This window comes from Panthera onca, chromosome A1 (genome assembly GCF_046562875.1).
Source record: "Panthera onca isolate mPanOnc1 chromosome A1, mPanOnc1 haplotype 2, whole genome shotgun sequence".
In the NCBI taxonomy this organism is placed as follows: domain Eukaryota; kingdom Metazoa; phylum Chordata; class Mammalia; order Carnivora; family Felidae; genus Panthera; species Panthera onca.
In genome coordinates, this window is record NC_138339.1 from 163,949,040 (window position 1) to 164,076,638 (window position 127,599).

The 127,599-nt window shown below is 43.8% G+C and overlaps 1 protein-coding gene and 1 long non-coding RNA gene across 5 annotated transcripts; one reads left to right on the plus strand and one right to left on the minus strand.

Annotated features, from left to right (window-relative positions):
• Positions 1 to 910: 910 nt before the first annotated feature.
• On the minus strand, positions 911 to 94,835 carry LOC132681849 (uncharacterized). 2 transcript variants are annotated; one of them, XR_013557945.1, is made up of 5 exons: positions 94,734 to 94,835; positions 62,306 to 62,400; positions 3,377 to 3,528; positions 2,994 to 3,209; positions 911 to 1,867 (listed from the first exon to the last, which is right to left on the minus strand). It is a non-coding gene; the product is annotated as an uncharacterized LOC132681849 (long non-coding RNA). The 2 variants fall into 2 exon arrangements; XR_013557944.1 differs by having other exon boundaries at positions 911 to 3,209.
• An 82-nt stretch (positions 94,836 to 94,917) lies between these two features.
• Positions 94,918 to 120,896, plus strand: ARGLU1 (arginine and glutamate rich 1). Of its 3 annotated transcripts, XM_060636718.2 has the most exons (4): positions 94,923 to 95,497; positions 103,511 to 103,736; positions 106,031 to 106,114; positions 120,078 to 120,896. In XM_060636718.2, exons 1-4 carry the CDS (start codon positions 95,151 to 95,153, stop codon positions 120,240 to 120,242), a joined length of 822 nt encoding a protein of 273 aa, XP_060492701.1. In that variant the 5' UTR covers positions 94,923 to 95,150; the 3' UTR covers positions 120,243 to 120,896. The 3 variants fall into 3 exon arrangements, 2 of the variants coding, with proteins under 2 accessions (XP_060492702.1, XP_060492701.1); XM_060636719.2 differs by lacking the exon at positions 120,078 to 120,896 and having other exon boundaries at positions 94,918 to 95,497; positions 105,546 to 106,091; XR_009611282.3 differs by lacking the exon at positions 120,078 to 120,896 and having other exon boundaries at positions 94,920 to 95,497; positions 103,511 to 105,603; positions 106,031 to 106,091.
• Positions 120,897 to 127,599: the final 6,703 nt, after the last annotated feature.

Here is a 127,599-nt window from a genome sequence, read left to right on the forward strand (position 1 = left end):
ATACACTGGTGACATTGCGCACACCGACTTAAAGGTGTTTCCTCTCCCGAGGTAATGGCTGGTATTGCTTTGGGCTATCAACCCAAGAAATGTCAACTGACCGAGCCCACCTCCATCAGAACTCAAGATTCCTCTTTGAGCCTCCACCATGAAACTGCTAGAACCATGGCATGCCAGCGCATTTCTGTGCTTCCTGACGGACAAGAAGGAGACTGCGAGGTTGATGGCAGGGTTGGGAGCAGTGGACAGAGTTTGCTCAAAAAATATATACCCTCTACCAACTGCAGCTCTCTTACCCCCATAAACACCTCTCATCTTTCAGTCCTGAGAGAGTTCTCTCTGTGCTATGTGAGTGCGCTCTTCCTCCAGGCCATCCTGGATGGAGGTGATGTTCCCTCGTCTCAGTGCAGGGCTGTTTGCAGATCTGGGTACCAGACTGCAGAACAAGAGGCTGATGAAGAGGCTCCCCAATGTCTCCAACCTGGACTGGGGTGCACTGTGCCTACCTCGGCTTGACCCCTGACCCCATACGTCGTGCAGAACCCTGAGGTCAAGCCCCTTCACCTTACACACATGTCCTCACCCGCATCCCCTTCTGACACACCGCTAAAGGACCTTTCCTCAGACAGATGTCTCCCACCTAGGATCTGCAGACATGTCACTTGACTTAGCACTTTGGAACTCCCTTCGTACTTGACATATAGGGACAGATCTGGAGCTTTCTAAGGGAGTCCCAGAAGATTGAACCCACCTCAATGCACTCACTCAATGGCAGCAAAGACTTCACTTATATAAATCATATAAAATGAGATTTGCTCAGGATTTACTTTGGGGGAAAAACAAGTATAGTGGGGAAGCTGAAGAAAAGAGGCAAGGCAGTATATTTTAGTACATTCAAGTTGAAGTCAAATTCAATTAGTAACATTTTTAATCGTTTAATTGTTAATATTTCAAACCTGTAGGCAGGTGCCAAAAAATGTAACACACACCTACTGACTTCCCATAGACATTAAACAAATACTATTATTTTGCAATATTTGCTTCAAATATTTCTAGTTTGAAGAGATTAAGTTAAACATTTTAAATTAAACAATGTCCTTCGTCCTCTCTCTTACTCATCCTTCTCCACAAAGGTGGCTTCTAATCTAATAGTTGTGTGTGTTATTCCCATTCTTGTTTTTGTGACTTATCTGTGTAAGGATGAATATACAAAATATATCTGCCTTTGCTTCTGTGTCTTAAATTTTTTATAAAGGTTTTTGTGCTGTTCAGTAGTTTTGTAGCTTGCTTTTAATTTTTTTTTAAATGTATTCATTTTTGAGAGAGACAGAGACAGCATGAGCAGAGGAGGGGCAGAGAGAGGGGGAAAGAGAGAATCTCAAGCAAACTCCACACTGTCAGTGCAGGGCCCGACGCAGGGCTTGAACCCATGAAACCACGAGATCACGACCTGAGTTGAAATCGAGTCTGACGCTTAACAACTGAGCCACGCAGGCACCCCTGTAGCTTGCTTTTAGACTCAATAATATTTTCCCACTTTATCCGTATAGTTATACGTGGATCTAGGTCTACACACATTGTGTACTATCTCATCCTATGATTAAACCTCCGTTTCTTTATTCATCACACCAAGAAAGGATGTGAAAGTTGTTTCTACTCTTTACTGCTCTGCGCAGGGCTGCAATGATAATCATTTCACACGCCGTCTTGCACATTTTAGAACAAGACACGTAGAAGTGAAGTTGCTGACGCCTTCAACTTTCCTCCAGTTTGTCAGTTTCCCGTCCAAGAGGTGATGGTAATTCGCAATGCCCAGGGATGAGTGCACATTCCTGTTTTCTCACATGCTGTGAATATCTTCTCCAGTCTGGTTTCCAATTAATATTAAGAAAAGCCAGTGGTTATGATAGGTAACTTATAAAAATATCTAGAAATAGCTTTTCTTTGGATAAAGAATTTCCTTCTTTTCAGGGCTGAGCATAAGGTTACCTACGATTATCTAAAATGTTATGGTGTATATACTCCTGAATGTTATCAAAAGACGTAACAGTCTTTAATGTTCATATCTTGGCCTCCTTTTGTTTTTATGAATGTTGCTAAAATTGATTTCTACAATAGAAAGCAGATTCTATGTCTGCTAAGTCTGAGTGTGAAATGTAGAATGCCAGTAGAACATTCTCCAGCAACTACTTATCTTAGAAATCATTTTATAAAACAAATCCTGTTCTTGGTGACATAATTTGTTCTCTGCCCAGAGTACCAGGGAGAGCTTCATGAGAAGTAAATGTAGATCTGTGTACATATGTGTATATTTGTATATGTCAAGGGAGTATCTTTATTTTAATCTTACACTCCACTTGATAAATTAAACTTTGAGGAAACTATGTTTTTATGGCACCAATGTAACATATGCATCATGGAAAAGTAATTTAGTTATGTCTTAATTCTTCACTCATTTCCACTAAAATAAATACAGAACAGATTCAGAAAACTGATGCTGAGGACAGACTTAGTGAATCTGTAAGCCTGTGGCTGGAAGCCTAAAATATTATTTTGAATTAGGCTATTAACTTATTTGAGATAATTCTATCCAGATTTTGGTCTGTATTTATTCAACTGATTTATTGTCTGTTTTTCTCCCTCCCAAATGGGGCTCATTATGTCTCTTTAAAGCAATGTTTTCCATGTTTTCTACCATTTTTTATTTTTCAGGGTACTTTATATCCTAATTATTGAGTTATGTGTCATGTACTCCTAATTATGAAACTTAGATTTGCCGTGTTTCCACTTTAGTGGGCGAGTTTGGAGGTATGTACATACACACACATACATGGCCTCAAAATGGTCTCTTTAAAAGATAGTGGTTACACTTTTAGAAGCTTTGCTCCCCTTTAACTACTTGTACGAATTTAGGGAGGCTTCTGACACGAAAAGGGACTCCCCCCACGTGACTGGAAATACTACAGCCAAACGCAGCCCGCTCGGCAATCTACCTGCTGACTTTGTGGATTTTCCCCAGAAGAACTAGGTGAACGAGGTGGCCTTCTCTTTACAAATAGCAACATGGGGACGGAGCCTGGCAGTGTGGGGTTGGGACCTTGTCTCCGTAACTTGCTGTGATCTTGTTAGAGTCACTCAGTGTTTGTTGATCCGTCTGTTAGAGTGAGAACACCCATCTTCTGAGGTTGCTGTGAGACTGACTGTCCCGGCTGAAAGCAAGACAGAGCAAACACGCAGTAAACACGAGCTCCTTCTTGGCCCCAACGGCGTCTCCCTGACTTCTAAGAACATCCTCGTTAACAGGGTCCTCCCTTAGTTTTCCCACGAACTGGAAAGCATCCCAAAGTAAGAAAGCGTTATGTTGATCAGCTCTTACCAACGGCACTGAAAGTCAGGTACTCGTGAGCCCTCCGAGATGCAACTGAAGGAAAAGAAGATTCTCTGCCGTGAGTCGGGCCTTCGTCACATTCCCGGGGAAACTTTGATATCGTCACAGCCTCACAGGTACCAGCAATTCCGGAGATCTACCTAAGTACCACGGGAAAGATAATCCTAATAAACTGTAACACAGCCCAGGGAATCAGACCTTCCCATCGGGAACAGCAGGTTACCTTTTTATAGAGGCCGACAGCTTACAAAGGGTTTTCATAGGCTTTATCGGCTTCCCGTTCTCTGTGTGAAGGTCAGGCAGATGGTTTCTCCCTCTCTTTTCAATACAAAGGACACTGAGGCTCAGAGAGGTCAAGAACACAAAGTGATGGGTGGAGATGGGAGTTTAGAGTCTCCTGACCAGCTGGATCCTATTACGCTGGGTGGAACCTTATGAATTTGTCATTTTTGTAGTAGAATTGAAAAGTGCATGTGGTTTTCTCTACACAGTGTCATCTTATTCAGAAACAGTGTAGCCACACAAGGTCACAAACTAGCCTAAGCACAACTAGGAAATCTAATTACAGGAGGGACTGAGAATCCCACAGCGTGGCTGGCGTTAAGTGGAGACCCATCAGAGGCTCAAACATGGAAGCCCATCTCTCTCTCTCTCGCTCTCCTTATCTGGGCAATCCTTGTATTGGCTTCGCTGCTGGCAAGCCCTCCTCACGTGGGCTGAAGGCCCCAAGTTTCCCTGGTCCTCACAGTCTGAGATGTCAGCAAATAGAGGGCTCCTCTCTCTTGTTATGTCCCGTGATGTCCTGGTCTGAGTCTGCGGCCTAGCTCAGGTCACCATGTCTTTGATGGAAGTTTGGGGGATGTGTGATGGACTGCCCTATCAGTAACAAGAGGGAGGCAAGATGTTAAAGAGGAGCTCAGTTGCCAGAAGAAAGGGGGCAAAAGGGCCGCCCAAGCCAAAACAGCACATGTGCATTGCACGTAAATACACATTGACGGAGTGTCTAATATTCGGTCCAATACGGCACTTCGACTCACCCAATACGAAGAATCAAAAGAGAGAAAAGCAGAATCAAAAGAGAGAAAAGAGGGACAGTGACTAGAAAAGGCAGAGAAAACTTAACTGGTCAAAGACCAAGTTAAAAACAACACCAAAATATGGCCATTGGATAACTACAGAATAGAATTCATTCACTTGTAAAGAGGAAATGTATTTCCTTGACATTGGTAACATTTTTATCTAAAAATAGGAAAAACAGTCAAGTTTTATGGAGAGATTTTAAATACCAAAAGTCGGCTTTTGCTCACACAAAGTCAGGCTTACTATTTCATGTATCAAGTCCTGGGGTGTCGTTTAAAAAGTAAATAATGCTCACTTACTGGACAGCCTATCTCCATGGTCCCAAATTCCTGTCGAGCAGGAAACAGAATTGATTTCAGGTCAGAAACAAGCAGGCTATTCGCATCTGCCCTACAGATTCTGCTGGAAGAGTAAATGGGAAAGAGCCCACCCTGCCTTCGCAACACATTTGGGGCTCAACGTAAGAAGCACCGTGTTAGCAAGGGAAGCAATCAGTTCAACCTGTGTGTTTAATATTTAATATGCTCGATTTCTTTCATTTTTTGTAAGTAAAAACTAGATATTCCAACAGTTTCCTCCCACACCCCAATCAGCTACTGGGCATCACACGGATGCATATGATGCCCATGTAGACGCTGACATGGCTGCATGGCCCCAGGCAGGGCTGGCCCAAAGCTGTGGAACACATTATGCTCTTACTGTTTATCTTATTTTTTAATGTTCGTTTATTTTTGAGACAGAGAGAGAGAGACAGAACATGAGCAGGGGAGGGGCAGAGAGAGAAGGAGACACAGAATCCGAAGCAGGCTCCAGGCTCTGAGCTGTCAGCACAGAGCCTGACTCGGGCTCGAACTCACAAACCGCGAGATCGTGACCTAAGCCAACGTCAGACGCTTACTGACTGAGCCACCCAGGCACCCCTGCTCTTACTGTTTAAAGCAGCCCACTAGTGACATAGAGACGCTTGGGAGAAAATTCACTTCAGGAATATTTCCTGACTTTTTTCAAACTCATAGAACTGAATTACTCAAACGACACACTGAGAAGTCATAGTATTCAAGAATGACGGTCCTATGCTTTAATGAAGACCTTAAAAAATAATTTCAGAAGTATTTTAGCAGAACATTTTAACTGAATTCACTACTTTCACCCCCAAACCTAAGTTGTTTCTTTGATCAATGAGTAATTACATACAGCAAATCTTTCATTTAAATGCCATGACACCTGATCTTGCCACAAATACACCAGAAAAATGAAGTCTCGAACGTGTCTTGTTTTTCATAAACCTTTCAAAGGCTTCATATAGCAGCCAATGCTCATTTTTTCTGCACCATATTATTACTAAGATGAGCTCTTCATTTTAACTGTAGACTGATAAAAAATTTTGACATCTACACATTTCACAGGGAACAAGTTGAGAATTTCTGCCAGTAAGTAAAGAGAAAATTCCATTAGAAAACACAGATATCTCTACATTTTCAAACATAAATGGAGTGAAGTGTTCATTATTAGACTTGAAATTATCAAATCAATTCCTATTTCTGTTCAATAGCAAACGCATTTTAAGGAGACTGGAAGATCTAACTGCTCTGACTCTTTTTACACTGACTCCTAAAATCTTCAAAACATCTCCAATCACTTGCCTCACCTTTCTAAAGATGGGTATAACTCATTGTTTTGTAAACAGTAGAAAAAAATTTTTTTAACTTCCAAATAATGCCCTTGAGAAATGGGATAGTCACCCATTAATACCACGACTAGCATTTCAGGACACTGCAGAATAACTGTAAAGAGAATTCAAGGTGAGAAGAGAATCATGCATGACTCAGTTTGATTTCCAGTTGACTCAGCACCTCGATAGTATTCAGTATTGAGGTTTACTGATTATTTCGTTAGCATTAGGTAAGGGGAAAAAAAGACATTAGTTGGCCATGTTTTGTTTTTCCTACTAAAAGATACTGTTTTAAGATAGTAGAGTGAGGGGCACCTGGCTGGCCCAGTTGGTTAAGCGGCTGACTTCGACTCCGGCCATGATCTCGAGGCTCGTTGAGTTCGAGCCCCGAGTCGGCTCTCTGATGTCAGTGCGGAGTCTGCTTTGGGTCCTCTGTCCCCTCTCTCTCTGCCCCTCCCCATCCTCAACAATGAAGAAACATTGAAAAAAATAAAATAAAATAGTGTAGTGAGCACCAAAGATTTTAAAATACATTTGCAAAAGCTATTTTCTTCTTTCAACTACTATGTTTAATTTCAAGAAGAATTTATAACTCGGCAACTGCAATAATAGTGTTTGCTGTGTAAAAAAGAGCAAATGGAGAGTACATCTGACAAGATTAAGTTCTATTTCAGGGCTTAGTTACAAGTAAAGGAAGAGGGGAAGGAGAGAGCGGTGAAATTACAGAAGGATCATGTGTTCCAAGAGAAATCCATCATCCAACTCTTGCTGCAGATCTCAGTTGATAGCATCAAAAGATAAAAGTCTCATTTGCCAATCACATCTCCTAAATAGGAAAACATTTTAAGTGCCAGGCAGAACCCGGGTTATAAATGTTCAGATGTGCTCCAGATTATGTCCTCAGGAAGTCTAAGTTACGTGTTCTTCTAAGAGAAATCTTAAAAGGCATAATTATTGAAATGATATTACCCTGAGCTTTTCCAGACTGTTCCTGTAGACACAAGATTTTCCTGTGGTTTAGGTTCTCGCCCTCGACTGGCCACTCAGTGCCGGCCCTACAGTTTCCTGTTCCTGACATCCAAGTCACCTTAATTATACAATGGTTTTCATTTGCTTTTCATGTCAAATTCAAATTTGAATAGTCTTCTAGTATTTGCCTACCTCTAAACAAATAAGAGAGACCTGTGTGGTGAGAGGTCTGTTAATCATATTAGGTGAGGCACATGCAACTAGAAACAAAAAGAGGGAAGCGGAACATTATTTTGATCTTCAAATATCCAAAGGATTGCCAAGTGAAAGTGACATGATACTGATCTTGTTAACTTCAGATGGCTTAACTAGGACCAAGCAGGTTTCAGCCCAGGAAGGAGCAGACTTCCACAGTCATGGTTGTCCAAAACTAGAATGAGCTGTCTGGTAGAGAATTAAGTAAAGGTGGTTATTTACCTGGTAGAAGAATAATGCAGGGATATCCTAAGAGGGAAATTTATTAATCTGATCACAGCCAGGAAATCTTGCCACTCCAAGAGAATCTGACTTCCTCCAGACTTTTTTTCAGTCCCTCGCACCATATATCTGCCACCTAAGTCCACCCTCCAGTCTATCCTATCTGATAACCTGGCTTAGATTGGACTTTTTGCTCCTGTTCGTTAATCACTGAACTCTCTCTGTTTCAGCCCACAGTAACTTCCACGCTACATGATCATAACCAAATTATTTAACTGCTCAGGTCTTCAATTTCCTTTCTACCTCAAGGGGTGGGTGGCGAGGAATAATTATATCATTTATGTGAGGCATTTAGCACAACCCGTGGCACACAGTAATTACTAAATAATGCTTGCTATTATTAGCTATTATTATTGTGCCCCCACTCCCAGCTCACTGTCTCCAGGAGGCATGCACGCACTAATCAGACCCAGGTTTGGCTGACTCACTGGGGCAAATTTTCTCACTCTTCGGCATGCGGTTATTTCCAGCTGTTTCGGATTTGCTTAGAGACATTTGGAAAGAGCAGTAGAATTGCCAGGGACCCCCACATGAGAATCCTACCTGTAAAAAGCAAAAGTCTACGGATCTTGGTGTCACTCAGTCCAGAAGTCTTTAGAAATACAAAATGCCCCCTCGAAGCAGAAGGAACATCAGGCTTTCAGTGGCTTGTAATTGGACATGCTTATAACTGGAAGTCAAATCAGAAAGTAGCATAAACAGCGGGAGGGACTTCCCTTAAAAAAAGGAACCACAAACCCAAATTCAACAAAATAACCCGCCGGTACTCCTTCAAAGTGCCAGGGACAAGGAAACTGAGACATGGCAACAGGTTAAGAAGACCAATGAGTGGAGGACACTAAATGCAACACGGAACCCTGGATTGACCCTGGAGCAGAAAACAGGCATTGCTTGAAAAATTGGTGCAATTCTAACATGGCCTGTAATTTCACTAATGGTATTGTATCCTCATTTGTTTCCTGAGTCCGGTCATTGTCCTGTGGTTGTGTAAAGTGTTGACATAGAGGATGCTAGAGAAGCCAGGTAAAGAGCATTAGGAAACTCTTTGAACTGTTTCTAGAAATTTGCTATAAGTCCAAAATTATTTTAAAATAAAAAGTATAAAACATGTAAATTGTAAACATTTTTTAAGGAAGCACATTTTATTTTATTTTTTAAATGTTTGTTTATGTTGACAGCAGAGAGAGAGGGAGAGGGAATCCCGAGCAGGCTTCACACTGTCAGCACAGAGCCTGGTGCGGGGCTCGATCTCACGCACCATGATGTCATGACCTGAGCTGAAATCAAGAGTTAGACACTTAACTGACTGAGCCACCCAGGGGTCCCTAAAGGAGGGACATTTTAAAGGGAGATATTATAAGTACTAATACTCTTATCCCCCCGTTAAGTACATCCCTGAAATAAAGAGGTATAAAACTTGTAAAATCAATTGCTATGGACAGAATTGTGTTCCTCCAAAACTCTCCTGTTGAAGTCCTAATCCCCAATGTGGCTGTACTTGAAGGTGGGGCCTTTAGAAGGTAATTAAGGCTAATGAGGTCATAAGGGTGGAGTCCTGGTCTGATAGGATCCTATCCTGCTGAGAAGACCACCAGAGAACTCTCTCTCTCTCTCTCTCTCTCTCTCTCTCTCTCTCTGCCATGTGCAGACACAGTGCGAACGCTGCAAGCCAGGAAGCAGGATCTCACCAGACCCTACCCGCCCAGACCTTGACCCTGGACTCCTGGTCTCCAGAACTATGAGAACATACATTTCTGCTATTTAAGCTGTCTGATCTGTAGGGCGGCCTGAGCTGGCTAATACATCAATGTATTTTCTATTCCTGCCATTACAAACTGCCACAAACTTGAGGGCTTGACATAGTGCAAATGTATAATCTTACATTCCCAGAGGTCAGAAGTGTGATTCGAGTCTCACTGGGCCAAACTCAATGGTCAGCAGGGCTGTATTTCTCTTGGGTGCTCCTTCCCAGTTTCTAAAGACACCCTGCTTCCTTGGTTCCTGCCTCCTTCCTCCATGTTCAAAGGCAGAAACAATGCATCTCTGTGACCTTGCTTCGAATTGTCACATCTCTCTCAGACCACCACCAGAAAGGTCCTGCCCTTTTAAGGATTTGTGTGACTCGATGGGCCCACCCTGAGTGTCCAGGATAATCTCCCTATTTCGAGTTCCATACGTTTAATCACATCTGCAAAGTCCCCTTTGCCTTTTGGCAACACACCCCCAGGTTCCAGGGGTCAGAGAACAGGCCATCTTTGGGTACCATTACCTGCCTACCACAATCAATCTCTGTCATTATAAGAAAACTGAGAAGGATTCAAATTCACAACACAGTTAGGAAAATATAAAAACATTTGGACCAAATCAAGATGGTTACCGGGCCCCGGTACACAACTTCCCTGACTCGCGAGCACAGGACAGCACGGCCAGAAATGCCACATATACACATTCTGGCCTGGCAAATGAGGAGGGAGAAAGGAAGAACAGGAAACACAAAACTCGTTCATTGATGTTCACGTGATGTTCTCTCACGTGCCTTGTGGAGAAGCTTTCTCTGCAGCCCTAGGTCAGAGATGACAACGAGGGGAGAAATATGCACTTACCAATCAGTTTACAAGTCAGTTTAAACCCACCTTTCTCATCAAACTGATGGACTCAGGCCAAAATGAAAGGCAGACCAGATATGTGGGACAACACAAATGTATAAAAATCCATCATTTCCCAGGAATAAGCCAATTAGAAAATATCATGGAAGAAAAATGGCATTCACCAAAGTTACTCAAATCATGAAATAACTAATAAAGTATAAAGAAAGGTACAGAGGGGCACCTGGGTGGCTCAGTCAGTTAAGCATCTGACTTCGGTTCAGGTCGTGATCTTGTGGTTTGTGAGTTTGAGGCCCGCATCTGGCTCTTGTTGTCAGTGTGGAGCCTGCTTTGGATCCTCAGTCCCCTCTCTTTCTCTGCCCCTCCTCCACTCACTCTCTTTCTCTCAAAAATAAATAAACATTGAAAAAAAGGAAAATTACAGAAATTTTAAAGTTATACCAAGGGACAGGGAAGCCTCCCTCCTTACATGGGGGATATATGTCATGCTTGAATAGAAACGTTCTGGTTCGGGGCGCCCAGGTGGCTCAGTCGGTTGAGCATCTGACGTGAGCTCAGGTCATGACCGCACGGTTTGTGGGTTCGAGCCCCGTGTCGGGCTCTGGGCTGACAGCTCGGAGCCTGGAGCCTGTTTCAGATTCTGTCTCCCACTCTCTCTCTCTCTGCCCCTCCCTCACTAGTACTCTGTCTCTCTCAAAAATGAATAGACGTTAAAAAAAACAAAAACAAAGAAATGTTCTGGTTTCCAGCCTTGAGGAAGAAGGTCAGAACCACAACAAGCTATACAAAGGAAGAAATGCAGTTTCATACCTTGGGCTGGTCAGTGGCAAGTTTTCGATCGTATTAGTGTCTATTTATGCTATATCAAGTACTTTGCCCAGAGCCTGCTTGATTGTTTCCTTGAACACAACCAGGGATAAAGCAGCCTGTTCCATTACTTTTGTATGTGAAGCTTTCATGTGTGAATCTCAGCTCTCCCCACATGAATTGAAACCTCAAAAAATAAGAATAATTTTTACGTAGCCTCATGATGCCCACTCCAATTCTTCTCACTTTGATTTACTGATATTGAAATTCTAAAATTCTAAATTATTTGCTAAGGAACAGCTGGTAGTGGATGGGAATTATTTTCCATTTTATAAGAACGTCTACCCTACTGTTCCATTTTTTAAGCAGCCTAAGTACTGTAGGATACATTAAAGGGTGAATAGGCTGAATTGATTTGTCTTGATTTTTTTCATTTTTTAAAATGCCCTTCATATGGACTTTATTATCATGAAATCTGCTTCGCATTATTAAAACCAGCAGGGTAAGACATTGACAGTCATAGAGGGGGTTTGTAGTTTATTTTACATTATGGCTTAAAATGCCATCTTGGCCCTTTATCCCTAACATCCTTAAAAAGATGAGAGATTTTCTAGAATATTGAAATTCTAAGTATTGTTACTATATATTTTAGCTTTCTCTTTCTCAGATAAATATGTCTAAAGTGATCATTCATAGGGGAGCCTGAGTGGCTCAGTTGGTTAAGCATCGACTCTTGGTTTCGGCCCAGGTCACGATCTCACGGCTCGTGAGTTCAAGCCCCGTATAGGGCTCTGAGCTGACAGTGGATAGTCTGCTTGGGGTTCTCTCTCTCTCTCTCTCTCTCTCTCTCTCTCTCTCAAAATAAATAAATAAACTTTAAAAATAAATAAATGAAGTGATCACGTATAGGTTGGAATAGCGAATCTGTCACGTTTGGAGATTTGCGACTTCATGTGGAGGAATTTCGCATGCTTAGAGATTATAATGAAAATCGTGAACTCTAGGTATTACAGAATTAAAGGTGTTCAAACATTATAGACAAAATATGCAAGAAGTAACTTTTATTACTTCTTGGTAACTGGGAACTCTCCCAAATCTGCTTCATCATCTACCTGTTCTGGAAAAACAAAATTATTATAAAGAGATTAAAGGCGCTCCAAAGGCTTTTACCTGGCATGACCTCCTTAGCCCTTTCCTCATGCCTCCAGCTGGGCAGCTATAATCCTGTGGTCAAATGGTGGCATACTTGCCTCAAATATTTTTGTCATTTTGATGATTTACAAAACCTGCCCCGCTCTTCATCCGGTGGGGAGCAAGACACCACGGGGTGCACATGACCGAGGCAGGGAAATCCCGCGAGCATTTCTAACACTGAAACCGGAAGGAGAGGTGCAATCCTAGAGAACATGAGTAGCTGGGAGAGTCCAGGATAGCATGGGACAAGAAGGTGAGAGGCTTACATAAAGAGATGTGCTCTTGAAAGCAGGAATCACCCTTGGGTGAGGATAGGTGAGCTGGTCACTGTGGGACCCATTTCCCTGAGTGAACAGGAAATATTGAAACCCTTTGCACCTCTCACTTGGTGTGTAAAATATAAGAGGAATAAAACCGACGTTTCTTGCAGTCTTTCACCCTCAAGGTCGTCGAGCTGACCCTGTGGCCTCTTCTTTCATTGTAGCTCCTGTCAGCGAAGCCTTGTTCTTTTCTGTCTACAAGTGTTTTAAAGCTGTTTGGGGGAGATAATCGTATCTCTATGGACTGTTTTAAACTTCAGGAAAATGGTAGTGAGGTCTGACCAGTGCTGGGCAGCCTGAGATCTGGGACAGAGGGAGATCAGAGTCTGTATAACCCCGCATTTCTGGAGAGCAATATGTGGACGGTAAGAATGGTCCTTGCGGACGGCTGGGGCGTTCTGTCTCACAAGACCCCTGTTTCTTGTCCCTCGCTCATGCCCAGCCTGAGTTGTCCGAGCAGATCCAGCTCTCGTGAGCGTGGGACAGTGGGAGAAACCACCTTCACTAGACCTTTCTTCTGCTTCCTTCTCTGGGGACCTTCAGTGTGGAAGGAGGATGGAAATCAAGTTTCAGAGTGAATTCAATGGAAGTGTCTGTTGTGAGAGTCTGTTCCAACAGTGTTTTTGGGGGGGGGGGGGATCTGAATCAAGCAACGTGGGCTTAAGGCAGAAGGATTTGACCCTTCTCACAGAGCACAAGTACACTCGATGCCCAAGGAGGTGAGTGCATCAGCTTCAAGCAGCTGGGTTGACCCAGCCACGGTCAAAAAGGTAGAAATGGCCAAGGCGCCCACGCCATAATCCAATTCTGAAAGAAAATCAATCACTACCATTTGAGGTAGAGGGTGAGAAAATGTGGTCTTAGAACCCGGAGTTCCACTCACAGATACCAGTGCAAAGAGTGTATAAGAAACCAAGAACTCTGCTGGAGGCCAACGCTTGCTTAGAGAGTAAGGAGAGCCAATGCCATTAAGTAGTTTCCAGTCCTACGTGGATCAAAACAACCACAGCAACAAGTGTATTGGCTACAATACAGAATTCTGCATTTCTTTTTTTTTTTTAATGTTTTATTTTATTTTGAGAGAGAGAGAGAGAGAGATGGCAAGCACAGGAGTGGCAGAGAATGAGGGAGAGAGAGAATCCCAAGCAGGCTCCGCAGCTGTCAGCACAGAGCCTGACATGGGGCTCGAACTCACAAACCGTGAGATCATGACCTGAGCCGAAACCAAGAGTCAGACGCTTAACCGACTAGGCCACCCAGGTTCCCCCAGAATTCCGCATTTCTAAAGTATGATCAGAGCTACCTGAGCTATATAAGCAGAAAGAGCCAAGATCATAGAAGACAAAAAATATAAGCCTGAATAAATATATTATAGACACAGGGTACCTAAATGTTATATCTCAATCCTGCGTGCTCTAACCTGTTGCCTCTACTTTGGTTTTCAGTGAGTGGGGAGGAAGAGCAAAGTGCAACATGACTGAAGTGTGCGATTTCACCCAAGGGATTCAGTCTTCCTTGTGTTTTTCTCCCCTCATCCAGGCCCTTTCCAGTGGGCTCCTGCCCCCTGCCCCTGCTTTCCAGGCCCCACCAGAGAAGTAACTGGTTAGCACATGCATCATCAAATGATGTTTCCGTGCAAAATAAAGAGTCACACAAGGAACCTGAGAGGTCTTTTCCCCAGATATATAATCTAAATAATTCTCTTTTTCCCCCCTTAATATAGATGGCGTTGTTTTTAGTCTGTTGTTTGTTTTTGGAATTACGGAACAAAAAAAACTTTCCCTTACCTGAGGCTCAAGTCCTCAAATCAACTACCCTGCAAAGATTTAGGAAGTTAATTATAGAAATAACATTTCTTTGTCTTGAACTATTGTGCAGCTATTGGTGTAAAACCAGATAGCAACTGCTTGCTTTACCCTGAGGCATTAAACTGCAATGGTTGGGAGGGAGGAAGGAGGGAGGAGGGAGGGAAGGAGAGAGGGTGGAAGGAGGGAGGGGAGGAAGGGAGGGAGGGTGGAAGGAGGGAGTGAGGAGGGGGGAGGGAGGATGGATGGAGGGAGGGAAGGAAGGAGAGAGGGAAGGAGGGAAGGAAGGAAGGAAGGGAAGGAGAGAGGGTGGAAGGAGGGAGGGGAAAGGGAGGGCGGGAGGGAGAACAGATGGAGGGAGGGAAGGAGAGAGGAAGGAAGGAGGGAGGGAGAGAGGGAAGAAGGAGGGAGGGAGGGAAGAAGGTAAGGAGAGAGGGTGGAAGGAGAGAGGAAGGATGGATGGAGAGAGGGAGGGAGAGAGGGAAAAAGGATGGAGGGAGGGAGAGGGGAAGAGGGGAGGGCACCCAGGGAGGAACGGAGTAGGAGAGGCATCCAGGAAGGGGGAGAGGGGGAGCCAGCCAGGAGTGTGAAAGGAGAAACCTATGTCTCCTCAGATCTTTGTCACCTTGTCGACACTGCTTCCTGAACTCGTTCCTTAAGAAAGTACTCAGTTTCCAGAAGAGCTCCTTGTTCCCTAAACCCAGACGGTAAGTCTGCAGACGGTAGCCTGAGAATCAGCCCAGGCCTCCTCAAGATCCCACCTGCCCCACTGCGCTCTTCCGGTCCTCGCATCAAACTCCCAGACGCTTCAGCCAACAGTAAAACACAATTACAAGGAGGAAACCTTGATCTCCCCCAAATATGATTCACGGCAAACACTTCCGCCCTTAATGCTTACAGCCAGGACAGCATACTTTTTAAAACCCTCTTAATGATACTCTTTTACTTATTATTCTCAGGATAGAAAAAAAAAAAAAATCCACCACGATCGAGCCTCCGCTCACCTTGCTTCTTTATTTTTCCTTTTGGTTCAACCAGAATCTCGTGGCTTTTTCTCACGTTGGCCCGTTACACCCGGGCACCATGGGCTACCCTGTCCGAGGTCGACCTACTGGCAGCCTACTCTGGGGAAGAAAGAGCTTCTTCCACCCACAAAAATGAAATCTGTCCAGATTTAATCACTCGGTTAAGAATAATGCAGTGGACGACAATACTTTTTTTTAAATTCTCACTAGGGACCAAAGGACGTTTAATTAGGCCTTTAAAAGCGACTGTTAACTTATATAGACCTCATCACAAATGGTTTTTCAACCAGCTCAGTGATCTGAAACACCAATTAGTTTCAATTCACACTTATTATCTGTCCCTCGATAAAGCATTTACTTCAGAATGTAAATTTCTTCATATTCAAGAAGGTGTTGATGTTTTACGAGGCTAAGAAGAATATATATTTTTCGTCCTTCTTAAAAGGCGTCCTGCAAGATATCTTCCTCTGCATTTTCTTTTTTAATTATACACACATGTGGAACTGCTTCCTTGAAAACGCCCTTTGTGGAGACTGATGTTCTGGCTCTGAATCCTATTTATTCCCTTGAAGCCTTTGTGGAGGGCCTGTGATTTCTCTCCCAGGACCCTCAGCAGCTGCATTGGTCACGGACCTACGGGACTCCGAGGCCAGGCCCCCTTGACCACTACATAATGTATGGCCTGTCTGAATACCCTTGTCTCAAATGGATTGGACAGCTCACTGCTCACTCACCAGTCCAGCTTTTGGGGACACCTGGGTGGCTCAGTAGGCTGAGCGTTCGACTTCAGCTCAGGTTATGATCTCTCGGTTTGTGAGTTTGAGCCCCACGTCAGGCTCTGTGCTGACATCTCAGAGCCTGGAGCCTGCTTCGGATTCTGTGTCTTTCTCTCTTCTCTCTCTCTCTCTCTCTCTCTCTCTCTCTCTTTCTCAAAAATAAATATTAGAAAAAGAAAGAAAGAAAAAATTTAACAACAACAAAAAATCCAACTTTCAGGCAACAGGATGCACATAAGGAAGTTTATTAGTCAGATTTTTCCAGAGATAGATAGATGATAGATAGATTTTTGGGGAACTGGCCCACATTAGGACCTGGCCAGTCCAAAATCCATACATGGGGTCATCAGGCCAGAATTGCAGGGGAGAGTTAATGTTGCAGCCTTGAATCCAGATTCTGTAGGGCAGCAGTCTGGACATTGAGGTAGTCATCTATGTTAGTCTTGAGAAGAAGTCTTTTCTTCTTTCAGAAACCTCTGTCTTTGCTCTTTTATTTTATTTTATTTATTTTTAGTTTATTTATTTTGAGAGAGAGAGAGAGAGAGAGAGAGAGAGAATCTCAAGCAGGCTCTGAACTGTCAGCACAAAGCCCAACACAAGGCTCGAACTCATAAACCCATGAGATCATGACCTGAGCCAAAATCAGGAATCGGACACTTAACCGACTAAGCCGTGCCCCTCAGTCTTTGCTCTTAAGGTCTTCAGCTAGAACTAATGAGGCCCACCCACACCACAGCAGGTAATCTGCTTTCTCCAAAGTCTCATTTACAAATCTATCACATCTAAAAAATACCTTCATGGCAACATCGAGGCTGGTGTTTGACCAAACAACGGGTCACTGTAGCCTAGCCAAGGTGATACATAAAATTGACCATCATGGGAGGAGACCACACACTAGACTTGAATGACAGCTGTGTCACTTAAATGATTTCAAGACCTTCCTCGGGCTTCAGTTTCCTCATCTGTAACACCCTTCAATGGCAGTAAATAAACAAAGGAGAATAATTATGCCATACGCCTGTCTCAAGGATGAGAAGCATTTGGTTTCTCTTACTGTTTTCTACTTACTGATTCTCTCTTACTGATTTGCTATCAATCGTGTACTACAGGGACATAAGTCAGTCTTCAAGCCATCCAAATTTAAATTCAGACAATCATCAAACTGATCACATTTGTTGTATTCAAACAAACACTGTCTGGAGGTAGGGTTCAGGTAGATTCCAGTTGATGGTGATTTGGGGGAGCCTCGGTCTTGAGGGTCTGTATGGGTATATGCTCAACACACAGAGTTAACTTAAACCCTTCAAAAATCTGACCAGATCGCCTTGTGCCAGGAAGATAATTTATTGATGTTCAATGGAAGTATGACTATATAGTGTGAAGAATACTATAGTAGAAGTTACGTGCCCTAATTGTGTGACACTGAATCAGTCACTTGACCTGTCTTCACCTCAATTTCCTGTCTAGAAGATAGGAGATTTGGACGAAATGACTTCAACATGCCTTCCCATTTCCAACTGGAATATATTAGGACTCATGTTTTCTTCCTGAATGGTTTATATTCATTAAGGAGTATTTGATGTTGGTTAATTGAAATGTGTTATGCTTTTAAATGGATTAGGCATAAAGGTAATCTGAAACTGCAAATCTAAAAGATTCTGTTTTCCTGGGTTTGAGGTCACTCAGCGTAATAACTGTTTATATTAACTGCGGCAATGAATGAACTCAGTTAACGCTTCCATTTTTATATTGTCTCCTCAAACTTTTTATTCTCAAGAGATCTTATGACTAAATCTTCCTTTAGCCAAGTTGGTTTCAGCAGTTTTTCTTTGACAGTATCTAAGCTGATATTTATTAGACCTGGCCTTTCTCTAATTTAATACTCCACAGTGGAATACTCTACTTTTAGGGATTAATGGTCCCTATTATTACACCTTTTTGATCAGTTTAGATTCTTCTCCCTATCTTTAACTGTTCGGTCTTTGCTTCTAAACTGCAAGGTGCATTAGAGGATAGCGTTGGAAACAGGACTCGTTTCAGAAACAGCATCCAATGGTAAAGCCATATTTTTTTTTTTTCAACGTTTTTTATTTATTTTTGGGACAGAGAGAGACAGAGCATGAATGGGGGAGGGGCAGAGAGAGAGGGAGACACAGAATCGGAAACAGGCTCCAGGCTCCGAGCCATCAGCCCAGAGCCTGACGCGGGGCTCGAACTCACGGGCCGCGAGATCGTGACCTGGCTGAAGTCGGACGCTTAACCGACTGCGCCACCCAGGCGCCCCAAGCCATATTTTGTAAAAAGAACAAATGATTGTTAAGTGAATAAAGAAGTCAGTGAACGAAGACTAACGAGGGACTCGTCCAATGACTACTAATCTTCTCAGTCTTTGTCGTGTGTCCCCTAGTGTCTACCACGGGGCATATACAATATGCCAAAAAGAGGCTTGAAAGATGAGAGAAAACATATCCATGAAAAGAAGGAAAAAATATCTGAGTGTTGGCTACAAAGCCATATACCCAGCGCTGTCTTCACATTTCTCTCACCCCGTCTACCATTCATTCGACAAATATTACTTGAGCACCCACTGTGTGTCCAGCACTCTGTTACCACTGAGAACATGAGCAAAATAGGAAGGATCCTGGCGCTCCCAGAACTTATACTGCCTCACCTCGCTACTAAAAACCGGCAAATAAAGATGATGCCTTTATTACAAACTAAGATCTCAGGAAGGTGTTGGTTTTGGTTTTGGTTTATTTGTTTAAGTAGAGTTGTGTTTTTTTGGTGTTGGGTGTTCGGTTATATTGGTGTGGACACCCACTTCAGTCATCAGATCGCCTTTTTCTCCTTTGAAATAAAGAATGTGAGCCACGGGACTCATGTAAGATACTTGGGCTCTCACCTACACATGGCCGAGACTGTCAGTGGGAAGGAGTCTTTCTGGGCTTTGTTATTAGTAATGACCTCAGAAGACTCACCGTGGACCCATGAGGAACTCAAGGAAACAGGTGTCCTTTTAGGCCCCCGGCAATGCCAGTTGGGGATCAACCCGGGTATGTGGAAGCTTCAATCCGCATACAAGTTTGTATGGTACCCCTGCGGGTTTGTAGCCTTGGAGGGTTGGGACGTTGTATCCTTTGAATTTGGCATGTAGACATATTCACTCACAGACTGCTTTTGGGCCTCTGTCAAGTATATTGGCACCAAAAATAATTTCAAGAACAAAATAATTGATTCAAAGCCTTCATAAATACGGAGTCAAAAAGAGATAAAATGCCAACTAGTCAATTGAAACAGGTATCGAGCGCATGAATAAAAGATTTTGTAGGAAATGTGGTTGGAATTACTGGCTAGCATCAGGCTTGGGGTTTTCAATGGTTTAAAATTATTTACGCTGCTTAGCAATCATGGATGGAGCCCTTGCTACTTGCCAACATGGTACAAGACCCTGGGGACGCAAAGATGGATACAGATACAGCCCCTACCTCACGGCAGGGCCTCAAACACCAGTCAAATTTGGTTTAGTGCACAGAAATTAACCATGTAAGCATTTGATTCAGCTGTATGCCAGAAAAACATCAGTTTTACAATTATGACTACGTCCCTTTTCAACGTTTCTCCTTCTGAAGATGTAACTATGTTTATGATGAACGGTCATTAAAATGCTCGGCACACGATATTCATACTCTATTACGAATGCTGTTTCCCTATGTGAAAATTGGCAAACTCATCATTGTTGTTAATCAGAACATTAAACTAACCACATCTTCCCAAGCAGTGTTAATAACAAAAAGATACTAAACTTGGAGGAGAGACTTATCGTAAAGGTCATATTCCATTAGAAGCTTTTCAGCCGAGAGGATTTCCAAGCATAGAGTTTGCAGGCTTTTCTGCTATCCTCTCCTCAGTCCGGAAATGAGGACTGTTGTCCAAATGATTATTTTATGCACAGGAATTCTGCACCATCACCCAGCCTAGCATATAAATGCAGATCATTTCCTTCTGTCACGCCTGAAACCCTCTTCTCCTGATTACATCAGTCAGACGAGATGCCTGCCGATCGTCATCTCAAAGATGGTTCCAGAAAAATGATTTTGAAGACTCTTGATAAACCTCCTCAAAATTCCACTTACAGTCCAGATAGAAGGTACCTCCATTTTGCAGGTTGGAAATTCACTGAAACTCTTCACCCCCATCCTAGTCCCTCTTTCCCATTTCTATTCACAATCTGGCTGAGCCGTAAGTAAGATTTAAAGCTGCACGGGTCTTACCTACCAGAGGGAAATCCTGTGTTAAGCTGAGCTTAAATTTCATTTGCTATCATTCAAATATATTTTTTCTTAGTCTATTTTCTTATTCAATTTTCCTGCCAACTCTTCTCCCTCCACAAATAGCAATGGAAATAGCTTTCCTGATATTCAGGCACATTCCAAGTTACATAAAGATTAATACTAACGCATCTGCACAATTAATTCAAATGTCCCCAGCTCCTTTCTTGTCACTAGCAAGATAGAATAAAACAAGTGAAAAAACAGATTGCTAATCACTGAAAGGATAATAACTCAACAGGTAGCAAATTACGATACTGTAGACAGTATCATTTATGCATTTATTTAGTAGAACATTTGTTTAATTTGTTTCAAAAAAAGGTTTCAGGTGGCTTCAGCAATTTCTAAAGTATATTCAATTTTTTGAGAGGAATTTGTAACTGATAACCTATATAAGCGTTGGGTAGAAAAACTGGACAGATTACACCCAAAGCCCATACACGGAGCAAATGCACGTCTCACACGGTAGAAACGATACCCTGGCTGGACAGGAGTCAATGGACTCTGCAAACGGTTTCAGTTCCTTCAGACTTCCGTACTTACTTGCAATTGTGTAGTTTTCTTGACAGCTGAGATTTCTTAAGGCTCCGAAACAGTTAGCGTCACATAACAGGGAGCCAGTGCGTTGCTGACCAAGAAATGTAGCTGCCCAGGTGATGCTCACCTCCCCCTACGCCAGAAGCTCTAGAATCACAGAAAAAGATTTCCTTCTCCCTTGGGGCCTATTTGGAAACAAGCATTCGATGACCTCAAAACTAGGTGCTCACTTTGGTCAAACGTCTTAGATTCTTTGTGACAGAGGCCAACGCTGTCCCTCTCATTTTATTCATTAAAAAAGAAACAAACTAAAAACCCTAAAAAACAAACAAACAAACAAACAAACAAACAAACAAAAGTGAGATGCCTTGTTTACATCAAGTCAATTTATCTGGGGTGAGTGAGAAAAAGAAATAGTAAACCACTGACTTCCACCTTCCATTGTCCTTACCAATCCATACATCTAGAACTCCATCAAATACATTCACGAGGAACAGACAAGGAGGCACAATTCTTGTGAAATGCTTAGGAAACTGACACATTTCTTTCCCAGGGCAATTTCGTCTCTCTTCCTTACACATTTTACAGGCAAACAGCACAAATATTTATTTCCTCCCCATTTCCAAATCTATATGCTAAAAATTATAAAAAAGCAACCTTTGCCTTAGAAGCTCCAAGTGTCGTCTTTTGACACCTGTTTTTTTCTCTTTCTTGACATCCTGTCCCTCTTCAGGTTTTGAAAACTGTACCCCTCATTCAACCTCACGTCGGGATTATATATATCACTTTCATGCAATATAAATTGATATCATTGTGCTATCTCCGCCAACTATGTTTACTTCAGGAAAAAGGCTTTATTAGCAGTTCAAGCAACTGTGTTTCCTTAGAAGCACAGCACGGTATTGCCCTAGACAGGCCTGCTGATTTCTAGAGCAGAATATGCTGAGAGTCCCTTCTACTGTTGATAAAAAATATCCACCATGTGGAGAGTGATGGTGAGCCCTGAAGAGTCTGGACAAGGACGAAAAGGAGAAAAGTGGAAATTATCAACCGTCTCCAAGCATATGGTCTGGGAGGGAGTAAGCAAAACAAATATGCAAATAGTTGGAGTAGGAGGCACACTAATCCAGGCATTAGTAGAAATACGAAATGATTCAAGAGAAGGAAGTTCGTATTTATCATGCGCCTTCTAAATACTCAGCATTTTGTATCCACTTTCACGGATAATCTCACTGTACCATTTCAACAAGAGTTATCACCCTCATTTGAGAAATGGGCAAACCAAGGCTAACTCAGTCCAATTTGTTTCCCCAGATTATGTAGCAAAATAAGTAGCAAAGCCAGAGGCTCAGCCATGATTTTCTGGTTTCAAAGACTATGTCCCTTCTGCTCTACAGCGCTACCTGGAAATGAAGGAGGGGCCGTATCTGGATAAGAGAAAGAACTTCCTATAGTGAGCGGCATTTGAGGTGGGCTTGGGTGAACAGAGAGGATTTCAGTAGGAGGTGCTTGAGAATCAAGACGAAATTCCAGGCAGAGATGCGGGCGTGAATAATAGCATAGAGATGATGAGGGAACAACCATTCTGTTTCAGGTTTAGGTAATGCAGAACAGTATAGACAGACATGGTCCTAGAGCCACACTGCCTGGGTCCTAAAGCCCACCAGATCACTGTGCCATAAGGCCTGAAATTGGGGTTCAGTATTAAGTGCCGCCTTGACATTTGATACAATCCGGAGGGCTTCAAACGGCCTAACCACACACTCTCTTCCCCAAGTTGCTCTTGCAGATAAGGTTCCCCAGCCAAACATCACTTCTTATCACAGGAACAGACAGAACGCCTGCTTGTCCCAGGGCGGTGGGGTTCAGTTCCCTGCCAGCTCACGGAACAACTCAAACAAGCCAGCCTCGTCCCCCCACGGGAACCAGGGGGCACCCCGCCCTCTTGTTACTACAAACCCCGCCCATCCCCTCTGTCCTAAAAACACCCGTGTGGTCCCGCAAGGCAAGCGGTGTCCTCTACCCGGGAGCCGTGAGAAGCACTGACAAATAAACTGCTGTGTGTCCATCTGTCCAGCATCGCGTGGGCCATCCCCATAACTTGAGAGTAGAAATCCCTCCTTCACTGACAGAGTAGAGAGGAGAAAAAGAAAATAACCACCTTTAGCCGTGTGACTGAGGAGGCCACCCCACCTCACTGTGCTTCTGTTTCCTCACTGTAAACGCTCCGATGACAGTATTACCTGCTTCCTAAGGCTGTTTCTGCGTCTGGCCCAGAGTGAGCGCCAGGGAAGTTTGGCAGTGCTTAATCAAGGACTTCTTATGTGTCAGTCTCTGCCTCAATGTGTCACATGTTTTAACAGATTTCATCCTCACCATAAACCTACGCAGCAGATCCGGCTATTATCAGTCTGTTTTACCATCATTGAAGAAACTGAAGCCGAGAGTGGGGATCACCCAGCTGCGAAGCGGCCAAGCCATAGCAGAGATTCAGGCAGCGAGGTTCCAGAGCCCTCCCCTGTGTCGGGGGGGCCTGACAGGTCCCCAGGTGCACCCCCCTGATATTGGAGACAAGGGCACCCTACACGCTCCTTGCCATGGCACTCAACAGCTTGGACTGTAATTCTCGGTTAATTTGCTGCCACCATCCATAGAAAGCAGGCTCCCTGAATGATCTCCAATCATTCTTAAAACAGCGCTCAGTGCACAGGAGGTGTCTGGTCAGAGGACAGTCACATCCCTGCTCTGCCTCCTCCAGCACTCCCTTTGGGAAACTAGCCCCAGGGGTGCCTGGCGGGCTCAGGTGGTTAAGCAGTTAAGCGTCTGACTTCAGCTCAGGTCATGATCTCATGGCTCGTGAGTTCGAGCCCCGCGTCGGGCTCTGTGCTGACAGCTCAGAGCCTGGAGCCTGCTTCGGATTCTGTGCCTCCCTCTCTCTCTGCTCCTCCCCCACTCATGCTGTCTCTCTCTCCCTTTCAAAAACAAACATTAAAGAAAAAAAAAAAAAGACACTAGTCCTGGTTGTGAGGGTTCTGGTCTTCTTCTCCTTCTCATTTGGGGCCGGTCGGCCTGTCCCTGAGATGGAGAATTTCTCTAAAGCTCTGTCCTAGGTCCTCCTTAACTCTGTCCCTCTGTGCATCCTTCTTCAGCAGGCTCAGAGCCACACTTTAGAGACTCCCTTCGGTCTGCGGTTGACCTGAAAGTCTGTATCTTTGACTCCCCTATCTTCCTCAAACCTTACACCCAGGTGTCTGATGTTCATCCCCCATCAACTGCCTGATCCCACAAATTCAACATGTCTAAAATTAACTCCTCAGCTGCACCCCCCACCCCCCCCACCCCCCGCCATCACGTTCTCCTCCTGTGGTCCCTGTATTTGTAAATGTTGCATCTTTGTTCAAGCACGCAGGCTTGAAATGCAGGGGGCCCGTGAGCAGCACGATCCCAGAGGTATTCTGCTCACAGAGTTTTCTCGCCGGAGGTCTCCTGTTCTGACCTCTGCCACAACACCACGTGGATCCTCACGGCTACCGGCTTCCTTTGGCTTATGGTTGGCGCTAACTGGTTTCCCTCCTCCAGGTTTTCTCTGCTGCTTTCCACCTCCACACTGCCTCCTGATTATTAATAAGCCAAAATCTTAGCTCTGAACATTTATGGAGGAGTTTGGGGGCCTGATGAGACTTTTGGTGGGTTTGAAAAAGGAGAAGCGATAAAGACAAAATGCATAGGTGACTTTTCCGAAAAGGAAACGTGTCATCGTGAAAGAAATCACAGAAAGCGATGGAGCTGTGTTTCCATTTCCATTTTGTTTTGTTCATGAAAACATGGATTTGAGTTCAACCTTCGTTTACAGATAATGTCATCATAAACAGATAAAAGAAGCAGCAGCTAGAAAGAGGGAGCAAAGGTGTAAAAGTGAGGGCAGACCACGGGATGAGATCGCAGGCACAGGCGACCCGCTTGCCTCTGGAAAGAAACGCCATGCCCTCTGCAAACTTTCGGGTTGAGAGGGAGGCAGGATCGTGGTGGAGGAACTCTGACGTGGACCGCACCCTGAATGGCGAACTCGAGGGAAATGGAAACCGAACAAATTGCTAGAGACGCTGAGGAACCCAACAAGACCCGAACACCAACATCACCCCGTTGTGATACCACTTCCAAATTTTTCAGCTCAACCTGGTGGGCTCAGTGTTATGTTCCAGGCCAGTCCTAGCGACCCCATTCAATCACCCAACATCCCTGGCATGCTCAGCATCTACCAGGTTCATGCTACCCTCTGGAATCCTCAACCAGGGCTCCTGCCAGAATTTCCATGGGAAAAGACGCGGCGAAAAAGGAAAACCGTAGCAAGAATTGTTTTTGACGTAAACGAGCACTGTGCTGCTTCCCACATATTAGGGAAACAGTTGGATTACACATCAGGGTCTGGAGACTTCAAACAATGCCACCAGGAAGTTAATGGGACTGGGACAAGGAAATTGCTATGAGTCTCCACTCCATAAAATAAAGAAATAATGAAAGTGTAATTTATCACTGGAGAAACAATGGGGGCTGAGCTGATAAAATACCCAAAGAAACTACGCAAACCACGTGATCATTGCCGGAATGGACAGGTCATTCTTGTGTTGAAGGTTAATGCTATTCTCCAGAACTAAAACCAGGGGAGGAAATGTCATTTTGCAGCGCGCTTCTGACTGTAACTCAACCACTACGTGTGTATGTGTTAGGGTGTAGAGTAAAGGATAGACGTTGTCACCTTTGAAAAGGCCGCTCTGTGCTTTTCCACGTACATTTGTTGTGTATACACGTAGGTCGAGGGAGCTGACCGACAGAGCCTGCCCAGGAATTGGATTTTCGTTTTTGAAATTGTGTAAAATAAACTGTTGCTGTTGTATTTTTTCTAACAGATAATTAACATTTCACGGAGTCTGGTTGCCTGCTGTGGAGGGCAGCTGACTCACTGAACCACAGTGGTATCTCCCCGTTCCTGGCCTCCCTTGGTGGGCAAGGCTGAAGGGTTGGCTTTCAATAAAACTGCAAAGGAGGTTGTTCCTCCAGAGCCCCGAGTCTCACTGTCCCCTCCTCTCCTCGTGAGGTGCCCTATACCCTCCCATCCTCTTCCACCCCCCAAAACCACCTCTGAGGCCATTCATTTATACCAAGGTAAGCGAGAGATGGCCACGAAGTACCAAACAAAAGCAATGTTCACATGCCAGAGCTTGTACACCCCAATGACGGCGAGCCCTGATGGCGAGCTCTTCCCGGGAGTCAGCTGAAAGGCTCTATCCCCCAGCACATCTCCCGCCACTTGGAACTTGGAACCACCTTCAAAGACCGTGTCTCATTGTTTCCAGCAGACTGCATGGTAGCAGAACTTCCTCCTCGGAGGGTGATTTTCATTTCTGGAAATAGCTAAAAGTCATTCTGAACCCAGCCCGCTGAGAAACTTGGGTAATAGCTTTGGTGGTCCAAGATGATTTCATAGAAATTCCTTGTGAGTGAAAGCACTTGAGGAACGCGAGGCCAAGCAGGGACAAGGCCCCGACGGGCTCCATGAGACTGGGATTCTCCACGCCACACCGGGCCCGGCAGCGGTGGGAAGTCAGATGACAATTCCAACAGTAGGAGGCTGGGGAAAGCAAGCGCCCCTGTCCCTTGCTAAATAGACGCCAGGTGACGTTCTAGTTCAGGGGCCAACGAGGCTGTGTCATGCTGGCCCTGCTGGCTTCGCCTTGCCTGGGCTGCCCTCCTGTGCTTCCCCCTCTACGGCACAGACATTCGGCCAGGTGCCTCCAGGTTAAAGACAGCTTTCCCTCAGACAAATTCCAGTTCTTCTCATCAACTTCAGACACTTGTTTAAAGCCCAAGGCCCTAGATCAAACGTAGACCCTCGGATCCCACCCCACACCTCCTGCTCTTTAACAGGTTGGGAGGGTGGGGTAGGCAAGTCAAAGTTGAACAAACATGCTTTGCATCTGGGTTTTCTCGAGTTACCGGGCCTCAGAATCAGCTGGAGAGGTGGCGGGAGGTTGTTTGATGATGGCGTGGCTGAGTTTCTGATTCAGGAACTAGGCCCCCCAAACTAATCGGAATCCCTCTCCTTCTAGCTCCATCGGGGCAGTTTGGTAAGCTTTCCAGATCGTCGGCGTACTTAAGGAAACACAGTGGTTGGCTCCCGAAAACTCAGTGACCATCAATGCCAGCTTCAGTCACTTCCTGTTTTCTCAGCAAACTCTCACTTTGGGGTGAATTTCCTTACTTGGTTCAGCAGCCCACACACCTACAGATGTTGGAGGGCTTTTTTTTTTTTTATTTTTTAAGTTTATTTATTTATTCTGAGAGGAGGGCAGGGAGAGAGAGAGAGAGAGAGAGCGCATCCCAAGCAGGCTCCACACTGTCAGCACAGAGCCCCACGCAGGGCTCGAACTTACCATGGTGAGATCATGACCTGAGCCAAAATCAAGAGTCTGACGCTTAACCAACTGAGCCACCCAGGCATCTCTGAAGGGTTTCCTTTTCAAGCATCCACAGGAGCGTTCCAACATTTTCTCGCACTTCTTCCCAGTTTCCAGGGCTGTGCACAGGATGACTCCCGGTGGGCAGCCCCAAACACCAGAGCGAAGTTCAGACCCCCAGATGCCCAACGTTTCAGAATTTCTCACTTAAACCTGACTGACTGCTTGACCTCGAGAGAAGAAATCTCCAGCCACAAGGTGCCAAAGACACAAATCAACTTTACGTTGACTTCTCAGTTCACCAGACGTGCTTTTCCTTGGTGGTGTGTTTATATTCTTTGTGCTAGACTTTGAGGCTCTGTTTGTAGGTTACATTATAAACAGCATACTTCATCAATGGCCACCACTGTTCTTAAAATAACTGGCAAAAATGTAAAAGCAATGGTTACGGATAGGTGTCAACTTGAGCTCTGAGTCCCGGATACTCGTAGTGATGCCGGAGTCCTGTGTTGAGAACGATTTTGAGGCAGACATCAGATTCAGCATTGGAGTGCAACGATTGATTAGTGATGTCTGTCGTGGAAAGGGGGATAGGAAGTGGCAACACACTCTTTGCCATCCTTGGTTTTCCAACATACATGTCGCTGAATTTTTTACGGGGATTTATTCCTGAAGCTAAGGAATGTACCCACAGGAAAGTAAACTGTGTCTTCTGGGAAATGTGACTATCCCAGGTTCCCTAAAATCTTACAAAAGACACCAGTGCCTCCAGCTCCGCTCTCTGTAGAAACATGGCTACCAACGTCCATTCTAGAAGTTATGACAATTCCTTTGGTGCCCACTCACCACACCCACTCCTATGGGGAAGCAAGTTACTCTTGCTGTTTTGTAAATCCCACTGCCTGGTTCCTGGTTAACACTTAAGGAGGTTTACGGAGTACTCCCCCTCCCCTAAAAAAATAAAGTAAATCTAGAGCAGTGATTGCCAACTGGAGATTTTTCATCATTACAACTCAGGGGGAAGGAGCTGGCTTCTTCTTCTTGCTGGCTTCTAGTGGGCAGAGGGCAGAGGGCAGAGATGCTACAAAAAATTCCTACAATGTACCAGACAGCTCCAGAGAGAAGAACTATCGGGCCCAGCTATGAGTAGTGCCGAGGTTGAGAAACACTGATCTAGAGAATCAAAATTCACGTCTCTGAGTGCCTGACACAACCAATACTAAACCCTTAACCCATGAATCACTAAATGGAGCATGTAATTCTTCTAATAAGAGGAAAAGGAACCCAATTCTTGTTTTTGACCTAGGGAGAGCTCTATCCATATGCCGTCTTCATTGAATTAAAGGAAACTGTATAAATTCCTACTGCCCTAGTGTTTCTGCAAAACCAGACATACGACTTACGCCTTTTTACATGAGCAGAACACCTGTGGCCACAGCGAATTTGTTCCGGAGACGTGGTGGGGAGGGTGATTTGCTATTCCTCTCACCACCAAGAAGGGTCAGACTAAACAAAGCCCTCCTTATGCCCCCATGCTTACTTGCAGTAAATGATAATGATAGTTCTTTTCCATCTTTAAGATCAAAATATTTTAACAACTTGTGATTCCCAAACCTATAAAAACGATGTGCTTAAAGTGCTACAATCTTAAAAAAAGTAAATATTAAAACCTCAGTTCATTTAAGACATCAGGGGACAAAAAACATTTTTTTTTCCTTTCCTGATCAAATAACGAACAAAATCAGCTACAACGCTAGGTTTTGAAAACACTTTAAACTGTAGCATTTTATTGTAAAGAGTCTGTGGCTTTGCGAGGCAAGCTGAAAAGTTATGATAACCAACTGGATCCCAGAGGGAAGAGTTTAGTTGTATAAGCACTGGTTTGGGGAATGCATATTCTGTAGAATCAAAGATTCCAATAGTAGCTGGGTTTTCTCAACCCTAAATTCTTCTAAGATGCATAATTGGATATTGTGCAGTTAACTGAGAAGGACCTTTGGAGAAAACAAAAACCGAAGTTCTTTCAGATCTTCATGAGCATGAGAAGCTAAGCTTTCAACTCCAGCCAAATGCCAGTACCATGAATTTCTTCCAATATATTGTTTAGTCAGAAAGCCCTCTCCTTGATATTACATGTGGTCCTGAGAGTTCAAAATTATAAACCCACATTCCAGGACTCGCAATCCCAGAGGCAGACTGCGATCAACACATGACATGTGATATCTACATGTTGTAAAAAGCTACTGATGATAAGGTTGGACGGTGGGGATTTGATTAAAGTCTCCACCGAGTGCTTTGTGAGAACGGTGGTGTGGATAAGCGTGGGTCGGTCCCTCCAAGGGGATGTAAGAGCCACCTCGGGAAGAACGGTTACGACACAATTACAAGAAGGGTAGTGTTTCCTGCTCAAAGCCTCCAGTTTTGAAAGGCATTTTGGATGCTTTGGGCCTCCAGAATAACCCTTTCCTTGGAAACTTCACACCACAACCTCAAGGACTGTATGACTCCCCATCGCTGACAACTGTCGTGGGGACTAGGTAGCAAGGGCTCCAGTGCTACCTGAGACAATCCACTCAAATGGCTCCCATAGCTGCTCACAGCTCTCCCTCTCCTTCCCTGTCCTCAATCCTGACCTCAACCCCTTCCCTGCTGTTCCCCACGCCACCCATCTTACAAAACACTCCATTGTCACATTTTGTTCACAGCACCGCCCTGCCTTCTTCAACATCTCCCCACCATAGAGACCTACATCAAGCCCTCTCTCTGGTTCCTGCTGATGCTGAGACAAGACAAGACGACCTTGGGCTTTGGCTGCTGCGCATGACCTCATGGAGGTGTTTTCCAACTGGATTGCTTAAGCACCCGAGCCTTAAGGGGCAGCTTGATGATGAAGGTAAATTTCAGTTTGGCTTTGAAAAGGTGGTCTCATTGACATGACAGAGAGGAAAAGAGAGGACTTTTTTTTTTGGGGGGGGGTGGTTTTCTGCATGAAGGGGTAGGAACAGAATTCAGAGGCAAAAATGTCAGGGCATTTCTAGCAAATACTTTGTCCAGAAGCTCAGCAAGTAAGCTGGAAGCAATGCTTAAAAAAAAAAAAAAAAAAAAAAAAAAAAAAAAAAAAAAAAAAAAAAGCTTTGTTTTGTCCAACAGGCCGGAGGAGTTATTAATGGTTTGAGGTCAGAGTGGTTACACGATCAAAGTGTTTCGGGAAAATTAATTAGATGGTGTTATGGGTTGGGATGGAGCGTGGATGGAAAAGGAAAGTCAGTTAGGGGCTCTTTGTGATGAGGAGTGAGGTAGGGAGGCCTGAGCCTGGGTGGTAAGAGAGCAGGAAAAGCATTACAGGAAGAACCAGCAGCCATGCCCAGGCTGGGTCAGCTCCGCAGGGGGCAGGGGACGGGGATCGCAGGTGACCCCGGGGGCGACAGGCCTGCACTCCAGCAGCTGCCTGGTCAGAGGGGCTGTGAGGCATCTCTGTGCTGCTGGAGGCCCCCACTGTCTTCGAAAGGGACACACAGTGCCACCTCCTAGTCGCGTGCCGTCTTAGGAGATGACGCCTCCCTGAGTCTCAACGCGTCCCAGCGCTGGCCCGAGGCTGCCCCCATCCGCCACTCTGCCAGTCCTATTGAGTCTGACCACATTAAATGCTGCCTTTTAGAACTGATTTTCCCTCTGCATTTGAAGCACAAAACCTCATTTTCTGAAGCAATCCCGAAGACGCCATCCTGCCCCAACCCTTTGCGCTGAGCCCTTCCAGCCAGCTGAATGGGCCTGGTGAGAATAGCTTGCTTTCGTGGAGTCTGATCGGGATCCCAAAGCTTTCACTTCCTGTCCGGATGATTGTGGGTAAGTCACTTCAACTGACCGGGCCTTGGTTTTCCCATTAGAAAAAGTGAGGCTGACAGCAATTATGCAGCAACACTAAAAAAATTAAACACTGTAAAAACGTGAAAACGCCTGGCCGAGTGTAGAACGGTTATATATTCATGGAGAAAAGAATAACAATACAATGGGCATTTTGTCGTTATAATGACACATATGGAACTCTGACATAAATATTCCCAACTTGACTATGTCTAAGGAGTGGACAGAAATGTATATATTTACATATAGTCACATATGTGCATATTACGTAAATACATTGACCTAAGGAGTCAATAAAAACTATAACCACAGGGTCACCTGGGTGGCTCAGTCGGTTAAACCTCTGACTTTGGCTCAGGTCATGATCTCACGGTTCATGAGTTAGAGTCCCGCGTTGGGCTCTGTGCCAACAGTTCAGAACCTGGAGTCTGCTTTGGATTCTGTGTCTCCCTCTCTCTCTGGCCCTCCCCTGCTCGCTCACACACACACACACACACACTCTCTCTCTCTCTCTCTCTCTCTCTCAAAAATAGATAAACATTAAGAAAAAAAAACTGTGGGGAGCCTCGGTGAAGTGTCCGACTTCATTCAGCTCAGGTCATGATCTCATGGTTCGTGAGTTTGAGCCCCGTGTCGGGCTCTGTGCTGACAGCTCAGAGCCTGGAGCCTGCTTCTGATTATGTCTCCCTCTCTGTCTGCCCCTCCCCCCACTCATGCTCTGTCTCTCTCTCTCTCGAAAATAAATAAACGTTAAAAAAATTTAAAAAAAAAACTGTAACCAGAAATATATCATCCTGCCTTTTAATCCATTGCATAAAGACCCAAACACACACAGGCTCAGTTCATTCAAACATTACTCTGCACGATTAGGGTCCCAAACCCCTCCAGTCGTGAACATGCCCATGAATTTAAAGGTTAAAAAAAACAGAATTAATTGATTCTAATAGCAGTCAAAGAAAGAGAATTTTAAAATATCAGTGTATCACAACTCTTATAAATAATTAAGCTAGTATTTAGCCTTTGAGGAAGAAAAGGCATTGAAAAATTTGAATCTTACTATTTCAAAATAATAAAAGTTTGCTTTGTTTGTTTTTTAAATTACATCTCTTCTTTCCAACCCTGGACCAGCTTCTCCCAGCACCGGGGACAGTCCTATATATCATTTGCAGTACAAGCAGCCCATTTACAAACGGGCCCATTTCTGAAAATAGACCTTAACGTAAACATGAATCCTTCCCAGAAATCAGAACTTAAATAAGAAAAACAAGTCTGTTTGGTAGAATTTCTTCAGCTACTCAGCTTTTCCTTTTCCCTTTCTGCTGATTGGAGGGACTGCACGGACTACAATAACCTAGTGTTCATATACCTCTGCTGAGGAAAATGAAGCAAACTCAAGATGGTGACTTTTTCATCGCTTCTTTACGTAGAAAGTGTAAGAGGAAGGCCGAGTCCCTGATGTGAGGATTGTTAGCGAACCGGTGGTAAAGTTGGGATCTGTGCTTGCTCCGGACTCCGCTTTAAAAAGAGGCTTACTGGGTAGGCCTCCTCACTCCTGTCTCAACAGAAAGCTGTCTTCTCACTGGATGTCTGGGGTACTGATCACCTTGACCTCCCGCTCGCTCGTGGTCGGTGCACCTGACTTCCGCTCGCTCGTGGTCGCTGCACACACAACGAGGTGGTGCACTTCAGCATCTAGAGAATCTCTTAAAACACAAGGAAATGTGCTTTTTTATTTCATTTTCCTCCCGAGGGGCTGCTGATCGTGATTGAGTTCTGAAGAGATGTGGGTCATGGAGGGAATTCATACCTATTTTTATTACTGTTTAGATTTTGAATTGGAGATTCAGTATGTCAGGAAAACAGCTTGATAGATTAGCACCTGACCTGAATTTTTATGGTTTTGACTGTTTTAAACCCGGCAACTCCTTATACCTCTTCAAGCCCAGCAAGCTTCAGCCCTGATCTTCAGATATCTTTCCCCATGATTACCAGTAGTCCGCTTGGCTTTGCAGAGAAACGTAATAGTAATCTTTTTAAAGTTATGCATTGATTTTAATTAAATGTTAACCCATTATGTACAGTAGAATAATTAGAAAATACATCATCCAGCCCCTCAGAGATAACTACTTTTAATATATGGACATAATTTATGCTAGTCTTATGTGTCTGTATCTTCTTCATGCTTGAGGAACCAGTCTTTATACACGATTTTATACTCCACTTTTGTTTTGGGACCATTATCAATTGATAAGTGACACTGTAATGGCTACATAATGTTTCCTCATATGGATATGCTTTATGTTAATTACCCAAGGTGGACATCTGGGTCATTTCCCACTTATATTAACACTGCCATACGTGTCGCTATTTGTAAATCTCTGCGCTTCCAAACATTTCCCCAGGTTCCTAGAAGCATAATTTCAGGAACAAAGGATCTTAGATGTTAAGAGTATTTTCCCCCACATTTTAAAATCTGAATGACCTCTAAGGTTTCACACAATACGGTATTTCACGGTTATGACGGAGAATGCACAGACCTGCCGGTTTCAATGTGAAACACGGAGACCCCACTGTAAGACATTATAAATGTATATGTAGGGAGTCTTGAGTCCCTCTATGTATGTTTCTACACGCATCTCTTCAGTTTTCTTTGTCATTTTGCTCACATAATTGTTCAAAATTTTCTAAAAACACAAGTTAAGAAAAATATGATTTTTCTGAAAACATTTTGGATGGTATAGAAGAAACTTGAAGTGGTCGTCTCTGAAGACATGGACAGAGGAGGGTGGAAAGTGGAGATTTTCCTTTTACCTTGCGTCCTTCTCTAGTATTTGAACTTTCCAACTAAGCACATGCATTTTTGAAATATCAACAAGAGTGATCTCCATGTTGTTTTTACATGTTTCTTTTTGTTTTCTTTTCTTAAATAAAAGGTAATTTTTGAAGAAATAAAAAAACGGGCCTATCATCCAACTCAAAATGAAAATGATTAGTAGCAAAGGTCAATGAAAAGTTAAATTGTTGGCAAAATTGTTCATGGTAAAATATGAATAATAAAATAATTAAAATATATTTTTAAATAATGAATAATACAAATATGAATATAAAAATAAAAAATAGAATCATCTCAATTAAATGAGATATGCAACATTTGGCATGAGTTGAACTAAAGGCCAAGGAATAAAATCCTAAATATATAAGTGATAAAATTTTCAATTTTTATTTTTAAAACACTTTTTAATGTTTACTTATGAGAAAGAGAGAGACCCAGCACGAGCGGGAGAGGGACAGAGAGAGGGAGACACAGAATCTGAAGCAGGCTCCGAGCCATCAGCACAGAGCCCGATGCGGGGCTCTAACTCACAGACTGCGAGATCATGACCTGAGCCGAAGTCGGACGCTTAGCTGACTGAGCCACCCAGGTGCCCCTAAGAGTTCCAGGACTTTCAACCCTACTCATTCACTAACTCACAAGGCCCAATGTTTACTAGTGTCCACCTCGTCCTATGCAGATGTGTGGTACTTCCAGGCAGCGGGCATCTGAACTCGGTCACAAATTTTGCCACAATCTATTCCCCGAACATAACAGGGTCTCTATCGAGTGTATACTCCCTTCCTAGGGTAGCCATAACAAGGAACCACAATCGAGGGGGCTTAAACAAGAGACTTTTCTGGTCTCACAATTCTAGAGGCAGAACCCCAAAGGGTCAGCAGCCGGCTGAGGCTGAGGGAGCATCTGCTCCAGCCTCTCCCCAGCTTCTGGCGGCTTGTTTCCAATGCTTCCCTTGTAGTGCATCAGCCTAGTGTCTGCCTTCACCTCCATGGTGTCCTCTCTCTGTGTCCCAGTGTCCCTTTTTATAAGGACACCGGTCATATTGGATTAGGGTCAAACCTAATGGCCTATTTCCAAGTAAGTTCACATTCTGAGGTACTGAGGTCAGTACCTCTTTGTGGGGACACCATTTAGCCCAAGACAACCAAGGCTTGATCAAATCGGTCTTGGTTCTTAGGGCCAACGACAGAATCCCCTCTAGCTATTTTTAAACAGAAACAAATTTATTTAAAAACGTCAGGTAACTCTCAAAACCTCTGAGTGAGCAAAGAGCCAGGCCTGGATGCTATGCAATGGAAACCAATCTAGTGGGAAAAGGGCTGGTAGCAGGGCCATGGGACCCGTGCCGTCACAGTGCACCAGCGCTCAGCAGGGCCCCTGCATTTGGGTGAATGCCTTGCTCTCACTGTCCTGCAACTGTGATGGTCTGATCTCTGAGCTAGCGTTTTATAAGGAAGGTCCAGATAGAATGTGCACGTGCGGGGGACACATGTCCTCGCTCCATTCTTAGTGGCCTCTTGCATTTAGCATCCCTGGCGCCTTATCGGCACAGAATTCGGGTGGACCCCCCCCCCCCCCCCCCCCGCCCATGCCTGGTGGCTCAGGGAGGCTCCAAACAAGGGCAAAGTAAGTGTTAAATCTGTGATGAGTGAGCCCAGCTCAGGCCGCACTTCCCCTCTGAAGTAGAACTTGCTTCCCCCGGACAGTGAAGGGCCAAGCAAGTAAGGAGGAGACCTGTCGTATCCTCCCTTCCCCTTTGCCGTGAAGGCCAGCCACTCCACTGCCGACTGACCACCCGGAAGGAAAGGGAAAGACAGGCAACTCTTTCTGCACGGTCCTCTGTCACTCACGAGTCGCTGGAGTTCGAGTGTGCAGGTGCAAAGCGCGCTCATCAAGAAGGGAAATAGAAAGAGTTGAGTCGGGTTGTGCCAGAACTTCCCACTGTTCTGGGAAGTTCAAGATACACACGCATGTACGAGCGAGGAAACACACAGTAGGATGGGCTTCGGTGATTCCGCGTGCTTGTTAAAACGCTGTTGTACTTCCCCTTAAAACTGGCACGGTACAAGATGACGAGAATGGTAAAATTCAGGCCAATGAAGCTTAACCTTTCATTTCTACTGACACGGATATAAAATAGCAAATAAGAAAACATCATGGCAAGTTGGGAGACAGAAGGCATAAAAAAAGGAAAGGTTTTTACATGGTAATACCTTAGCACTGTTTCCTGATAGTTTGAACAAGGGCCCGGCAAATTAGGTAGCCTGTCTGCTAGAATATTCCAAGCCACACAGACCGCCCCACGGAAACCCTCTGTCTCCACAGCTAGATACCTGGCAGCAGGGGCTCCAGATACTAAGTGTTAGAGCTCCAACACAGGTGTGCTGGTTTTCTTTCCTTTTTTTTTTTCTTTTAAGTTTATTTATTTATTTTGAGAGAGAGAGAGAGTATGAGTGGGGGGAGAGGCAGAGAGAGGGAAACAGAGAATCCCAAGCAGGCTCCACCCTGCCAGCACAGAGCCCAAGGTGGGGCGTGAACCCACGAACCGTGAGATCGTGACCTGAGCCAAAGCCAAGGGTCAGATGCTCAACTAGGAGCCCCTGTGCTGGTTTTCTATGAGAGTGCTAACACACGACCACACACGGAGTATCTTAACCAACCCAATGTATTATCTGACATTCTGGAGCTCAGAGGTGTGACACGAGTCTCACCGGGTTAAAATCTACGTGTGCTGGCTCCTTGCCGGGGGCTCGGGTGGAAGCTGTCTTCTCGCCTTTGCCACCTGCGTTCCCGGCTCACTGTCTCTTCCTCCACCTGCAAAGCAGTCATGGCGGGTTGCGTCCCACTCACGTTTCAAATCTTTCCCCCTCCTGTCTCGTCTCTCTAATCCTACCCGGGAAGTCTCTCTGATTTCAAGGACTCATGCGATGAGAAGGGGCCAATCCGGATAATGCAGGATAATCACACCCACCCCCCCCCACCCCCCCCCACCCCCGCCAGCATCCAGAGATTTGACCTCCCCGGGGCACGTCAACCTCCAGGTCTCACGGAAGGGCAGCTGCTTGGTGGCACTCAAAGGACACGTGGAAGTCTCGCAGCAAGGGGGTTAAGGAAACATGATCTTCAGTGTTCCTGGCTGGGGCATGCAGAAAGACAAAGCAGGTGCCAAGAGAGAGTCCACCGGATCTGCAATCGCACGTTCATCGATGGAGGACACGGCAGAAACAAGAATTATATGTGATGCTGGTACCAAAGCCACATCACAAAATGCAGCAGGATCACAGGCTGAAAAGCCATCGTCTGTCATCCCCACACTGTTGCCCTGAGCCCTCACGTTGATCTTAATAGGCCTGGACTTGTAGTCTCTGACCATACTCTCAATGAAGCAATTAACTCTGTTGACTTATTTCCTCTACTATTGACAGATACATATATATATATATATATATATATATATATATATATATATATATATTTGCCTTATTAAATACCCACAATAATCATGTCAGGGAGAGATTAAGACACTACAGAAAATAAAATTCACATATAGCTTTTGATTTCTTTAAGTCAACATGGAATTTTAATATCTGGTTATTATTTATGGTGATATTAAATTTGGTCGTTGTTTTGAATGCAGTTTAAATTGCTATAGAGGCATAAAGCAACCACCACCACCACAAAAAAAAAAACAAAAACAAAAAACAATTCTAGTAACACCTAACAAGCAGGCAATGTGATTTAGGCGAAAAGCCTAAAACTTCATTAACTCTGCCATAATACAGCAAAGGCTGTGCACCATGTGTTAAAGAAATAAAAAGATGGAGGGGAAAATTTGCACCTACATCGATGGCAATTGCATTTTTCTACTGTTGATTTCTGAGTAAGCAAAGCATTAGGATCAGGGAGCATATTCATTTTTAGTTTGCACGTTAATTTTTTGAAGAAGTAGACTATTTTCAGCTAGGCAAAAGCACGCGACAATTTAAACAGAAAATGATTCTGAATGCTTTCACATGAAATTCTAATTTTCACACAACCTACACGAGCCACACACACTAAAAACCTTACAGTAACAGATCTTTTATTGAGGAAGCTGGTGGCCAGGGAAGAGGGGGGCGGGCCGGTGTTGTGAATTTGGCTGGCTGTTGAGTAAGCAGACGAGGCATCAGGATTCAGAAAGAAGAGATACCCCTTCGTGATATCCCTAGGCCACTGAGGATTCATGGAAATGAAGTTTATTTCTATGTAAAGACACGTTGTGTCCTGGGCTCCAGTGAGGAGGTCACATAAATCCTTGCATTAGGCTGAGAGGAGAAAAAAAGGTATTTTGCCCTCCAGTTGGGATGAAAGGAATCCCACCGTTGGGTCCTCAGTTCGTGCCCGCCTGGTGCACCTGCTGGAGAGGAAAGTCAGTGTGAGGCTGGAGGTGGACGGATGCAGTGCCCAGTCCCAGGTGGTTCCAGCCCCAAAAGGTTTTCCTTTGATCAGACGCTGAGTACTCAGCATACGTCAAAGCCCCTGATGGGTAACTGCACCATCAGGGCCAAAATCGTCATAGTAACAGGGCAGCTCCGTGGGGGCTCCCCAAGAAGGGGCTGGACATGACAGAGGAGGATGGTGTGCCTGGAGGTCAATCCTTTCCTCTTCGTGGAAAGTGCCCTCATGTCTCGACAGAGCACACACACGGGCGATGCCAACCACCCACTGGGCTCGCACTCCCGACCAGAACAGATGCCTGTTCATTCCCAGTGCCACACAGGCCCGAGTCCCCCTTCGTCTGGGCTGCTTTCTGATCCCAAATGACTTCTGATACTTTCTTCACTCCCCTTCTCTCAGAAACCGCCCTCCGCTGGGGGACGATGAATGACAAAGTGCTCTCCTTCCCAGGAAACTCGTGGACAGTCCAGGTAAAAGTCAAGTCCCCAGAAGGTCGTAAGAGGTGCACCCACAGCAGAATCTCAGGGTGCTGGTGCAGACTAGTGAGAGATCATTTTCATCAGGTGGCCTTTTCAGTGTCCCCTCCAGTTGTCCAGTCTGGTGATAAGAATCATCATTTTCTCTTCTGTTCTGCTGCTTAGGGTGTATTTACGTATGCACAGTTTTGTTTGAGCAAATGTCAGTGCAGCACAGCTTTACCAAGCCACCAAGCAGGGGCGACAGGAGGCAGAGGACTCACCCAGCTCCAGTCCTGACAGCACTGAAGAGACACCAGGTCTGTGGCTGTGACTGCTGGGCTGGATGAAAATACACCTATTTTAGGTCCAGTGCAGAGCTTTTGCTGGGGAAGCAATTAGGGGCAAGTAGGGGGAGATGAGAGGAAACGTCACACGAGGAAGGTGTGGGGCTGAGAGCATTAACACCAAGGGGGCTGCAAGAGCCGGGAGGTGCAGACGTCTGTCACGTGGTGTATTTCGGGACAGGCACCCACATCATAAAGAGAAGGATGAAATTCAAGATGGCGTGATAAAGTGCTTTGGAGCCAACTTATGGAGACTCGAACACGATACAAAGAAACGTGATCTGACCATGCAACAAATACCTCATCTAGATGGGAGATACACCATCACTCCCTTTCACAGATACGGAACCTGTGAGGCCAAACCACATGGCTACTGAGCAGCAGGTGTGTTCCTTAGATCCAGGCCCCCCAACTCCACCAGCCGCCCCTCCCATGGGGAGTGGCCATGCAGGTGACCTTCTGTGCTGCTCACTCCCAGGGCTGGTAAACTCAACTCTACACATGGCTGTTGGAGGATGAATTGAATCCTCTAACACAGACTTGTTGGAGTCCCAGCCCCGTGGTACCTGTGAATGTGACCTTATTTGGAAATAGGGTCTTTGCAGATACAATTAAGAGGGACCTGAAGTTGAAGTCATACTCGAATAGGATGGGTGGTTAATCCCGTACGACTGGTGTCCTTATACGAAGAGACACAGAGACAACACAGAGGGGAGAGTGTCATCTGAAGACACACACAGAGCACCTGCCACGTGACGAAGGCAGAGGTGGGGATGACGTCCCCGCCAGCAAAGGGCACCGAAGGCTGCCGGCCACCACCAGAAGCTGCGACAGGGCTGTGCGGACACAGAGAAAACACACGTCTGCTGTCCTAAGCCACCCGATTCCTGGTAGTTGGTTACAGAAGCCCTAGGAAATGAAGACCTCGTCCGAAGCAGTTGTGGAGCAAACACAGCTCTCTGGGTGTCTGGATTACTTCAAGGACAGAGTTTACAGAGAGTCTGTAAGGATACACAGGCTTCCCTCCCTTCAGGCAGTCAAATCTGGAAGCCGCCTCGCCTTCTGAGGTCTCCCCTCACCCACCCAGTGGCCCTGGATTTGCTCTCCTCCCCAGATGCTCCCATCCCAAGAGGGACAAAGGTAAGTCGAGCATTTTCCAAAAGGGTAAAATTGGGCTGATCCCAGGCTTTTACTTTGTAATATCCTTTGAAACCAGAGGGAGAAACGTTTGACTCAAACATCTGAAAACCCCACTGAAAGTCGCTGGCCGTCCATGGCCCCTCCTGCTTCTGCAGTGAAACAGACTCTGTGATCTAAACTGCCTGGTGTTTACACACAAGCTTTATTCCAGAAACACGTTGTGGTGTTGGTGAAACTGCACGGATGCCAAGACAGAAATTTTAGAGGGCAGAAAGTCAAAAGAAAAGGGCTGACTGTTCTAAAAAGTACAAAACCCGAGACCAAATAACAATGATCGTCGTAGAATTCAAAACAGCTTGGAAGGTGGCTCCTTTGCCAACAATGGAAAACTCAGTAACCAAATGAAGACACGCAGGACGAGGGGGAGGAAGTGTATACAGATTAAGTAAGCACGATGTCCGGCAGCATCCAAGTCAATGTAAATGCGGGGTCTTCCTGCACTCTAGGAGAAGCCCACTAGGTACCAGAAACTTCATTTCGCAGGTGAGGAAACAGAGACACGATCGTGCGAGTCACAGAGCTAACAAATGGAAGAACCATATTTTCAAACTCCTAACTGAAAATTTAGTGTTTTGGTTTTTTCTTTCTAGTTTTTTCAGAATTCCCCAGCTGAGGCAAGAAGAGAGGAATTTTGGCATCTTGATTAAAGCACGTCAGTGCGTGAGGGGAAAACTCAAAGGAATTACACTGGACTGTATACACTAGCTTGAGGTTGTTCCTCCCCCTCCTCCCCCCTCACTCTTCCCCCTCTTCCCCATCCCCCTCCTCCCTCTCCTCTTCCCCCCTCCCCCTTGCCCTCCTCCCCATCTTCCCCTTTCCCCTCCCCCTTCTCCCCTCCCCCTCCCCCCTCCTCTTCATCCTCCCTCACCTCCCCCTCCTCCCCTTCCCCCCCTCCTCCTTCTTCTTCAATATGAATGATGAGAAATGAGAGCTTCCCAGGGAAAACCAGAAAATCTAGTTCTGTTCCAATATCTTCCTTCTAAGGCACGTGTGAATAAACCAGGCAATAATGCAAGAGGGAAAGGGCTGTTACGAAAAGGGACACTTTTTTTTTTTGTCTGCCTTTGAATCTTAAAACTTTGGGCACAAACCTTAAGAATAGTTCAAAGATATTTCCTACCAGCTGTAAGTTAGATATTAGACGTGAATGTCCTCATTGTGAATACAAACAGAAACGCAAGGACATAAAACTGTCGGTTTCAAAGAAGATTGTATTTCTTGTGCAGCTGGTATCTTACGAAAGAAAAGCACGAGTACCATTCTTTCCTTCGTTCTCATATGTGACCCTTGTGTTGAGTTCCCTTTGGCCTCAAGCAAGATGATACTCGCTAGAAGGTTTTAAACAGTTTGCTTAACTCAGAGCGTGGGTAGACGGCAGGATGGGGGCCAGCAGGTCATAAATATCGGTGTCTCTGCCACTCGGGGGTAAAGCAAGTCCCTTTCTTTTTCTAAGTACCCTTATCCATGAAATGGAGACATCACACAGTTGGTAGAAAGACTAAGGTAGATGATACTTTGTGTAAAACTACCTCTGTCCTCGATTGAAGGGTGGCCATTCCCAAGTTCTGCGTCTACTTCTGACCCCTCTAACCTGTGACTGGACTGCGCCTAGGTGGCTCAGTCCAACTCTTGATTTTGGCTCAGGTCGTGATCCCAGGGTGGTGGGATTGAGCCTCACGTAGGTCTCTGCGCTCAGTGTGGAGCCTGCTTAAGATTCTTCCTCTCTCTGTCTCTCTCTCTGCCCCTCTCCCCGTCATATGCTCTCTTTTTTTTCTCCCCCCCCCTCTCAAATTACAAAAAGGGGGGGGTGTACTTTATGGATGTAATTAAGTTAAAGATCTTGAGATGAGGTCATCCTGGATTACTCGGACAGGCCCTAAATCCAATGACAAATGTCCTTATTAGAGGCAGGAGAGGAGAAGACACAGACAGGAGGAGAGGCCATGGGAAGACGATTGCAGGGATCAGAGTCATGAGGCCACAAGCCAAGGAGCACCTGGGGCCACCAGAGGCTGGATGAGGCAAGGAACGGGTTGCTTCCTGGAACCTTCCTAGGGAATTGAGCTCTGCTGACACCTTGATTTGGACTTTTAGCCACCAGCACAATAGGAGAATAAATTTCTCAGTTTGCAATTGGTTTATGGCGGCAGCCCTAGGAAACTAACACTCCCCGGTAAATTCTCAGTAACTGTGTACTCTGTCCCCCGACTTCTGTCCCTTCCCCAGCCTGAGGGAGGCCCCAGTCTCACACACTTCTCTGGTGGACAACCTGCCATGTTCCCCACTTGTGTGAAGGCGGAGAAATCAACAGCGCCCCCCGTTGTCCCGGGGCATCTCCACAGTGAACACGAGCCCCATCGTGCCTTCGTGTGGTCCTGTGGCGGAGGAGGGCCGGTGGGGGGGGGGGGGGGCAGGCAGTCATGGCGCCTGCTGCAGATCATTGGTAGAAATGGCCAACGTCTTCTCCGCACCAAGCGTGACCTCCACACTCGCTGTGCACACGAGTGCACATTTGATCTTTCTAACAGGCTTATGAGGTACATTCAGCCCCATCCTATAGAAGCGAAAACCAACGCACAGAGAAATTGAATAGCTTGCTCACAGTCACCAAGCTGGGAGATTTGTGGCCAGCCGTTCTGATTCTGGAATTCATGCTTTTAACCGCCGTATTAGTTGCCTGCAGCTGCTGTAACACACTCCGTGGCTCCCGCAACAGAAATGTATTGTCTCACGGTTCTGGAGGCCGGAAGTCTGAAATGAAAGCGTCAGCAGGTGGTTCCTTTGGAGGGCCATCTTCTCCCTGTCTCTTCACATGGTCTCCCCTCTCTACATGTCTCTGTGTCGGAGTTTCCCTCTTAATAAGCACACTAGTCATCTTGAATTAGTCTGCCCCGATGACCCCATTTTTCCTTGATTACCTCTGTAAAGACCTTGTCTCCAGACAAGGTCACACTCTGATGTATTAGGTTAAGACTTCAGCATGTGAACTCTACAATCCACAATCTGTGAAGCCACGACACCATACTGGTTCTCATAAATGTGAACTGGAGGGCTGAATGAGGCATGCATGGTTGTCTTTCTGGCCAGAAGTCACCAGCTCTGAAGCACGCCGCGTTGCTGGTTCTGCTCTTATTGTCTGGCAGTCTAAGCTACGGCAAAACCGTCAGATGGGGGAAGACCATTCAGTGGGTGTGAGTACAGACCGTTGGAATCAAATCCTGGCTCTGACACTTCTTAATTGTGGGACTTTGGGAAAAGTTTTCAACCGCCGAGTTGAGCCTCTGTTTCGTCTTGAGAAATAAACACAGTCCCCATCTCAGAGAGCAGTGCGAGGACAGGATGACAGAGCCTAGGTAGAGCTGAGTGCCTGTAAGGGCTCCATGACAGCTGGCCCTGTTCTTAGCTACTGCAGTCTCCCTCTTTCCTCCGTGCCACACACTCTGCTCCTGTCCTTTGCTGACCTCTTCCTTGGCCATTCTAGAGCTCGCCACTGAATAGGGCCCTCGGCATTTCCTCATCATTCTGCCCCTCCCTTTTTACCATCAATGGGAATTAGCACTTTCCCAGGAACTGATCTTGGTGAAGCAGGTGACAGCAGGTCTAGGCATGACCAGAGCTGCTCAACCCAGGGCTGGCCATCAGGTTGTGAGTTGTCCAAACTATAGCATTCAGAAAGGCAGAGAAAACTCAGACTTGACTCAAGCCGGTGTCTGTATCCAAGGGGGTATAATTCAGCTGAACCTTTTCATTTGACACTCAAAAATCCTACGAGATTGACAAACCAGATACTGAGACTTTCCATTGAGAATGTGGTGACTTCTCCAGTGCCAGTCCAAACGCAAAGGTTTGCCAAAGTCAAAGATGGAATTGCCAGTGGAATAGGGTGACAGAGGACACCACTCAGCTCAGTTCAATTGGCCCAACAAACATTTACTGAGAATCAAGTAATCGTTAGACCCTGTGCTAAAACACAAGGGCACGGAAGTAGAATAGAGATGGGTTTTTCCCTGCTCTCCAGTAAGAGGGGAGCTCCTTCCCACAGGAGGGAAGTATGCATGTGGTTCTGTGGAAGTCCCTGGAGGGAGTGACCACTCAATCGAGGGGTTCAGGGGAAACCACATGGGAGAGATATAAGGAATGAAAGAATTTCTAGGCCGAAAGTGGAAGGTGGGAAATGGAGACAATAGTGTGGTCAACCTTTGGAGGCAGATGGAAGAGCCACAGAAGCTTGAAAAGCTATTTGTTTCTGCTAACTGGAGAGTGAATGTGGGCAAGAGGGGTGTGGCCGTAGAACCCTAGCTGTATATGGGTGGGGGCAGGGGCCAGATGACAAAGAGCTTGGAAAAAAATCACACTCAATGTGGGTATTATCTGGTAACAGGAGGCAGTTAATTGTTTCAAACAGAGAAGAGACAACATCAGCTTTGGATGCGAAGAACAGCTCACCATGGAGGATGGACTAGGGCAGCGGTTCTCAAACTTCACAATTGGCAGAATTTACTCTGGAAGGTTTATTCAAACACAGGCTGCAGGGCCTGCCTCCGGAGTTTCTAATTTAGTGGGTGTGGGGCAAGGCCCAGCATCTGCATTTCTAACCAGTTGCCAGCTGCTGGCGGTCTTGCCATCTGGCTTTGAGAGCCACAGCAAGTGTCAGTGGTGACTCTGCAGGTTGGGAGGCCAGAGGAGAGGCTCCTAGATCAGGCCTTGAGCTAGGGCAGGATCAGTGGGTACAGAGGCACGGCTGGGTCTGAGCGACTTCGAGAGGTAGTCTGGGGACGAGTGGAAAATGAGGCGGGAAGGAAACCGAGGTACCTCCCGGGTTTCTGGCTTCTGCGGTTGGGTAGATTGGGGCAAATACCAAAGCTGAGGAGGGGAGAAAGGTTCTGGGAGGCCAAACAGGTGGAACCAGATGGGCTTCTAATAGCTGGTGTTAGAGAGAGAGGCCTTTCACAGAGATGGACAGAGTCCTCTGATCTGGGGCTCAGGTTGGTTTTATGGCCATCTCAGGGACTCATTTCTCAGTGACTCATCTCTCAGTGACTCATTTCTGTTAGCCTTTACTTCATTAGCCAGGCGATCAAGTAGAAAATTTCAACCTGTGTTTTTGCTTTTGAATAACATGATACATTATCAATATTTGTCAGTGTGTGTTTTAAACTCCAACAGTCCATGAATAGTCCAGAAAAGTACAAAATAAAAGACTCTAAATCTTGCATTAATATGCTAACCCCCTTCTTAAAATATTACTTTCCAGTGAATCTGAAGCACGTACCATGTGGTCTCTTTCGTTCCAGGCTTTATCTTAGGGGATGAACTAGGTTATCTACTTTAAGCACCACAGGAGAAAATGTATAGTTTATTGTTTTATTAATAATTTTACTCTCCACAAATGAAGTTTTATTAAATTACACAGTAAATAGAAGTTGTCACAACCATCGTTTTTCACTTTTCCCTACTAACAACATTTTAAATTTTATTTCTCTCTACTATCATTAAAAACATACAAATGATTCTGAGGCACCTGCGTGGCTCAGTTGGTCAAGCATCCGACTTTGGCTCAGGTCATGATCTCACAGTTCATGAGTTCGAGCCCCACGTTGGGCTCTGTGCTGACAGCTCGGAGCCTGGAGCCTGCTTCGGATTCTGTGTCTCCCTCTCTCTCTCTGCCCCTCCCCAACTCGTGCTCTGTGTCTCTCTGTCTCAAAAATAAATAAACATTAAAAAATTTAAAAAATATATATATGTATAAATGATTCTATTTACTAGAAAACAACTAACATATAAAATAAATAAGCAAAAAGCATCTGATTATTATGCTAAGTTTGGCAACTCCAATGTGACATTTATTACTCAAATTACTACACTAAATCTAGTACTGAAATTTTTGGTTGCATCAGGTTATTATTTGGTATATTTTTGAAAGAAAGGTTTGTATGTACTGCATTTTCTTTTCTTTTTTTTTTTTTTTAAAGGTTTATTTATTTTTGAGAGGGAAAGAGAGAGACAGAGACAGAGTGTGAGTGGGGGAGGGACAGAGAGGGAGACACAGAACCCGAAGCAGGCTCCAGGCTCCAAACTGTCAGCACAGAGCCCGACGCAGGGCTCGAACCCACGAACCTCAAGATCATGACCTGAGCTGAAGTTGGACGCTCAGCCGACTGAGCCATCCAGGCGCCCCATGTGTATGGCGTTTTCTTGACAAGAAAGGCCGTTTCCATCTGATGTTTTAGCAGGTGTGGTTTTTCTGTCGTCACAGGAAGGGCTCTCTACAGTCGATCCCAACGGTGCCCCAACGGTGTGTGGCTCAGTGGGCCTTCCAGAAAGACCCGCCTGGGTAGGCTTCGGGGTGTGGACAGCAGCGTATGGCTGCACCCCCTGCAGGAACCCCCCAGCTTTGACCGCCACCCCATTCTGCCGGTGGCCACCAACCCGGGGGCGAGCCCAACAGGGGCCCCAGGGCCTGGCAGCCTCTGCCCAGTATGGGAGTCCTCTAGCAAGCAATCTTTGCTCCGGGCTCCGTACTTGCTGGCAGGTTTTCACTGCTTTCTTACCACGAGGTTGTAAACTCCATGAAAGCAGGACCATGGCTGTCTAGTCACCTGTTTTCAAGGCAGGGGTGCGGCTCTTGGCACATGGCAGGCGTTCGCACTGAATGTTTGCGTCCTCCCAAAACTGATATATTGAAGCCCTCGCCCCCAGCCTGGTAGTATTTGGAGGTGAGGCCTTTGAGAAGTCATTAGGTTTAGATGAGGTTGTGAGGGTGGTGTCCCCAAGACGGGATTCGCGTCCCGTTCAGAAAGGAGATCTCCTTGTCTCTCTCTCCCTTCCTCCCCCTCCCTCCCTTTCCATCTTTCCCTCTCTCCTCTCTCGCTTTCTCTCTCCCTTCCTCTCCATCTCCCCCCACCCCCTGCCCCGCATGCTTGCACATGTGAGGACCACGACCAGGGCAAGGGCTGTCACCAGAATCTGACCATACCTGCACTCTGAGCTCAGACCCCCGGTCTCCAGAACTCGGAGACATACACGTCCGCTGTTAAAGCTCTCAGTCCACATTACGTGTTGGAGCAGCCCCTGCTGACTAGGAGAGCTCCCACGGAGTCATCTGACGATTCTGTCACATCTCCGTCAAGGTCTGAGCCTCTCCCGCCCAGTCCTGCTTGCTCCGCTCTTTCCTTACATACATTAACAGGTCTGCACTGCAGTCCGGAGGCTTCCCCGTCCAGCCTTGCACACTGGTACCCTCTAGGAACCTAACCACATTTCTCCCATCTCCTCGTAAAACATGTCAGTGGCTCTTGGTGAGGACGATGATCAAAATCCTTAATGTGTGCCATGAAGCATGGCAGGGTCTGGCATGCCCTCCAGCCTCGTTGCCACCTATTAGCCCTACGTCTCCCTCACTGCCCATCTCTGCCTGGGAGTTACATGCACCACAGGGCGTTTGCACGTGCGCTCCCTCTCCTGGAATCCCGTTTCCGAGCTCTCCTTTGCCAAGGTAAACTTGACTCTTCCTTCAGAGCTCCGCTGTAATTAACCTCCACTGGAAACCTACCCTGACTCCCTGATGGGGCAAGTTCTCCTATTATTCATTCTTAGAGAGCCGTGAACCTCTTCTTTGGAACACCTCATTGTTATCGTTCCATTTATCACCACAGTGGATTCTATTCATATCTGTCTCCCCCACTAAACCGGAAGTGAGCTCCACAAGGGCCAGGACCACAACTTCTTGGTGTCGTTGTTGCCATTCTGCTCACTGTTATCTCCAACATCAATTCCTGCCAAAAGTCAGACTTTCAAAAAGCGTTTGTTGAATGAATGAATGAATGAATGAATACACCTTGTATGATAAACAGGAAAAAGCTGAGTTCCCCCCACGCCATATTCCGTGATTAAAGGTGAGAAAATGTTGCTGGTTTTCTTTCTATGCTTTTGTTTTCTTAATTTTTAAAAAATGTTTATTTATTTTTGAGAGCGAGAAAGAGAGAGAAAGAGAGAGCAAGCAGGGTAGGGGCAATGAGAGGGAGACACAGAATCCGAAGCAGGCTCCAGGGTCCGAGCTGTCAGCACAGAGCCCAATGCGGGGCTCAAACCCATGAACCATGAGATCATGACCTGAGCTTGGACACCCAACCAAGTGAACCAACCAGGTGCCCCTTCAATGTTTATTTTTGAGAGAGAGTGAACAGGGGAGGGGCAGAGAAAGAGGGAGACATAGCATCTGAAGCAGGCTCCAGGCTCTGAGCTGTCATCACAGAGCCTGACGCGGGGCTCAAACTCACAAACCACGAGATCATGACCCGAGCCGAAGCCCGACGTTTAACCAACCAAGCCACCCAGGCGCCCCACTTTCTTTGCTTTTTGCAAGTCTCATTCCCCATTCCTCTTCCTGGAATCAGCGAATCCAACTAAAATATATGAGAGCTGAGCTCTGAGAGACAGCCCTAAACATCTAAGCCAGGACACGATGGCAAAGAGCATATGTTGGGGTGGATTGGAGCCATGTGGCATGGAGCCGTGGAGAGATTCTTCATGGTTTTTAATTGAATTGGGGGCTGCAGGCCCTTGCCGTAAGGCCCTTCCCCGACCCCCCAAAGTAAAAATGCTTTTTTAAACCTCTAGAAAACTTCCATGTTTAAACCAACTCTCAATTTTAACTCCGTCTTACTGCAAAGTTCAAAAGTTAGAAGTTCTTGCTTAACGCCTAACTCCGTTCCCTCATAGGCTGGGCATTTCCTGCCAGTATGGTGGCAAAACAGGCCAGCCATGGAGTCCAACCTCTACTCCCCAGCTCAGCCGTGTTGAAGCCCTAAGTCCTCAAGGAAGCATTAGCAATTCTGAAAGAACGAACAACTTCGGCAGGAATGCGTTTCCACCTTCTGTCTCAGCCATGCCTCAGAGAAGCCAAGATAGGGTGGCGCAGACAGCCCGTAACCCACCCACATTGCCAGCCTACGAGAAGTATGCGATGCAGAGAAAAAGATGAAGCTCTAATGATCATCATGGCTCCGTGTTCCTAAGGGCAAACTCCATGCCGGGAAAGACTTTCACCCGTGTTATTCATTGCCTGAAACCATTCCCGCCGCAGGACTCAGTAAATATTCCTTGAGTGGCGAGTGAGCTAACGGACCGAAAACTTAGTAAGTTCCAGATAGCTTTCTAAGTACTTGACACGCAGCAGCTCATTTTATCTCGATGAGGTGGTGACTCTCGCTATGCCCTTCAGATGAAGAAACTATAGACAGAGATCAGATCACGTGTCCCAGGCCACCAAGCTGGACAGTCACTTTTCGGGACGGGCTGAACCCCCGACTTGGCCAGACCACGAAGCCAGTGTCCCACCATGGCTCTGCGTGCCCATGCTTTCAATGGCAAACTATGGTTTCAAGCCTACATTTCTGGGCCAATGTTGCCGCTCGACTCTGTATGTCTCCCTAGATTTCTAGGCTTAGGGTATATACGCCTGGCATGCCCCCACTATCACCCCAGTTAAAAGAGAGTTTGCCTACTCATGCATTTTCTACACTAAGCTGAGTCACCCATCCATGAAGAGTATCTATGAAGTACATCAAGTAGTTGGCAGGACCAATGAGTTCTCGAGACTGGAGGAGAAGAGGTGGGGCTTTGTTCATGTATAACTCACCCATATAGTGGATTAATTAGCTTGTGACCGTGAAATGAGACCACGGTCTTTTCTAACACCCAAGATATGATGGCCGAGCCTCCGGACCTACATGTCCTGCCTTGGATATGGCTTCTCCTTCCTGACCTCTCCCTGCAGACATGCTGCTGAGTTTTCTCTTCTGGATACTGCAGGTCCTAAAAATGAATGCCCCTGCTACCCTACACCATCCTGAAGAAGGGATTCAGCTCGCTGATCACCGTTCCCCTCCTCCCGCCCCCCGCACGATGGCAGCAACTGTGACCTGCGGCCGGAGGGTCTGGAAGGCTGACAGCCAGTAGAAAGACGTCACAGTATTGCGGGAAGGGGCGCAGTCCGATCCGAACCAGACCTCGGCCTCCCCGCCCGGCCTCCCCCACCCAGGGCGCCCACGTGGGGAGGCCACAACTATCCCCCTCAGTGGGAATCGTGGTGGCCCCCACCCTCTGCCTCCAGACCGAACTTCCTCCTGGTCCCCGAGAGGTGGTCTCCCAGCCCCTGGTTCATCTCAAGGAGAGTAGCCACAGCTATTTCCTTCAGGGTGTATCCCACGTCCCACCCTCCAGTGTCTAACACAGAAAGCCTGACCCAAACAATGACAATAATTCACAGAGCAATACCCCAAGTCTGGCTTATTCAGTTTTAAGTAACACCATGTGTGGGAATGTGCGGGCCCAATTCCAGGAACGCTGCGCTGAGCCCCATCTCGCTGCTTTCCACGCGCCCCCCCGACCCCCATTCAAGAGAAGAAAATATCAGGCGTGCTTGTCCTTCATGCCATGGTCCGGTCTTCCAACCTGCCACACCCTCGAAAAACAAGCAACAATTTTTGGCCATGGCGCACTTGAACTCCCCACTCAGGGGTGAAAGAACATTGCACGTGATTCAGCAAGAGCAGCACCTTGGTTAAGACCACACAATGCCCAACGAAAGGCCGATGGCCCAGCGGGACACACCTAGCTGCATATTACGCTGCGGTCCTCAGGGCTGAGCCAGAAAGCACCCATTTGCCCTTCTGGACCCACAGCCTGTCCCCACCCCCACCTTGCTCCCCGCCAGGAGAGGCTAGCCTGTGTGCGGTGCAGGGGGTTCCTCTGTCCTCTGAAGTCCTGTCAGGCTTGGCCGGGGAGGGGCCCTCCCCTCCCAGTGGGGTCTCCTGGAGCCCCTGTGTCTGTGCGCCACCCCCCCCCCCCCACCGCCGTGGCCCAGGGGTGGTGACAGCTGTGTCACTTGGGCTGGTTACTGCTCTGCTGGTTGGGGCTTTCCAACAGCATGCTCACACCTCTGAAAACAGCTTCTTATTAACCCTCCCCGAATCCTCCTAATTGGAAACGCCAGCGGTTTCCTGGCGGGACACTGACTGGCACGAGGGCTTCTCCCAGACGACAGAGCTGCGTGGCCGCAAGGGCCACCCCATGCCAGCCCAGGGCCGAGCAAAGCCTGGGTCTCCTGTGAATTCCCGCGAGGCAGTGCCCCGCGTCCGGATCTGTTCTCTTCTCTTGTCTCCACCCAACACTCTCTCCGCCACACCAGAGCCAGACTTTTGTTCCCAAACATAATCAAGAAAAGTGTCTGGAAGTGAACAATACAAGGCTTGGCACCTATAGGCCAAATACATTACTGTACTTGTTTTCGTATGATCTGGAAAAGAGGCAACATGAGAGAAAGAATTTTAGGAGAAGCTGGATGCCTCCACTCTGGCTTTTCCAGGCTAACATTCAGAACTTGCTTGGGAGTCTGTTTTACAGGGAACATTGGCTACAGGCGTATTTTTTCCCCATTATAACCGCTTCCTTTTTACATACTATTAAGCATTTAACCCTAGATTGAGGCTCTACTACATTCTTTAATATTTCTCAAGCGACTTGAAAGCGTCCCCTCAGAGCAATGTGAAAAGGGTCCACAGAAAACTGCAACTACAGTACTCTTAACCAAGAGATGGTAATTCTGTTTGTCTTACGAGGTTCCCTTTCGGGATCGGGGAGCTCCGTGCTGTACTGGGGAAACAGTCAAGAGAAGCAGATGGAAACCGTGAGAAGTTTGGCGGCGGGTGGGGAAGGGAGGGGTCGGAGCTGCTTGCGTCCTCTTAGGAGGGCAGAGACGGTACCCACATCACTGGACGGATGTGAGCAGTGAGTTAAGATAAGAAATGTGCCTGAATCTGGCACAAAGACACACACAAGAGAGGCATGCTGTCGTTTATTAGCGTAACATCGGAGAGTGTGAATTTCAGTTACCAACTCTTTATTGTTCCTGTTCCACAAAATGCCTGTGATTCCCTAACAGACATTTGCTGGTACTTGGTCTCTGAATGAACCAGTTAGAATTAAGCGCCCTAGGGGCCCTTGGGTGGCACAGTCGGTTTAAGCATCCAACTCTTGATCTCAGCTCAGGTCATGATCTCACGGTTTGTGAGTTTGAGCCCCAAATGGGAGTCATGGCGCAGAGCCTGCTTGGGATTCTGTCTCTCCTTCTGTCTGCCCCTGCCCTGCTTGTTCTCTTTCTCCCCGCCCACCCTCTCTCTCTGTCTCGAAATAAATAAATTAATGTTTTAAAAAAAAAAAGAAAGCGCCTTTGGTGAACATCAGTAGGGCATCAGTGGCCAGTGGCAGGGCGCCTGGGCAGGGTTTCCAGTCCATTCTGCAGCAAGCACCATGTCTAACCAAGGATGGAAATGTCCTGGGCAAAACCAGAATGACTGAGAAGAGACCCTAAACTGCAAATGGGAAAGACAGATGAGGAACGGAGGCCAGTAACCCAAAGAAAAGGAAATCACCAGGCGCCTTCAATGGTAATAATAACCAGAATCTGTTATTTAGTAGCTACTCTACGTCAGGAGCTGTACCAGGTGCTTGTACACATGTTCTCAAACCTTCACCACCACCCTGTAAGTCAGGTTTTAGAATCGCAGTTGTGCACCAGCGGGGACTGAGGGTCAGAGAGAACAGGACCCTGCCTGCCCACGAATCCTTCTCACTCTGCCCCTTGCCTCCCTTCTGAGAGCTGAACTGCTGTCAAAGAAAGGAAAACAGGCCTGTTTCTCTCTGGGTCTGAGGCATGGGACCGGGAACAATGGGTGGAAACGACAGGAAGACAGATTTCAGATCGACAGCAGGAAGAACTCTGTTACACTGGGGTTGTTTCACTAGCGGAAGGCGTTGCCTGCTTTTGGAAACTAATTTCCCATCGCTGCAGAGATGTGAGCATGGTTGGGAAGGGGGAATTCGGAGAGGAGAATCGAGTAGCCAAAGTACATCTGCATCAAGTGAGTTTGAGATTTCTTTCCACCCTCCTAAAATCTGTTCAGTCTGTGAAACAACCATTTCCCAAATTCGGAGCAGAGAAGGATGGCTTTGCTTTCCCCTTCACGGTCTCCTTTAATGGCTGATCAAAAAAGCTGTGTCGTATTCAAGTGCCCTAGAGAAGAGCTTCCCACAGCCACCTCCAGCCCGGCCCACGAGCTGACGGTGTGGAGGTCGGGAGATTGAAACGAGCACTGAGCACTGAAACCAATCCTGGCATCTTCTCCTGTGTTGGGGACCCCAGCTGGGAATCGAGCCCTCCCCCCTCAAGAGTAGGACCCCGTTCCAGATGCCTTACTCCTTATGGCCATGCATCGGGCTGGGGGCGGGGGGGTGGGGAAGGGTAGTCATTCGATATCTCGCAAAGCCTTAGCAGAATAATATGAAACAAAAAATATAAAATAATACAACTTTCTTGCAAACAAAGCTTTAAAAGGAAAGCCAGCAAATGTGTTTTAGACATCTCACAAAGTTCACATTGTATTGCAAAATTATTTTTAATGAAGCAGTTATTATGCTACAAGAATGCTATAAAACATCTGAAACCCGAAATTTCCTATTTTTATCACCTCCTGTAAATTTTTTCAAAAAAGCCAAAATGATTTGTTTCAAAATGTGTACAGGAATAATTGGATTGAGAGTTTTCATGCCAACTTTCCATTTGGAATGAAATCTAGAGACTGTTACTTCATAAACCACTGAAAGTATGAGCACAAAATGAAAAGGGTAAAATATTATGGAATCTCAGTGTAATCAAACGTAACACACCCTGGAAGGACCCACTGATTTACCGTCTCCCAGTGTGTGGCTCAACACAGAGAACTCTTTTATATAACAAAGTGTTCACCAAAAAAATTGGTTTTACCTGAATGCCCTAATTACTTCTGGAAGGGGAAATGCCACATACGTGAATTTCTGTATGTGGACACAACGCAAAATGTCAGTCGTATACCATATTAAGCACAATGTTATTCTGGATCGTTCACAAAGATGATATACCGGCTCCCTTAGTTTCCTCTTTGCGACGCGAATCTTAGTTATTCTTTGTTTCAAACTTTGACAAAAATCTAATCCTGGGGTGCTAAGCAGAGGTGCTGGAGCACAGCTACGAAGTCTGAGGAGTTTATTTCAGATGGTGATTTGTTCTAACAGTCCTGCTAAACGACCAGAAACTGACCATCCGGCCAAAGGGGCAAGTATACGGGAAGATGTTACTTATCCCGTGATTTCAGATTTCGTTTCCAATTCACGCCTTCCTTAAAGCCATTCTTGAAAACTGGTCCCTGAAGGAACAGAAAAACCCTCCTCGGTGGCAAATCAGGGTTCTGTTTTCGGTGAACGATCCACTGAGAACATTGATCTCTGTCAGTGTATCCAGCTCATGCTCCTCATGAACAGCTTCCAGAATTAAGGAGAGCAATTCTGTCTACCAGCTGGCTCCATGAGCAAAAAGCGTCTACAGCTCAAAGACATAAAACTGACCTGCCCCCCCTGGTCCGGACTTACAGTCTTTCCAAAGATATCATTGATCTCCTCATCCATTCCGAATGGACGAAATCTTAGAAGGACCGGTAATCAGAATCGAAAGAGCTAGAGTCTCATTTCATACGTTTACTTAAGTTGTTTGTAGAGAACAGAGGAGCTGGAATCATTTTTTCCAGAGAACCAACATCCCTGGGAACCAACCCAATGTTTACTTTTACTATGTGACAATGGAGCACATTTTCAGAAATACGGTAGGGGATGTTGCATCATCGAAGCAACACGGGTCTTATTTGGGCCTTGCAGATGTCAGTGGTTAAATCTCCCTAGCTTTCGCTGGTTGATCTGGAATTAGATCTCCTACCCTTGGTAACCATCTAACCACTCGGCTTTATGCTAACAGATAAAATCACAGTTGGGGGTAAAAAAAAAAAAAGCATAAAAAAATTACTATAACTAGAGTGAGTTTGAGCTCTTTTTAATCGTTGTTTTAATTCCATGGATTGCCTGCATGTGCGAAGTAAGTTTGGGTTTCGGCGTTAGAATTGTTTTTTTCTCCATCTTTCATCGGCCCCACCAGAATAATACGCTGCATACTGAAATACGGTCAAGGCCACAAACTATGAGTTCTCCCAGCTTCTGCTGCTGTCAAATTTTTAAACTGATCATTTTTGAAACACTTAACCCACCGTGAAAAGACTAGCTTAAATAAATCTTATTGTGGGGGCACCTGGGTAGCTCAGTCTCTTAAGCGTCCAACTTCAGCTCAGGTGATGATCTCACAGTTTGTGGGTTTGAGCCCCGTGTCGGGCTCTGTGCTGACAGCTCAGAGCCTGGAGCCCGCTTGGGATTCTGTGTCTCCCTCTCTCTCTGCTCCTCCCTCATTCATGCTCTGCCTCTCTCTATCTCTCAAAAATAAATATAAGTTAAAAAAAATAAAAAGAAATCTTATTGTCTTTGTTTTCCATAAAGCAATTAATGAAATTGGTGCCCATCGGTGAGGGGGACCATGCAAACCCATAGAAATTGAGGCCAGCCAGATTCCAACTCATCGGTGTAGGATCCGGCTTAGACTCCTGAAGGATAAGATTGAATTGTGTGCTAAATTAAGCGTCAGTATGGAACCATCTTCTTTCAGACCTAATAGCACTCATAGCCAGCGTCGCCTAAAAGATCTTGGTAAGATCCACTGCAACCTACTTGAGGCATCTGGCTTCATGTCCCGCAGTCACAAAAGCTCATGCTTGGGTGTGGCCACACGCCCCTGCAATGGAAGACCCACTGCGTGCTGGGGCGCAAGAGTGCTGGCCAGATTGAGGGCTGGAATCTGCCCCCTCGCCCACCGGCTAAGTGACTCTAACGAGCAAGTCCCTTAACTTCTCTGTGTCTCAGTTTATCCGAGCCACGAGTAGTATAAGAGCGCCCACCTCACCATGCTGTTGGGAGGGCTGAGGAGTTCACAGGGAGCTAAAATAAGAAACGAAGGTCTTTCTTTCAGCTCCTGAGCCACACCAATGGCATTTGGGGGAGAGAAATTTTCTTAAGGACTCATGAAATACCAACTTTCTGAAGCTGTGCCCAGGGGGAGCTGGAGGTAAAGCTATTCACACTCTTGTTCTGCCTCCTAGAAGGTGCCCCCACGCTCAGCCCCGACTTGTCATTCTGTCTTTTAGGGTCCCGTGGTGTGAGCATTGACCCAGCTCCTTATGGTACCGTTTTCCCATCACTTTCCAGGGGCTCGAGTCAGTCTGTCTGTCAGAGGTTTAACCATGCAAAGGAGAAGAAGCTGATAGTTAATTGACTTTAAGGACATCTGCCCATCAATATGAACATTTGATTTTAGTCTCAGGTGATTCTATCATTTTGTGCTGAGTGGCACGGGGTAAAATTTTCGGGCATAGCAGGGTCTTCCTAGCCTTTTTTAGATCGTGTGGCTCACCCTGTCTTTCTTAAGACTTTTGTCAGCCTCAGATATACAGACATAAAGTCTAGTGTTACCCAGTTTTTTCAGTAAAGCATGGTAAGTCCACTCAAAGGGCAATCAATATGACCAAGGTCAATCCTACAGGATCTATTTCGTTTAACAATGCAATTCAGATATAAATATTCACATTAAACCTTTTTACTTTTCATCGATCATACTTTTATACATTTTTAATTTACTTATTTTTTTTAAAAATTTTACTTAAATCCAAGTTAGTTAACATACAGTGTAATATTGGTTTCAGGAGTAGAATTTAGCGATTGGTCACTTACAGATGAACACCCAGTGCTCATCCCAACAAGTGCCCTCCCTGATGCCCATCCCCCACCCACCTCCCCTCCAGCAACCCTCAGTCTGTTCTCGGGGCGCTTGGGTGGCTCAGTAGGTGAAACATCCCGCTTCGGCTTCGGATCAGGTCATGATCTCAGCGTTCATGAATTGGGGGGTGGCAGGGCTCTGTGCTGGCAGCTCAGAGCCCGGAACCTGCTCCAGATTCTGTGTCTCCCTCTGTCCCTCCCCGCTCACACTTTCTTTCTCTCCCTCAAAAATAAATGAAAACATTTTTAAAAAAATTTTAAAAAGAGTCTCTATACTTTATGTATAATAAGAGAAAAATACCTAAGGCTTTATGGTACATGTTACGAAGTCTGATTTATAGAGTTGTAAGTTTTCGCGTGTGTATTGAAATCCCATAAGGAAGGACAGACATCTCACTATTCGCGATGGGGCTGTCTGTTGTGGTTTAAATGACAGATGAACCTCCGCTGGGGGATGCATGCTTGTTTCTGCTTCGGGGTCTCTGCCCTCTGCACCCGCAGCGCAGGTAAGCCGGCTGCAGCGAGTGATTTCCCGGACCCGCCGCTAGGGGGAGGCGGAGCCGATCAGTGACGAGGGACTGCGGGAGGGAGAAGGCAGGGAGGGAGAAGGGGGCCTTGCAGGAAAGGTGAGGGAGAAATAACGCAGGAACAAAAGGGGAAAGAGGAGGCTGGAGGAAAAGACGCGCTCTGGCTGGACATAGGGGGTATTTAGGGAATCAGTCACCAATGTCTGCAGACTAGTGACTAGGGGCCCTGATAAACCAGCAAAGGTAGGCACCTGCCCAGGCAGGATTGCCAGAAGCTTCCCTTTTTGAGGGAAGGGGAAATTCTGCTCCCTTCTGCGTAGGCGCTCACCAGCCCTGAGTGCAGGGAAATGAAGGCACGGTTCCTGGTGAGAACTGGGGTCATCCAGGCATCATGAGCCATGACATGGGGCCCACTGATAACATGCTTGGTTGCATTCTGGTTCCATTTAGTTTTCACGCTCCTAGCATAACCCCAGTGATGCAGATTAGAGAGGGGTGCTGGGCTAGGAGGGGCCAATGCTAAATACAGGGTGACAAAACCACTCCCTGGTGACAACAGGGGTCAGTAGAAACGAGCATGGCATCTCCCTGTTTGAAAAAGAATCTCTCCTCCCAAAAGCCACGTCCCATTCAGCATTTCCCAAAAAGAATGGCCAAAGTCACCACTGAAATGGATTGTTAATTGTCTGGGTTCAGTCACTGATAAGAATAAACCTGCTGAGGCAGCTGGCTTTTGTTGCTTCAGCTCATAAGCAATATTGTTCCGGCACCAGGGATCCCGGGAGGGTGAGGGAAGGAAGAGAAGAGGGGGAAGGGGGGACACAGGACACACAGCCTCACCCTCCAGGAAAAGCCTACCACAGGAATGCTGGAACCCAAGGAACCAGAAGAACCCCCATCGGATCCTCACTAGGGGCTGGGGGCTCGTCCCCACAGCATTCTTTCGTGCCAAGCCAGAGTCTGAACCACACGCAGAGGACAATGGGAAGCCGGTGGTGGTATTCAGTGGGGCGGTGGATATTACTTACTACACACCAGCCATGTCAACACTCCATTATACTCTGCTAATCCTTGCCACAGCAATGATCACTTGCTAATATTTATTTTTACCTATTCGCTTCTCCATTTCTTCATGGTTACTGCCTGTCTCTCCCCCACTAAAATGTCAAGTTCCATGGGAGCGGGGACTTTATCTGTTTTGGTCACCAAGCTACGTCTAGAAAATAATCTAGGCAGGGGCACTGCAAGTGCTCAGTAAGTGTTCCCGCAAGAATAAAGATCTGTACTTGAGAAAAGCATCCTTGGCAGCAGTGACGATGATGGACCGTGTTCTGGAGGTGGAAGGAGAGAGAAAAATGGGATACTGAGACAAAAAGTAGGAAACCCACAGGAAGGTGGCCCATGTGCACTCCCAGACGGGCTGTGATAACAGCAGGGAGACGGGAGGACAGAAGCCCGAGTCTGTAGCATGTGGAGCTGGGCAGGCAGTTAAGGCACAGTATGGATGTAGGGCTTGGGACCAAGAGGAGTTCAGGAAGAGAGGCTGGTGGCCCCGGTGTAGACTCTAAAATCGAACTGGAGAGCTGGATCATCCACCTGCCGACTGGAAATGAAGACCCAGCCGTGGTGGGCAATGAAGCCCGGACACTGGCTGGCTCTCTGGAGGAGCACGATGGTCACTGGTGTTGACTGGTGATGAACTGGGGTGGATGCGAGGAGGGCAGCATGCACTGGCAGGTGTAACACTCAGGCTTTGGAAAGACTCAGGAGAACAAATGTAACCAGTGGCTTTTGCTGAGTCACTGACCTGCTAGAGAACACCCCTGTGAGGCCCCGGGGGCTGTGAATCACCACAGGAAGCAAGGCGTGAAAGTTAGAGAGCCTTGAGGGCAGAATCTGAAGAGATCCTTGTCTCCTATAGCCGGAGCAGGACCTGATTATGAGGACAGCAATGCTCCAAATAATCTGAATGCTCAGTCCTGGAGGATCTGCTAATCAGTGCCATGGGCCTTGCTGGGATGAGTGGGACCCTACGATTTGAATGGAGACATCAGAGTTAATGCTGATGGCTAAACCTGGAAACCCTAGGCAGAGCCGTGCGGGAGGCGGGGTGGGGGTGGGGGTGGGGGTGGGATCCAGATGGCCCCGTCCTCCCCGTCCTCCCTGTTGAGGCTGCACTCATCCCTTGTTGGAACATGAGGCAGAGAGGTCTCCACACTGCAAGACAACACAGGATCTACCCACACTCCCCCCTCCCACGGGACCGATACCTGGAGTTGGGGGCAGACAACACAGGGTAGGACACACTGGGGGAGGAGAGGGACTAAGCCCCCAAGGGTCTGCAGGTCCAGCCCACGTGGACCAGCCAAGCTGGAGACTGTTTATGGGGCTGGATCTTGAGGGTGACGGATCAAAAGGGGCGGGAGAAGAGGTTGGATGGGGAGAGTTGGTTTATACAGGAGCTATGTACTGCAACATGTGGCTGGCCACCCTGGCAAGGACCCCAGGAAATGGCTGCGTCATGCTGATGGGATGACTCCTAGAGCTTTGGAGAAAATTATGGTCCACACTAAGTAAGGCTGAAATGCCAGAACTGTTGGCACTGGAGGTGGAAGAAGTGATGAAATAGATCTCAATCCCTGAGCCAGTCTTCTGACCCAGAACCCGCTAATTAATGGGAGGTCAGGTCCTCAGGAGTCCCCATGGCAAGTAAATACAGTAATGATTCCCATCATCCTTTGCCAAGGAGCTCTACAGAAAGCATGTACCGGAAAAGTGGGATATTCAAGAACAGAAGCGCCTGGGCACTTTACATGCTTTTATTCATTTATTTTTAAAGTTTATTTATTTATTTTGAGAGAGAGAGAGAGAGAGAGAGAGGGAATCCCAAGCAGGCTCTGCACCGCCAGTGCAGAACCCGTTGCGGAGCTCGAACTCACGAACCTCGAGATCATGACCTGAGCCAAAACCAAAAACCAGACGCCTAACTGAGCCACCCAGGTGCCCCACGCCTGGACACTTTAATCTCATCATGCCCTAAATCCGTCAGGCAAGAAGACTGAGGATGTGCGATCACCCTGGCACAGGGATTGAGCCTTGCCCCTGATCATAAAAAGAGGCAGTGCCCTGCTTTGACACAGGGGGGCGCTACGAAGAATAAATTTGGTGCCCGCGTAATCCACTGGGTGGCTCTCAGTGCTCTCATGACCAATACTAAAAGTATTAAAGGTAAGTATACTAAACCACAGCCTAAGAAGGGGGCCGTGAGGAAGGGCATGACCCTCTCGGAAATGCAGGTCACTTCACCAGGCAAGCTACCTGTCCCGGCAGAGGTGCGGGTTGACGGGGAGCCCTGCCCGAACCGGTAACAGAGGAGGAGACAATGACTGGCACTCGCAATTTCGAGATCTGCTGCAGAGTCTGTGTTTGATCCCGCTGCAGACTGAAAGTCTGTGTCCCCCAAATTCACACGTTGAAACCTACCCTTCAGTGTGATGGTGTTAGGACGTGAGGCCTTTGAGGGGTGATTGGGTCGTGAGGGTGGCACCCTGCTGAATAGGATTAGTGCCTTCTAAGAGAGACCTCACCGAGCTCCCTCGCCCCTCCCACCACGGGGGCACAGCGAGAAGACAGCCACGTCCCTGAACCAGACATCTGCTGGAGCCTTGGTCTCAGACTCCCAGCCTCCAGAACTGTGAGAAATAGAATTCTGCTGTGCATTAGGCCCCCAGTCTATGGGATCGGGCTGTAGCAGTCTGAATGGACAAAGACACGTCCTACCAACCTCCCTCTTACGACTTCTAAGAAAAGGGGCCAGGCAAAGTCTTGAGGAGGCTGTGCCCAGAACTAGTCCCTGAAGGTAATGCATACACTAGCACGAGGAGTGGACTGTCATGGGCGCTGTGAGCCATATAGTCACCCTACTTCCGCTGAAGACGGCGTCGCCCAAGTGCATGTTTCCCCGGACCCCCGCCCCCAGAACAGCCCTGACTCCATGACGTCCAGGAGTGCAGAGAAATAATCAAGACCCACGTCCCTGCCCCAAGGTGAGACAACTCCAGCAAGCCATCCAAGGACAGAGCTCCCCATAAGATCAGAGACTAAGAAGGGGTGGCTAGAAAGAAAAGAGAAATAAACAAGTAGTATCCCAGAAACAAGAGAAGTTGCTACAAGGAGTGTGTGCAAGTCTCTGGGATTTTACTTAACATAATCTAGTGAGAGGGGCAGAAAGGGAGAGTGGAGACAGGTAAACAGGAATTACAGGATTTATATTTCCTCTGCATTATAGATACTTGAAATATGCTACGACAAAAAGTTAAAAAACAGAAAGGGAGTGAATATGAGTAAATATCAATACCATTTAGGTGGCAAATACATAAAAGCAGGAAACCAAGACTTACCTTTCCCTCCTCGCTCTGTGGCACTGTGCTAGGCACCGGGAATAGAGCGGTGAGCAAAACAGGTAAAAATTCTTGTCCCTTATGGACATTAGATTCTAGTGGGGGGAGACAGACAACCAACAAGATAATTAGGACTGGGAAAGTGTTTTTGTGCACCTGTGTGTTCACCCGGCCTTTCCTTCCCTCCCATAAGGGTACAGGATGTAGCCTTGGGGACACATAACTGGCTCAGGGATAAAGGCAGTACAATAAAAATAGGCTATGAAAGTACCGGGACCACTGACTCCATATACAACTTCTTCCTGGACCGTGCTGTGAGGCACCCTCCAACCCAACCGTAAAGGAGAAATATAGTGTCCTCCTTCTCCAGGCTAGCAGGAGTTATTGCATGGAAAGAACCATCTATAGGTAGCCCAGAGTCACCGTGCATTCCCCTGGGTTGATTTTTACTGGGCTCCAAAAGGTGCAAAATGACTCTGGCAGCCCCACAGCCTACAACCTCTCATTCAAGTGGCCCGGGAAGACCAGAGTCTCCTTCTGAAGACGGTAAGCTAGAACTCCCTTAGGCGTCATAGGCTCCAAGTGACTCAGGTACCCTAAAGCAACCATTGTCATCAGAGAATACAATGCACTGACTGACTTCGGTAAGTCTTCTCCTTTCCTGAGCTGAGGGGGGAGTCTTGCTCAAGGACTCATCACATGTAACGAATGGCAGGGCTTGACAATGAATTTCAGAGACAGTAACAGAGCAGTGATTTCCAGAGTGGAATATTTGTGGGAGTATTTTCTGATTTCTACAACTATTTAAGGGGAGCTGCTGGCATTTAGTAGGCAGGAGGCAGGGATGCCAGATACCCAGTTTGCAAACGGAAGATAGGTCTGAGTCCTGCACAATTTCCAAACATCTCATCCAGAATTCAGCCCGAAGTCATGCTCTACGAGATGGGCTGCAAAAAGGAGATTTGTTTTTCTGTGATACTGTTACCACCCCTGACCCATATATAAAGAAATTATTTTGTCCCTATACTTACAAATAATAAAGCTGAGCTTACTTGTAAGATTACCACACTTCCTCATTTTTTCACTTTAAGAGTGTCAGTCTCTAACGTGCCTTGACATGTTATCAACGTATCCATTTCAATTAAGGGTATTTCCCTCATCGTCTTATTTTATACCCTTTTGGGAAAAAAGACCACAGACTACGACACCCCTCCAAGACTTCTCCCCCACCCACCCGTCATCAGAAAAAGGAGGGGTTTCACACAAACGGGAAAGATGGGACATCCTGACCCTAGCAGATAGGAGAAAATGCAGCTGTAGTCAAAAGTTAGTACACGCTTAAGGGGGGGAAAGGCATTTTATAGAGTATTAGAAATACGCATTTTTGAAAGGTTACAGTGTCTGTTCAGGAAAACATTTAGGTTCTACAAACAAATCACAGCAGTGCTTATCTAGGGAAGCAAAACACAAGGATCTCATTGTTAGTTTTTTAACTTAGAATATGTGGTATGAAGGTCGCTTGACTATGAAAGGGCTGTTTTTTTTTTTTTTAATGTTTATTTTTGACAGAAAGAGAGAGAGACAGAACATGAGCGGGGGAGGGGCAGAGAGAGAGGGAGACACAGAATGGGAAGCAGGCACCAGGCTCCGAGCTGTCAGCACAGAGCCCGACGTGGGGCTCGAACCTCGAGATCATGACCTAAGCCGAAGTCTGATGCTCAACCGACTGAGCCATCCAGGCGCCCAGGGCTGATTTTTTTTTTTTTTTTTAATCAACATTGGAATAGCTCTTGTTTGCCTAAAACTAGTTTCCAATCTGACTTTGGTTTTTAATCAGTGTACCCTCGGATCTCTGCTCTTTCCCATTCCTGAACTTTCTGTTCAGAATGACTTCTGATCTCACATCTCTGAAATCCAAAGGCTTCCCTAAGAGCAGATGCAAGCATCTTACTAGGTCACTGTAAGACTGTTAGTATCCATGCTGAGTAAGGCATGACCTCAAAATTTGGTGGCTTGGAACACTAATATTTATTATCTCACTGCATGCCCGCGTCGGGTCCACGCCTGTGTGGCCGCATCACGTGATGGAAAGATTAGAACAAGAAGTGGCTGGCATCAAGGGCCATTAAGTCTCCTCCCAACCACGGAAGACTTGTAAGAAGACATCTGTGCTAAACCCCTTCCATATTCTCAAGGAGCTTATCTTTCAGAACAAGAGAAGATTTGTCTTTTTGGTTTCTGCCCCACTTCTGAAGAAGCAGAAACCAGCAACTATTCAAGGCTATAGATCTTAGGAAGTAGAAGACGAACCAAAATAAGGGCACTGTGAGGCAAATGGGTACAGCCCATCAGAGGGTTGAGTTAAATAATTCCTTCATTCAAAATATGTATTGAATGCCTTCCATGTGCCAGATCTGTGTTAATTATGGGGAACAGTGCTGGAGGCTACTTAAAATTTTAATAGTAAGATATCCTCATCTGAGTAAAACTAGGTCAGGGAGACGGAAGGACTTAGGCAGAACTTAACTAAAAATTTCAGACACGAGATAGACCAGCATCTTGGCCGAGGTTAATTACGATAGTAGGAGCATTAAATATTTGACACAGATGTGGAAAGCCTTCCCCGGACATCCAGGGTGAGGCACAGAGGAACTGTCTTACACTGGGCTGCTGGAAGCAGAACCTGAGGGAGGATCTGGGTTCAAGAGGTGTACGTAGTGGTCCTGAGACAAGGGGAGCACAGGAAGCGGGACAGAGCAGGAGGAAGGTCAAGCGCCAATGTGGTTTCCTAGAGATGGGCTCTAGTATGGTCCCACCCGGAGGCTTGGAAGTGGAGCTTGAACACAGAGTTCGTCCTACTTTGAGGCAGGGACAGCCATTTATACCCCCGGGCCACTCATTCAGTCACTGGCCACGGTCCACACGGATTTAGCAACATGACTACCACTTTTGACCTTAATGACAGCGGGTCCAGTGGTGGTAGGAGTAGGGAGCAGAGGCCTAGTAAGTGTATTCAAGGGAGAACGGGAAGGGAAAAACCATAGGCAGTGGCCATGGACAACTCTCTTGAGAAGTACAACTGCAAACCGAAGAGAAGTAGAGTTGTGGCTGGGTAGGCACGTGGGCTCCGAGGGTCTGTTTTAAATGAGAAAAATCACATCGTATTTCTACACTGATGGGGATGTTCTGATAGGGTGGGAAAATGATGCGGAGAGAAAGGGATTTGAGGGGGCAAAGGGAATAGAAGCCAGGGCACAGCAGGAGGGCGTGGTCCTGGTGTGGACAGTTCATCTGCAGAAACAGGGGGAAAGATGGACCATGAGGGAGTGAGCAGGTGTGGTGAGGGCGGCATGTGCATTTCCCCTCCTGGCTGCTTTTAGCACGGTCATGAGTGGATGGTGAGGTTGACAAGAGTCTGGGCGAGAGACAAAAGGTCCGAGGAGAGAACAGAGGGGAGACAGCCGCCCAGAGAGTGAGGTACACAGGGAAAATTCGGTCTCATAAATAACTTCCCTAAGGCAAATAGATTTTTAGTTGATTTGAGATTCCCTAGGGATACGGTCTGAAAATAATGACTTCTCATATTCTTTCTGTGTCATAGCATGAGCTTGATTTCTGTTTCATCCTCATCCTCTGGCCAGAACTTCCAAAACGCAAACCTGTGTTGAGTTTTGTCTCCTAGATATCTCTGGTTCTACTTCGTTCTCTTCATCTCGACTCCCGGCACCTTAGGACAAACTGGCGTTCCTTGCCTGGACACTACAGTAGCCTCTTAATTAGTCTCCTGACCTCTCATCTGGGCTCCTTCCACTCTATTCTCTCTTCCAAAAGCCAAAAGAGTTTCTCCATACACAGATCGGATCCTCTCACCGTCGCTGTAAACCCTCCAGTGGTTCCCACTGCTTTTTGGCTACAGACCCTGAACAACCTGTCCCCGCCCATGTCTCTGCTTCATCTCGCACCTGCCCCTTCACTCTGAGCATGGGCCACGCAAGCCTCCTCTTGGCTTTGCTGGAGTAACCACATACTCTTCGTTCTGAAACACTCTTATACCTTGCCACTTTGCTCCATCTATGCCTGTTACCATTTCCTGTAAAATATGAAAGAGAAGTAAAGAGAAGAAAGAGAAATATATATATATTAATATACATACTAACATATATTAAATATATATACAAGTATATATATATATACACACACACATATATATATTATATATATATATATATACACACACACACACACACACACACACACACACACACAGGAATATTTAGTACATATAAACCCCATAAATAAAAAGACATCTATACCTGGCCATATTGTAGAAAAACTAAAGAACATCAATGACAGAGAGAAAAGAGAGGAACTGGAAGAAAACAGATTGTCCTTAATAAAAGATGCAAAAGCCTAAAGTTAGGGTTTCAATGGTTTCTCAACAGGAACCATGGAGGCCAGAGGACAACAGAATGGTACCGTCACAAAACGACCGTCGACATAAAATTGTAGACCAGCGAAAATACCTTTTAAGAACAAGGTTAAAGTAGAAATATTTTCTTTTTTTTTCTTTTTTAATTTTTTTTTTAACGTTTATTTATTTTTCAGACAGAGAGAGACACAGCATGAACGGGGGAGGGGCAGAGAGAGAGGGAAACACAGAATCGGAAGCAGGCTCCAGGCTCTGAGCCATCAGCCCAGAGCCCGACGCGGGGCTCGAACCCGCGGACCGCGAGATCGTGACCTGAGCCGAAGTCGGACGCTTAACCGACTGAGCCACCCAGGCCCCCATAAAGTAGAAATATTTTCAAGGACTGAGAAGTTGCCACTGACGGTCCACTCCTACAGAAATGCGTAAAGGCAGAAAAAAGCGATCCAGATGGAACATTTGAGAGGAAAGAAGAAATGAAGAGCAAAATGGTAGTAAATAAGCGAATAGAAGAACTGGTACTGTGAGACGACAGTCACAGTGCAGTGGGGAAGAGATGCAGTCTTCTGAGTCCTTGCACTTTCTAGCTGTACAATCAAGTTACTGATTAATTGTAGACCTTGACCATTTCAGCACCTAACGGAACTTCTAAAAGCCCAATCTTTGCATTGCAACTGGACCATTCGCCTCCTTTGTATTTGAGAAATCTCAGCTTAGTTGTAAAAGGCACAATTTTGAAACACTAAGAGAAATATGGAAGGTGTTTATGACCCTGAGGTAAGCAACGATTTTTTTTTTCTTAAACAAGACACGAGGGGCGTCTGGGTGGCTCAGTCGGTTGAGTGTCTGACTTCAGCTCAGGTCATGATCTCACAGTTCATGGGTTGGAGCCCCACGTAGGGCTGTGTGCTGACAGCTCAGAGCCTGGAGCCTGCTTCGGATTCTGCGTCTCCCTCTCTCTATGCTCCTCCCTTGCTCATGCTCTGTCTCTCTCTCTCCCTCTCAAATATTAACAAATGTAAAAAAAAAAAAAAAACAACATTTTTAAACAAGACACAAAAAGCATTTATCATAAAATGTAAGATCGATAAATCGGACTATATTTAAATCAATGACAACTTGCTCATAAAAAGATGCCACAAAGAATGTAAAAATATAAGACATAAAGTGGCTCAGGGTATATACAATATATATAATATTATGGATACTATGGATACTATGGATAAAAAGAACTCGCATTATTCAATAAGAAAAGACAAACAACCAAGAAGATGCAAACAGGGAATTTTACAAAAGAACAAACTTAGATGGTCAATAAACATTTGAAAAGATGATTAACCTTGGGGCACGTGCGATTAAGCATCTGACTCTGGATTTGGGTTCAAGTCATGATCTCAGGGGTGTGAGATCAAGTGCCCACACCTCGGGCTCGGGCTTGTTGCTGAGTGTGGAGCCTGCTCGGGGTTCCCTCCCTTTCTGTCTCTGCCCCTCCTCTGAGCACACTCATTCTCTCTCTCTCTCTCTCTCTCTCTCTCTCAATAAATAAACATTTTTTAGAAAGACGATTAACCTTATTAGCAATATGGGAAATACACATTAGAACCGTAGTGAATCAGCATTTCATATCGAACAGCTGGAAAATTAAGAAGCCTGCTGCTGCTAAGGTTGCCAAGAGTATAGAGCAGTGGAAATACTCACAGAATGCTTTGGGCAACGTACTTTGTGTAACGACCTTCAAGAAAAATTGGCCATATCCAGTTAGCCTGAGAATGTACAAACTTACTACCCACCACTTAAATCCCTAGATAATCTCTTGTAGTAAGCTGCCTACAACACTATTCACAGCAGCGTGTTTCGTGTTGACAAAAGAGAGAAAGACTGGAAACAACATCAGTGTCCTTCAAGTGTACAAAAGATAAATGGTCTGGATATATCCATGTAATGTCATACTCTACTTTGAACATAATTCAGCTACCCACATCAACACAATAGAAATTCAATAATGTTGAGCAAGAACAAAACCAAACCAAAAGAAAAGGCCCCAAAACAAAAAACAAACCAGTTTAGGATGCATACAATGATATGTCCCATATAACAGACAAACTAGAAAATATATAACGTAGTTTAGGGAGACATACAAAGCTGGGAAAACCATAAAGAAAGAGATGATTAGCCCAAGGCTCAAAAAAGTGGTTATTTCCATGGGGGCAAGGATGTGCGACTCAGGAATTTCTAAGGGGGTTTCTAAGGTGCGGGTGATGTTGTAGTCTAGACATCAATCTCTAAACGCATATTTATATAACTAGCACATACATTTATATATAAACAAATACAGTTGTGTTTTATGCACTCTTACATGCCTGTTATATTTTACATTATAGCTCACATTTTATTTCTTTATTTTTTTACATTATACCTCACATTTTAAAAAGCGATGGAGAAGACTACAGTAACACATGTAGACATGTTTCAGGAAGCTTTGCCTGGAAACAGCAGAGAAATGGTATTGTAGCTACAAGAGTGTTTTTTTAGTATTTTTTTATAGAACGTTTTAAAATTTTTATTTAAATCCAAGTTAGTTAACATACAGCATAATAATGATTTCAGGAGTAGAACCCAGGGATTCACCACTTTCATATAACACCCAGTGCTCATCCCAACAAGTGCCCTCCTTAATGCCCATCCCCCATCTGATCCACCCACCCACCTGCTGTCCAGCAGCCCTCAGTTTGTTCTCTGTATTTAAGAGTGTCTTATGGTTTGCCGCCTTCTCTGTTTTTACCATATTTTTCCTTCCCTTCCCCTATGGTCATCCGTTTTGTTTCTTCAGTTCCACAAATGAGTGAAATCGTATGATATTCCTCTTTCTCTGGCTGACTTATTTCACTTAGCATAATACCCTCCACTTCATCCACATTGTTGCAAATGGCAAGATTTCATTCTTTTTCATCATCGAGTAGTATCCATATCTTCTTTATCCATTTGTCAGTCAATGGACATTTGGGCTCTTTCCCTAATTTGGCTATTGTTGATAGGGCTGCTATAAACATTGGGGTGCCCGTGCCCCTTAGAATCGGCATTTTTATATCTTTTGGATGAATACCCAGCAGTGCAAATCCTGGGTCGCAGGGCAGCTCTATTTTTAATTTTTTGATGACAAATCTCTCCCACCTGCTTACTAGCCTAAAAGGTCCTTTTAAAGGTGGGAAACAAAACAGCCTGTTTGGGTGCCCTTGGGAATGAGGCCATAAAGTAGAAGAAATAGATGATGCAAAGCAGGGGGAGAGACTAACTTCAGAAGCAGCCCCCTGCAGCAGGCAGGAGCAGGCAGATAGTGCAGACGGAAAGGAAGCAGCTTGCCCTTGAGGAAGAGCAGCGATGTCTCACTCCTACAACAGGCTGTAGGGCCAGACGGGTGTGGGACTCGGGAGAAGGAGAGATGAGGGTTTGCCCGTCTGGTTGCTTGGAAGTCAAGGTCGACAGCTAAAAGAGAGGGACGTGGAGAGGAAGAGATCTAAGAATTTCGAGGGGCACCTGGGTGGCACAGTTGGTTGAGCTCTTGATTTCGGCACAGGTCAGGATCTCGCAGTCTGCAGGATGGAGCCCCACATCAGGCTCTGCACTGGCAGTGCTTGGGGTTCTCCCTCTCTTTCTCTCTCTGCCCCTTCTGTGCTTGTGCTCTGTCTCTCTCTCTCTCTCTCTCAAAATAAATAAACACACACGCACAAATTTTGTAATGAATTTCAAGAAGAGTTGAAAAAGTGGGAACCATTTCGGAGAGTGTAGTGGAACCATGAGTACGGAGTCGCCCAGATGGGGCTTGTGGTCATGAATTTTCACTGAAACCCTCCCATCTGGTATACAATTTTCCCAGATGACACATATTGTCAGGTGAAGGGGCAGAATTGCTGGAGAGCTGGTCAACCAGGGTCAGAGGGCGTATCAAACTGCCCCCGAAAATCTCCATCCACGTGTCCTCTGAGCACCTCAAGCTCAGGCTGGCCCGGAAGGAGGCTCTTCATTTTTAATGTTTCCCAAAGTCTGCTCATGCATTTTTCTACTCTTGCTTCTTGAGATCCCATTTGCCAGAGCCCCAGGCTTCCCACTGCCCTGCAGGTCATTCTGTGACACTTTCTACACCTAGCATTCTGTCACTCACCAAGGTTTGAGGGTTTCATTTACTTAACATCTGATAGGAAGTTACTGAACATTCAGAAAAAAACCAAAACCAAACAAAACAAAAAGTGTTCACTCTCACTAGTCACCAAATATACACAAATCAGTGCAAAAGGAAAAACACAGTTTTTGGCAACCAGTGTGAAAACATGAAAAAGATAATGTCCAATGTGGTCAGGAGTCAAATGAAACAAACACTTTCATGTGCAGCTGGTGTAAAGACAAAAGCTTTGCGGGGTGACCTGGCAAGGGCGTGGGAAGTCTTTAAAAATGCTTTACCCCTCAACTCGGTAACTCCTAGAAATTGTCACCAAGAAAATGCACAGGGAAATATACAAATTATTTAACGACATTAGCATCACTACGTTTCGTTAAATAGGAAAAAAATTATAAATAGCATACATGTCTACACAGCTTAAATAAGGAATCTGTTATACAAATTATGGTCCCATTTGTAATTTCTCTGCAGACATTAAGAATTATCATAGAGGGGCACCTGGGTGGCTCTGTCGATCGAGAGTCCAACTTTGGCTCAGGTCACGATCTCACGGTTTGTGAGTTCGAGCCCCGCATCCAGCTCTGTGCTGACAGCTCAGAGCCTGGAGCCTGCTTCAGATTCTGTCTCCCTCTCTCTCTGCTCCTCCCCTGCTCACAGCCCGTCTCTCTCTGTCTCTCAAAAATGAATAAAAATGTTTTAAAAAATTAAAAAAAAAAGAATTATCATATAGGTATGTATTTCCTGACGTAACAATATCCACATATATTTTAGAATAAAGGAAGGAAAGTTGCAAAACAATTTTGTTCTATTTAGTTAAAAGTATATTTATGTATTGTTGAGGTCTATCCCGATGGAGCTTTTCCTCGTAGAGGAAACACCTCATAGAGTATTTGTGTGGTTTCTTTTACTCACAGGACTGTGTGTTGGATCCAAGCGAAGAACTGCAGGACACCGATCTGCTAAAAAAAACTATGTGAAACACCTAACAGTCACATTGTGTAAATCTCAGGTACTGGCATACCCCAACAATCTGTGCAGTTCTAGGGCATGATCGCTCAGGGGTGAGTACGATCTGAACTCATTCACGTTAACAGGGTGTCTGAAGTTGAGAACCAGGCACATCCATCTACTCTGACCCTACACGTGGTCCTAAAGTTAAGAAAGTGTAGTCCCGAAGACTACAGGTGGGGAATTTCCGAAGTATGCCCGTATTCAAGTGGAGATCAAAAGAATTGTGGACTGATAGTGACAACTGTGGGCTGAACAAAAATTCTTTTGTAAAGGGCTATTTCGAAGATTTTGATTCTGACTTGGGAGGAACTAAGGTGATTGGCAGCGGAAGGAATCAGATGTAAAATTCATTGACTTTAAATGTATTGACTTTAAATCAAAAACACATATATTTATGTATTACCTAAAAAGATACTTCAGTACTCTCTGCGCAACTTTTAGGTACATCTAAAATTATGTTAAAATAAAACCACTGCAGGGGCGCCTGGGTGGCTCAGTCGGTTGAGCGTCCGACTTCGGCTCAGGTCATGATCTCACAGTTTGTGGGTTCGAGCCCCGCATCGGGCTCTGTGCTGACCGCTTGCTCAGAGCCTGGAGCCTGCTTCAGAGTCTATGTGTCCTCTCTCTGCCCCTCCCCCGCTCACGCTTTGTCTCGATCAATACACGCATATGCAGGGCTACACTCTGAGTCCACGAAAGCAAACTGCAATCTATGATCTGGGTCAGCCTCTGCCGGCTAAAAACTACGGCCGCCCCCCTGTTCTACAGTCATGCTGTTATAGAATGAGGTAAAGTACATATGCCTCACCTTTCAACATGGAAGTGAGAGAAAATAAAACAAAACTTTTATGGTAGGACACAAGTGCTAGCTGAACAGAAAACAATTGAGAGTAAAACAACAATCCGAGACCACCCACTCTAAATGCCAGGGCAGTTCGGGCCACAGGGGCAGAGGACAAAGGACTGATAAGGTCAAGGTGGATGGGCATCACAGAGACGGCAGGCGTGAGCCTGACTTCCACGGCAGGGAAGTTAGAGGAAGAAAGAGCGGAAACGTGGATCTTGTGTTTATTTGTTTATTTTTTTTTAATATGAAATTTATTGTCAAATTGGTTTCCATACAACACCCAGTGCTCATCCCAAAAGGTACCCTCCTCAAAATTTAGAAGAGACGAAAGAATGCCCTTGGAGAAGAGCTGTGAGGGGTTAAGGGTGGCAACGTTTAGATGCTACATCCCCCGCCCCCAACACGCACACAACACATACTACACACGCCATAAGCAACACACACACCATACATATCACACACTCACCCCACACAGTACACACACCACATACACACCACACACAACATGCACAACACACACACAACACACACTACACACAACACACACACCATACATACACACACTCACCCCACACAATATACACAACACACATACACTACACACAACATACACACCACACACTACACACAATCTACACAACACACACAACACATACAACATACATATACCACACACCACACACACAGTATATACAACACTCACCCCACGCACAATATACACATACCACATACACAACGCACAAGCCATCCATACCACACGCCCCACACGCAATACACACAACACACTCACCCCACACACCACACACATCACGTACAACACACACACAACATACCCCCCCACAATACACAACAAACACCAAACATAACACACACACAAGTACACGCAATAGACACAATACACACAACATACAACATGCACAACACATACACTCACATAAACCACACACCACACCACACATACAACACACACACACGCAACACCAATCATATGCATAAAGTAATTCCTTGATCCAAAGTAAGTTATCTTGTGGACAAAATTACATTGGTTTGTAATGTAACCTAATTTATTTGTATTTCTGTCATAAGCTATGTGTCTGCATCTGTCATGTTTCCACGTCCCCACCTCCTGCTGGGCTGTGTCTCCTGGAGAGTCTGCGGCAACAGAAGAAACCAGAAGGGTGACTGTTCCTAGGGTCAACTATTCCTCCTCTCTCAGCCCGGACCGGTCTCGGCCACACCTGCTGCTTCCACTGGCTGGCTGCTTCTTGACGTCCCCTGCTAGAAATTCTAAGACTCCAGATTCTGTCCCTTCTCCTAATTCAACTAGTTACCATTTCACTTCCATTTTCCCACTTGTAAAAATGCTCCCAATTGATCCCTCACCTGACACAGTCCCTCCTCCTTTCCTTTTTGTTTCCGTGTTTATTGTTTATGCCTTTGCACTAAAGTGACTTTTCTGCCGTTCTGTTGGACTTTGGGAAAGCGGGGATTGTTAATTACCTATGCCAACTCCTGCGCACCCAAACGCAAGTCTCTAAAATAAGTTCTAATTGTGGAAATGACAAAGGGGTCCAGGTAACAGTAATAAGAACCTTATTCCCTCTCATCTGAGATAAAGTTTTGTTTTTATTCCAATGTCTAAGTTTTTCACAATAGATGCACACAAAAACATGGACGGGCACATCTCCCCCCCCACCCCCACCCCAATGCCCTGCAGAGCTTCTGAGACCAACCAAGGAGAATCACATCTCAAATAAAATGATCTCAGATTCTTGGCAGTAGGAGTGCCCAGCATGATATATAGCCTGTTTAGGCAAAAATAATAATAACTTTCCACACAGATATAAATTGACTCTAAGCACGCATGACTTTGCATTTTAATCCCGCCACTACCAGGTGGAACCAACTTTTATTAAATAAACTTAAGCAATGGAAAGGAGAGTCAAGTTATTTAAAACTGAGCTGAGTCCCTACTCATCCGAACGAATAAGAAAACCATAGACTTAAATTTCTGATAGCATCCGGTTTTGCACCAGCCTTCAGACACCATGCAGGTGTTATCTTTAAAGCAGTATTTCCTGCAGGTGAATCTTTAAAGTAATATTTTCTGCCATATGTCAGGCTCTCAAAGGGTGAGGCGAATGACTGTCAGCGTTCCAAAGCTGCTGGGGCCACCACTCTTACTGAGACACCTCATGCCTTCCTTCCCCCCATCCCCCACTCCCTCTGCGAACGCACACCCCACTCAGCGACACAGAAAGTGGAGGTGAGCCCACAGCATTGGTTTGGGGGTGGGGAGGGCAGAAACGTCAATTTTTTTTTTTTAAAGATGAAAGATGATGGACTTGAACAAGGACTCTGGGCTCCTCCAACTCTAGCCCCAGAATGGAACTCTGCGAGGCATATACATTGTCATTGGGTGAATAAATAGACAAGTAAAGGGAAAAGAGCTCAGTCACAAGCCTGTGTATATACTCTGAAATAGTGCGTAGCATTGAAAAAAATGGGTTAAATCTAGATGCACTGACAGGCAAAGACTCTAAGACATATGGTTAAGTTAAAAAGTTAAACAAAATAATATATTTAATACATACGAGAAAAAGCCTAGAGGACTATGCATCAAGTATAATAGATGTTACCTCTGGGAGACAGAATGACCAAGGGGACCGTGTTTCATCAATACTTCCTGAATATTTCCAACAAGAGCTCATTCATGTATAACTTGTGTAGATGAAAAATAAAGCAAATGTTGGGGCGCCTGGATAGTTCAGTCGGTTAAGCGTCTGACTCTCCATTTCAGTTCAGTCATGATCCTGGGGTTCATTTGAGCCCCGTGTTAAGCTCTGTGCTGACAGTGTGGAGCCTGCTTGGGATTGTCTCTCCCTCTCTGCCCTTCTCTCTCTCTCTCTCTCTCTCTCTCTCTCCCACTCAAAATAAATAAACCTTAAAATAAATTAAAGCAAATGTTTCCAATTGCCAACTGATGTTTTTATGTTTTATGTACTTGTGGTAAGTTTTCATATTTTTATTCATCTTTTCAATTTCCTGCTTGCTCTTCATATTTTTTTACTTTACCTTTTTAATATTAATTTTTAGTAATTCCCATTTGTTCTTGATAACGTATTTTTACTGTAACAAGTAACATGTCTAATTTTTACCTTTTGATCTCACGTAATAAACACATCCTTATTAACAAAAGTTGAACTTACTATTTTCAATCTGCATACTTTTTAATTAACTGTTAGATTTTTCCATGTAAGTATTTTACCTCTGTATCAGTATTCATAAGGACTTGATTCTATTCTTTTGCGTGGGTATATTAAAATCCTACAACCCCCTATTTTTAGATATGTATGTTATATTCCAATTTTAAAAATAACAATTTTAAGACGTATAAATTTGGGTTTGATTAGTTCACGTTTTTAAAAGAGCTGTAGTAGTGCCAGCTACTATCCAGAAAAATTGCGCTAATTTAAATTTGTAGTATACAGGAATTCATTTCCCCCTGCCAATACAAGGAACCATTTTAGTATTTAAAAAAAAAATCTTTGCTATACAATAAGAGAGAAATAGAATCACGTTGTTTTAAGTATCATTCTTTAACTATAAGTAAAAAATGTTAATGTTTGTCTTTAATTCTGTAGTGCAGTACCTGTTCATGGGTATTCATTTTACCTACTGGGTATTCATCTTTCTTATTGATTTATAAGCTCTCTTTATATACTAAGGTTATTAGGTCTTTGCAACATATATTGAAATATTTTTTACCAGCCCATTATACACATTGTCTCTAAACTTTTTTTTGTCATAAGTGTGAGAAGAGACATGATTCATTTTCAGAAATACTAAATAAAAGCTGTGCTGTTCAGTTAACAGTAGGTTTACAACCTACTGGAAATATGTACAAAGCCCCCCCCCCCCCCCCACACACACACATACACAGTGGAGTCCCAAACCTTTAGACACTTCACTTCCTTGTTCTTCTTCCCCTCTCCATTTGGTGGGCTTATTTTCTCAGGCTTTGCAATGAGCATGTGCCATAGAATAAAGGGAGGAGGGAATGAAAGTCTCTGCATCACCTCGAGGAATGTACACTCCTTCAGTCAGACTACTTTTTGCCTTCCATGGGCATAGGCGACATCTGGGCCAGGCTGTAACCTCTGTAGCACTCAGCCAATGAGGAACCAGGGGAGGGACTTGCACGCTAGGAGATAAATTGTCTGCTGTTACTGCCCCCAGAGTGCCTGTTCGTCAGATACCTGCTCTTCCAAGAACATTAATGAAGGCACTCCACTGTGTTCGGAGTCTCCTTGTCCCTCCCTTGATTGGGTCAGTGGGCTTATTTCTCACACTAAGAAGCTTTAAGCTCGTGGAGTGCCTGGGTGGCTCGGTTGGTTAAGCTTCCGACTTCAGCTCAGGTCATGATCTCTTGGTTCGTGGGTTGGAGCCCCATGTTGGGCTCTGTGCCGATAGCTCAGAGCCTGGAGTCTGCTTCGGGTTTGGTGTCTCCCTCTCTCTGCCCCTCACCCCCCCTCAAAAATAGGTGAACACTAAAATAAATTAAAAAAAAAAAGGTGAAGCTTTAAGTTCTTACTTATTAAAATTAACATGTTCCCATATTGGTTTTTCCTTAGGGTCATGACTAAACAATCACCTAAAATACACATGTAATAAAATATAAATTCTTAAAGCACGAGCATAGTTTTGATTTTTACCTTTAAATATTTAAAATATAAATTAAAAAAGAGGAAAATGTATACCAGGATGCATAAAACATAAAAACATGAATTTTAAACATAAATTTAAAACTTTAATTCTCCTAGAATCATACATAATTTATATGCACACAGGTAAGACATGAGATTTATTTATTCCTCATATGGTTAGTTAATTATCCTGGTATTAATAAATAGCAATGCTCTATCTACTGTTTTGTACTGCTACTTTCATTATATACTAATTTTTTACATAAACAAGTTCACATCTGAGTATTCATTCACTCATTCTTTCCCGTATTCATCCAACTAATCTTTATTGAGCAAATACTATATTCTAGGCTCTGTTTTAGGCACAAGTGATACATCGCTGCATGAAATGGATGAGATCCCTGCCTTTTCTGGCTTCTGTTCAAGTAATAGGCACAGGCCATGAACAAATTGTGATAAGTAAGAAGAAGAGGAACAATGCCAAATAATGCAGCAGAGCAACCACGTGGAGAAGAAGACAGGACAGCTTTCTCAGCAAAAGTGGTCAGAGCAGGCCTGTGTGAAGAATGATAATTGAGCAGACACCTGAAAGTTGCGAAAGGAACATGAATAATGCAAGGGGTGCCCACAGGTAGTACAGAAAAGAACCTGTGAAAGTCTGGGGGTAGAACACAGCAAACGCAAAGGCACCGGGGCAGGAATAGGCTTGGTATTTGGGTGGGGGGAGCAAAAAGGCCAAAGCAGCTGGACAGAAATAAGTGAGCAGAAGTTCAGAGATTTAGATGGCGGTCTGTGCAGGCCACGGAATGAAGATTTGTAGCTAGGGAGGGTGGTCGGATTTCCATTGCTTGTGGAGCAGTGTGTGGAGGACTGAAACAGGCCAGTGAGGAGTCATCCAAGAGAGAGGGAGGCGGCCGTTCCCAGGAGGATCGGAAGGGATCAGACTCAAGGCGTGTAGCCACGTTCAAGCTTACAGGACTTGGTGATTCACCGGCCACAAGAGAAGAGAGATGGTAACTGAGGTGGTAAAAACTGGTGATGCGCAAAGTTCCAGGTAGGAACAGCCGGAGCCTTGTTTTAAATATGTTTGTTTTAAATAAGAAATTCTTTCTACCTGTCAAGTGGTGGCATTAAGTGGGCGTAGGACCTCCCTCAGGAGGAAAGTTCCAGCTGGAAATACAAGTTTGGGAGGGTCATTAGCATTCATGCGGTCTGCAGGGCCTCCAGGGGAGAAAGTGTAAATGAGAAGTTAGCTCAGAGGGTGGGGAAGGGAAGGGAAAGGCAGAGGACAGGCCAGTGCCAGAGGCCCGGGTGCAGTGCCCTGAAGCCCAGAAGGGAGAGTGTTTTAGGAAGGAGGGGAGGTCAGCTCTTTCAAAGCTGCTGCAGAAGGGTTCGAGTCAGTGACAGCATGGAGGAGGTGTTGCTGTGGAGGAGTTCTCAGTTGAAGAGAATAGGGGTGAAGACACCAGAAATAGTGAAAACAGGCATCTGCAGAAGTGCCTGGAGAAGTACATCCCTAGAGTCAGGAGCTTTTTTTGTCTTGAATGGGGGCTAATTCATCATGTTTGTACACTGATGAACTAACCCGGGAGAAAGAAGAAATTAACCAAGTGGATGACAGGGGATGAGGCAGGAATGAGAGAATGGGATCTGGACCCATCTGGGGCTGAGCTCTGTGCAGGGCAAGGACACGTCTTCCTTTTCTATTCTACCCCATTCACCTGTGGCTCTCACGTTGGCCTAAACCCACTTAGTTCTAGAATTCGATGGAACATTTGAATGTCTGGTAGAGCAGGGGACATCTTGCTAATGTTATTTTTAGTCCTTATTTTATTAAAAAAATTTTTTTTGCTGTTTATTTATTTTGAGTGAGAGAGAGAAAGCATGAGTTTCCCAGCACGTTGCCCAGGGGAGGGGCAGGGAGAGAGGAAGAGAATCCCAAGCAGACTCCACACAGCGCAGAGCCCAACGTAGGGCTCAAACTCATGAGCCGTGAGATCATGACCTGAGCTGAACCAAGAGTCAGACACTTAACTGACTGAGCCACCCAGGTGCCCCTTTAGTCCCTACTTTAAAAACTAACACATACAGGGGCGCCTGGGTGGCTCGGTCTGTTGAGCATCCAACTTCAGCTCATGCATGTCACGTTCTCACAGTTCGTGAGGTCGAACCCCGTGTGGGGCTCTGTGCTGACAGCTTGGAGCCTGGAGCCTGCTTACAATTCTCTGTCTCCCTCTCTCTCTGCCCTTCCCCTGATTGCACTCTGTTACTGTCACTCTCAAAAATAAAAACATTTTGAAAATTTTAAAAAAACACTTTAAAAACAAACACATGTATTTCCAGCTGGCCTCAGTTTCATTTTTATTTGTATCAAGTTCATTTCATCTGAAGTGATCATACATTCATATGGTTCAAACTACAAACGTTACAAGAGGCATACCGATGACAAAAAGTCTCCCTTTTGCCAAAGGCCCACAATGTCACCATCTCTCGAATGTTATTTCAGAAATATGTTATATACATACACAAACACATTTACATTTCTTCTTTCCTTTTTCCCTTTTTTATACAATCAGTGACATAGAGCTCCGCCTGTTGGCTTTTTTTTTTTTCACTGAAAATATATCAGAGATTATTTAATACCAGTAACTAAGGAACATTCTCATTCTTAAACAAAGGGAAAAGTCTCTATGAAGAAAGACCCCATAAGAGAAACACAAGACTGTAAGTAATGGCAAGACTAAACAAAAACACAAATAAATGAATCATACAGAAATGAAGATCACTTGAAAGGCAAACAAGGGACAAGAGATAATAAAAACATAGAGAAACAGAGATAGGAAGGAGAAAAGTGAACAAAGAATGGAAATTAAAAGTTTAGAAGGATCAGAGAGAAGATAAGAGATGAAAAACTACAACAGAAAACAACATCTGAGCGGCTAGAATCTCCCTATTCATAATGACAATAATAACAGCAACCGTAAAATGAGACATATATTTCAATACATAATAAAAAAAAATTTTCCAATGTAAAAGAATGCACAATTCCAAATGAGAAAAGCATCCACTACGTCTGAGAAATTGATGAGAATCTTCAAGGAACATACACATCCTAGTGAGGTGACCTGGCCTTAAGGATGAAGTCAGATTCCTTGGGCGGCGGGTTGGTAAAACAATCAGTGTGGCTTTTGATTTCTTTCCAGCAATGGTCAACCCCAGAAAACAATGTGGAAGTAACTCTGAGATTAAAAATAGAGGAACAACAAAAACAGCCCAGGACACAAGGATTTTATCTCCAACCAAGCTGTCTTTCAAAGACATAAGCGACAGGCATTTTTGAAGTACACAGACTCAGAGACCATGAGTCCCACGAGACGTTCTGAGGAACTCTCAGAGGATGAACTTCAGTCCACCCAAAGCACTGCCACAAGGCTGGCTCTGTAGGCAGCCGCGGTGATAAAGGGTGAGGACAGGAATGTGCATGCCTTGCACACGGATGGGGAGGTCACAGGACCACAGGCCAGGCGGGATCAGAAGTGGAAGGAGAGGGAATCCCTGGACGATCACTGGGAGTCTGCATAAGCAGACCATACTGCTCAAATCTAAATACTGAAAAATACATAATGATTGCCACAATCAGATTATAGAAAAAAAAGGGGGAGGGGGAAGATTCTAATGTCATCTATGCCGCCTAAAAAATGAAGGAGTAAAAGTATAGGTAACGTTATATTTATAAAAGTAGCCAATAAAATGGGACTATATACCTTAAATACAAAGACTCTATATACAAAAAGCAAAGAAAACAAATCACATAGTGAAAGACTTTTAAAAAATACACTAGAAACTGGAGTACAACATCAAGTAAAGGGACAGAGATAATACCAAACGTATCTGTTAATCATTAAATGAAAATAGGATTAAATCACTTATTAAAAGAGAAAGATCTTCATATTTTATCACAAAGCAAAATCCAACTCTATGCTGTGCACAAAAGGCACACCCCATAAAAGTGATTCAGTTCAGGTAAAGAGATAAGCAAAGTACAACGAAGCAAATCCAGAAAAAACAACAACAACCAAAAAAAAAAAAACACAAAAAAACCCCTGAGCTCTTGATATGTAACACAGAGTAGAATCCTGCCCCCAAACCATTAGAAATAACATGAAGGACATTAAATACCCAGCAGCAATATTCACAGGGAGAGATTTTAATTCACCTGTAAGCAGATAACAGATTCAGGAGACAACAATAGCCATCAATAAACAAAAGACACAGTAGTGTCAATAAACTGGGAGGAAGTATTTTCAGTCAGTCTGGGATGAAGGAAGGACCGAGTTTTCTGATATGAAAGAGTTCCTAGAAATTGAGGGAAGAAACAAAAACTTGATTTACACACACGCACACACACGCACACACACACACACACACACACACACACACACACACACAGGATATAGACTGCTCACAGACTGCTCATCATATGCGAACAACCCTTACACATACGAAAGAATGCTCACCCTCACCCATGAGAACAAGAACTATGAAAATTATACCGAGATGTACATTTTCCCACCAAACAGCAAACAGATTCCCGACTTTTGCCATATGCCATGCGGGAAAGGGATTGTCTTGCAGAGCTGGTGGGATGATCCCAATGTCCCAGGCGGAGGAGGCCACTTTGGCAAATCCAAAGGGATTTCTGTGCTGTCCCTAAAGTATAATCAGGAGGCCCCCACAGTTCAGGGCTGTGGCAAGAACTACCTTGGCGTGCAAGAAAAACAGGAAGGCTATGTCGTTAGTGTTAGGAGATTTAGGAAATAAAAATACAGGTCATCCTGTTAAATCTGAATTTCAGATAAACAACGTATTTTTTTAGTATAGTAAAACCCTGGTTTGCAAGCCTAATGCATTCCAGAAGCATGCTTGTAATACAAAGCATTTGTATATCAAAGCAGATTTCCCTGTAAGAAATAATGGAACACTCAGATGATTCATTCCACAACCCAAAAATATTCATGTAAAAATGATTACAATACTAGGGCTGGTGGCTTAGTCCATTAAGTGTCCGACTTCGGCTCAGGTCATGATCTCACAGTTCCTGAGTTCGAGGCCCACTTCAGGCTCTGTGCTGACAGCTTGGAGCCTGGAGCCTGCTACAGATTCTGTGTCTCCCTCTCTCTGTGCCCCTCTCCCACTCGCTCTCTCTCTCTCTGTCTCAAAAATAAATAAACATTAAAAAAATTTTTTAAAATGATTACAATACTGTAATATACAATAATAAAGAGAATACAAAATATAAAGAAAAATAAACAAATTAAGCGGCACTTCCCTTTGAAAACCCTTACGGCTGGTGCGAGGGAGACAAGAGAGAGGAGGGTTATTGTGTAGAGAGGCTTTCACTATCACTAATGGAATCACTGCTGTCGATTGGCCCATGGAATCTTTTTCTGCATGGGGGCCATTGTATATGCTACGGTACAGTATTCACAAACCATTGTCATGTACTGTATTTAATGTAAGTGGCAATAAGGCAGCAGAGGAAAGGGCAGCCTGACCTAGAACAGAGCAAAGCATTCCTAAGCTCATTCTTGCACGGAAAAGCAAAGGACTGTCCCTAGGTGCTCTGAAGTGACCAAAAATACACCAGTGCCAGGTGTGGACACCTTCGAACGTCCTGAAAAATCACTGATTTCTGCCAAACGCTGTGGCCTGAGACCAAGCATGAGAGACGATCACCCACAATCCCAGAGAGAGAGAGAGAGAGAGAGAGAGAGAGAGAGAGAGAGAGAAGAACCACGGGCTCAGTTGTGATCATGTGACTTTCGACGTCACGTATGACTCCTATTGCAAGACATCCCTCGTTTATCAAGTTAAAATGTATTAGAAATGTTTGCTCGTCTTGTGGAACCCTCGCAGAACAAGTTACTCGCGATCCCAGGTCTTACTGTATTTGTGACATCCTCCCAGCTTGTCCGGTTGGAGGTCTGTCTGTGCCAATATGCTTCGTGTAGCACTTCAGTGAGCCAGGCCTCCCCCCCAGCCCTGACCGCTTTCTAGTTTGATAACCACACCAACTCTGCTTCACGGGCTCACAGCCTTAGATCTCTGGCAGAAAGAGGCCTCCACGGTGAGGGGTGGGCCTGAGCAGACCCCTCAAAGGGAGTCTAAGGAGATTCCGTGGCTACGGTTGCTGCATGAAGAGCAAAGGAGGCCAAGAAGCGGCCTCCAGCACTTGCAGTACCCGGCAGCTTTGTCTGCTAGTAATCACAATAGGAAAGAAGTGGGTAGAAGGACTGAGATCAGATCAGACGTGTTTTCTGCCTCTTTCTGCCCTGGACAGCTCTAGGCGGCAGAACAACAGCCTCCTCCCAGAGGAACGTCTGAGGAATTCAAACCACGACCTCTAAGGTTTCGATGGTGAAGCTGTAGGAAGAAGCAGAAAATCGCAGCTCTGCGAAGGGGTGGTGGCCTCTGGGGCGCTTCCTTGCGGAGTTGAGGAGGGAGGAACGCGAGCGCCAGGCAGGCGCGGTGTCTTGGCACCGCTCAGGCAGAAACTGTGCTGAACGTCCTCAGCTAAAATGCAGGGCCAATTTCATTGCACGTTGTGTGAAACGTGGGTTACTCGTAAAGGGTATTGCGACAATTTGTATGAGATACCTGACCACTCCTCAGACCCTGGTCAAGAGGGGGAGAATCATCTCCTCACCTTACATCTGGGCTGCCCTGGGTGACTTGTAACCAACAGCATGTGGCATTTGGTGTGCAGCACAGCTCATGAAGGCAGGAGAGAAAAGGCTGGCTGGTTTCGCCCTTCATTCTTGGGTCGCTCCCATTGGGGCACCGAGCTGGCATGAGGCCGCCATGTTGTGAGGAAGCCTGGGCCACACGAAGAGGCCACATGTAGGTGATACAGCCGACAGCTTCCAGGCAGCCACCAGCACCCACATTTTTTTTCCTACTACTAACAATTTTTAGAGGGGAGTGAAGAAGGAAAACTCATTCCCGGTCTCCTTGATCTTCGCTAGAGGCCAGATAAAGCCAAAATGCTGTACTTGTTTTGGGAAGATCATGAAATAAAACCTGGCGTTGAATTTTAACTTCCTGCAGCTCAGACTCTTTGGGGGAACAAATAGAAACAAACCCGAAGATTTGTCTTTTTTAACTGTCACAACGTCGTCAGATGATAAACACTTGATCCAGTTCTCAAGTAAATATCTAGGCAATTAAATACACGTGGACAAGACTTTTCCTGTGGAGAAGATTTTGTCGGGCTTGGAAAATACAGCTTTGCTCCAAAAAGTATTTGAGGAGAAAAGCAAACCAGGGGCTTCTCTGCTCTAACATACAATATAGCTGATTTACTTTCATGATGTAAACGCCATTATTTTTTTTCGGATTCTCTCAAGCAAAATGAACAGCAAAGTAGGACAAGGGCTGGGGAAGGTCTAAAGTGTTCTCAGCATGGGGTGCCTGGGTGGCTCAGTCAGGTGAGCATCCGACTTCAGCTCGGGACCGCGATCTTGATCTCGCGGTCCGTGAGTTCGAGCCCCGCATCGGGCTCAGAGCCTGGAGCCTGTTTCAGATTCTGTGTCTCCCTCTCTCTCTGACCCTCCCCCATTCATGTTCTGTCTCTCTCTGTCTCAAAAATAAGTAAACTTTAGAAAAAAAATTTTTTAAAGTGTTCTCAGCAACCACCAAACCTTCCCGACGACCATCCATTCAGAAACATGGAACACCGAGGTGTTGTATTGTTTCTACTAGTTTCTAGGATTACTCCAGCAAATGACCTCAAGCTTGGAAGCTTAACCAATGGAGCCACCAAGGTGCCCTGAACAATATTTTCTTCAATTAAAAAAAAATTTTTTTGAGATATTCAATGTGCCCTAAGAGTTAACATTTTACTACCAGCCTATTGCTAGTTAACCAGTTTCTTTTGGGGTAGTTTAAAAATGGCCTACTCTTGTCCCTTCTCTCTTGTTTCCATCTAAAGTTGTGAAATTAAATGTAAACTCAGCTGTTTTACTGAAGGGCCTTTATAGTGTCGGGGGCGGGGGGAGGTTAGTATTTATTGGCAGATTATTATGCCCCAAGGACCGTGCTAAGTGCCCCTCACACTTCACTGTGCTTCTGAGTCATCTAGAGATTTGGTTTAAATGCAAACTCCAGCTCGAGTGGTCTGGGCTGGGGCTTGACTTTAGCATTTTTCATGAGGTGATGCCCAGGCTGCTTGTGTGGGGCCACACTTGTCCCAGTTAATGTCCACTTACAGATAAGTACTCTGAGACTGAGGGGTGACAGAGCTCTTGTACACCTTTGCAGCCAGTCAGTATTTGAATCCAAGTTCTTCAGACGACAAAAGAGGTAGCAAAGGGATGTCTCACGGTTAATTATCTTGCCATCCCCACAACCACAGCCCTCTGTTTAGATCCCTGTTTAGGACACTGCTGTGAGGTGAACTGTGTTTCCCAAAGACGTGCTCAAGTCCTGACCCCTGGTACCCATGAATGTGACCTTATTTGGAAATAGGGTCCTGGGGCACCTGCGTGGCTCAGTTGGTTAAGCATCCGGGTCTTGGTTTTGGCTCGTGTCATGATGTCATCATAGTTCGTGAGTTCGAGCCCCACATGGGTACCTGGGTGGCTCCACTGGCTAAGTTTCCAACTCTTAATCTCAGCCCAGGTCATGATTTCATGGGTTCGTGAACCCTGTGTCATGCTCTGTGCTAACAGTGTGTAGCCTGCTTGAGATTCTCTCTCCCTCTCTCTCTGTCCCTCCCCCACTCACACTCATTTTCTCTCTCTCTGAAAAATAAACATAAAAAATATATTGTTCACATTAAATGGGAGAAAGAAATCCAGAGAGGGGAGAGAGTGCAGATACATTTCTAAGATTGTGTTATCTGAAAGAAACAATGAATTTGGAGAATACTGGTATGCAATTCTTGTGAGAATTTAAAAAATTATTTAAATGTGTAAACAAACAAAAAAAAACCCAAAAGCTTGGAAGTCATGTCTCTCTCCCTCAGAACAATGACTTTTCTTACATTTACCAGAGAAACGAGGTCACGGGATAAACCACTACCCTGAAAACTAGAGGGACAGGTGAAGACAGAGACCGCAAAACAGCTGACCTGAACCAGAAGCCGCTGAAGCCAGAACAGGCAGGGACATGCCCGTGCCTCAGAAACTGCTGGAAGCTGAGGATGGATTAACCTGAAAGTTAAGAGCTCCTGAAGGCCCAGCGTAAGTAAGGATCCCCCACATTTTCACAGAGTTCTACCTTCGGGACTTCCAGTAGGTTCTTACGGTGAAGATAGGAGAAAAATCCCTTCCTGTCTGGCTGGGGGTGGGGGGTGGGGAGAGCAGCCATTTTGAAATACGTCACAACAAACACCTACGCAGCAAGAGAAAAAACTTCCCTAGAGCCTTCCAGGGGAAAGGAATGTTAGCCAACTCCAGCCCCCTCTAGCCTTCCTGCCTTACCTCAGGGTTAGGAAAATAAGCTGAGAAACTCTTACGAAGGTCATGGCCCAGGGGTAGGACTCACTAAAACACTAAGGACCTAATTACAGGATTATACAATGATTCCCCTCCCACTCCCTTACCACCAAATCAATAGGCTCCTTGTATAATAAGGGGGTTACAGCTAAAAGAACTGCAAGACTTTACCCAGGAAGGAGCTCCTAGGGAAACCCAAAGAAAATGGAGAGACAAAAACCAGGACACTCAAGTAAACTGAAGTCTCTGATACCCAAACACAGTAAACACAGCCTGACTCTCAGCCACAAAAAAATAACCTTCACACCAAAGGCCGATCTACTCAATTCCTATCACCCAATACAACACATCTAACTTTACTTATTTTTATTATTTTTTTAAATATTTACTTATTTTTGAGAGAGAGAAAGAGCACAAGCTAGGAAGAAGCAGAGAGAGAGGGAGACACAGAATCTGAAGCAGGCTCCAGACTCTGAACTGTCAGCACAGGGCCTGATACAGAGCTCGAACTCACAAACTGCAAGATCATGACCTGAGCCAAAGTTGGACACTTAACCAACTGAGGCACCTAGGTGCCCCATATCTACATTTTAACAAAATATTACAAGGCCTGCCAAAAGGCAAGAAAAGCCCAAAATCTGAAGAGACAAGGCAAGTATCAGAACCAGAATCAGATATGGCAGAGATGTTGGAATTATCATATTGAGAATTTAAAATAATCACAATAAAGATGCTAAACATTCTGATAAAAAAAAAGTAGATAACATTCAAGAACAGATGAGTAATGGAAGCAGAGAGATGGAACTTGAAAACCTCAAAGGTAACCTGAAAAATCAAAACAAGTGCAACAAATGAAAAATGCTTTTTAAAAAATATTTTCTTTTATTTTTTGAGAGAGAGACACAAAGCACAAGCAAGAGAGGGACAGAGAGAGACAGAGACAGGCTCCAGGCTCCGAGCTGTCAGCACAGAGCCCGACACAGGGCTTAAACCCACAAGCTGTGATATCATGACCTGAGTGGAAGTCAAATGCCTAACCAACTGAGCCACCCAGGTACCCTAAAAATGTTTCTAATAGGCTCAGAAGTAGACTAGGTACAGGTGAAGAAGAATCAGTGAGCTTGAAGATCTGTCAATAGAAACTTCCCAGTGAAATGAAAGAGAAAAAAGAATGAAAAAAAAATTGAACAGAATATTTAATAACTGTGGGACAATTACAACAGATGTAACGTAAGTTAATGGGAATTCCAGAAGGAGAAGCATGAGAGGGAAAGCAGAAAAAATATTTGAAATAACATTGACTTAGAATTTTCCAATATTACTGAAAGAAATTAAACCATGGATTCTAGAAGCTCAAAAAAATACCAAGTCTGATAAATACCAAAAAATCTACACCTAGGCACATTGTACTCACACTGCAGAAAACCAAAGACTAAGACAAAAATTTGAAAGAAGAGAGAGGAAAAAAAAAAGATACCTTACATACAGAACAAGTATTACATCAGATTTCTCATCAGTAACCATGTAAGCAAGAGAGTGGAAAGAAATATTCAGAATTTTGAAAGGAAAAAAACAAAACAAAACAAAAACACCAACCCAGAATTTTGTACCCAGCAAAGTTATCCTTCCAAGTTACATAAAGGAAAAATAAAGACTTTCTCAGATAAAACCTGAGGGCAGTTGTCACTGGTAGACCCCACACTGAAAGAAATGGGAAAAGTTCTTCCAAAGAGAAGGATAAAAAGGATAAAGGGATCAGAAACTCAGATCTATGTAAAGAAAGAGTCAGAGAAGGAATAAATGAAGACTCTGAGGTTGTCCTCGGAAGCTCTTCCTGCCAACAGTGTTGAATTTGAACTGAACCCCATGCTTCTGGAAAACAGCAAAGAATAAGAGATACCCCACCCGTACTTTGACTTCTGGAAGATAATACCGCAAAGAACCCCTCCTCCACGTATGACTTAGGTAAGACTCACAGGAACTCCCTTTTGATTACCCAGGACGACTCCAGACACAGACCCTCCAAATTCCCATTCTTTGCCTCATAAATGAACTGAATTATTTTGTCCCCACTGATCAACAGGAACAAAATGCTTGTTTATCAAACCTTGGTTGAGCTTCTCTCCTGCCCCCAGGTGCTTGAACATCGGCCCACCCTCAGCCTGAGCCCGTTGACAACCCCTCCTGAGAACTAGGCTGACCTCAGAGGAAAACATTCCCTGATGTACTATCCTATCATGCTCCCCCTTTCATTCACTCCCCCACACCTGGATCTTTCTCACCTTGTTTACCCCTCTTTATCAAAGACAACCCCTGTTTGCCTAATTCTGGAGACACTTGCAGATGTTATGGTCATGACAGTGTCCCCATTTCCATAGTCTCCATCCCCCTATTGCAACAGCTTCATCCCCCTCATGCTACACCCTACCCCTTGTGATAATCGTTTTGAATAAAGTCTCTCTTAAGCCCAGACTTGTTTCTAATTCGACATGAAATTTGGCTTCTGCTTTGCACTGGCTCCACATCAGAGCCTGCCAAGCTCACTCTCCCATCCCTAAGAGATCAGCTCTAGTCCCGTCCAGTCTGAGCAAGTTTCTGGAAGAGGCTCCCTTTGCTCTTCTGTGCTTACAACACCAAGAGCTTTGGCTGTCTTGCTCTTCACGCATTTGAACCAAAAGACACAGATCTCTGCATCTGTTGCTGTGCTCTATCTGTATGTACTCTAACAGTCTGAAGGGTTTTTTTTTTCTTTCTTTCTTTCTGAGTAAAAAATTCCTTACCTGTTTCTTAGGCAAACATTGGATTTTCTTTTTTTCACAGAAGCACGCTTAAAATTTTACAATTAACCTTGCCTAGCATAGGGCCTCCTGGCAATACTTTGAGGTGGAGAATGGGAGTAACATTTGCTAGGGAAAAAAACAGGCTGTATGTTTTGTAGAGAACTGAACATATTTAATTAAATCAAAAAATAGTTTTTGGAAGTGAGTGTTGCTGATTTTATTATCAGGGCTGTGATGAAATCGGCTTGCTCTACATTCAAATTATGGAATATCCTGTAATTTTGGATGTCTCAAGCAGTTTTAAAAGAGGCCATGTTTTCAGGTTGCCAGGAAAACCAGACAATGCATATCCCATGTTTATTTAGTCATTCAGATTATGTTTTGTTAAATGCCTCCCATACGACAGGTAGTATGGCCACAACGAGAAAACAGCAGCAAACAAATCAGACATGGTTCCCTCCTGAGAAGCTCACTAAATCACTTTTTATATTACAAATCTGACAAGTTCTGTCAAGGAGGACTAACCCGCCACGGGGTAAGGAGTTGAGTGGGGCAGGGAGGGATGAGTATGGCTGGGGTGTCAGACAGCTCCAGGCAAAGAAAACCACTCTGTTGTTAAGTGAGTGATGGAGAGATTCGCACCTGGTGCCCAAGGGCTCCACCTATACGGTGAGCATAGGTATGAATCTATGAGCAACTAGTACAGTATTTGGCGTGAACTAAACACTCGATATTTAGGGCGGGAATAAATGATCGTCATCAGCACATTACAGGATACACCTCAAATTTTAAAAGCTGTCCAAAGAAATTGAGGATTACTCATTTAAGAATTAGGGAACCTGGGTAGTTTAGTCGGTTAAGCGTCTGACTTCGGCTCAGGTCGTTATCTCACTGTTTGTGGGTTCGAGCCCTGCGTTGGGCTCTATGCTGACAGCTCAGAGCCGGAAGTCTGCTTTGGATTCTATGTCTCCCTCCCTCTCTATCCCTTCCCTCCTTTCTCTCTCTCTCCCTCTTCTCTCTCTCTCTCTCAAAAATAAACATTAAACAAAATAAGAATAAAAGAATTAGGAGGAGAGATATATTCAGGCATCTCCTTGGTATTTTTTGCTTAAACTAGGAGATTGTGCTTCAGAATGATCTGTTTTTGAAGGATCTGTTATTTACATTTGGCTATTGTAATTATTCCAAGATGAACTGAGGAAACATTTTGGGAGAAGGGAATGGAGAAGGTGGGCATTTGGAAATTTAAACAGAATGTGAAAGCAAAACACATAAAACCAAAATCACACTCAAAGTAAAAACCACTCAAATCTTCATCATTCAACATGTATTTGGTGTACATTTATTGCGGTTAGCATGCTAACCCGTGGGTGTCACTGAACACAAAATGGCAAACGGCCCTAGAATTTGGATTCCAGTGCAGGAGAGAATCAATAAATAAGTAAGTATATAAGAAAACAAAGTAAGTTCTGGGAGCTTGAAATACTGCGACTTTGATAATTATACTATAAAGTGAGGGGTGAAATATATGTGTCCCTCATTTCTTTGCTGCACCCTCAGAGAAAATCCCTAGTGATTTGGGGCAGGGAGGGCGGTCTTGGATGCACTTTTGTTTCTAGGGGTTTTTTTTTTTTGCTCCCCCAGGGGCAGCAAAAAGACATGGCTTGAGTGGGATATATATCATCTTCCTTTAACAGTTCCAGAAGTTACCTTTAAGCCAACCCCAGAATACATGTCATCTAAACAAAATAGATAATGTGCTTTGCAAGCAACCAGCCTAAATTCCCAGATTATTCCTCCAATTCCAGACCCTTCTATGTAATTTGTAGCTATCATTCACACAGAGAAATATAAGCAAACAACTGTGTTTGGGAAAAAAAAAATAAGATGGCAACCTGCACATTCTTCTACAACTTTCCTTTTCACCCACCAGCCGTAAGTATACCGAGAACACATATGCAAGTCAGTCCACATAAATCTGTGTTGTGCTACGTTTGTGGATGTACTACAGACTTTTCAACCTTTAATATTTGATTGTTGTCAATTGTCTGACATCCAAACAATGCCCCAGTGAGTATTCTTATACATCATCATACCATATATACTGTGCTGTTGTATCCGTAAGACAAATTCTCGGAAGTGAGATTGTCAGCTTACGGGATGTAAAAACTTAAAATGCTGATAGGCAAGGCCAAATCAACCCTTTGCCGTAACACTTTATTAGTAATTTTTAAAATAATTGTTAACCTAAAAGGAAAATACACACACAAATGATTATTATTTAAATATGCATTTCCTAGTTTATTAGTGAGGTTTAGATTCTTTTTTCCGTTTTTTTTTTTTCAATCAGTTGTATTTCCTTTGTGAATTGCAGATGTATATTCTTTGCTCATTTTTCTATTGGGTTGTCTTTCTCTTATTGATGATTAGAAACCCCCTTTTTTTTAGAAACTCTTTCTATAGTAGAGATATTAATGCCTTGTATGCTAAATATTGCAAATATTTTCCCCCAAAGTTTTGTCTTTTATTTACATAGACAAATATATTAACCTGCTCGTTTGTACCAGTGCTTCTCAAACTGTGGTTGGTGGAACACCTACAAGAGAATCACATGGAGTCCTAGTTAAAAATGGGGGTACTGGGGCCCAAGCACTGTACGAGAATTTCTGGCATGACACAGGATTTTGTGTGTCTTATCAAATCTCCAAGTGGTATAACCACTGGCTCGGGGTCTCTTATTTTTATGTCTTACATGATTATAAAAAAAGCATATGCTCTTGAATATAGATTTCAATCCATCTTAAATTTACTTTTGTTCCTGTTACGATGCCACAAATTTTTTAATTAACTGTCTCTATTTTTTTTAATGTTCATTTATTTATTTTTTGAGAGAGAGAGAGCGTGCACAGAAGCAGAGTAGGGGTAGAAAGAGAGAGACACAGAATCCAAAGCGAGCTCCAGGCTCTGAGCTGTCAGCACAAAACCTGAGGCGGGCCTTGAACTCACAAACTGTGAGATCGTGACCTAAGCCAAAGTCAGATGTTTAACTGACTGAGCCACCCAGGTGCCCCAACTGTATATTATTTTTAAGTGTCTCTACTTTCATCATAGGAACAGCATTTAATAAACCATTCTTTTTCCACTAAAACATCGTCTTTATCATTTACTGTAGAGTTTCTCACATTCCTGTAGTTTTTGAAAGAAACATCTTACATTTTTTTCTAAAATATTATGTGTTTATAAAGAATTCACAACATGTAGAAAAACACTTAGGAGAAGTTTTTAAAAATCCAACCTGTAGTACGTTGACTAGTGTCCCCCAAAATTCATGTCCACCCCAGACACAGGGTCTTACTTGGATATAGGGTCTTTGTAGTTATAATTAAGATGAGGTCATACTGGATTAGGATGGGTCCAAACTCAATCATTGGTGCCCTTATAGAAGACAGACACACAGTCAATACCATGTGAAGACAGCAACAATGATCGGAAGCCAAGGCATGCCACGTTTTGCCAGTAACCACTGGAAGTTGAGAAGCACAGAACAGATTCTCCTCCAGAGATCTCAAAAGAACCAAGCTTGCCAACTACCTTGATTTTGGACTTTTGGACCCCAGCACTGTTAAGTGAATAAGTTTCTTTTGTTTCATGCCATGAGTTTGTGGTGCTCTACAAAACCAATGTATCAATGAATCAGAAATAACTATCTTTGGGGCACCTGGGTGGCTCACTCGTTGGGCGACCAACTTCACCTCAGGCCATGATCTCACGGTTTGTGAGTTCGAGCCCCGCCTCAGGCTCTGTGCTGACAGATCAGGCCATGATCTCACAGTTTGTGAGTTCGAGCCCCGCCTCAGGCTCTGTGCTGACAGAGTCTGGAGCCTGCTTCGGATTCTTGTGCCCCTCCCCCACTTGTGCTCTGTCTCTCTATCAAAAATAAATAAATGTAAAAAAAAATTAAAAAAAAAGAAATAACTATCTTTAGCATTAGATGGGCATCATCTCAGGGGTGTGTGTGTGTGTGTGTGTGTGTGTGTGTACAGACTAGATTGACAGGAATATCTACATTATAACAGGGGTAATTCTATACAATCTAGATTATTAAGTGTTTTTACTCGAATGTATCTCAAGAAAAATAATACATCTTCCCTTCTATTCTGATTATTTTCCTATTGCTGTGCCAATACCTTGGCGTTCCGTTTATTTTAATCTTTTATAGGGCAAATGCTTACTACTCTTTTTTTAAAGGGCTTCCTGATAACTCACAACTAGGTGATCTTCTGTATAAAATTTGAAATTATTTAGTTAGTTCTAACACATTCCCAAGAGTACTTGGGACTCTGACGGGAATTGCGCTAATTTTGTAATTTAACTTGGAAAGAATTGGCATGCTTTTGAGACTGACTTGTCATCCAAAGATATGGCATATGTTGTTCATTTACTCAGGTCTTGTTTCTGCCTTTCAGCAAAGGTTGAGGGATTTCAGCAGGAGGATCTTGTAACTTGTTAATGTTTATTCTTAAGTACTTTTTGTTGTTGTTGCCACCGTGGGTCTTACCCGTGATGTGCAAGGGCTTCGCACCACACACACACACACACACACACACCTGCTCTGCCACCTGCTAGCTGTGCCGTCTGGGCAGCTAAGGTCTTTTTACCTGATGGACCTCAGCGTCCCCACCCCCCAAATGAGAATGGACCACCAGTTCACAAAACGCATATCAAGCACTGGCTTCCACGCATCAAAGCCCACGTCATCTCCCGTAAGCCTCACAACCATTTGGTGAAGTGTGGGTACTGTCACTGTACAAACGAGGAAGCTAAGCTCAGAGAAGCAAGGCATCTGCTCAGAGTCACTCTGATACAATCTAGGGCTGCCTGACAAAACCAGCTCCTAGAAAATAATGCAATCAGTGGTTTCTGCTGAGGCACGACTTCATGCTCACCAAAACGCGACAGGTTCATTCTTATGGCATTAGCCTCTTACCGGAAAGCAGAAAGGCACTAAAGCGAGCTGGGGGACGACGGCTCCCGAGAGCTTCGGGCCGGCGCGGGGCAGGCGGAAGGAGCCGAGTGAGCTCGGAAGCGCTCGCTACGCCTTCGGCAACAATCGTCAGGGGGCGGGGCTCGCGCAGCGGCGCGTTCCGCGCGGGGCATTGTGGGAAGGGCGGCCGGTGCAGCCGCGGCTGCCATCTTAGCAACTCCTGGCGTTGCGGCCTGGTCGTCGGAGGCGGCCTTCGTGGCGGCCGTTCACCTCAGAGAGCGGTATAAAGTCAGCTGGCCGACGGCCTTCCTTCCTCCGGCCTCGATAGGACGGCCAGCCCGCGTCCAGAGGCGGAAGCGAGGGCAGTGGGAGGCGTGCGGGGCTCCAGGCCAGCGGTTAGTCACAGCGTCGCCCGGAAGGATGGGCCGGTCTCGGAGCCGGAGCTCGTCCCGCTCCAAACACACCAAGAGCAGCAAACACAACAAGAAGCGGAGCCGGTCGCGGTCGCGGTCCCGGGATAAGGAGCGCGTGCGGAAGCGCTCCAAGTCCCGGGAGAGTAAACGGAACCGGCGGCGGGAGTCGCGGTCCCGCTCGCGCTCCACCAACACGGCCGTGTCCCGGCGCGAGCGGGACCGGGAGCGCGCCTCGTCCCCCCCCGACCGCATCGACATCTTCGGGCGCACGGTGAGCAAGCGCAGCAGCCTGGACGAGAAGCAGAAGCGAGAGGAGGAGGAGAAGAAAGCGGAGTTCGAGCGGCAGCGAAAAATGTGAGCGGCCACGGGGGGAGGGGCGGGGAGCCTGGCGGGTGGGGGCCGGCGGGGCTGGGTGGGCCGAGTGGGGGCGTGAGGGGGGTGGGGGGGGGCGGGGGTCGAGGGGTCGCAGGAACCCGCCCGAGAGGCTGCAGCCCGCGCGAGTGGAGAGCCTGGGGCCGGACGGACCCACGAGTTGGCTGGGCTGGGAAATACCGGGGCTTGCGCAGGAAGGGCTTGGAGCAGAGAAAGCGATTTTGGCGCGAGAGCGGAGCGGAGTGCCGGAAGTAGGGGGTGGAGTTCAGAGTGGGGTAGAGGCGCTGCCTCGGCCAGTGAGGGCGTGGGATAAGGGAGCCCGTAGAAGGGATGGAGAGCGTTTGGGGCCCGCTGGTGGGGAGGGGGGAGTGGAGCCGGAAAGAATTAACCCTTGGGATGCAAATTGCAGCTGGCCAGGGCATTCTAGTACCGGGGCTTCGATTTGGCAGGGCTTCTCGGGAAATGAGACCCTGTTGGTGGTCCCAACAGTACAGCCAAAGATGCATTTTATGTTAGTGAGTTCCTTTTGTTAAAGATGTCGCGGTTGCTTTTCTTTTTTTTTCGAGCCCCTTCGGGTTTTGATTGTTTGTTATTTTTTGAGCTGCAAAAATAAAGTGCACAAACCTTGAGGCTGCAGTACGATGAATTTTGACACTTGAATTCACCTGCATAACTATCATCCCTATCAAAGTTGCTCCGTCCTTATACTTCTCATTTATATGGCTTTATATTCCTCTGTAGCAAAAGTAGGTGCAATCCTGCGTTTTGTTTTCCCTTGTGGTAGAGGACACTTGAATATTTGCTTTTATTTTTGCATTGCTCACGTATGGAACTTAATGTAGGGAAAATCAGGATCACAGTGAGGTCCCCAACTTGAAATACTGTTGGGGTAAAAGTATCTCTGAGAGTCACCTCTCATGTATCTTTAGATCCAAGAGTAGGTACGAATAATTCCAAATTGATCATCTTTTGTTTTTAAAATGTAGGGTTTGGGTTTGGTTTTGGTTTAAGACCATAGTACCCTGATGCTCTGGGTATTCATTTCTCAAAGCCAGTTGGAAAGGTAGTGTTAGATGTGAACTGTCTGTGTTTAACCGGCCATCTTCCTCAGCCCGTCGGTGTTTAGAAAGTGCACACGAGGTAGGAGAATTACCTGAATTTTCTGAGACAGATATATGTACTGATTGTTTAAGGGCTTGAAATTTTTCTGCAGTTGGCTTTGCGTTATGTAGATTTTTCCAGCAGAGTGTGTTTCTAAGGAGCAAAGTTTTTAAGATTTATGGGACTGGGGCACTGACTAATATTACAGAGGAAGCAGTACCTGGAGAGCTATTTGCTGTGTGTCTTTATTTTTCCTTTATGTAGAGCTGTCGGTGATACATATATTAACATTAGATACATACAAGTAATTGTTTTGCAACAAACCTTGATTATATAGAATCCGGGTTTTTCTGGTATAGAACAAGATCCTTAACTGTAAAAATGAACTCTCAAATAAATGTCAACAGATGAACATTTTAAAAATTAAGTCATGTCTCAGATAATTTTCCCACGTGAAAACAGGTGTCCAAAGAGAAGTTATATGCCATTCTCTAAAAAGCTATGACTTGTAGGAAAAATAAAAGGGAACTTGGTATGCAGAGAATAATTAGAGGTGGTTAGCAAGCTGCACATGAATAGCAGGGACAGAAACCAGGGATTAAAAGAGAAAATAGGAGAGCTATATAGTTCCAAGTTGGCAGAAGCAGCAGATTACCATTAGCATTTATGAAGGGAAGAGGGGCAAAGCGAGCAGCCACCTGTACACTGAATTCTGTGTGCCGTGCAGTAGGTACTCCTCAGTACGGTGTAATGTCTTAGATAGAACACAAAGGAAACCATGGAAAGACCTAGGTTTTAGAGCCTTGGAAATGGGCCTAAGTAGTTGTGTGTCTACAGGTCTCATTCAGCTAATACGGTTCGAGCAATTAATAGTGCCAGGCACTGTGCTAGGTGCTGCTGAGATACAGATAATTGACCCCTCTCCAAGAAGCTTAAAGACTGCTAAGTGGGTATGTAATAATAGTGTGGTAAATTCAGTGATAGTGATGTGACTGTAAGAAGGAAGCATCTCAGATGGGTAAACACCTTCGTCCTCCTAAGGAATGGGTGGTAGATAGAAATGAGATTGTCCGGCAAGGCATAGGAAGGTACATGTGGACCAAAACAGAGTCCCTTCAGCCCTTGCCAGAGTAAAAGACGGGAGGGGGGCTGAATGGCCTACAAGTGAGGTAAAACACGGGAAGTTCTATAAGTACTAACATCATGGAGTCTCTTTAGTCAGGGGAGGTAAACAGAGGCTGAGAATCTTATAAAGGAGTCATGTTAAGGAGCTTGGATTTCATCCTAGAAACAGGAAACGTTTTGAGGAGGTAAATGGGATGAGCTCTTTTTTTTTCTGTCTCTCCCCGCCCCCCCCCAAAACAGCACTGAATGCTGTGTAGGATAGATAACTAGTTACAGTAAGACCACACAGGAGTAGTGAGGGGGCGGTTGCTGGAATGGGAAAGGACAGATTTAGGAAACAGTGCAAATAAAACTGGATTGGAACATAAGGGAAATAAAGCATTAATATTGGTTCTCGTGTTTATATTGTGGCTATTGCACGTTGGGCACCAAATGTTTAAGGAACTATTTGTGTGGCAGACGGTGATTAAAACGGCAGAAACCTGATAGCAGACAGGGAACGGTCAAGGGGAGTTTCAACTGGCACTTCCACTGTAGGCACTTTAACACTTGGGTATAGTGAGTTTATGCGAGTTTGATATGGGAGACTGAAGCCTTGAGGAGGAAACCTTGAGAGTAGATAGAACGACCCAGGTAGCATGTGAAGGCAAAAAAGCAGTTGGCTTACGGGACTGAGAGGACCTTAGGGAATGTTTGTTGGAAGAAACCAGTGCTTGCTGGAAGCAGAGAAGACAACAGAGAGCGTAGTGTCCCTGTACCTGGAAAAGGGTCCATGGGAGGGGAGAGACTGCAAAATTTGAATACTCTGTTGGGCTTAACTAATTTTGTGGTAATAATGGAAACCAGATTGCTTTGCTGTTTACAATTGTGAAGCCTTGAATAAATCACGTACCTGTAAGCTTGATTTCTTATTTGTGAAATGAAGATACTGGTCTTCGTTATGAAGATTAGAAATCACACATTTATGAGGCGCCTGGGTGGCTCAGTCGTTAAGCGTCCGACTTCGGCTCAGGTCATGATCTTGCAGTTCACGGGTTTGAGCCCTGCATCCAGCTCTGTGCTGACAGCTCCGGGCCCGAAGCCTGCTTCAGAGTCTGTGTCTCCCTGTCTCTCTGCCTCTCCCCCGCTCACACTCTCTCTTTCTCTCTCTCTCTCTCTCTCAAAAATGAAACATTAAAAAAAAAAATGGCACATTTAAAGTATCTAGACATACTTGGCATATGATGGGCCTCCGTACATAATGTAATATAATTTACGAAATGCAGCCAGATTCAGCCTGGTGAGTTTATGAAGTGCTCTTACGAGTTATATTAATATAGTAAAAGGTAGACCTTAGCATTAATTTTTTCTTTCTCATTTCTGAATAGCTAGTTCACATGTTTCAAAATTGAATTCAGAAGTTCTACCTCTTCCCTGTGTCCCAGCCATTTAGTGTGGTTCTCTCTCCTTATTTTCATATGTATTCTTTTGAAATGGCTTTGTGCATGTTGTATTCACTGTGCATGTTGAAAAAATAGGCAGTTGTAAAATAACTTGCAGCAAATCCGGAAAATGTTAATGCTATAATAATTTACTGTAGCCTGTTATAATCTAGGTTTCAAGATGCTTAGTGTTCAATTGCATGACAGGTTGAGAGCCTTCTGAATTAAAGTATCTAAGCTGAACTGGGATCTATATGAGTGATCCTTAGAGTACTTGACGAGCTCATTGTGAGAGTAGAGAACAGCTTTTATGAGCAAATTCAGTATGTGGAACTGTATTTTGGGGACACTTATGGCTTTAAGACAAAGGATAAGGGCATAAGATCTAGCTGATGTTGATAAGAAATTTATAAATTTTTTAAATGATTTGGGTAAATATTATTGCATGCCTTTGCCTTTGTAGGGTACTATAGGGCTTAGATCATGAGCTTTGGAGTCTACCTAGGTTAGGAGTCCTCTCTTAGCAAAATGCAGTGACCTGGAGCCCAGCTAGTAAAGTATTCCTATGCCTTGGGAATCATCAGAGGTGTAACTGATGACATGGTGTATAAAGCTGTTGGCACAGTATTTGGTGCCTATTCAGTACTGAATTAATGCTGTTTGCTGTGATGTTATGAAGCACTTAGAAGGAAACTCCTAGGGTTGAGTTCATACACATTAAAATATTTCTGTATAATATTTTAAATAATATTGCCATTTGCCATGTTCAGAGTCATACTCTGGTTTAACAGTGCTGTATTGCTGGGCCCTTACTGTTTTAATAGTTACCATTTTAAAGTTGGTGGTGACTGGAGTTTTTAAAATACCTGAAAGCATGGAGGCATGGAGAAAATGGGGACCTAGTGTTATACATACTACTATCGAAATCTTGAAGATTGTGATTCAGCCCTTTCAACATTGGCACAAATTCTTGGCAAGGGAATACATTGAGCAGAGGAGCCTGAGGAAGAGGTTAGAGTCAGTCACTAAAGAACATCAGGAAAGTGACAACTCCTATGGCAAAAGTTTTAAGAGTAGGGCACCTGGGTGGCTCAGTCAGTTAAGCATCTGACTCTTGATTTCGGCCCAGGTCATGGTTCTGGGGTTCAGGCCCCACGATGGGCTTTGTTCTGGCAGCGATGGGCTTTGTTCTGGCAGCGCAGAGTTTGCTTGGGATTTGGGATTCTCTCTCTCTCTCTCTCTCTCTCTCTCTCTCTCTCTCTCTGCCCCTCCCCTGCTCACACACCCATATTCTCTCCCTCCCTCCCCCCCCCCCCCCCTCTCTCTCTCTCTCTCTCACTCTCTCAAATAAATAAAAACTTAAAGTTTCAAGGAGTGGATAGGCAGTGACATGAAATGTTTTTTATAAGATACTAATGAGCAAAAGTATTTGGGTTTTTTTTCCCCAAGAAAGTTTCAGTGCCCCTGGTGAAAGTTAGCCTTCTACCTCTTTATCATTGATAATGATAATAAACTTGTCAGTAAAGATGAACTGCTTAATTCAATTGTACATGTGCCCATTGTTTTTCTGAATTCAATATGGGGAGAGGGGAATTGAAGCGTCACTGAGAGTAACTTTTTCAGTGCTAAATCTGAAAAATCACTTAAAATTTTTTTTTCTGATTGTTGCTACTAAGAATAGCAGCAACAACAAAAAATTATATTGTTGATAATACTTGTAGGGAACAGTTCTGCTGTGGTGCCCTGACCTTGCCTGTCTCCACGTGGAACACAGCAGCAAGGCTTAATTACAGTCACAGTGGTGTGTCCTGTGCTTCCTCCAGGAACAAAGGGAGATAAGCAGCCTTGTGAGAAACTCCACGAGGCCTTTTCTCATCCTCTCCGTTTCATTTGAGCTTGGGACTTTCCACTTGCCCTCCCCTCTGGGCTATAAAACCGCTGAGCTGCCCTTAGAATTGACTCCTTAGCAGCAAAACAGCCCACTGCCTATGCCTGTATTGCATGTCACCTGTCCCCTCTGGTTTGGTGTCCATGAGTGGGACCAGAAACAGCTGACACTGTGCTGATCTGGCTTTTGCTGTAAGTAATAAACTGAATTTATTTAGGCTTATTTTCTCTGTACTAAATCCAGAAATGTGACCCCATTAGCCATTGTGCTATTGCTATTACTTACAGACTGCTTGACAAAAAACCCTGAATATGTATCAGGTCTCTTCCATCTTTCCAAAATTCCTAAGTTATTTGGCGACTTTGCTAGTGATGAGCTAACCTAAAGCCTTATTCCATTCTTCTCTCTGCTTTTTACTTTGGACTGTTTTAATTTAAACTGTTTTACGTTGTCCTTAGAGTTGAATTGCACCATTTTTGACATCTTAAAAGAGAACTTCTTCTTAGGCTCCTTTACATTTACTAGCAAAAGTTTGTTTGTGGTGAATGGTGTATACTTTTAAAACTTTGCATTGTGTAAACTTTCCAACTTCTGCAAAAGTGGAAAGAATATTATGACGTTAATACACCCATCATCTAGGTTTGACAGTTATCAGGCTTATTTCAGCCTAATATTTTTCTCTTTGGATGAGGTAAAGAAACAAAATTTTTATATTTGAAATGTAGTTTAATTTCCACTTAAAATCCCTGCCTGGTTTCCTTGAGGTATGTCTGGCAATTCATTTTAGTGTTGGGATAGATAACTATTCTCTTTTATTGAGCTGCTATAGGTAAAAGCTTATTGAAACTACCTTAAACTGTATTTTATTGGAAGTTACTGAATAGGAAAAGGAGCATTGTTTAGATTATATGTTAGGCTTTTGTATCTTTTTAAATAAAAATCAATAATTTAGTGTTGGGAGGAAATATTTAAGAAACAGGCAACAGTCTTCAGAATGGGATGCATATGTCTGGAACCTCGAATAAATAATTGTGCTTTTTCAAGTAGTTACTATCTCCTTGTCAGAAAAGCATAAGAGGTTATAAATGCAGAAACTGAAATGAATCAGAATGTTAAAGATACATTGGTGTTAGTATGGTATCACTGTGAATAAGTAACAGGAGTTGAGAATAAAAGCACTTGAGTGGGAATTGAATTACCCCCCCACCCCCAAAATACAGTTTAGTTGAAGTGGATTGGGGTGTTTAAAGGTCACTTAGACACTATAAAGTCTTTACTAAACACGTAAATTGAATGACTGGCTCATACATATTTATGAGTCATCAAAAGATATAAAGGTTACAGGTTGTATTTAATTTTATGGGCTGTGAGAAAGTTGAAGCATTAATAATAATAAATTGGCCTCTTAGGATTTAGATATACTTCCAAAGCCTCTGAATTTATTATTAATTCAGTACAAATTATTGTCTCAGAATACAATGAGCTACATATGTACAATGAAATTTTCTAGTAGCCATGTTAAAGAAACGAGTGAAATTTTAATACATTCCCAGTCTTTCTTAAAATATTGTCATTTTAACATGTAATCAAAGATATTTGTAGGAGCTTTTATGTCTTTTCTTTATACTGTACTGATCTTCAACTCAGACTAGATACGTGACCATATTGGATGTCATTGGTATAAAATGTACATGGTGTCCACTACAGTGCCTTGATAAATGTCAGTATTTTCAGTGCAGAATTTGATTTTGAGTAAATAAGTTGGTTTATAATATCTAGATGGGATTAAAATAATTTAAACCGTATCATGCGTCATTAAACTTTTTATTAGAATTGTCAATGTATTTTCATCTACCCTCCCACATCTTGAAGAGCTTTTAATTAAGAGTTAACCAAAGAAAGAAGGTACGCTGAAAGGTATTAGGTTCAGAACCTGAATTAAGTTGGTCTGTATTTTCAGAAAAAGCTTCATTGCCTTCACAGTCTGAATCTCTTTGAGTCTGCATTTCTTCTGATTTTGCTAGTGGGGGGGCAGGGGATGAACTTAGTCTGAATTGCTTGCTACATAGTATTTTCTCCTGACTTCTCTTGAAGCTCAACCCTTAGACTGAGTGCATCGGCAAATGAGTAAATGCATGCACTTTGTCCTTTCATTATAAAGTTGGTAACAAAAAGTAGATTTCTTGTTTCAGATTTCTTAACAGTTCTTAAATTAAAACTAATGAATTAAGCTCTTTGTTGAGTCATTTTGGATTTAGAAAGTGAAAGCTAACCAAAACATGATTTCATATTTGTTGGAGTTTCTGTATCCCTGAACATCTTGGTATTTCCTTGAGTGTTACACCCAGATGAATTATAAAATCATAGAATCGGGCTGAATGTTTTACAGACGTATAACTAGTTTTAATTCTTACGTTTACTTCTGACATCTAAGTCACTTTTTTCTACTTTGTGTGCTAGTCGGCAGCAGGAAATAGAAGAAAAACTCATCGAGGAAGAAACAGCACGAAGAGTGGAAGAATTAGTGGCCAAAAGGGTAGAGGAAGAATTGGAGAAAAGGAAGGATGAAATTGAGCGAGAAGTTCTCCGAAGGGTGGAGGAAGCCAAGCGCATCATGGAAAAGCAGTTGCTCGAAGAACTCGAGCGACAGAGACAAGCTGAGCTTGCAGCACAAAAAGCCAGAGAGGTAACGCTCGGTCGTTTGGAAAGTAGAGACAGTCCATGGCAAAACTTTCAGTGTTGGGTGTGCCTCCTGCTCAGTTCAGAAAGAGATGGAATACAGACTAATTCCTTTCTCATCTAAACTTAACATTGCTGCGAAAGTTAATTTTTTAGCCTGTTCAGAAGTGCTGACTGACATCTAAAAGTTACTTTTCATAAAACGTATTCAAGGATACTTTTTGATTTAACGGAACTGGCTTACATATTTGAGAAGTGTTTGAAACTTTTGCCATGGCTGCAGGACTTACATTCTTTTTTGGGAGGGTGGCGGGAGACAGGAAGTGGTAAAGGGAAAAGGTTAAAAATCCACCTGTGGTTACGTATTCTTTTCTGTTTATCATTCTTACTGCCTAGACTGTGAGAGGCTTTTTGCCTTCAGTCAGATTACAAAGAGCAGGGCCTAACATTGAGTGACAGCACCTGCTTTTGATAAATAGGTTTTCTTGCTCTTCATTTTTTCCTTCTTTTATCCCTCACCCCCTCCCCCAAATCCTGCTTCAACACAATGGACTAATTCTGGCATTCTGATCATAAGGCCCTCCCTCCATTTTCCTAATGTGTTTCAAAGAATCTTTTTAGGAAAAATGTCCAGAGTATTCATCCACTTTTTTTAGTATCTACTAACAACTCCTTTTTTTCTCTAGAGAGTTATGAAGGAACAGGTTGTCCTTGTCTGGAGTCAAGCTAAACACATGATTTGTTTTATCAGCAGCTGGAGCAGAAGTTGAAAATGTCTTTCTGTGAGACAGTAATTTGCTACTGAAGCTTTATGGCTTATTTGCACTGATTACTCCAGGTTCCTAAAACTTGTCGAAAGTCACTGAAACACTCAAGGCAAATTACTTTACAGTGCTGAGTGTCCCTTGACATAGTTTGTGTAATGAATACGAATTCCATTGGTGCGTGCCATAGAAAATCCTGTGGTTCTATTTTCTCGAACTTAAATATTTGACTCAAAATATATGTCTCCTATCATTGTTAATCTTGGCATTAGTATGGGCAAGTTGGCATCATACTAAATCTCTCTTGTTTTCCAGTAAGCTTAGCTTTTCAAGTGCATTCTCCCTTGTGCTGTCTTTAGATACACGTGTCTATATTTGGTAGCTATCACAGACTGTGCAATTGAATGTATGAAATTTTACTTATATCAGTGCTTTTAATAATGGAGATAATTTTGGAGTAATGGTGCTGTCTTGTAGCGAGTTATTAATCATAGGAAGATTTTTTTCTCTTCATTTGCTTTTTGTTTCGTATTAACAATTTTTTTTTACACGGACACAACCCTCTGACAGTCTTTCCAAATATTAAAATCATTTGAATATGTATGCTGTGATCTGAACACTGCCCAAACCATCAAGCAATCTTCATATAGTTTGCATTATAAAATCTCATTAAATTCTCCAATAAAAAATAAATTACAGAATTTTATTTCCGGACCATGCACCCCCTGGATTCCTGAATTTCAGTTCAGACTGTAGATGACAAGATAAGCTGCCTTTAGAAATTGTCAACATCTGAATGTTAAGTCCATTTTCCCCATGGAAGAAGCCCTTAGTTCCATGAAGTATGGATTACCATTTGTATTTTTCACTAACAGTAAATGTATTTTTCTTATTAATTGTTTGCCTTAGGAATGATGAATTACATTTTTTGTTCCTTCTTACCATAAACATCTGCATTCCTCAGCTCAGCCTTCCTTGTATGTTGTTTCTTTATAAATGGTTGAGCTGCTGATGCAGGTATTGCCAAGCTAACAGTACAAATCATTTTAAAGAGGAAGCTGGCGCGTATGGCAGCCGAGGAGCACACTCTGCAGGACACTGGACAAGACAGTAAATATTCAACTTTTAATGCTGATTAAAGGAGTATAGGTAAAGAATACGTAGGTATACATAATTGGTGAGACAAATATTCACTTTATTTATATTTTATATATTATTTTTTTAATTTGGTAAATACTATCCAGTTTTGTAGTTGTCCTTGTTGATTTGTGTGATATTAAAGTATTAGTAATAATTGCCAGGAAACTATCATTAGGGAGGGTTTAGTCGGTTGCTGTTTGGACTGGGAGGGATGATTTAAATTTAGTGCTAGAAACAAATTTTAGTGGCTGCACAGTTTATCATTTGTCAGACAGAAGGTAGCTATAAAGCTGCCCTCTAAGTCAGCTCAAAAAAGTTCAGAGGAAGATTAGTAAATATTTATCAGTAAAAATAAACATTTTGTTTTTCTAACATCTTAACATGTCCTCCCCTTTAGGAGGAAGAACGTGCAAAACGTGAGGAGCTAGAGCGAATACTGGAAGAGAATAACCGAAAAATTGCAGAAGCACAAGCCAAACTGGTATGTGTGAAAAGCATTTTTTATTTGCTTTGCTGCTTCAGATTTTGTGGGATGATTTTGTGCTTTATCATGGACACATTTTTTAGTTCTCAGGGCCTTTTGCAGGGATTTGAGGCAAGAGCAGGAATGGTTCATGAGATTTTAGCTAGTGTCTTCCAGAGGAATCCATCTGGGGGCAATCCAGAGATTCTAGTAACTCTGGAGAACATTCTGAAATTTGCATTTAAAACAGGGCTCCTGGGAGAATTGTACTATCCCCAGTCCCAGAGTTTTTCTCTCTTCACCTCATTTACATTTTTCTGCCTGGATAGTAAAAACAAAAGCTTGGAAGTATTTAAACTCAAACGCAGCATTTCACTTCACACGAGTGACCTTGTTCCCACCCAGTTACTGGGTATAGTATGTAGGGAGTCTGTATTTGATAGTGTGCCAGACTCATAATTTCCTATTCCAAGTTTGTAATCCAGCAAGGAATACAGAGACTTAAGTAATTATGACATACGGATCTAAACGGGGGTGAGGAACAATTGGAAATATTAGTGAAGAAGCCAGTGTAAGAACATTGAGGTCATCTTTTGAAAATAGAAAAATACTAATCTGTGATTGTTTCTGTTTTTCCTTCCAATTCTTTTTTTTCTTTTAGTACAAAAATCCAGAGGTTTTTGTTTGTTATGTTTCTTTATTTTTAGCACAGACTGGCACTTAAAGTAGAATAAAGAACTAGGATAAAGTTTTGGGTGGCCTAGGGATTTCCATTAAAAATGTATATTCTGAAGCAGTCTCAGTATGAGGAAGAAAACAGAATGAAATGACTGGATACAAAAAAATCCAGGAAACAAAAGGAAGAGACAGGCATTAAAGGAAAAACTTTCTTTGCCTCATGAAAGTGGCATATAGGAATTCTACTTGGAAGTAAGAATCTAAATCAGGTGGAAGGGAAGTTACTTAGGATGAACGGAGAATGAGTGCTAGTTCGTGCCCAGGAATGGAGACATGACCCAGGAGGGACTCTTGGTTCTAGACATCTTAGAAAAGTTTTGTTTACTTAGAAATGTGTTGAGAAGACATTTGCTGCGAAGTCATACTGCCACATGAAGGATAAAAGCAAGTTGTAAGCTCTCGTTAAGTGGTTTAGAAAAAAAAAATTTTGTGACTGTTTATAAAGGCACAAAAAGATCTGAGTTGGTCTAAGTAATTCATTGACAGTGGATCCCAATGACAGTAGGGGTGAAGGAGGATCATAAATAATGTGTCCCGTAATTGATAAGAGTGTAAAAAGTTAAAACTATGGTCCAGTTGGTTCTAAGGCATAATCTTTTAAGAGGTGGTATGCCCCAGATAAAAGCCAGTACTGGAAATATCAGTAACTTAATGCAACTTAAGTAAGTAACTAAGCAACTTAATGAGGATGACACCAGGATTCTTCATGCACATGGCCATCCTGGTTATTGTAAAGGTCATAGTGAAAGGGAGGGACTTAATCCTGCCTTTCCCAATGAAAAGGCCTTAAAATCTGTTAAGGTAGAGCAAGCAGTATGAAAGTGAAATGGATGAGGAGTCATTCTGAGGTCTGTCCCTACCTGCTCATTAATGAGTACGTGATCGTGCTTTTTTAGTGATGCTAAGAAGAAAATCTCAGTTCAGGTAGGAAGAAGGAAGATGGAAAGTATGAACCTTCATTTGAGTCTTGAACGTTGAGCTTTTCTGAAAGGTAAATACAGTGTGGTTTGTAGGGCCTGGATGTTTCCAGAAGGGTGGAACAGTATAGCTGGTATTGAAAATGTTGTACCGGCATCACGAAGTGGGGGGGGAATCCCTCTTAGACCGTGGTAAGAGATTGGATAGCATGGTGACTTCAGTTTTGGGTGGCCTGGAATGCCGGATTATGACTCCTAGAACAGTTCCTCCGCTTATGCCCTGCCAGGATCCCTTCTGATCCCAAGGTAGCTGTCTGGTGCCTAGGGAAACTTGGCGCTTTATATTTCTTTTGGCAGTTTTCTTTGTTTACCCACACACAAACCATAAAAACATAACTTTCGGTGTGTCCTTACTGGGAAAAGATCAGCAAGCTTATTCTAGAGCAGTGCTTCTCAAGTGGTGGTAATTGGCCAGTTTTTGTTTTTGTCTTTTAATCCTAATTTGTCTCAGACTATGCTTGCAAAATACAATTAAGATGAATTACTAGAAAAATGACATCAAGTGGCTGTAAAAGCTTCTAAAACACTCCTGGTTTCTACATATCTTGTTATGGATCCATTATGGTTTGCAGACTATTGCTGATTCATGGATCATACCTAGACCAGCACTGTTCTGGAACATTGGGATTTGGCAGAATAGACTGTGCATTGCATGTTATCAGTACAACTTCCGTGAAAAGATATCTTGGAGCAAAAAAGAGTTTGCATTTGAGACTGTTTGGTAAGAATTTGCACATAACTCATTTGTTTCCTGTGCATGATAATGTTGGAAGCTCGAGAAATAATTGTCAGTGTTGGAGAAAATTTTTATTTGTTTCTGTTGGGCATCATCTATTGCAGGGAAACTAGCACATCCTTTGTGTAGGAAAAGACAGAATGTAACTGCATAAAGATGCCAGGAGCGTACGGAGACTTTCGTTTTTGTCCATTCCTCATCCTCTCAGTTTTCAGCAAGTTCTTTCATCTTTTCACACATTTATTGGGAGATACTACTGGAATATATTCTTTTTAAAAGAATAGATACTTAGGGAAATATGCCCATGTTGTAGATAGCACGGGACTTTTCCTGAGTGTGTCAGTAGTGCTGGTTTATCTTGTTGAAGCAACAGTTCTGTTTGTTTTTATGACCTAATAAATATGCTAGAAATGTGGACCGGTTCATTGTATAGCAAGAAGAATGGGATGCATTCTTAGCTTCTAGAAGGCAAGGGGAGAAGAGGGAGCAGCCAATCCATAATCCATATTGTTAGGTGTAAAAAGCAGTTGATAAGATGTTAAGTTCTCTTAAAGTATTTAATGTACTTATTGTGGAGACAAGGACAATTCCAAGAAAAGTTAATAATACGAAAATACTAAGTAGTGGAACGGGTGATGTGTGATAATTGACATCATTGCCCAGGTCTCTAGGGAGACCTGGGAACCTTCCTGGAAGAGATCGTGTGAGCTGGGCCTCTGTGGATAGTTAGAAATTGCACTTACGATGGGGACAGGAGTGTGAGGAAATGAAGCAGGGAAAAGGCCTCTTGGGGCCTTAGAATAAAGGCAAGAGTGTGTAGGTGCTCTTGGGATAGTGGGATGGGCTGGAGCAGTGAACCAGCTTTTTGTGTAGTCAAGAAGGTGGTGAGGTAAGTGATGGTAGATGAGGTTCGAAAGCAGATTAAAGGAGGGTGGGGAGAGAAGGTTCCCCAAAGGGTATTTCTTAAACATTGTAATCTTGAGAGAATAATACAAGGATTTCTTAGAAGTCAGTAAAGAAGACCAACTGCCTAATAGAAAAAGAAAAGAGACTTAAAAGATTCACTCACACAAGTGGAATGGAAAAGTGCCTTCATAAATTCTTGACAATGTAGCAAAACAAAGGACTCCCCTCCCCCCCTTTCTTTTCCTCTAATGCTAAATACCAGTAGAAAAAGACTTTTTTTTCCCTCATTAGCACCAACTGTTGGCAAGGATAAGGTATAAAGGGACCTTTTTATGTGGTGATTTGGGGAGTTTAAATGGCTGTGACCATTTTAGAAAATAACAGTGAATCAGTAAATATCAGGAGCCTTTAATTAATTCTGTGTCTAAGAATTTTATCTTGAGAAAAGTGAATCAGATACAAATACACTAATAAAAAAAGCTTTTCCCTTTATTATTTAGAATAGTGAAAATTTCACAGGTTTTTAGATCACTTAGTCAAAGTATTTGTTAATCCAGGGGAAGTAGCTAAATGCAGAACTTACGTGTACATTATGATCCTGCTAATTTGAAAAGTATATTTGCACGGTTTAGTAGATGGGAAAAAAATGCTAAGAATCGTTATCTGTAATTGGTACACTTACATGTAACTTTATACTTTTTTCTAGTTTCTATATTTTCTACAACTAACATACATCACTTTCATGATCACATAAAAATAATTAGTAGAGAAAGTAAATTTAAACCACACTTTGACTAACTTTTAAGTAGGTCCTTATGACAAAAGTTCAAAGATTGATCACAGTAATGACTGTAATAAGGAATGTATTAGCTTAGCCCCATGGGCTCTCTCATGTAGAATTCATGTTAGGTACTCTAGACCAGGAGTAGTTTTTGCTCACATCCGTTCCAAATTGTTTGTCAAGATATTTGATTTTATCTGTCCAAAAGGAGGCAAAAGCATATTAACCAACAGACATGCTTGATGAATAAAATCAAGGAAGAATTGACACGTGTCTTGGCTTGCCTGGACTTGGCTTTTTGGCAGATTGGTATCTAGTTCTGCCTGACTATTGGCAGTGCACCACTGTCTTCAGATATTTGAAAGGGTATTGTTAGTACAATGGAGATTTTTGATTTTTTTTAAAAATGTTAAAAATAGTACTAAAAAAATTTTTTTTTACTCCTCTTCACAAAAGTTTTTTGTGATGTGCCTGGGAAAAGCCCAGATACTGTTCTGAAATGTGTATGAATCCTACTTATTTAGAAAGGGAAATATACTAAGAAAAGTGATAGATGTTGCTGTGGAATTCAGTGTCCCTGCAGGAGGCTAGAGCAGTAGGAAAAACATGACCCTCAGACTATCCGTGGGTGGATGAAAGTGGTAGTCAAATGTAATCTGGTTAATTTGTGAGTAAATACTGAAACTATAATAAGAGTCAGACGGACAGTTTCTAATAAAATTATAAACATGCTGATAAAAAGGAAAAATTGATTTTAACTGGGAAACATTGTTTGGAATTTTTAAAATATATGCAAATCATAAGTTTGAGATCTACAGTGTATTTCCTCTCTTTAATATTAAAAACAGTTTCTTTGTGGTGCTTAGGTGGCTCGGTTGAGTGACTCTTGATTTCGGCTCTGGTCATGATCCCAGGGTGGTGGGATTGAGCCCTGCATCTGGCTGCATGCTGACCATGAGCCTGCTTGGAATTCTTTCTCTGCCCCTTCCCTTTGCACGCGCACTTATTCGATCTCTTTCTCTCTCTCTCAAATTAACAAAGAAAAAAATAGTTTTTCCTTACCCACTTGCCAAATAAGGAGATTTACCATGTTCATCATGCTTAACGCTTTGTACCTCTCTCTTTTGAGAAATGAAAAAATTGTACCATGTTTGGAAGTTGATTATATGTGAAATGTGTTCCACATACTTAAACCAGAGCTCACTTTGCAATTAAGAGATATCTCTGGAAAATACCTCCCTGCGCTCCTCCCCCCTCCCTCCCCCCCCCCCCCCACCCCACATACACAAAGCTATTTGTGTATTCTGTGTCCTGATCTCCTGTTACTTTAGTAACACTAGTTACCTTGTGTGGTCCCAAAAAAAGAGTCTTTGTGGATATGATTAAGTTAAAAATCTTGGGGAGTTTATCCACTATGCCCTAAAAGCCATTCCACATAACCATTGTAAGAGGAAGGCAGAGGGGGCTTTTACCACAGTACACACAGGAGAAGCTGAAGACAGAGTAGAGAGAGCTTTGAAGATTCTGGCCTTGGAGATTGGAGTGATGTGGTCAGGAGACAGGGAATCCTGGCAGCCACCAGGAGCTGGAAGAAGCAAGGAATAGACTCTCAATCTAGAGCCTCCTAACGGAGCGGGCCTTGCTGACACTTTGATTTTGGACCAGTGATACTGATTTCGAACTTCTGGCCTCCAGAATAGTTTTATGTTGTCTGGACCTACCCAGTTGATTACCTAAAAATATGGAAGTAGTTTTGGAGTTGGACAGTTAAAGTTTGGAAGAAATCTGAGGCACATGATAGAAAATGCCTGGACGGCCTTAAAAAAGACCGTTGGTAGAAATAGGGACTTTAAAGGTGCTTCTGGTTAAGGCTCAGAAGCAGAGGAAGAGGATGTTACTTTAAACTAGAGGGAAGGAGGTCCTCGCTGTATAGTGGTAGGAAACCTGGTAGTGTCCTACAATTGTGTGGAAGGTGGAACTTCTATGTGTTGAACTGGCATATTTAACTAAGGTATTTCTAAGTGAAGTGTTGAAGGTACAGTCTGGTTTCTTCCCCTGGCTGTTGATAGTAAAGTTCAAGAACAGATAGAGGAAAGAACAGATAAGTAAAATGGAATGAGCAGTTGATGTTTGGAGAAAATTTCAGCCCATCTAGATTACAAAAGATGCTATAAAGTCAGGAGGATTCCTGTTAAAAAACTGCAAAGAAAGCCAAGGCTGTGGCTGGACAACCATTTGCTAGGGCTGAAGAGATTATGCCTGTGACTCATAAGTTCCTTCAGGCACTTTATAGTAGCAGACACCAGGAGTAAATGAGATTATCCAGGAAAGATCTGTTGGGGAGCATCTTGTCCAATGGCCTGCCAGATTTGGGAGACCCGCAGGGTTTGTGAGGATGCTGTGTCAGCAGAAACACTGCCAACTTGGACCGAAAAGGACATGGGGAGGACACCGTGATGAAGGGCTCGCAGACTCCCAGCAGACTCCATTCGTATAAGAGAAGGTGACTTGAGGACAGCACAGAGAAATTTGAAGATTGGAGCAGTGCATAGACAAGCCAAGAAACCCTGGCAGCCTTGAAGAGGCCAGGAACAGATTCCCTCTGAGAGCCTACAGAAGGAAGGTGGCCCTGTCCACACCTTTAGTTCCAGTGACACTGACTTTGGACTCCTTTGCTCCCAGAGTAAATTTCTGTTCTCTTAAGCTATACAGTTTGTGGTAATTTGTTACAGTGGTTACAGGAAACTAATACAAATGGAAAAGGAATGGGGCATTTATAGTAAGTAGAGTGAGCACATCTAAGTTGAGAGAGCACAGGACTGAGTGATATATTCAGTTAATAGTGATGTATTTACACGTTTTAAGAGAGACAGGGACGGCATGGCGCCAAATGTAAATGTCAGTTAAATATTTTAATTTGTAACGAAGTGATGGGGAGTTAATGGAAGAATGTTTAGTCAGGGAGAGGCTTGTTTTCAACTGATAAGGTAAAAAGCTCATTTAAGAGTGTGTTAGTGTATTTTGGGCAACAGTATTTGGAAATTGTTCTGGATATTACTGAATTGGCCTTATATAGTGTGAGTGAAGGACAGAAAGTCAACCAGAAACCCACTGAAAGCCTGTCAGAAGATGGGGCTGGAATTGGTAAGGTGGTAGGAGAAACTGTAAAGAGAGAGTAAACCTGGTTGAGCGATAAAAGTGCCCGGAGGAAGGAAGAGGAGAAAGAAGAGGAGAAAATGTGGTGTGGGAACCGGAGAAGATCTCATGCTGACAGCCAGGTATCAGCAGGCACTTGAGAAAACCTCCACAAAAGGGAATGAGTGACCAAGGCAGACAGAAGCACTGACTTGAAAGAAAAGAGAACTTAGGGTATAGAAGATTAAAAGAACCACATCTGGATGAATTCACGTTAGGACACAAATACTAAAATCCTGAAGGTATGAGATTGGTGTTTGGGCAGTATTCTTAGAGTGGTCTCTGCTGAGCCCTGGAGGACACTGATTTTTGTGTCGAGTATCCCGTACCAGTCTCGGCTGTCAGTTCCCTCTTGAAGCAGTTGTGTCCACTTTTAAGTAATACGGGATCTTGGGAGATGTTCTGTAATGTTGACGTTCCAAAAATATATTTAAGATTATAAAGGTGTAGCAACTGAGGAATTGCAAAGGAAAGGGGCTAGAAGGAGTGATACGAATTCTCTTTATATGGTAGCTAATAATATCCTATAGCATACACTGTAAACATTAGGTAGCAGAATAACCAAATTGCCATTGGGGGGGGGGATTACTTTAATTTTTTTTTTTTAACGTTTATTTATTTTTGAGACAGAGAGAGACAGAGCGTGAACAGGGGAGGGGCAGAGAGAGAGGGAGACACAGAATCTGAAACAGGCTCCAGACTCTGAGCTGTCAGCACAGAGCCTGACGCGGGGCTCGAACTCACAGACCGTGAGATCATGACCTGAGCCGAAGTCGGACGCTTAACCGACTGAGCCACCCAGGCGCCCCGGGGATTACTTTTTTTAAAAATCCTGGTATGTTATTTTTTTTAACCTTGTACATTAATAATTTCGGAAAACTTTACTGATCCGTAATTTGTTAAGGGTCAGAATTAATTACTTCAAATTTCTTTTTAATGTTTTTTTTATGCATTGTTTATCTAGAGTGGGATAAACATTACACTTGTTACGGGGGGAAGATGAGTCAAAGAATTAAAGTTACAAATGGCAGAGTTTAACAGGATGTGTGTCTGGGAAGTTTAAAATGCAGAAATCCACATTTCTGAGTGGTGGCATGATTTCCTAATTGTAATATTTTTTCATTCTTGCCTGTCATTCCCATAATCACTGCTGATAACAAGTAATTCTCTCTTTGTAATTTTAAGATTTCGTAAAATTTCATATGTATTTTTAGTAGATTTCAGCATCCTTATTTGCTGAAAACTGCTGCTAGGGATCACCCCAATGTACAGTTAGAGACCGTGTAGGTGGGGGATGCTTAGAAAGGTGCAATTGTGATAAGGACACTGGGGCCTCTGGGTAGAAGAGGGGGGAACAAAAGGTACTGGAAGGGGTAAATAGACTCTTCTAGAATGGTATACTTTGCTTTTATGTATTTTATCTCACCCGTCACTCTTCCCAGTGAGGTACAGGGTTGAAAGCCACCTTTGTGAGGGTCCTGGACTTAATGGCTAAGAAGGCCCACCCTCTTTTCATGGCTCTAGTATGGTGGATGTTGGCTTTCTCTTGGGCCTCCGTGACGTCCATGTGTAATCCTTGTAGGAGAGCTCGGTATTGTTTTTCTGTATGAATACACGTGTACATCCCCCCGCCCCCCTGGAATAGTTCTTTCTTTTGCATGCATTTGAAACAACAGAAGGGTGGAGGAGTAGTGGATATTCCAGGGGCATTGGGAAGGAAATGGCGTATCAGATTGCAGAGGGGGCTAGGGTTTAGAATACCTAGCAAATAAGGTGTAGGGTCAAACCTCACAGATGGATGGGGTAGGAAACCAGTTTTTCATCATTTGAGAACCACTATATTAAAATTGATGGTTTTGGGTTTTGCTCGACTAGTTATTTTGGTTTTGTTTTTTTTGTTTTTTTTGGTTTTTGTTTTGTTTTGCTCTGGTGTAATTGAATAACATTTATGCTTAGTTTAAAGCTGTAGTGGAACAAAGTATAAACATTTGAATGTAAAGACAGGATATTCACCTGCTCACTTCATTTTTAAAAGTCATTTCATTATCAGGTACTTCCAGTAGGCACTATATGCTCAGCACTAAGGGAGAACCAGAGAGACTGCAGCCCCTCTTCTGCACACATGCACTTCCGTCTCCTGTATTTGTAAACCTGGATGACATTGAAACTTTCTTTACCCAGTCTAATTTCATTGGTGCCTGGGTGGTGGCACAGTCTTGGATTTTGGTTCAGGTCATGATCTCGTGGCTCATGAGTTCGAGCCCCGGGTAGGGCTCTGTGCTCACGGCTCGGAGCCTGGAGCCTGCTTCGGATTCTGTGTCTCCCTCTCTCTCTGCCCCTCCCCGACTTGTGCTCTGTCTCTCTTTCTCTCAAGAATAAATTAACATTAAAAAATAAAGTCAATTTCAGTGCAGAATCAGTATTTCCTGTTAATGAAGGAAACTAGTTTAAAAATCTTGTTTATTTTAATTTAGGTATGTGATCACATCATTCAGATTTATTTTTTAGAAAAATAAATGGTTCTGTCTCTTTTTTTCCCCATCCACCTACTTTTCATTCCCATCTCCAAAATATATACTCAATTATGGTTTTTGTCTATTTTTCCAGAGTTTAAAATGCATATTTTGGCATATACAAACACATGTATTTTTATTCTCCCCTTTTTGCAGAGAAATAGCATACTATACATAACTATTTGGGACTTTGCTGTTCTTACTTAACAGTATAACTTGGGGGGTTTTCCATTTCAGTATGTAGGGATTCCTATTTTTGTGGGTTTTTTTGTTAACCACACAGTATTTTTTTTTTGAGAGTGCGCATGTGCTCTCGTGAGTGGGGGAGGGACAGAGGGAGAGAGAATCTTAAGCAGGCTCCCACCCCAGCTCGGAGCCTGGGCTTGATCTCATGACTGAGATCATGACCTGAGACAAAATCAGGAATTTGACACTTAGCTGACTGAGCCACCCAGGTGCCCCTGCACAGTGTCTGTTACATAGATTTTGCATAATTTAATAGTCCCATATTTGGGAATTTTGGATTTTTCCAGTCTTGAGCAAGCTATGTTGCATTAAAAAACCTTGTTCAATTTTGCATGTTTGCAAGTGTTATTTATAGGATATTCCAGAAAATTAATTTTCTGGGTAAAAGTATTATGAAGATAAAATTTTGGTAAGTAGTGCCATAGTACTCTTCATAAGCTAGTATTTCGTATTTCACTTTTGAATTTGTCAATATGATACAGTGGAAAATAGTGTGTAATTTTAATTAGATTTCTCTTAAGGGTGAAGCTGTGATGTTCAAACTCTTCACTCTTTAAGGATCTAATAATCTGCTTCGTTGAGGGCTGAGTTAGAACCATAGGCAGCAGTGAATCTGGGTGTTTATATTGGTAAGGGTTTCCCAAGCACATGGACACAAAGTAAGATTCTTTACTATTCTTTGATTGAATTGTACTTGCCAGGCTCTTACCCCAAATGTGTGATGATTTGTTAAAATTGGGCAAAGTAATTGGCATATGAATTTATTACTGAGGATGAACAGAAGTAGGTAATTCTTTTCTCTTGTAATCATCAGTGAAAGTCTAAGCACGAAAGTGGAGATTTGAGATGGATGTACAGGTGGGACTTCAGTAGGAGGAGAGAATGGCAGGAGTGTAGGAGAAGCGGAGGCAAGATAGAAAGCAAGCATAATTTGAGATACTAGCAGACACACAGTTGGAGCCAGATTATAGAACGTCTTAAATAGTGTGCTAATTGGGGAAGTTAGGCCATATTCCACACCTGGTGGAGATCACTTGGGAGCATGAGAGAACAGAAAGATGTTCCCAAAACTGGTAGTGTTCTGTAGGGTGGATGGTGGATGAAGGGCAAAGACTGGGAATGAGGAAACCATTTCAGGTCTCTAAGAAGATGTGGGGCCCTGTGCTGGTGTGGTGGCAGTGGAAATGGAGGACAGGCTCTAGATGAGAGAACGTAATGGAAAAGAATATAAGGGGAGGATTAACAAACTGGTTGGCTATTTGCTTGTGTGGGGGAAGACAGGATAAAGCTACAGAATATGGGTTGCAATAGAGAAGGTAGTAGAGAGGGCTGATTTATTTTAGGGTTAGTTTTGAGGATTCTAAATCTTGGACATGTTGAAGAGCTCTCTCTCTGTCCTGTAGTGTGCTGTAGCTTAAGAAACGGAGCTTAGGGAAAAGGTCTGAGAGAGAGATCTATTTCACCTCTCCATTGGAGTTTCCATCTTGCCTACTGACCCAATTCCCACTTTTTAATTTATTTTTTATTTTTTTAATGTTTATTTTAGAGAGAGAGTGCAAACGGGGGAGGGGCAGAGAGGGAGGGAGGCACAGAATCTGAAGCAGGCTTCAGGCTCCGAGCTGTCAGCACAGAGCCCAACGCGGGGCTTGAACCCACAAACTGTGAGATCGTGACTTGAGCTGAAGTCAGACGCTTAACTGACTGAGCCACCCAGGTGCCCCCAAATTCCCACCTTTTAATTCTGATCTTCCTCCCATTTGCCCTTCACTTGATTTCAGTGGATTTGTCCCACCATCTGTCTTCTGCCTTTTAGTCTACACCCATACCACCTTAAAGTAAAACAAACCTCTTTGTGTTACTTATGTATTTAAATGTCAGGGTTTTTTTTTTTTTTTTTAAACATTCTATGCTGCATACCAGAGTCCATCATCTTTCCGGTGTTCTGCTGAAAAGCCTGTAATTCAGTCACATTGAATGTTACTATTTCAGAATAAAAAAAAAACCTATCAGTGGAGACAAACAGAACTGATCAGGGTGGAGAGCCTTAAATATTTTGTTTTTAAAAAAAAAAAACGTTCAGTTGGAGAGAGAGGGACAGAGCGTGCACGTGCGTGGGGCAGAGAGGGAGAGAATCCCAAGCAGGCCCCATATTGTCAGTGCGGAGCCCTATCTCAGGAACCAGGAGATCTTGACCTGAGCCAAAATCAAGAGTCAAACACTTAACTGAGCCACAGACACCCGGAGCCTTAATGTATGTTTTGAACCACTGTATTTTGTATGAAAGAATATGTGGGAAGAGAAAAAAAATTTTAAAGACTTCAAGTGAACAGAAGAATGAATAAGGAAGTCATTGAGAATTGGAGTTTCTGACCATCTAGAAAATAATTGTAGTAGAAAAATAATGGAGATGGAAGTAGTGACTTTAAGACTTGACTTTGGAAATAGGAAAGCATTCACAGGATGCAGTGAGTGTTTTAGGATGAAGATCAAATAGGAAAGAAGGGACCACAGTGATCACTGAGATTCAAAAACTCAAAGGGTTAGAGCAGGTTTTCTCAACCTTGGCCACATTAACATTTGGGAGTGGATAATTGTTGTGGGGGGCTGACCTGTGCGTGGTAGGATGTTTACCAGCATGCCTGTCCTCTGCCCACTAAATGCCAGGAGCCACTCTCCCGTTCGTGACCACCAGAGTCACCAGCACACATGGCCTAATGTCCCTTGTGCTGGAGGGGTAGACTTGCACCTGGGGGGTTGGGGGAGTAAGGAAGCAGACCTGAAGGAGAGAGACCATGAGGAGGGAGAATTGGAATGGCTGGAATTTTTTGGTAAAGAGGGGAAACATATAGACAACACAGGAAGCGAGTTGGTTACTTAAGACTGAAGGAGTTGAAGTCACCACAAAAGTTAATTATTCCAGTGTCCATTTGAAAACGAAAAGCATGTTATAATCAGCGGGTGAAAAGGGTATTTAATTCTTTTCACTCCAGAGAAAGGGGTCTTTAGTATTTCTTGATTGCATATTGACAATATAATGTAGCCCCAGCAGAGGTTTTTTTTTTTTTTTCCCTGTAACTTTTTTTTTTTTTTTTTTTTTTTGAGCTTATTTATTTCTTTTGAGAGAGAGAATTCCAAGCAGGCTCCGCACTGTCAGCACAGAGCCTAACTCGACGCCTAAACTCAAACTGCAAGATGATGACCTGAGCTGAAACCAAGAGTGGGACGCTTAACCAACTGAGTCACCCAGGCACCCCTCCTATAACTTGTTTTTTAAGTTTATTTATTTATTTTTTTTGAGAGAGAGCAAGCATGCAAACAGGGGACAGGCGGGAGTGGGGGAATCCCAAGCTGGCTCTGAGCTTTCAGCCAAGAACTCAACTACCATGAGATTATGACCTGAGCTGAAATCAAGAGACAGATGCCTAACTGACTAAGCCACCCAGGTGTCCCTCGTGTAACTTTTTTATATGTCTTTCTAATTACAAATCTAGTTCTAGTAATTGGTAGAGAACTTAACCGTTTGAAGAAATCGGTGCCTTTGTTCATAATTGACAATCTGTTAATCTGATTCACTGAAGATGTGGATAAAAATAGGTACTAGGACAAAATCTATACTGGTTTCAAGATACGATTTTTAGAAATTTCCATTTTCAAAATGTGCAAGTGCTTTTCTACAATTTTTAAATATATTTTTCATAAAAAGAAAGAATAGGCAGAATTAATAAGGAGTTCTTTTCTAATTCCGCTATAATTTTTCCTTTATCAATTTTTGTGTGAGTTTTATTAAGCATACTGTAGTATGTATGTTCCTGTGTCACCTGATTTCCCAGTATTACTAATGGAAGACCTGAAATTCTTGGAAGTTTTAATGTTTACTTTTAACTTTCAGGCTGAGGAACAGTTGAGAATTGTTGAAGAACAAAGAAAGATTCATGAGGAAAGGATGAAACTAGAACAAGAGCGACAACGTCAACAAAAAGAAGAACAAAAAATTATCCTGGGCAAAGGGAAGTCCAGGCCCAAACTGTCCTTCTCACTAAAAACACAGGATTAAATTGCAAACTCTGAACTTTTTACAAAGAAAAATGGAAAAACTTTGTATGGTAGCTTCATGTTGAAGTGGTTTTTGTTTTGTTTTGTTTTTGTTTTTTGTTTTTTTTTTAATTTGGAAAATCTGGAAAAGTTAGCTTGTTCTAATAGGGGCTCTGCTCTGCATTCCTTTTCCCCCCTTAACTTCCATTAAGTCAAATCCTTATCAGATCATTGCTGTCTTCTAAAGAGGGATCTATTTTTCATCTGTTTGGATTCTGTAGTATGGTCTGAAGGAGAGCAGATCACTTGGTAAACTGGATGGTCTGATAAGGTTTTTACTGACCCATTGACTTCAGAGTTCTACTCTGTCTATTACGTCATAATGCTGGTTTTGCTGACTTTTTGTTTTTTTATATATTTATAAAAAAAGAAAAAGTTGGTAATTGCATTGGAAGCTCCCAGGGTGTTACTGGACCTGTGTGGTGTATTGTTAAACCAGTGTCCTTGATGCTCCTGATACAGGTAAGGAAACAGTTGGTCAGCTCTGGCACAAACTATATATACAGTTCAGTATTGTCTCTGTTCAGTTTGTTTTTATTTCATTGACAAAATCAAACCAGCATTCCCCATTGTGTAAATAAATGATTTTGCTGAATAAAGTAAAGTCTTAAATTCATATGTTGAAGCAATTTTTTTTAAAGTTCTGTTAAGTCTTAAAGAGGGTGGTTTACTTTTTGATGGTCAACAATTTAGGAATCGAACCATGCTATATTTCCTCATACTTTTAAAATAGGATTTATATGTACATTAAATATCCTCACGTATTAGTATTTAATGGCTATTTTTACAAATACCTAACTTATGCTGCTACGGCAATTAAGACGTCAGTATTACCTTTAAGAAAGAGTAAGCACCCAGAAAAAGATTTAAATTCTCAATCCTGTGCCTCTGTTTTAGGATATAAAATACTACGATCACAAATTATACTTAATGAAGGCAAGAAAAATGCTTCTAAAAATGTATAGAACCTTAGATTATTTTCAAAGTGGGCCATCAGAAAGAACTTAGCTTTGTACCTTGACTAAAGGCTAAGGTAGTCAAATCCTCTTTGATGTAGGGTGCCTGCACGTTTATTTTTGGGACAAACACACTTAAACTTCTTACAAGTTTTTGTTTTTGCATGTGATACCTTACGGATGACTCTTAATACACTAGAATCTGCCTCAGTTATCTACGTATGTTTAAGTCTACTGGTATTAAAACATTTATTCAAGACAAGGATATGGATCTAAAAATGCTACCTGAGCTGCATAAACATGTCTTCAAAGTAGAAAACATGTTCTCCAATATTTTTGAGACCGTTTGATCAGTCTTTCAAAGTGAAAACAGAAGTTAATGAGATGCCTAAATGGTAGATTATTTTGTGTGTGCATGCTAAGAAAAATGCTATTGCTTTAGTTTGAGCTCTTCAGTGAGTCTGTTGTGGTAAGGAACAATATTATCAGTTTAAATATCTTTAAAGATAGAATTTTAAGTAGGCATGAACTGTAGTGAGAACTGACTTATGATACCTATTACTCTAAAACATTCACTTTATTTACCTAAAGAATATAGGTTGCTTTATGAATCCTTTTTTAACCTTTAAATATAGGTTAGCTCTATTTCATGATTTTTTTTTTAAATGTAACTTTTTTTTTTTTTCTTTTTTTTTTGGTGCAGATCCATTGTTCTTAGGTTGTATATTCAAGTTTTGGGAAATGTTTATTTAAAAATTGTTTTGCTCTACAAGTGTTATAAACATTGTATCTAAGAGAGTAGCCTGGACTTACATTTTTAAATTAGCTTATGCGTGCCTTTTAATTTTTTGAAAATCTCTTACTGCCACATATGGTGTGAAATCACAGTAAGTTGCTTAGTGACACCCCGCCGTATCTGCCGGCTGCGGGAGATTCGCATCAGATATTGAAATTGTTCCTGTGCCAGGCTACAGGAAAGAGGATGTGATTGTTAATAAAATACACCCAATCTTTTCTGTGCTGCAACAATGTGTACTAATTTGTTTTCTTCATTTGTTTCCACTGCCTTTGTGTACGTATTATAAAAGTTCAAATTTTCTCCCAATTAGCAGTTCAGATGTTCCCTAATTTATTAAACACGCCTTTATTCATAATTTGTTTTTTAGGTTATTAATGCATTATAGCAGTAACTAATGACTGTTTATTTTCATTACAGTATTTAAAATATGTAGTTATTGCAATTTTTATTGTGGAGTTTGCAGAATTATCAATTGTATAAACGAAACCTTTAAATTAGCTTGGTGTGAGGACTCTTTAATGCTTGCAAAGAGGGGAAAGGGGTTTTTAGTTAAAGATTGACGGTTCCAGCTTCCCTTACAAAGTCGTAGCGAAGTCGGCTCAAGGTAACGACCCAGCCATGTAGTCGTGCCTCATAGATGCCCACAGCTATTTTGTATGGCCACCAGGATTTTAAACTTTTTCAGTAATGTTGCACCTCTTGTTTTCCAAAGTAAAATAAGCATAGGCTCCTGGCTTGCTGAACTCTTACGTATCATTTCTGATCCCTCATTTTATATTACGCACCTCCACTTGCCCCTTAACTAAAATTTCTCCAAAGCTGTTATTATTAACTAGAGTTTCTCATTTCAGTTACCTTAATTTTCTGTTCCTTTACACCCGGAACCGTCCATCTGTTTTGGATTACTGGCCATGAGAATTTCTGAAGACAGGATATCTTAATTTTTGAGACTTGCCACTTGCTCCAGGAAGGAGTCTTATGAACACTCAAATACCAGAATGTTATTAATTAGTGAAAGGACTACTAAAGGGAGAAGGACCTCAATCTAGGAATCTCGAATGGGTGTTGAAGCCCAAAGAATAGGGCCTACATTTTCATTTGTTGAATTGCCATTTTCCTGCCTACTTGTCTTTATCATACTTGTTATTTCTGTTTTGTGTTTACTCCGTGTTATTTTAGCATTCAGTTTTGCATGATCATAGAGCTGCTTCTGGTGCAGTAATCCAGAAGATCTGCACTTCCTTGCTCCTGGCTTGCACAATAAATTTTGAAGCAGATTGGTCACTGGTTTTCAGAGGACTAGATCCCACGGTCTTGATCTATATATTGTATATAACTGATAGGCCGAAGAGTGTTCTTTTCCAGAGCCTCCAGTGGTTGGACCAGAGGATGTCGAACAGTTGTATTTTTCACATATATTTTCTTCAGATGTATTAATGTGAAACCAGTAAGTTAAGGAGTAAAATTTTCAGTGGTCAGCAGTTTTCACTGTCACTCAGGAATTCCTAAGGGGTGCGCCTGTGGGTGTGTGTAAGAGGGTCTGTACAACAATTGATTACTAAACCTGGTCCTTGAGCGTTAGAATAAAATAGGTTTGTGGTTTTATACACATTTGGATAATGATTGTTTCCTTCCTCATTTTCCAGGCTTCTGGAACTGCACTATGGGTTGAAAAGCAAGTAGCAAGGAATTAACAAAGGAATATATAATGCAGCCTCTTCTAAGTGCTGTTGAACATCTTACTGTAAAGTGGGTTAGGGAGGGAGCAAAAATGATCTTATGGAGCCACAGTAGATGTTAATCTCCTTATGATTGCTTCTGTGTTTAGAGCAGAATTTAACTTGTAATATACAGTACATCTGTATCAGTCCATGAAGTGGGAATCCCCTTTGGAGAGGTTAAAGTATTAGTGTTTGTGAGTGGTAAAACCAAAACAGCACAGCTGCTACCTATGTGTCTCCACCAAACTCCTAAACCAACTTGGAAGGTTGACAGGAGTTTGGCTGGTTTTCTAAACCTGTTGGTTTGCAAATAAGGAAATGAGATTTCATGCCAAGTGCCCAAGTTAGTTGGAGCCATAATGGTACTCTTTCCACATAAGCTGCTTTTGCATTAATAACATGAAACCAGTGATAGATTATAAACTAGAAATTGAAATGACTACTGTAGTCGAGAAAGAAGTATTTCAGTTCCATAAGGAATATATTGTTCTAGTCTATAAGGTCAGTTGTCACTAAACTTGGGAAAAATGTTCTTTGGGCCCAAGAGCCCAGTGTAATAATTAATACTTTTGCCTACCAAACTCATAAGTAGATGCTAATTTAAGATGCTTCGATGCGTGTAAACTGAATTTTAGAAGCAGAAAGATGACACAGGAGTGTATCGCAAAGTTTACTAAGAAAAGACTTTTATTTTACTCTTGTTTTGAAAGGTCTTCCCTTTGAGTAATTTGAGCTGTATCATTTGCAGAAGAGTCCTAAAAATTTCAGTGACCTTTATGAAATAAACCGCATGCAATGCCAAGAAACAGTAGTAGAGGCTCACAGCTACACGGGAAGTTCATGGCTTGGACGATGTTTAATCAACATGTATATCAAATTTCAGTAATTTCTCTGTAATGTTACATTTAGATAAGGCTTTTGTTCTTTGTTTTTATAGAAGTTATGTTAAAGATGTCTTTTGAAGTACATCTGAGAATTGATGGATTACTATACAAGGAATATATAAGAAACATCCATAAGGTCTAAAGACCAAAGCATGTTTAGGAATTCAAGGGGTTAGGAACATGACTTTACCAAGGTGCATTTACTTGAGCAAACTTGATTGCCAACTTAATCTTCTAAACTGAAATTTACACTTGCTACCTCGTTATATATTCAAATTTATATTTCTATTGACTTTTATAATTGACTATCTGAAATGCCCCAAGTTTTAACCTGACTTTTAGAAATTTCTTTAACTTTGGAAGTAGTTGAAGTTACTTCCTCAGCTGAAATAAAACTTCCTTTTTTTTTTTTTTTTTTTTTGGTGGGGTTAAATATGTGCTGGTAAAATTATGGATTTTCAGGAATAACTGTTTCTTCCTACAATTTTAATCATAAAGTGAAATCCAAATACAAACATGTATCAAATTGATGTGATTAGGTTCTTTTTGGTTTGGCATCCATTAAAGTTTGAACTTTGTCTTGTAACATGCTGATGTAACAGTTTCTGCCTGGCATATATGTATAGATATGGACACAAATGGCTTGAGATGATGCTTTTAATTACAGTTGCCCCTTGGACAACTTGGGTTTGAAATCGTGGTTCCATTTACAGGGATTTTTTTCAATAAATACAGTGGTCTCAATGTGTTTTCCTTAGATTTGTCTTAACATTAGCTTGCTATAAGAATACAGAATATACATATAACAACAAAATACGTGGTGACTGATTTCATGTTATTGGTAAGGGTTCTGTAACAAGACTATTGGTAGTTAAGTTTTTGGGAAGTTCAAAGTTACACAAGGATTTTTGATGGGGGGGGGGCAGGGGCTCCCAACCCTCTCCTCCTTCACAGGTTAATGGAACTGAAATTATGGTAAACAGCAGAGGAACATTTTCACCTTGAAATTGTTACTGTTGATGTTTTTCACCTAGTCTCTACAGATAATCCGTGTTTACTGAAAATAAATCGATAAATATTCACACCCTAGTTACACAGTGGTAATCTTTGTGTAGGATTTTATTTTTTTGATCAAATACACACTTTGTTTAAAAACAAGTTTTACATTACATTTTACCCAAGGTAAAATGCTTTGGACGTGTGAATATCTGATTTACTAAAAATGGAAGCCAGGGTTATTTTCAGACCATGCAAATTTCCTTTATTTCCTCTAGTTTACTTGGAGAGAGGATGTGGGAGCGAAGAGGTCACCATTTAAATTTCACAAAATAACTTTGCTAAATATGAAACGGATGGTACTGTTTCGGTTTTAGTTCTTTTAGAAAATCACTAGCTTTACATTAAATTTCAAACGAATTCCTTAAATGTTTTAGGACATTTGTTAAAACCACTCCTTTTTTAACCCTTGTGATAAAGTTATGAATAATACTATCTGCCCCTTCCTGGTTTTTTAGTCTTCAAGGGAATCAGTCCGTGACTTCAAATCGGTGTGCAGTATTTGAGCATTAAAAAAAAAAAAAAAAAATCCTCAAATTGGAGGCTTATTTTAAAACTTGCAATTAGAGAAAATAAAATAGTTTTTGTCTCAAAGATTTACCCGGAATAATATGAATGAATGTATTCGGTACCTCGCGTGCCATAGTGTTTTCGATCTTAACAAACTAGTCTTAACAAAACTTATACATTCCCAGTAGAAACGTACATCAACTTTTGTTTAGTATTGCCAAAAAGGAATACTTACTAAAGCGTAAACATTCTCAAACGTGGTTATAAGGAAGAGTGAAGGAAATACTGGTAAATATCCAAACAAGATGTTTTATCATGTATGTTTTTTAATGCAGTGTAGATAATTTAGCTAAAGAAACAGATCTTGCAGGAATACCGTCTGGTTCGTTGCGTCTGAAACATTAAAGAAATCCTGGAGTACACAGAAAAATTTTTAAAGCATGTTGGGGGCATACGGCGTATCTTCCTCTTATTCAAACTGAATTGTACGTGGGTACTATGCCTTCTTTCTGCCGAGTCCTCCCTGCTGTCCGTCATCTCAGGAGCTGCCGGCGCGGACTCGGTGCGCGGTTGGGTCCCGGCGGTCTGGTTCCGGGTGGGCGGGCCGTCGCGCTCTCGCCCGCAGGGAAGTCAGGCCGGTCGCTAGTGGGCGCTGTGGGTCCGTGGAAGCCGTCGGCGCGGTGGCGCGCGTCCAAGGCGTTCTTTGGGAAAGCACTTGCCGAGAACCAAAGTGAAGAATTCCTGCCACCTCTCCATTTGGGCGTTATTTGTCACCGTCACCCTAAATTCTCGGTCACCTTGGGGAGGCGTGAGTGTGTCCCAGAGACTAGTTAAGGAGAAGGTCCCGCGGCCGGGCCAGCGACACTTGCAGGGAACGCCCGGAGCGAGGTGCGGAGGGTGCGGGGCCAGGACCCATTGTCGGCCGCCCCGCTGGCGCCACGTCCCCAGGAGTCGTTTGCATCCCAGGCCCCCGTTGACTTTGGTCGGGCCTGAGCTGACGTTAGGTACCGAAGTCAGGTGTGAAACACAACGCTCGGACGGCTGCTGGGGGCAGCGAAGGGATGCGCGTACAGGGTGTGAGCCGGTCCCGCAGAGGGCACACTCCGTGTAAAACACGGAGACCCGCGGGAAAAGCCTTCCATTCCGCAGGGAAAGTTTCGCCCTCGACGTTGTCTCTCTGTTGAAGTTAGAATGCTTGCCCGGCAAATGAAGGCGCGTGCTGGGCGCGGGGACAGGTGGCCCCGTGCTGTCCCCTCTCCCCTCTCTACCGTCCCGAACAGCGTCCCCACCCCGCCGCTTGAGGGGCGCCGGTGCAAGCGTCAGGGCCGGGTCTTTGGCGGGCCCGGCTGCGCTCCTCTTGCGCCACCGCCCGGAGCCGGAGGCGGGGCTCACC

Excerpts from the sequence above, each read along its gene's own strand:
- ARGLU1 (XM_060636718.2), top strand. The coding sequence starts at position 95,151 with ATGGGCCGGTCTCGGAGCCGGAGCTCGTCCCGCTCCAAACACACCAAG. Across the intron at positions 103,737-106,030 it reads CAGCACAAAAAGCCAGAGAG|GAGGAAGAACGTGCAAAACG; the intron begins GTAACGCTCGGT and ends CCTCCCCTTTAG. Across the intron at positions 106,115-120,077 it reads CAGAAGCACAAGCCAAACTG|GCTGAGGAACAGTTGAGAAT; the intron begins GTATGTGTGAAA and ends TTTAACTTTCAG.